Genomic DNA, 144,179 nt, shown 5'->3' with positions numbered 1-144,179 from the left:
CATTTTAACACTGAACCCTCCCTCATCCCTTTTTTATTTTGAGACAAAGTCTCACCAGTTTGCTTAGGGCCTTGCTAAATTTCTCAGGCTGGCTTTGAACTTGATATCCTACTGCCTGAACCTCTCCAGCTGCTGGAATTATAGGCATGCACCACCTCATCCACCTATGAAATAGTTTTGACTAGCATTCCCCTGATGGATAATGAGTCTCTTTCTTTCTTTCTCTCTTTCTTTCTTTTTTCTTTCTTTCTTTCTCTCTTTCTTTCTTTCTGGCATATTTGTTGTCTATTTGTACACTTTTGAGAAGTATATGTTCATATTATTCGCCCATTTTTTTATTTGATTACTTGTTATTTTGTTGTGAAATTTTTTGAGTTCCTTATATATTCTGGATATTAATCCAGGATTAATAAAAACATTAAAAAAAAAACAAATGAAGAAACTTCTGCACCACAAAGGGAACAATTAACAAAGCAAGAAGATGTTTATAGAGTGGGAGAAAATATTTGCCAACTATAGTCTCACAAGAAAATTTCTAATAGATGAAGAGATTGAAGATTATAAAGGGAGGGCTGGGCATGTGGCTCACGGTAGCACGCTTGCTTGGCAATGTGTGCGGCCCGGGTTCTATCCTCAGCACCACATAAAAACAAAGATGTTGTGTCCACCGAAAACTAAAAAATAAATATTAAAAAATTTTCTCTCTCTCTCTCTCTCTCTCAAAAAAAAAAAAAAAAAAAAAGATTAAGGGGATATTTAAAATGACCAAATAGACTTCCTGACCCAGTATTCAATTCAACCCAAGATAACAGGATAAAAAGAGGAATGAGCTTTTTAAAGCTAAGGTAACAATAGTAATATGTAAATCCTGTATAAATTGAAAGTTACATGGGCAGTTATTTTAAAAATCTATCTTACTATTTTGCCTCTCACCAAACTATCACAAAGCTTTGCCACTGTCCTGCCTAATACATTTCGCCCCAATTCCAAGTAAATGCTTTTTCTGAGATTATGCATTTTCATAGCAATAGACTCATTTTCTTTTAGAAAACTGGTAAATGGGAGAAGGGGATAAAAATAACTTTTTATTTTTCTGTTTTGAGGATCAATTTATCAGCCAACAAATATGTATTAAGCATTAAATTAAACCTCTGCTAGATCTAGTAATGTACTTTTTGAATAAAAATTCTAATCTCTAGGTTCACTGAATATTACATAAATGCCAGGAATGAAGAAAGTCTGAATTACTTACTTTAATCCTTACAATTACTCTATAATGTAGTAACTGTTATTCTTCTATTTATAAATGAGAAATCTAGGGTTCAGAGATGTTAGAGATGGTCAGACACTAAGAGATGTGGTTTAAAACCACACAGCAAATGCAAGATTGGAGTTCAAAACTCTAGATGTAGATTTTGTAAGTTTCAATGTCTTAGACTTATGTTTAAGTTTTCATTTAGAAACAGGTGAGACTAGGATGAGTTTTTGTTCTAGTGTTGCCAGGAAGCTGCATAACATAAAGTATCTATACACTCAATAGTATATTTTATATTTCAGGTTTTCTATGAAGTTCTTTATGAACTCTGTTGATAGGGTTCTAAATTATTTAGGAACATCACTAACTAGATACCGAGTTACCTTTGTCCTCCTTTCGACGGTGCAGTTTTAAAGTACAGGTTTAAGTACCCCTTATCTGAAATTCTTGGGACCAGAAATGTTTGGGTTTGGAGCATTTTGGATTTTGAATTTTAACTTCTATTGTTAAGACAAGTTGCTTAAGACAAACGTGACTATGAATGATATTACATTGACAGTTTAGAAATAACTATGTCTCTAGTGTGTATGTATAATAATGTTTGTGTACTTACAATATAGAAGCAAAACCACCAGAGGCTACTATTTTTTCTACTCTTACGAAAAATAAATGATATCACATATGTCAGGAAGATAAGAGAAGCTGAATAACCAAGTGATACAACAACCTGAAGAAATACAAAAAATATCATAATCAAAAAATGAAATATTATCTGAAGAAAAAAATCACATTACAAATATATTAAAAATATGTTGTTAAACATAAACTTTACAAGCATTTTTTGGTCTATGGTAAAATAAAGATGGAATTACCATTATTATAGAAAATATTAATTTTTTAAAAAATTATTAATTACCTTATAAAATTTGATCTATTTAATATGCTACTTACCATAGCAAATATACCTTGACTTGTAATATAAATTTCCATCATGTTTGTTATGTAGATGATTAAATACATTAAAAGGAGAATTAAATTGAAGAGGTTAATATCCACCACTGCCTGCCCACACCAGTAAGCAGAGGGGTAGAGGCCTGAAATCCATAGCTGAGAACTAGCTTTCTTCTGATGAGAGAACACAGGATATATATAGGTTCAAATAAAATCCAAATACAAAAAAAATATACTGAAAGTATTTTTAAGATATATAATCTAACCTAATATTTAAAAAATAACATGTACTATATATATAAAGTTATTATACTATATGTGTTTATAAATATGTGTGTTTACTGTTTGCATACTGTATATATGTGTACATATGTGGGTGTGTGTGTTTACTGTTTGCATACTGTGTGTTTATAGTTTACATATTGTTCAGGAAACTGAGGTCTACAGTTACATAAAGGCGACTTTTTAAAAAAAAATGTACTTTGTTTTATTAGGTAGACTTAATTAATATCACTTTTCTATTCGTTATTCAGATATTTTTTCAAAGCATTAAGCTTTTTCCAAAGACATGTCTTGTGACTTGAAAAAAAATTTATATATATATATATATATATATATATATATATATATATATATATACACACATATATATATTTCCATAGAGTTACTGGTTCAAGATGATGAAAGCAGACTTATCTAAATCTTATTTTCAGGTTTTGTTTGGTTAATGAGAATAATTAAACACAAATACAATATAAAATTGCATTTACAGAATGCAGAGGGAACACAAGTCTTAAATATGGTCTTCAATTTCAACATCAATGATTTCCTCCTGAGTTAGGAAATAATGTAGTCCAAAGATTTTTTTATAATATTGCCCTCTAAAGGTTTATGTCAAGTGTAAAAAATCATTGTACTTATGCCAAAAAGTTGAAGTAAAAAGTGTTTTGCATTTTTAAAAGTAAGTTTTCTGACTTGCTAGAAATAATGATTAACAATGTTGCCCAAAGTAGAGTTAAGTGTTTTTCTCACAGGAAAACATTTTGAACACACAGTATTAAAACACAATTACTTAAATCCCTGAACTTCCCTGATTTCTCTTACTTTGTGATCACTCACACTGCTCATGGCAATGTAAGGAGAAAGGCAGCACACAACAAAAATCATGAATGGAGAACTTTCCGGCAACCCAGTCCAGATGTACACATGGTTCTGGAAGCAAAAACGTAATAGTAAATTTTTTCATGAAACAAACACTAATAATCAAAGAATATGCTTTTTGAAATATTGAGAAGTCAAAATATAGTTCTAGTTCACAGTCATCCAAGAAGGGAAAGTGATTTCTTGTTACTTGATATGGGGCTTCAACTCCAAGAAAAACACAAATCAGAAATGATTTAGGTCTCATTTTGGGGTATACATCGAAAAGAACACAAAGCAGGGATTTTAAGAGGTACATGCACACTCGTTGATAGCACCATTACCTCCAATAGTCAAGAGATGGAACCAACCCAAATGTCTACCAGTGGATATATGGATAAATAAAACATGGTGTATATATACATAGGATAAAACATTAGTCAGCTCTAAAAAGGAAGAAAATCTGTCACATGCTGCAACATGGATGAACATGGAGGACATTATGCTATGTGAAATAAATCAGTCAAGAAGAGACAAATATTAAGGTATTTAAAGTAGTCAAATTCATAGAAATAGAAAGTAGAGTGATGGTTCCTCCCCAGGAGCAGGAAAGGAGATAGGAATAGGAACTGTTTGATGGATAGAGAGTTTTGCTTCCACCAGACACAAAAGTTCTAGAACTTTATTTCACAACAAAGTGAATGTACTTAATACTAGTGATTTGTATGCTTTAAATGATTATTATAGTCAGTTTTATATTATGTGTTTTTACCATGATGAAAAACAATAATTTGTGAATTGTGACTCTTCATTAACAGAAAACTCAGGCCTAGGCAACATGTCTTTCTCAGCAAACCACAGATGGGTATGTGAAGTCCTTAGCAACAGGGAGGATACATTCTCTAGCACAGAGCTGAAAAGGAAAGTTGGTGCCAATGAATGCATCTTTGAAGAGATAAAATTTAAATCACTACCCCCAAATCAGTGTCTGTCTGAGACTGGGCCCTGTGCCCAAGCAGCATACAGGACTATCTCATGGATAAAATTAGAGGGGAGCAACACAAGTCTGTCTCAGAATAATTCTCCAATTCTCAAATTTTAAGATTTTGGAATCTGTGTCTGTAAATTCCAATTTTTCTCCAGGTGGGAAAATGCATTACTGTCATCATAGGAATGAAGGAGTATGCAACTGGGGGATGGGGTGTGATTAAGAGAGTAGCCATGGAATTTAGGTCCATTTTGATCCTGAGCAAACAGGCAAAGACATGAGAAAACTGAGTAACCAAGAGAGGGTAACTGTCCCACCCACTGGTTCCACTTTCAGAAGAGTTCCCTTCAGACACTTCTGTGCTAAACCATCCTGTATTCCCCCTGATCACATTCAACTCATGGATGTAGACATACATCACTCACCTCTCAAGTCTATTCCATTCTCATTCTCCCCATTACCTACAGAAAATCTGCACTTGAATATAACAGCCATGCAATGGAGCCAAAATGGAACTCAACACCTTTGTCATAAAGTGAAATTTCCTTTTAACTGGTCCATTTTTAATGCTGCTGATTTTTCTTTCAAACTTTTGGTGTGAAACATTTGGAATCAGTTTCAAGAGATCCCTTTGGTATCAACCAGAAAACTATAAGATCTTAAATACTTATTATTTTCTAATAATCAGGCATTGGTTATATGGGGGATCATCATCCAAGAAGAATGATGAAATGGGAAGCCACTGTCACTTCTGGGCTTCAGGGGAAAAGGAAGGAGGTGAGATTACTGGAGCCCAGTGTGGAAGGCCCTCTGCTCTTCTATCTCCAACCATTGTTTTCTCTATTGTCTGAAGACAGGCTGTAGCCCAAATCCCAGAAGCTCAACTCATCAGTATTAGACATCTTTGCAACACAGAGGAACTATGGTTACATGAAGGAAGGCATCAGAAAGAATTACATCCCAGGACTGGCAAGTTCTCCTTCATGTTAGTCAATCTACTCACTTAGTCAAGAGACTTTCCATTAGTAAATTATATTAAATTTATAAAATGAAAGCAGCATGACAAAAGCTCCTGATTTCTAATTCAGTATTTTCTGTCTCTGCTTCCTCTTTAATGTACTCCCTGGAATGTCTCTACAACTTCCACAGCATCCCCCAGGAGAATATGAAAAAATATTCAAAAATATTCACCAAGGATTTCTCTGATGATAACTTAGCAATAAAAAATATTTTATTCGATAAAACATGCTTAAAATGTTAGGACACAATAGTAATTTTTAGGGTGAATAATTAAATATAAATATTTAAACCTCAAAGAATAAAAACATAGGTTACTTATCAAATTCTTAATTTGAGGATCACTAAATTCAATATTTACCCATGAAAATGGACTTCTCTCAATCCGAATATGCTGTGAATGATTAAACATCTGAAGTAGCCCATTGCTGATAATATTCATGAGGATAGGAAAGCAGTGCAACCTCTTGGTATTACACACAACTGAAAATCTATAATCCTTAAAATAAACAAAAACAACATCAATAAAGTCAATTCTAAGTCCTTGAAGAACAAAGGTACAGTTTTTATATGTAAGAAGCTGGAGTGTCACATTCCAGCTATGTGTCCATCTTCAAGTTAACGAACTTTCATGAGCATAAGTTTCCTCATCTGTGAGACAGGATACTAAATGGGTCATTACATGATTTAATGAGATTATATATAAAAGGCCCTAGCACAGTGGATAGTGCAGAATCAGAATCCACTTCATACAAATTTTTATTGTTTTTGCTAAATAGCTATGATTTTGTCTCCATTGTCTTGATGAGGAGATCTCAGTGGAGTTTAAAAGTTACTTGGACAAGGAATCACTGGCATTTTATGAGCAAGAAAAGGAATTTTATCATAGCAGGTGATAAACATGGAGTTTATTAATTATTTATGTTCACACTGTCAGCAAAGCATTTCCACCCTCTCTAAGACTAGGTTAATGTACTTCATGTTGATGAAAATGTTCACGCATTCATCAAGAGGTTCAATGTTGTTTAAACATTAACAATAGTTCGAGTAGTAAGTATTTAGGACAAAGGAGCGGCCAAAGCAGTTTCCCAAAGTTGGAAGAGAATGACTATATTTTTCATAATTCATAATTCATAATTTAGCTTAGGTAGTCTAGAGTTCAATGATACAGTTTCAAAAGGTTTTGTTTTTTATTTACCTTGTGGCAATAAATAAAGAGAAAACTGTTAGTAAAGTGAGACTCAGAAGTTTTACTTATGATTAGGTTGGATTTTCATCTGGTTTCTTGATTTCTACGGCTCATACACTTTTACCTAAATTGAAATACATTAACATAGCATATGAGGAATACTTTTCTCTCCAAGAGTCTGTGTGGATATTATAATATTTTTAGTACAGTACAGTATATTATTAGTATAGTATGTTTTACCAACATATCATACAGATAGTTAACTATTAAATGGATTCCCTAAATTCATAATTATAGATAATTTTAAGATGTAATATTTCATTGGGTTTGAATAATATGACTAATTTAGTTTCTTTCAAATGTAAAAATTACTTCAAGAGGAGAAAAATGTTTCAAAAACACCCATTTAAACATCACAGTTTATTCAATATGGACTAAAAATGTTCTTCTGAGTCAAGCTACTATATACTAGCTGGGTTGATTTTCTGAAGTTTTTAAGAGTTAAAACATAGCACTTTCTGTGTATTTGTGTGCAGTCATAAAAGCAAAACTCAAGAGGCAAACGTACCTTTTGTTTACCAGAAACTATGATAGCGCCATTGTATGAGAGGCCTTCAGTGCCATTTCTGTTTTCAAAGTCATCTACTTCCAAAAGTATATTTTGATGCTTTAAAGACTGTATAAAATCTTCAATATTTGATTCTAGTAGGAAATCAATAACAAAAGGCCATATAAAGGTGAGTAAATAGATTACAAATGTTTTCCTAGTGAACCCCGTACATAAAGTTGATACTTACAGCACGCTTTCTCTATAGATATCACAATAATACTGTGCCATGAAAAAGAAATCATTCACTCTAACATCTTCTATTTAACAAATATTATGCTATGATGAATTAGCTTTTTAATTCCCTTTAATGAAAATTGATGTGTGATCATTAAAATAAAGTAGTTCTATTTCATGACTTTTATTTCAAAAAATACATTTGTGGAGATACAGTTATTATAGGAGTACTTTAGATTGTCCAACCTGATGATAATACTTTCCTCTCACCCTTATTCTTTGAAGTAATAAAAAGTAAATATATAAATGTACATGTATAATACAGAAATATTCTTATTTTACTTAACATATTTGCATATATATTGCACTCCTGTATATGGCATGGATATGTACTTTTTTCTAATGAAATGGAAAATAAGAAGGGGGCCACTATTGAACCAAAAATTTTAATGTGCTCCTAAAGAAGGCAGCAAATGGTATTCTTTGAAAGAGAAAAAAGAGCTGAGGAAATGCACAGCCTGGAGCACACAGAAGCAAATAGCTGCTAAGGTAAAATCAGCTTCCAGGATATCAAAGCTCAGAGGAAATGAGTAGAAAGGGACAGTGTGGGCATGGAAGCCACAGTCAGGGTCCTTAACCAGTTTGCCACACCTGGAGCAAGGTGACCAGTCAGGCCCCTCCTCATGTCTCACAGAGCAGGCAATATTGCATCTGTCTCAGGGAAGAGTGCTATTTTTACCTTCTAAGAGACAGTATTTTTTACAGAGTCAGGCAAGACTTAAAGTAATTCCAATCAGGGAAAGATGGAGTGGAAAAAAGGAAAAAGAAGCTTGTTTGCCGTATTTTAGCTTGAAATCAGAGTTCATATTGGGATGCATGGAGGAGGCTCTGGGAATGGACAAATAGGGTCAAACTTCAGGAAAATTCAAAATTCCCCCCATAGGAAGGACATATCCATGGAAAACAAGCTTTCCTTATATCCTGGGACAGCCACACAAGCCTCTCCATCTTCACAGCAGGATCTAACCAAACGGGGACCGGGACCACAGGAAAACATGAACATGCTACCAATAATCACCAGATTTTAAGGAAAGAGGAACACAATGACACAGAAGTACCAAACTTAAGGCTCTAAATACCTAACAACTGAGTACAGATAAGAAAAAAATAAATATCTTTAGCAAGACTGGAGAGGAAAAACATCATGAGACAACACTATGCTCATGGGTGAAAAAAAAAAAACCTGTAGGTCTTAGAAATTAATGTACAATTAGAAAAATTCTATTCTAAGGCAACAAGGAAACTTACTTTTCAAAACCCAAGTGGAAAACAAGAATGAGAAACAGGATTGAAAAAACCTTGTTTTTTTAAAGAGGAAATATCTATAATCCTGGACTGGGCAAGGAACTCATCAAGAGAGAACTCTGACCCTGTATTTATTTTTAACATCTTAAGTAGAAACATATAAACTTCCCCTTCAAGTTAATTAAACACTTAAAAATAAGCAATTACCCAGTCTTTGCCATTATAAAATAAGTGGTCTTCCTGAATCCTATTTAAATTAGTAGTAGAGTGTGGGGTGTAGTAGACAGGCCATCTTTGCATGTCAATCAGCATGTATCATATTTATGGTATAAGTTAGGCTGCTGTAAAGAAATCTGAAAATGAAGTGGTTCCACCAAGATAAAAGTTTATTTCTCTCTAATTCATAGCTTCAGGTTATCATGTAGATAAGTTACTTCTATCAGATTGAATAGTAACCCAGGTGCATTCACACTTCTCCCCATCATTCTGTGATCTCTAAAATCAGAGCAAATATTCACTTTTTTTCATAAACTATTTCCTATAAATGTATATTTTCTTCTCCTATGATTTGTTTCCTCTAACACATATGCTATTTGATAACAAAAATAACTTCTTTCTGGATGTAAATTTTGTTTTCCTTTTCACCTGTGTTATTGATGATCAAGAGGCTGGTACGAGGTTCCTGAGGAAGTTGTCCAGAAGAGAGGAAATATAATTCCGTTTTAAACTCCCAGTTTTCACTTTCATTTATCATAGAATAAGCTATCTTTTCCATAATCAAAGGAAACAGTGCAATTCCAAAAACCAATAGCCTAAACAATAAAGAAAATCACCATATGAATATACAGTAATTTTATTTCCTCAGTAAAACATTCCACAACCACTTGTTGTGTGCCATATCTACAAGGACAATTCCTCCAGGTACAAATATTCTGAGCTATGTCTCATCATGATACCCAGGACTAAAAAATAAATGCTACATGAACATAGGTCATCCAACTATGAAAACTAAATGCACTTGTATTGAAGCAGTAATCAAGAGCTAATCTACAGGTATTCCCACGGTCAGTAAAATCCAATGCGACATTTACCTTTTCTCCAGCAGAAATGCTGGGCATTGTGTTCTAGTTTTAAATTCTCCTCTGGTTTGAACCTTTTTTGAAACTCCTCGTTTAACAAAATCACAACACTCTGATACTCACAGGGTCAAAAGTGTTTTTCTTCCACGTTTCAGCTTTAAAAAACGGAGCCGTGCTATCGCACAGACTTGCATTCTCCAGAGGCCCATGTCGCTCACAGTCTTGTGTACTTCAGGGAGAGAATAGCAAGCTGGATCTATTTCACTTGGGCTTTCGGAGTCTCTTATCTTGTCTGTTTGTTCAAAATCTATAGGCACATGTGCGTGCACGCACACACACACACACACACACACACACACACACAGACATCATTATTATTATTATTAATGCCATCCTAGGGCATCATAGTAATTTTCTTCTTAAAAATTTTTAATATTATTTTACATTTGGTTTTATTGTTATAGCCTTATTCAAAAGAATTATTCAATACATTTATTTACACAAGTTTAAACATAAACTTATTATATATTAAGTTTATGTATCCCCACTCTTCAATATTTTCTTTCTGCAGGTATAATTACCAATGGTTATGCATATTAAAACTTTTAAATAAAAATATTTTGGAACGTTTGTGGGTACAATGCAAACAACATGAGAAACATACAATAATATCCAAATTCTATAACCTTGGTAGGAAAACATAGTAACTACATACTAAAAGAAGAACTCAGGAAAGGGGTGATTTTGCTATGTATAGTTTTTTGAAAATCTAATCCAAAGGTAACAATATTTGAGAACTTTTAAAAAAAGCTTTTTGATAGTAATAGCAATCACTAAAGCCTCAATATTTACTAGAAAATTATCAATAATCTAGGATTTCAGGGGGAAATGCATCAGCTCTGAAACAACCAAACCTTTATATAAACCCTATACCCATGATTTACAAGTGGCATGAAATGGAGAAGGTCATTTAACTGCTCTTAGTTCTATTTTCTCATCTGTAAGATGGTGTCAATGACACTTGGTGTGAAGTAATATTATATGTATATATGAATGTATATTTACACTTTTATTGAGCTATCTGGCATAGGAGGCGCACCCAAAATGAAAGCTCTTATTGTCAATTAAATATTCAGGAGTTGAAACTGAGAATTCTTCCTATTTAGACTTTACTGAAATTAAATTTGAATTAACAAACTGAGAACATTTTTTATCAGAAATATCTTTTTTGACCTCACTCCTCTAATTAAGATCTTTCACAACCTCAAAACATTAAAGCAGTAGTGAGCACATGAGGATGGGGGAAAACTACCTAAAGGAATTTGATGGATTTCAAAAGAGATTTGGTAAAAGCCAAGAAGGGCTCTGTATTGAGTCCTACTGATGATGTGGGTCAACAAGCATCCCATCTCAACAGCAGAGCCAAATTTGGAAAAACTCATATTCCTTAGTATGAATTATGCAAAAGATAGTATAAACATTAAATTGACACATGATAATTTGGAAATTGATTTCTGTGAAATATGCAAACGATCTGACCTTGTCTCATCGCTGGTTTTCGTTCCAGGTTCATGAAGACCTCATTCAGAGTTGACATGGAGATGTCATAACTCATCATACCCTGGCCAGAACACTTATCAATATCACTGAAAAGGTCTAAAGCAACAGACAAGAAAATATACATTCTTGAAAACATCAGTAGCTAAACCTAGTAAATTAGCACTTATCTGAAATATGTATAATATTGTTCATAAAATGTAGGCCTTTAGGTTATTGTCGTCATCAAAAGCAAAATTCTATTGAAAGGCTCGTAATCTCTGAGTCTGTAAATCTCTGAGTCCGTTTGTTCTTCAAACGGCCTCTATGTATCTTCAACCCATAGTTTACAAATATCCTGAAGACTTCTTGAAAACAATATGAGCAATTAGGAAGACCATTATTTCCTCACCTCACACTATAAATTCACATATACCTCTTTCTAAATCCTGGGTCTTCCTTCTGTATGAGTGAAAGACTTGCAGCTGTTCCTTCGAAAGATATCACTGTTTCACCTAAGTCCCAAATTTCTTCCAGTCTCAGCATTTCAAAGACTTCCCAAAGTGATCTTTTCTTTCTCTCTCCTCCATACTTAATTTATTCAATATATTCTGGGTCATTCAAACAACAACCCAAAATTATATAGAATCCATTGAACAAATACACACAATAGCAACAAAACAACATTACTTCCTCCACAGATTTCTCTGCCTTTGTCACTCCTAGCTATACTTAACCCCCTCAAATCCCAATGCTATTCATATACTTCTACAGAAAATTTTCTTTTTTTCCTGTCACGAAAATCTTTGCATTTTCAAACTTAGTGAACAAGTCTATTTTTCTTATTTCCTTTTAACTCAATCATTCCCTTTTCTTTAACCCTGTGGCATTCAAAACAGTTCACCAGTCCCACATCTAGAAACATTTTCCCTCTAGATTATGAACACATTATACTATTTTTCCTCTAGCTTCTTTCAGAACTCTCAATTTACATCCCTACTAGCTTCTCAAACTCTGCTCTCTTCCAAGGTTTCAGTCCTAAACTGCTTTTTCTTTACATACACGCATATCTGGTCCCCAATTCATTATATGCTGAAGACTCCCAAATTTTCAAGTCTCACTTTGTCTTTTATTTCTAATGTCCTTGTGGAAACCATATACTTGACCACTGGGAAGTCAAAAGATATCTGCGGGTTACCATTCCTAAAACAGAACGTTGATTTCCCTGCCCCTTTGGTCAAACTGTTCCAACCATGACTTTCAATAAATGCCACCATTTTCTACCCAGTGATTCAAGCCAAAATTCTAGAAGTCCCGCTTAGTTTTTCACACTTTTCTTCACATTCATGTGTGCAAGACACATCAGTCAGGCTTTATCAACAAATACCTTTCAAAGACATTCCCATCCTTATCATTTAGCCTATACAATATCATCTTTTATTTCTACCTCTGAAGTGGCCCTGAGGCCAATTTCCTAGTCTATACTCTTTGTTCCTCTACATCCAGAGATCTTCTTTATCCAGAGAATGAAAATAAAATTCATATCACATCAACCCCTCATTAATCAATCAACGTCACACAAAAGCCTCTCTGGCTCATGGAGATGGAGAGCCACTGTCCATCTAACCTCACCACCTTACCCACCCCTACTCACCATCATTGTCCTCTAGACATACGCTTACCCTTTACTTGAAGAACAACTGACCATTTCCTTCTTGTGGCCTTTCTGTGACTACTCTACATAAACTCCAATTATACAACAGCCACCACTCTAACTCATGTAGCTTTATTATTTTATCATACAACTATTATACTATTTATTTTTCCCACTTTCACCCACCCAGTTGAATGTAAGCTCCATGAGGGTAGGGATTCATTTAATCTATATTTCTAGTGCCTGAAGTAGTTTCTTTCATATAATGAATTTACAATAAGCATTTGTTTACTATGTATCTCTTTCCTAGGGGTACTTGGATGAAACTGTGAATTTCATGGAGAAGGCTCCCTCATTCTACCTTCTGAATAGGAGGGTAATGGGCCACCATCCTTACTGAAAGGAAATAGATGGACAAGGCTGTACCAAGCACTGTGATTTCCTATGGCCTACCTGTGGCTTTTAGGGGACCTGGAGTCACATATCCTATAATGGATGTAGACATGGCATTAGAGTACCAGAGGCCTGGCGTGTGTATAACAAGGTTGCTGTGTGCTGGGACATCAACAACAGAAACTCTAGCTACATGGCATATTCCAGTAGTGGTACCAGCAAATGCCTCCGTATACTTTTTCTCTGCCCCCAAATGAAGTTAGGCCAGGTACATCTTAGGGGGGCTTAGTCCAAGAACACTACAACATAGTTTAGAATATCATCTTCCATGCTACTTCGAGGTTAGAGAGACCTGCCATATTTGGAAGTGGAGCTAAAATCTGAGTTCCTAAGCATTTGCCAAATGAACTAAATCATTGAAAATGGCTTATTTAAATGAGACCTATGGTTAAATATTTGATAAATTAAATGTTTAAACCAAAAGGAAGATGCCTATTAAATCACAAGAGACTAAAATATATTCCTTCTTTTATAAGATGGAGAAGATTATATCACCCAAGGATAGCTGTCAGTACTTAATGAGTTGATACATATGAACTTGTTAGGACAGTGCCTAACATATAGTACCCATTGTAGTAAGTTAGGATTATTTGTCAGTCAGAACCTAGGTTGGTATTTCCACCCAGCAGGTGGTAACCCATGGTGAACATTTTCTTTTTTTCTCTTTGCTACTGGGGATTGAACCCAGGGGCACTCTACCACTGAGTCTCATTACAGACTTTCTAATTTTATTTTGAGACAAGATCTCAATAAATTGTCATAGGCTGGCCTTGAACTAGCCATCCTCCTGTCTCAGGTTCCTGTCTCTGGCTGGGATTACAGGCATGTGCCACCATGTCTGGCTTGTTGAACACTTCTGTAAAATAAATAAGCTATGTTTTTTTTTTCTTGCAAAATAAATACGTGTTCAAATCATCCAAAGGAGCTTATTAAAATTAAAACACAAAAAGAAACCTGTAGCAGAGACCTTGATACCTCACCTTCACCCGTTCGGCACTCTCCTAGTCTCAATGAATCAGCTTATTAAACACACTTACCTGTCTTGAGATTCTTTTCTAGCCTTAGAATTATGCTAAGGTCATGTTCAAAGCAAGCCAGAGGGCCAGACAGTTAATGTACCTGGATCTAACCCTTAACCAATGATAGATAGAGAGCAGTACGTAATTACCCTAACTTCCTTACCCTTATGGTGACATGACTTAAATCTTTTCTCCCTACCCCTACCTCTATGATATTGCACTTGAATTGCCTACAATAGCTAAATTTCTTGATAATGCAAAATTCCCTGGCTTCCTTCCTTCCCTCTCTCATGTCTCCACTTTTTGCTTGTCCTTTCAGGGAAATACTACCAAAAAATTTATTAAACTCAAATTCTTATCTCAAATTATTATTCTCAAATAATCGAGCCCAAGCAAAATTCAAGTCCATAAATAATGAAAATTGTTATAATAATGTGAACATTTGATCCCAAAGTTCATTCCATTGTAATGATATTTAAGTTACCTGGAAATTTACTTGTGCTTTCCAAAGGCAAAGTATATACAAGTTTTTCTTTATTTTCTAGTTTTAACTTAGCATCAGGGATATGATGATTAATGAAAGATGTGATTTGTCCTGAATCATTTATCTCATTCTTATACAAACTAACATTCAAAAGAAAAGAAAAAGCATTAGTATTTTCTATACTTTTAACACAGATGAGGTTTTTTAAATTCAATATTTAGAGCATTACTTTACTTGGCCTTATGAAATAAACAAAATGAGGAAAAAACAATAATCCATCGGTTTGAAAATATATAATCTATATATAAAAGGTATATAACCTCAGAATAATTATAAACAAACACATACATAACTTATAGTTATTAAAACTATATACCAAGTATAAAGATAAACAGAGGGAGATAAAAACATTAGACAGAAGTGTATCCTTTGGGGAACTTTATGAAGTTCATGAAGACAAACAACAATAAGTGTTGACGAGGATGTGGGGAAAAAGCAAACTCATACATTGCTGGTGGGACTGTAAATTGGTACAACCAATCTAGAAAGTAGTATGAAGATTTCTTAAGAAATTTAGAATGGAATCACCATGTGATGCAGATATCCCACCCTCCACCTATATTCAAAGGACATAAAAACAGCAAACTAGAGGGACACAGCCACATCAATGTTTATAGCACCACAATTCACAATAGCTAAACTGTGGTACCAACATAGATGCCCTTCAGTAGATGGATGGATTAAAAAAATGTGGCAGATAACACAATGGAATATTACTCAGCAATAAAAGAGAATACAATCATGGCATTTGCAGGTCAATGGATGGAGTAAGAAAAGATAATGCTAAGTGAAGTAAGCCCATCCCCAAAAAACAAATGTCGAATGTTTTCTCTGATATAAGGTGACTGACTCATAGTGAGGTAGAGAAGGGGAGCATGGGAGGAACAGAAAAATTCTAGATAGGGCAGAGGGATGGGAGGGGAAAGGAGGGGACAGGGATTTAGCAATGATGATGGAAAGTGATGAACATCATTATCAAAATTACATATATGAAGACATGAATTGGTGTGAATGTACTTTGTATACAACCAGAGATATGAAAAATTGTGCTCTATATGTGTAATAAGAATTGTAATGCATCCCACTGTCATGTATTTAAAAAATAAAAGCAATTAAGAAAAAGAAATTATTGGCTCATAGAGAAACTTGGCCCACATCTATGTTTTGTTTGGCCATAGGTTTAGTTTTTACAATTCTTTTAACCTAGACATAGAGTTTCTAGTTAGACACTGGTCTCACCACTCTTTCACACCATATTTATTCCCTGTTGAAAATGGCTTTCAAAAATATTTGCCATTGAACCCTATGAAGGGATGAAAATGTATGATCGGAATGTATAAATCCGCTTAGAAAAATGGAGAGTGGGAGGAAGGTAGAGATTTAGGCTGCACAGAACAGCTACCTATGGTACATGAAGCAGTCCTGATGAGACAAGGCAGCTTTGGCTTGTAATGTTGACATTGTGCCCAGAACTAATATTAGAAAAGACACAAGGAGGCCGGAAAGTAGGAACATCATTAGAAAACACTTACCAATCCGGTATAACTGTAATGAAGCATGACAGCAGTTCACACTTGTAAGCTGTCCAACTTTGTTATAAACCAGTACTGAAAACATACATATTCAGGCTTTTCCCAAAGTCTTTACCTTAAGTGATATCCAAGACCCCATTTTCTCTTTAAAAAGACAGAAGATCCTGCACACTTCAGTTCCCCATTGGACATGATCACTTTTCTATCTGAGTAAAAAATGCAAGTGAGAAGGGATATGAGGAGTCATTTCTTTTCTCTCTATAAAATATAGATGAGAAATTTAGCTCAGAATTCCAAAGGAGAAGTGTTGTATGGGACATAAAGAATGAGTTAGACATCATTACCCTAAGTACATGTATGAAGACAGGAGTGGTGTGAAAATACTTTGTGTACTTGAAAAATTGTGCTCTATATGTGTAATATGAAATAAATTGCATTCTACCATCACATATGACAAATTAAAATAAATAAATAATTTAATAAAAAATAAAGTAAGAGAATGATTATAAAAATAAAGGTATGCACTGAGTATTTTAATATTGAAACACACATTCACATTAATGCATTTGAATTCATTAACATCAATCTATTTCAGCACTTGCCAATATTTTCTAGGGTAAAATGCCACAAATTACATGGGTATATCCTTTACTCTGGATGCTAAAAGACAAGTGGCTATTTTTTAACCAAATATATATGAAAGAAGATTTGGATGTTTGAATGAACTATTAGGTAATTTGAAAAAAAATTAAAACCCTCAGACTTTGGAAAGTGGGTACGTGGCACTAATGAGAACAGGGTTTTTACCCTGAGAACAAACATTTCTCTTAAATTTCCCCAACTTTTCATTGTGATACTGCAATAAAACCAACAATTACCAGCTAGAATGTCAGCTTCCTCCATGGACTGGGTACTGAAGAGGATCACACGATTCGCTCTACGTTCCTTCAGGAAAGTCCACACTTGGTGTCTTGAAAAGGGATCTAATCCAGCAGTTGGTTCATCTAAAAGCAAAACCTACACAGAACAAAAAGATACAAAATCATCTTTCTATTCCACATTAACTATTTCCACATGATAGCATGGAACATTATAAATACCAATAAATAGTCAATCATTTGTCACCCATGTATTTATTCATTATACTTAGCAGATTCTCTTTCGATAAAGTACAAGGAGCGCTCTACCACATGTAGTGATAAAAGAGCTGACTCTTTATGACATTCTATCTGCTTTCTCCACTGTACATAATCTTACTCACTTGAGGATCTCCTAAAATGGCAGTCCCAAAGGTCAGCATTCTTTTCTGTCCGTCACTTAAATGTATAGCAAGATTATCCTGAATATTTTGCATGTCCAATTCCAATAAGATTTGTTGTACCTATACAAGTAAATACATAAAACTTAGAATATAAAATAATTTATACTGTGAAATAATATCTCCCCATCAAAGTGGTAGATATTTTTTAGAGGACCTCTTTGCCTAAATTTTATTCACAACAGGACTGAGAAATCACTGATAAGAATTCTGTGGTCATGATTTAACTTGGTCAATGATCAGCAGCTTAATTAATCCAAGCATGCCTGTCTACCTCTTGTTCCACTTCCTGTGGTCGAATCCCTTTTATCTTAGCAAACAGGCTGAGGTTTTCCTTCACAGTGAGCATGTCGATTTGAACATTATTTTGAGGACAAACACCAGTTATTTTTCTGATTTCCTCCAAGTCTTGCATTTCAGAGAGGTTTTTATTATAGATGGTAACTGATCCTAAGAAAAGAAGTTAAAAATAATTTTATGTTGGCAAGATAATATATTTTATTAATTTGTAGAGATGTTATTCAAGAAAATATTGTCATATTCACAAATATCTAAAATAATGACTTATGAATAATTACTAATCATTTATAAGATAAATATATGCTTATAGTTGTACATATTTCCCATGAAATGTCACACAATGAAATAGAAAAGATACTCATGAAATTTGGGGAAATAAGAAATATAGTCAAAATCATATAGTTTTGGGAAGCAACTTTTGTTTGATTGTTTGTTTCAGTACTGGGGATTAAACCCAGGGTGTTCTACCACTGAGCTATATCCCTGGCCCTTTTTAATTTTCTTTTGACTTAGGGGATCACTAAGTTTCTCAGCCTGGCTTGGAACTTGGATCCTCCTGCCTCACCCTCCAGAGTCACTGGGATTACACGTGTGTATCACCATGCCTAGCAGGGAAACAACTGTAGATTAACATTATTGGTCTCAAGCTTTTACATTTTAAATGACAGAATCAAACATAAGAACTTGTTCTCTTATCAGACATGCTGTTTTGAGAGATATCTTTGTGCTCACCTTCTGTTGGAACAGACAACCCATTAAGGATGTTTAGGAGTGAAGATTTGCCAGCTCCACTGTGACCCAAAATTGCTGTGATCTGACCTTCATATATGTCAAAGAGCATGCCTGTTTTAGCATAAGGTAGTAACATTACAAATAGCAGAGTATTAGACAGGGTGGATCATAAACATAGAACAAGACAATCAAGTTTAATGGTATATTACTCAAGCATTCCAATACCTTAAAGCACACAAAATTCAATATTTACACTGGAGAATTATGCTAACTTAAATAATATGTTACTGATACAATAACAACAGTGAAATATATATCATGATTAAAATGATCCTACTGGTACAGTATACCAATGACTAGGATAACAGCAGCTAATGAAAAGGGTGTCCAAAATGGACCATTATAAGCATAAAGGTTAATAAAGTGATCTCTCAAATTTATCAGAAAGTTGAATTATTTAATAAATAATATTGAGAAAACTACACAAACACTGTACAAATTTTATGTATGGTGTTGTAAATAAAAAGTACCCAGCGTTTTCAAGAGTAAGCATAAAATAACATTGACGCTCTCCTGAAACTGACCCACATCACTGCAAAAATGAAACGCAAGCCTCAGTTTCCTCATCTGCAAAGTGGGGGAAACATCAAAATACTTTTCATAAAGTTAAGTGGAAAACATCCATGTAAATCACTTAGTATAATTCCCAGTACATACTGAATTCTCAAAGACCCTTAAGAGTTTTTTGCTATTCTTCCTATGATTCTTGTTATTATTAATTGTGTATGACTGTGAGAGTATAAATTCCTCCAATCATAAAGGGAAATGATTTGAAATATGAGTCAAGAATCTTGAAAATATGGTTTCTTTGAATAGTTCTGCCTCTAGAAACTTATCTTCAGGTTATAATTAATGATCTTCATAACACCTGAACAAAGATAATCATACTAGTGTTTTCTATGATAGTGAAACTGAATTTTATACACTGGTGTGTTGATAAGTTAATCATGGTATCCATAAAACAGAATGTTATTTAGTCACTGAAAAACAGGATGTAGATAAGGAACTCAGAGTGTATTCTCAAAGGTGCTCCAGAGTTGCCACAGGGACTCTTTCATGCAGAGCACAAAGCATAGAGAATGCAGCTTCCCACCTACTCCCGGAAGAGCAACTCCACATGGCTCCAATTTGTACATATATTTTCATGTCCTGATCTCCATTTGTTTTCAATTTGTTAAGGTACTGCTAAAAATGGAAGAAATTCTTATGGAAGTTGAAGATGTTTAAACATAATATGAAGTGATGGTTATTTCATGAGTTCAAATATGTTGTGGTGTGTTCGGAAATTTAAAGTATACATATAAATTACTCTAATATGCTGTTAGCCAAAATTAAACAAGTCACAGATATAAATGGTATTTGATGAGAAAAGTCTAGCAGGCCTAGAGGGAAGAATAAACTTGCTCCCAAAATACATTAATTTCTCCAAGTATAGAACTAATGTCAAAGAAATAAATAAGATTGAGTTATAGGATACTGTATTTGTTAGAGAAGAAACACAGTGTAAATACAATGAAGATAGTCCTTCATTGTTCTTCTCTACCTTAAAAGTTTTTTTAAAAATATTTGTTTTTCAGTTTTCGGTGGACACACCATCTTTATTTTATTTTTATGTGGTGCTGAGGATCGAACCCAGTGCCCCGCGCATGCCAGGCGAGTGTGTTACTGCTTGAGCCACATCCCCAGGCCCCCATAATTTTTTTTTCTTTTTTTTATTGTTTGCTCAAAACATTACAATGATCTTGACATATCATATTTCATACATTTGATTCAAGTGGGTTATGAATTCTTATTTTTTATCTTTTGTAAATATAATTTCTATTCCACTTAAGGATTATTTTTAATAAAAGAAAATTGTTCTCTAGAAAAATACTTGCTAAATTTAATACTTACACAAACCATATTTTTAAGAATATCTAATATCAAAATATATTTGTTCAAGGTTATAAACGATGTTTGTCTCAGCATATTGACTTGCAAATTTAATTCACTATCAATGTTTTTACCCATCCTATTTTAGTTAATTACTGCACCAGAGCATAGAAACTATGTAAATTCCCTGACTAGGAAAAAATTTTTATCAGATTTTAGTCTAGAAGTTATACAAATTTAAAATATTATCTATAGTACAATAATCTAAGAACAAAGTAAAATGACAGTTTTCATTTTACATTCCATTTTTGTTAGTTAATAGACCCATGAAGTATCTAGAGTTTTATAGCACTATTTCAGTAATGATTAATGTCTTAATGGTAGAATTGAATTCGATTATTTATGCTTTTTTCTTTTTTCTTTTCTTTTTTGTTGATATTTTTAAATCTTGCACATTAAATTTTACATATTTTTTGTAATAACAGTGAAAAAATGAAATGTTTTTCTTTACCTTTCAAAGCTTTCACTTTTCCAGATTTTGGTTTATATTCCTTTTTAACATTTCTAATCCTGAAATAACAAAAGGGATGCTTACTTAGCCAAGACAGAAGTAAAAATAGCATAGATCATGAATAAACCTGCTGTAGAGATAGATGCCACTGGCCTCTTGTGTGAAATAAAAGATGGCAATGCCAGGCTAGTCAGAAAGACAGGACTTTGCAATGAATTATTTCCTCTGACACAGAAAATAAAAGAATCTTTCTAGAAAGTCAAAATTAAACAACTAATAATTTGTTTAGAAAAGTAGGAAACTCTGTAATTATAATTTCTTCCTCTGGTTTTATCCTCCATCTCCCATCCCTTCCTTTCTTATCCAATAGTCAGAGCCTCTGTCATTTACACCTTCTAGAGTGTTCTAATAGCTTGCCTTTGAACTCTAACTCTGATTTAGATATGATGCAGTTTCTCTCCTCCCATTATCTTACACTATTATCAAAATAAAAATGTAAACTTGCCATTTCTGCTTCATTTCCTTCTCTTTATTCTTCACTTTCACTCAGATCTCAACCACACATTCCAGGGACCTCTTTTTAATAAAATCATGAGTAACCACCTATTTACCAAATGCAATAAATGTTTTCTCTTCCTGGATCACTGGATGATGAGTCCCCATCAATGACTTCCTCTTTGTTCAGTGCCTACATTCCAACATTATCTTGTGCTTCACAGGTTCCTCCATGTATACTGTGGATCATCTTACCTATACTCTCTGAGTGTGGTATCTCATCCATTCTTACGGTTTCAACACTAACCCAATCTTGACTCTATCCTCTCTCCCCCCCCACCTCTATGTCTGTCTGATTCTGGCTGCGTCTCTCTCTCTCTCTCTCTCTCTCTCTCTCTCTCTCTCTCTCTCTCTCTCTCTCACACACACACACACACACACACACACACACACACACAACTAAATCAGAATTATTCAACTTGAATACATTGTAATACCAAGACAACTGATGCCTGCGAACTAACTCAAAGATTCACATTAGATCCATATTAATTGATTTGGGGTGAAGATTGAGGACTGGGATACTATGAAAGTCTCCCAAGTGATTCTAATGTGAAGCTATGTTTGAGAAAAAACTGCTCTAAACTTGCAGATCCAGAACAGATCTCATTTCCTTTCCCACCTAAACCCATTCCACTACCATTCTGGATCATACTTAGCAATATGGACATTCAGCTGTTTTCTTCATAATTATTGCTCAGACTCATCCATCACCCATGTAACCAATTATATTTCTTGTAAAATTTAACTCTAGCTATCATGTTGAGATGTTCTCCCTAGACCCCTACTAATCAATCTTGTTTAGTCCTTTATCAGTTCTCCTATTGTATATTTCCTCTAATTTTTTCTCCTCTTCTTAAGTTATCCCTCTTAGAATTCATGCTTTAAAGAGAAAATAGGTTGTTGTTTTTAAAAATCATCTTAATTATTCTTCAACATTCCTCAGGATTTCCTCATGAGCCTCAGAGGGAATATCAAGACCCTTCCATATGACATAAAGCGGCCTCTTATGGTCTCTCCTGTGACATCTTTTGGCATCCTTTGCCTCATGTTTTATGTGTGAGAATCACTATACTACCTGTTACATGCAGCACCATCCTTAGAGCTCTGGTTTTTGTCTGCTAGATGTGCACATGTATAACTCCCACATGTGTGCGCACACACACACACACACACACACACACACACCTTTACATATACAAAACACCTTAGAACAAAATCATCATTTTACCTTGCTTATTCTTAAAAGGTTGTTCATGGCAGCCTTGTTTATAAAAGCAAAAATCAAAAATAATCAAAGTATCCTTCTTTTAAAGAGGGAGAAGTAATCCAAGAGACTCATGTCTTAAAATATTACACAAAAGTTAAAATCAGTATGTTAACTATAGTTATCACTATAACTATGGAACAGATTGACAATACCAAATTCATCATCATTGCCACTTATAAAAAGGTATGAAGAGAATGTTACAGTGAAATCAAAGGAAGCTTTAAATGAAAATGATATATCCAATTAAAAAATACTGGACAAGAAACTTAACCTTTCAATAGTTCACTTTTCTAATTTTAAAATAGAGAAAATAGAAGTACCTGCCTTACAAGTTTAATTCTTAGTAAGAATTAAGTACAAGTCTGGTAGATAGTAAGTACTATATAAATATCTGCAAAGTAAACAAATTGTTGATATTTAAAGCTCTGATTCCTTGACTTTGCAACTTTGTAGGAAAAAAAAATCTACAGGGCTTTTTAAAATCCACAAATACTTGGATTCAGTGGTTGTAATTCAAGTAATTCTAATTCAAGAAGGAAAGTCCAAGAACACAGATATTTTAAGTGCTCCTTATATGGTCCAGGTACCTACCAATTCTCTTAACAATATTATGAAGTGGATATTACTCTTGTTTCACAGAAGACACTGAGACTTGAGAAACTTACTTGTTTTTCCAAGGTACACATCAAATAAGAAACAATTGTGATGCAAGGCTCTAAGAATTTCTGATTCCAAATTTCTTACTTCTTCCATCTTATAAGCCAGACAAAACTATGAAAGGAAGGGTTCAGAGAATGAAAATAGCAAGTATAAAAAGAGGTAGGGCACAAGAGACAGAAGCAGAAAAGCAGACAAGGTGGAGCATGACTAGGTAACATTGTATGGAGAGGGTCGAAGGAAATCCTCCTTTCAGGTAGCAGTTAGAAGAAACTGGTGGTGGCTGGCCTAGGAATAGTGCAAAGTGATGTTGACCAGTTCCTTTCCCTTCAATATTTGGCCTCAGGCTCACCTCATTGCTATTGGTTAACCATTCCTTAGCCCGGTACTCATGAATTATGGTTACCTGATGGCTTCTTTTCCTTGGAATTCAGAAGCTATGGGTTCAAAATAACCATCAGAAGGATGCTCGGGATCCAGGTCTTTCTCAATGACCATATTATCAGTCCTTCGGTGTCGGAAACAAGATGATGAACTCAGGAAAAATAATGGAGAATAGCGGTGCTCATTTCCATCTAATTAATCAATAGGCAATATAATATCAGATCACTAATATGAATACAAGGTTTCCCCTGAACAAGCTAGAATATCATAAATTTTTAAACATCATAGAAAAATTCTTTTCTTTCCACTTACTATTATTCAGAAGAAAAGTTGTTAATAAAGTAAACAATGAAAATTCAAAAGAAATAACATTGCAAAAGTTAAAACATATAATGGAACTTTTAACAAAATATAAATCAAAGGTTTAAATAAAATGTGATCCTAAAAGTATTTAGAAGAATGAATGGAATGAAATATTGGGAAAATATAAAATCTCAATATGGCACATAAAAGTAATTAGAAACACCTTTATGAACTTAAACAATTTGACCATAGCAATACAGTGGAACCTAATACTGAAATCCAAGTATTTGCATATAGGTACATGAATGAAATAAACATGAAGAAATCATATTAGTTCAGGATAAATATGGTCGTGTTTTCAATTTTTTTCTAGATTAAAAAATGAAGTAGTATTTGTTATTAAGGGCCGTCAGTATAAAACAGAAGTAACCAAAGTAGAGGAATACATACTAGTAAATACACAGAATATACAAGACAATATTAACTGTAGTCAAAGCAAAAAGAATATACAAGAATAAGCTTATGTATTGGGAAAGCATTCTGAGTCTAGTGAGTGTGCAGGTATTCTTGGCTTACTGAAATTTTTTGGTTGTTTGCAAGATAAAGACAATATGACTATCTGTAAATATTTCTGTAAATTTGAATAGTACATGATAATGTTGAAAATATTGCTAAACAAATATTTATTAATAAGCATTTCCAAAGCCAAATCACTTTTAAGAAATTTCTGCTTGTTCTGACACAAATCCTAAGTATCCACTCTTTGAAAATACTTTTCAAGGATACTTGAAAAATTAACATTATTTCATTACTACATAATTATAATGTTATATAATTAGCATTATCATGTAATTATAACATTATATGGAAGTCAGAAGAATAATTGTTTTTATGTAAAATTTCTTTGGATAACTAAAACTCTGAAGTAAAAATAAAGAGTACATTAGCTCTGAGATGAGAAATTTTTTCATTTCTAAAAATAGATTTGCATAACTTTAAGAAAAACTATTTGATGTGATCATTAACTGGAGATGTCAGAGAAAAAAACCACCATTACTTACAGGGTAAGATTTTGTCAAAGTACAGTGCCAGCATCAAGTAGATAAGACCATCAAAAGCCAACACAGAAAATGTTGCTAGCATTGTATATGATTCTCCTGAGGGGTCAGGGAAAACTACTCCATTCAAGTTATAATCCAGGTGGAGAATCTAAGATTTCAACAAAAATCATAATATATCTTTAAGTTAGTGAATATATAAGTTGTATAAAGAATTGTTAGAACTAATACTTTCAGAATTATTAGAATTACTATTATTATTATCATTAGAACTAGAATTAACTAGCTTTTTAAATAACTATTAATTAGTCAAATATATAAATAAGCAAATAAAACAATTAGAAAAAATATCCATTTTATAATGACTAAAAGAATATTATAAGGAAACTCTGGTTTCTAAAAGACAATGTTCTAAGTATAAAAATTTAAATTAGGACTTGTGCTTGTTTTTATAAAATCACTATGGTTTAGCAAAATGTCTTCAATGTAACAAATGAAACAGATCTTAAAAAGAACGTGAGAAACTCCTGAAGCACCTAATTTGTACAACGATAAGAGAACTTTTTCAAAGTTACTTTTAAAATAGAAAACTACTTAAAGGCTCTTGGTTGAAGATAGTGCTAATTATAATCAGTCATGAAATATCAAGTTCTTTTGAAAGTTCAATAATTAATTAGCAATGCTTTTACCTGAGTCATTCCAGCTCTTAAGGCAAAAGGGCTACAAATACTCAAAATCCACTGTACAGATGGAGGAAGTTGTTTATAGAAGGCAGTGAATCCCACAAACCCCCAAAAGAGGGTGAGGAGAAACACAAACAAATTTGTGAGGACAGCTTTCTGCAACAGCACGCTCATCAGGAATGATAGAGCTAGCTGAAAGAGAGAACATACTTATTTAGCTACAGCAGACATTTAGTTCACTGAGAACCACTGGTATAAGGATCTCTATATCAAGAAAAATATTTAACAGTGAGAATGAACATAGTAAGGCATAGTGATTCTGTTCTGCTCACAGTTGTTGCTGTTCTTCTTCTTCTTCTTCTATTTTTTTTTTTTTAAGGGCATCCTTATTGACCTTACTCAGTGGACTTTTGTTGCTGAGGAAGTGGGCGGAAGCTGAAAGATCTGAGGATATGGTACAAATATAAACTCGGAAAAATTAAAATGAATTAATATTCTAAGGAAGGGTTTCTATCTACACACCTACTGCAAAAATCATTCTGGCAGGTAGAAGAATTAGAGGCTCTTGTTCAGAGAAGAAAGAGGGAGTAGCATGGAATGAATTTAGGAGAGTGATAACTAGGAATAGCTACAATGGCACACACACTGGACATAAAAGAAGGGACTGTACTAACCTACAGGGACACTAATATTCACTATTTGTAGCTAAGAACTCAAGTGTAGACAGTGTAAATAAACATATGAACTTACCAAAGATAAGCCATATAAGAATAAGAGTGTAAATATGACCATAAAGCCAGTCATGAGTATAACTTGGGTGGATGTTATGATAATTGTAATGAATATGGAAATGATGAAGATGAAGGCGGTATACATTAAACCCCAGGACAACCTAAGCAAAGACAAAAAGTTACTTAAATTATTTTAACTTCCTTAATAAATGTTTTGGATATCTAAAGTCATCTAAAGAATAACAATGATTCCCCTTATACCTGTAACCTAGGTTAATAGCTATAATATCAATATGACAGAAACTCACTGCACATCCATTTCCTGATTATGATTCTCCCATGAAAGTAACCAGTTTTCTAAATGTACTGTTCATAATTCTCACATAGTTTGATTGCCTTATCACAGAAAGATAATGGATATTGAATACTGGCACAGGCCCAACCAATGGGAAAGGATGCCACAACCAATTAAGAGACTGTATAGAGCACCATGGCTTTGCTGATGCCTATCAGTTAGGCATCAGCTCTATAGGCATGCACAGTATAAATAATATGAACGTAATATAAGTAGTACTGTATTTATTCTTCTGTGACTTGCCTTCATCATTTGACATTAACAATATTACACACTGCTATATAATAGCTTATAGCTTGAATATATCCTAGTTTTCTCCTGCCCATGGACATTTAGATTTCTTCCATTTGTTTTCTACAACAACATTGCTAAGAATTTGTCTTTTCTGGGAAAATGCATAAGAACATCTCTAAGATGAAGTTGTTGAATTAAAAAAAATAAGCATTTGGTATCTTCAGCTTTATTAGATATTATCAAATTGTCCTAATTGTAGATTTGGAAGGAAACTTAACAGATGCTGGTCAAATAACTCAAGTCTAACATCAGGGATATATGACAATTATTAAGGGTCTCCACAGGTAGCACGTCCACTCTCTTTAATAGTTGAAATCCATAACTTCACTAATCCCATGTGTTCTTCCTATTCATACTCATGATTTCTTTACTGCAACTGACATGAATTATGGTATACCTTTACATTTGCATGCTGCTTTGGGTATGCCCGTGTTCTCATTTTTATGAGCATATATTAGACACGGTATCAGATTTTAGATCTAGAAAGACTACAGTGTGCCTTATCCCAAGGGCCTTATTTTATAAATAATAAAGCTGCAATCCTTTTATTAGTTAGTGGCCTTATTCAGGGCCACAAAGTAAAACCAGTATCAAGGCGCATATGTAGCACTCTCTCTCTCCAGAGTTTGTCCCTCTACTTAAAACTGCATAATTACGAATATAACAACTGAAGAATATAAAAAAATATTAAAACCAGGACCTTGATTCAATATGTCTCAGTAGAACATGTATATACTAGATTTATGATTCACTTGACTTTTTAAATTTCACATCATTACAATGATTCAGCCTGTGCGAGAAGCATCAGCAATTTTGAAAAGCATAACATATTCTTCAGAATCCACTTCCTGAGTACAGAAGGGAACTACTTTAAGTAGGAATTGAAAAACCACAATGTAGGAGAATTACAAGTGAAAGAGATTATAATATTACCTAAAAATAGAACCAGTTATAGGAGTGAAGAAAGGAATCTTGGGAGAGATATAAAACTACAAAAACCCTCATGCTGAAAATAAAGCAATTTAGAGATCATATTAAAGAATAAATAGTGATTACTTTTCACATTTATGACATGAGTAAAAGAGTGTTATACAATTTGTTTCAAATAGACATATTTGGAACTTAGTAGAAATATTTCAGAATCTTTTTCTGTCTTTGTTTTAAGGATATATATATATATATATATATATATATATATATATATAGAGAGAGAGAGAGAGAGAGAGAGAGAGAGAGAGAGATTTATTTTGCTAAATTTTAGGTGGATGCATACCAAGAAATCATCCCGAGAATGAATTCACACCTACATGTGTAATACTTTTCTTACTTTAATATTGGATTGACTGGCACCTACCTGATCTCAGGTGACTACTGTCATTCTGTTCCATAAGACATGCCCTGGACTTAAAGTAGGTATTAACCCCTTTTATATGAGTTACCTCTCTCTTCCACCTAACAGATTTTATGATTGGCTATTTCTATTTCTAAATGTTTCACTACAAAAAAAGTATTTTCTCTGTCTTAAGACATGATTTCCTCTTTTTCTATTTCACAATTCATTCATATTAGAATTAAAAATAACTGTTAGTAAATATATTTTATAGATAATAAAAATCTCTTACACCTTCATTTAATTTCAGGGAATTATGGCCTTTAAAGGATTGTTCAAATAATGATTTTCATCCATTCCAAGTAGTTCCATATGTATAAAGAATATTTCCTTGATATGAGGACCATATAGAGATTCAAAAAATATGTTTATATTTTCTTTGGGGTAAAGTTAATACATTATTTTTCCTTTTCTCCTTTTTCTAGGCAGTATGAATTTTGTCACTGAAGTCTTGCAAAATTGTGTTTTGACTTTTTGGGAATGTAGAGCTTGCATGATTTTCACTTCTATCTACTAATCTCTTCTATTAATGTTTTTTTTTTTTTGAGAGAGAATTATTTACTTTTTTTTTTTTTTTTTACCTTTTGGTGGACACAACATCCTTATTTTATTTTTATGTGGTGCTGAGGATCGAAGCCAGTGGCCCACGCATCCCAGGTGAGCGTGCTACCGCTTGAGCCACATCCCCAGCCCCTCTATTAATGTTTTACCTATCTTTGTTTCTATGTAATTATTTGTTTCACTATGATATAAATACATAAGTATATACATTCAGATATGTATATGCATATATGTGTTTATATTCGAACATATATTTCAAAATTTAAATTATGTGTGGAATGGGGCAAGATATAAATACTACTATATGAAGCAAATGCTCTTATGAGGCCCCTCCTACATGTCAGTGTAGGTGTTGTATTTCCTGGGCACATTCCATATGCTACTTCATTTAACAACATATGATATTTCCTTGCTCCAAAAAATATATGCTTGGGGCCCAGTCTCTGAACATAATTTAGCCTTTATAGGACCACACTTTCATCTTCAACATGAGGAAGCAGGGAGAAATCAGCTGATAGTTGTGGGTAGATCAATTAGGAGAGGCGTCTTCAGGACACTTTGGGAAAGTCACACGCTCAATATGTACCTGTAGTTGGGCAACCCTTTTTCATTTTAACTCTCCTTATTTACAAACTAGAAGGGAGTTCTTCTATCACAGAGTTACCTTAAGATATTCATGGCATAGAAAAAATTGCTCAGCAAATTGTAATCATTATTTTCCATGACAAAATTTAACAAAGACTAAATCAACAAGTCAGAGCAAAAGATAATGTAGTTACTGTATCAAGATTAAACAATGGTATTTTGAAGCAATAACATTTTTTTTTTTGCTTCAGAGTTTCCATTTATTAACTGGAACTACTTGAATTTATCACTCACCAGAAAGCTGAATCATGTAGACCCATCATTTTCATCAGTTCCTTACTCCTTTTCCTCTCTTTTGTAACATTGTGTGATACAAAATATATAAATGGGGAAAAATAAAGCAAACAGTATAAAATGAACATCTCACTTTGAAAAATGTTTTTAGAAATAAAGGGTAATGTCTTCATATTTATGGCAGTGACTGACATCAACTCATCTATCACAGAGTGATTTGTTGTGACCTAAAGAAGGATTTAAACAAATATGAATCATTATTTAAGGAACAAAATTGGTGAAATCAGCATCAGTGTTGCAGTTTGTACTTATAACAATTTCAATATTCTACTGTTACTATATAAGATTTTTACATTAGGGGAAAATGAGTGACTAGTAAAATGGACCTCTCTGTAAATTCCTGCAGTTTACTGTGATTTTAGAACTACTAAAAAACTAAAAGTTTGAAAATACTCTGGAAGCTCAGACAGGAGAAGCTTGAATTAAAGCCAGTGTCTGCAACATAGGGAGACACTGTCTCAAAAGAAAAAAAAAATGGAAAGGTCTAGGGATGTTGCTCAGTGGTTAAGCACCCTTAGGTACCAATCCCTAGTACCAAAAAACAAGTCTGAAAATAGGCAGTGTTCTCTTGTCTGAACATCTGCTTCATTATATAAACATATGAAACCTGAGTATACATCACTGCTTTGGTTTGAATGGGACCTTTCTATAAATTCACATTGCAACTTCATCACTGTGGTGATATAAGGGGTAGGACTTTGGGGTAAGTGATTAGATAACTATCCTCATGAAAGTGGTACTACCCTCATGGATGAATTAGTGCCTTATCAAGGGCTGTGGGGAACCAACTAAGGCCCTTTCTGCCCTTCTGCTCTTTCACCATGTGAGGACAATTAGATGGTGACATCTGTGAGGAACATAGACTCTCAGTTTTCTAGCACCTAGATGTAGCATTTTACAGGTTCCAGAACTGTGAAAAACAAATTTCTGTTCTTTTAAAATCACTCAGTCTCAGGTAGTTGATAAATCACAGCATAAATGGACTAAAAGCATCAACTTTCACAACAATCATGATACCCTTGGGATTAGTTTACATTGAACATTAGACCTTCTCAGGTGGGTACTTACTTCTATAATAGCAGCATTAATGATAGTCTGCAAAGTCACAAATCCTCTTTCCCAGTATTTGGACAATACACATGAATATTCACCATATATTTCCCAACAATGATCTGTAAGCTCAAAGAAAAGAATAACCATCAGTATGGGACAAAGACAGTTGGACACTAAGAAGCAAGAATCTAAGAGAAGACAATACAGGGGAGACTTTGCCAGTCAGAATATTTAACTACACAGAAGAAAGAAGCACATGAAAGTTTAAAAAGGTAACTTTATTCATGAAGACCACAGATTCATAGAAGATATTAGAAAACAAAAAGTAAATAAAAGTAAACACTGTGTTCCATGCTATTTCTCAAAATATTAAAAACACCCGAGCCCTACAACTTTCTTTGCACTCAAATGTTCTCCTTTTAGATAGACGTATGGCTCACTCCTTTATCCTGAACTCCTCTCTCAAGTAACTTCATCAAACAGGTCTTTCCTGATAGCTATATATAAGATATATAAAATAGCTCTTGAGTAATTTATCTTATAACCTGGCTTTGTCATACTTTGTGGTGGGTATGATTTTTCTCCCATCCCCTGTCCCAATTAGCATGAGTAGGAAAGAACTGATTCTACTAGTCCCATTGCTTCTGCTTCCTAGAGGGTCTTCTAATTTTTTGCCCTCTCTCCCTTTCAGCTGCCTCCAGCATCAGCTCAGCCACCTGTCAGCTCACTGTCAGGATTCATTACATTCTCCCTGAGTCCTTTACAATCTATTCTCTGGCTGCATCAGGAATGCTGTCTTAGTCTTGGAAACCTAATCACAACCTTCCTTGCCTCGACTGAAGCACCTCAAGGGCTATCCAATGCTTGAGGTCTATGAGATGTCAGAAGATCCAACCTGAGTCACTCCAGCTTCCTCTGCCCATCATACTCGTCTTCAGTATCTTCGAGATCTAATAAGAGATCCCCTTTCTCCCTTCAGGTCTTTCCCATTTGCCTTTCCTCTTTCTGTTCCCTGAAAGCAATGCCTTCTGGTCTTGGTTTAAACATCCTTTCCCTAATTCCACAGTTCACCAGGAATACCAGTCTAAGTCCCCACAAGAACCTTTCCTTGCACTTGTCCTTAATTCTTCAACATCTGACTTTCCTGATAAATTGGACTTTCACCTGTCATTGGACCCAGCAGCAGACCTGTCAGTCTTGATCACACCTGCGTCCTTCCAGTCATACACATGCATGCTCAATAGATATATGTTGAATTATTCTACAAGGTTTTTTTTTTAGAATCAGCTTCTAGTGAGAGGCTAGTTTATCTAGTTTTTCTTGGAATAAGTTCAACAATAAATGTTATTCTATTTTCTCCTGTGCCATTGAAAAAATCTATATTGCCCATCCCCACCTGTTCCTATGTTGAAAACATGAAGACAGACATAATTAAATTTTATATGAAAAGTCACCTGTTAAATCGTCTCTCAAAAATGGAACATCATATCCTCGAAAAATTTTTAACTTGTAAGAGAAAGTGTCACTAAAGATGATTCCCATCGCATGTGGGAAATACTCAAAAAGTACTTCATCCATGTCTTTTTTATCTGGTACCCCAATGATTCTTGTTCCTGCAAATTATAAGGTAAAAATAGACATAAAAAATTGTAATTGAGTTTCCTCAACACAAAATATTCAACTGTCTTCACATGTTTTTATTAGTCTCAACACTAATATTATTTTCCATTTAAATCAAACTTGAAATAAAAGTCAAGTGAACATTTTTATTTTAATTCTTTAGATTCCAGAATCAGGAGACATACATGAGAATGAAGTGTTTTCTTTTTTTAAATGACAGGCATCAGGGAAAGTTTTATGTATACAAAAAAAAAATTATGGTGGGATTAGTCAACATTATACAATGAAGTTATGAAAACTTAGAGGCAATTGTAGTCACTCTACAGCTGAGTATTCCAGATTCCAGATTCACTAAAGAAAAGAAATTGTACGACCTTTGTCCTATGCAGAAACCAAGATAACAAACAACTCTATTTATAACAACCAGAAGCTTCACTTGTTAGAAATTAAGTATTAAAGATACTTCTCAGAATATGATATACAATCAATCAACAAATATATTAAAAAAATGTTCATCATCGCTAGCAATTAGAGAAATGCAAATCAAAACCATTCTAAGATTTCATCTCACTCCAGTCAAAATGGCAGCTATTATGAAGACAAACAACAATAAGTGTTGGCGAGGATGTGGGGAAAAAGGTACACTCATACACTGCTAGTGGAACTGCAAATTGGTGCAGCCAATACGAAAATCAGTATGGAGATTTCTTGGAAAATTGAGAAAGGAACCACAATTTGAACCAGCTATCCCTCTCCTCAGTCTATACCCAAAGGACTTAAAAGCAGTATACTACAGGGACACAGCCACATCAATGTTTATAGCAGCACAATTCAAAATAGCTAAACTGTGGAGCCAGTTTATTTATTTATATACATACATATATATATATATATACATATATATATTATTTATATACATATATATACACACACACACACACATACACACACACAATAGAATATTACTCAGCAATAAAAGAGAATGAAATCCATTTGCAGGTAAATGGATGTAGTTAGAGAAGATAATGCAAAGTGAAGTTAGCCAATCCTGAAAAACCAAATACCGAATGTTTTCTTTGACATAAGGAGGCTGATTCATAGTGGTATAGGCAGAGGGAGCATAGGAGGAATAGATGAACTCTAGATAGAGCAGAGGGGTTGGAGGGGAAGGGAGGGGGCATGGAGTTAGAAATGATGGTGGAATGTGATGATCATTATCCAAAGTACATGAATTGGTGTGAATGTACTTTGTATACAACCAGAAATATGAAAAATTGTGCTGTATATTCGTAATAAGGATTGTAATGCATTCTGCTGTCATATATAAATAAAAATAAAAAATTTTAAATTTTAAAAAAGAGTAAATAGATTCAAACCTGCTTGCTCATAAATAAAATATACAGTTTGTTCATCTTGGTTATAAAAAGACATAATTTAAAATGAAGACCTCTAAAGATGTTTATGAGTTGAACTATATTCAGAAAAGAACAACCTTCTGATTATACTATGTGTAGAAAAAAGCAATCTTCAAATCATAGTTATGAGATTACTGTTATATAACTAATATCTAATCTTTTACTGAGTTTTTTGTTTATGAGCAATACATATTAATCATTGTATTTCCATGTTAAAACCATAAATATTTACCAATGGTTATATTTCTCCCATTTATTACTCTGGAAATATGAAATTATAAATCTGATGTTTCATTACTTTCCAGTAGGAATGTGGGCCTCCCTAAATCTAACTCTCATCAAAGCTAATTGTTCTGACTGCCCCCCCACCAAAACAACCTAACAAAATTGTATGCTATCTTGATGCTGAAATTGTTAGCAGAATATATCATTGCAACCTCAAATTAACATGTATGCATCTTTTCAAAAATTATGTACTGATATCAGTAATGCTTTCTTGTAATTAATACACCTACCTTTCATTAAGGGAGCAAATGCTGTTGTATTCATTATCTTCTGGGTTATATTAGAGATTGGCATATACACAATTATTATAGAAGAGATATTAAATTTGTCTATCCTTCCCAGATCTTGAGGAGGTATCTCAGGTAACTGTTCATTTTCTCTGACTCCTGAAAGCAGACCCAAATACAGTCCTAGCAGTATTGGGAGGCCCCATTCCTATAAAATATTTGACAAAAAGAAGAAGGAGGAGGAGGAGGAGGAAAGAGATGAGCTTAGATCATTTTCCTTTAAAGTCAATCAATATCAAAGAACTGTTGATGACAAATTTCAGTTTTCCCATATAGCTGGCCTCTCTCCATTCTCCACTCTTCAAAGCAAGGAAAACCCAATAAAAGATAAATATTAAGTTAATATCCACATATATCCTTCTCAGATGCTAGAACTAAACTTTTGCACTAATTCATGAACTACTTCAGAAGCCATTTGAAACTAACAGGACACCTAATTGAGTGCTAATCTCTGAACTCCTAGGCAGCCAATTCAAGATTCCATGGGGTATTCCAGAGAGGGTTCCATGGGGCAAATAGCAATGTTTTCTCAGTTATGATATCCTTATATCAAAAACTAAAGGAAATAAGAAGGAACTGAGTGTTAAAGTCTCTCTAGTGAATCCACAATGTCAAAAACCTCTTCGTCCTTTAATATCATGCTAGACTAGGTTCCCTGCCTCCTAAAATTAAGTGAGACCAAACGTTTGAGTTCTGACCAGTAGGATGTGGATAGAAGTGATAACATGCTACTTCCAAGCCTGGCTTGGGAACCCTCACATAACCTTCCATACTCTATATCAAGTCTTCCTTTTTCTCATCTACTGACTGGATGCAGAGGATTCCATGAAGGTCTATAAGCCCTGGCAAGATGACCAGTCTCTAGTAGAAGAAGCCTGGGTCTCTGAATGACTGTGTAGAGAAATTGCACCATCTACTCAACCTACTTCTCCACTACAACCTTCAGATTACAACAAGAGAGAAACATATCTTTTCTTTGTTAAGCCACTGAGATCTGGGCTAGTTACCTGCAGTTAGCCTGCTGCCTGATGCAAACCCACAGTGGTGTGACTTGAAAATTCTCAGAAATAATCTTTAGGTAGAAAATTAACAGTCTTAAATATGAGAGTATAAAATTAACATTTCTCAATTTATGCTAGGCCAATTTTATTTCAATTTCTTGGTTCTAAGTGGATAACACGGTAGCTTTAACTATTCATACAATTTACCATTTAATTAAAAGTACACTGAATTTCTCTTTAAAAATATGAGTAGTACTGTTACTCTTTACAAATATAGGTTATTTTTCAAGGACTGTTATGCATTTCTCAATTAAACAAATACAACTAGAGACAACCTCAAAAACCAATATATCTGGTCTGTTATCTAAAGCGTAACATTTGAAATCATTAAGCAACAAAATAAAACTGGAGAAGGAGACAAACTGTCTTACATACCAATGCACTCTCTCTTTTCATCCTCCATTTCTTAAGAAAATTCTTACACAGAAGAGCTTGAGTTTGCTGATATACATTTATCTGTCTTATTCTCATTTTGCCTCTTCATTAAATAAACAAAGAGAAATAAATCAGAAAAAATAAGCATACTAAGAAAAATCATGATTATATTTTTGAATAAAATATTTACTACTTCTAAAAATTATTTAAAAAAGATTTAAAATTGTATTGCAATAATTCATGACTAAAGATTCACCTCACATATATGCACTTTATCTGGGGGAGTGAGAGATGGTGGAGAGGTAGAATGATTTGTTTTCACATTTTTCAGCAACAGAATTCTATACTTTCTAGAAAAACTATCATTTGAGTTTAGAACCTATAACTTCACTTTTTTGACCTTTCATAGCAGAATTAAATAATGTGAATAATTAAATTATATCTCTTCCTATTAATAGTCATTTCTTGCTCCTTGCACTTTAATGAAAATCTCAAAGCTAATCAAATTAATGTCAAAATTCAGATTACTTCAGTTCATGTGAATAATAAGTAACATTCATTATTTATGACCCCAGTGAAATATTTTCTTGTAGTATTTACCTTCAGATTGCAGTGGACAACTTTTAACAAAAAAAAATTAGGCTGTGGGATCACTATCAGGACTCAAAGTGCATAAAATTGGATTCTGAGACACAGGAAGAATAAAACAATTTCCTTTAAATTTCTCAGGTTAGTCGCTGAATAATTCAGGAAACAAACTGTGAAACAAGTTTTAAAAAGAAGAAGAAGGAAAGAATGAATTATATGGGAAAGGAATTTTACCAGAGTGTTCTCAAACAAACAGAAGTCATTTTTGTTTTTCAGTTTTTTATAATCTCCAAATTTAATTATTCTTTCAGATTTGCATATCAAAATATTTATGCAATTCTCTGTTAGTGAAAACAGAAGTAAATTTTGCTATTTTCCTATATTTTACTGTTATATTTACAGGATAAAAGTTGTTTGGGAAAAAAATAGAAAAAATTTAGTCATTAAGTCTTCAACATGAAAACATCTAAATATTATGATTTTAACAGTGTCCACCCATATATTTGGCATACTACAGGAAAAAAAAAAAGCTTTACTTACTGTCAGGAAAATTAGAAAAACTCCTCTGGAAATGGCAAATCACAGTTCTCTTTTACCTAGTGTAACAATGAAAACTTTAAAATGTATTGCTGCTGCTACATTTATTACCTAAGTAGGTGGCTACTCCTAGCAGTTCTTACTCAGATTGGCTTCTACAGAGGGGTGTAGTCAAGCCAAGCAGCACATGATGAACTTGTTTTGTTCTCTCTCCTTTTAACCCCTAAACCAATTATTCTGCAGGGAAATGACTATTCGGTGATTGGTTCAGAATAAAACATGTTTGTTCATCTAGTTTGTTCATCTAGTCTTTCAATTCCAGGGATAGGGGAGAAATGGTAAATAAGGAAAATTGTACTAGTCCATCAGACATCATGAGACCAAGATGAAGGAAAGAGTAAGAAAAGAGTAAAAAAAATATATACTAACCAAAGTTACACTTGTATGAGAAATCTTTCTTTCTTTTCTTTTCTTTTTTTCTCCATTACTGATGGTTAAACATAACTGTCAATTATAAACTTGACCAATTCAGACTAAGTGGGCAAAACATGCTGGAGCTGAAATTTTTTTAAATTTGTTTACTTTCCTTTATTTATTTTTCTACTAAAGCTATACAAAAAAACAAAAAATGACTTCTGCCTTAGAGGAACTAAGATGCACAAATGAAGAATTAGGAACAAATTTCTGTTTTCCATTTTTTTAACAGCAATTGAAGAAATGGTAAGACTTGTGAACAAACTAATAGTAAATGTGCTACCAAGGACTAAAAATATTATAAGATTCAGGAGAATTTCTGAGCATGAATACTAGAAAAAAACGAAAATGTATTAAATTCTCATTTCAAAGTCTATCTCTCCAAAAAGAATTGTAAACTTTTCTTGACCTGCCACAATAAATGGCAAAATAGGAAACCAAAGTTCATGTATTGGGAAATCTCAAATATTTGACATGGCTCTCAATCCACAGATGTTAATAATCAGAAAACTGAGAGATGTTCTGGAAAAAAAGGGGATAATTTTTAAAAATTTACAACAGTTAAAACCATAATATTCTGCATATATTCTTCTCCTTAAAAATTAGTTCTAATTTAAAAAATAGTCAACAGTGAAAAAATATGTTTTTTACATTGAAAACTGGCAAAAAAAAAAAAAAAAACAAAGGAGATAGAGGTGTGTTAAAGGTCTCCTGGGTTGTGAAGAAGGTCACACATGTAAAATTTTATTTTATTTATTTATTTATTTTAATCTGAGTTATTTTATTTTTATTTTTTATCTTTTTTATTGGTTGTTCAAAATATTACAAAGCTCTTGACATATCATATTTCATACATTAGATTCAAGTGGGTTATAAACTCCAATTTTTACCCCAAATACAGATTGCAGAATCACATCGGTTACACATCCACATTTTTACATAATACCCTATTAGTAACTGTTTTATTCTGCTACCTTTCCTATCCTCTACTATCCCCCTCCCCTCCCCTCCCATCTTCTCCCTCTACCCCATCTACTGTAATTCATTTCTCTCCTTGTTTATTTTCCAATTCCCCTCACAACCTCTTATATGTAATTTTGTATAACAATGAGGGTCTCCCTCCATTTCCATGCAATTTCCCTTTTCTCTCCTTTTCCCTCCCACCTCATGTCTCCGTTTAATGTTAATCTTTTCTTCCTGCTCTTCCTCCCTGCTCTGTTCTTAGTTGCTCTCATTATATCAAAGAAGACATTGGTATTTGTTTTTTAGGGATTGGCTAGCTTCACTAAGCATAATCTGCTCTAGTGCCATCCATTTCCCTGCAAATTCCATGATTTTGTCATTTTATAGTGCTGCGTAATACTCCATGGTGTATAAATGCCACATTTTTTTTTTATCCATTCATCTATTGAAGGGCATCTAGGTTGGTTCCACAGTCTAGCAATTGTGAATTGTGCTGCTATGAACATCATTGTTGCAGTATCCCTGTAGTACGCTCTTTTAAGGTCTTCAGGGAATAGTCCGAGAAGGGCAATAGCTGGGTCAAATGGTGGTTCCATTCCCAGATTTCCCAGGAATCTCCATACTGCTTTCCAAATTGGCCGCACCAATTTGCAGTCCCACCAGCAATGTACAAGAGTACCCTTTTCCCCACATCCTCGCCAGCACTTGTTGTTGTTTGACTTCATAATGGCTGCCAATCTTACTGGAGTGAGATGGTATCTTAGGGTGGTTTTGATTTGCATTTCTTTGACTGCTAGAGATGGTGAGCATTTTTTCATGTACTTGTTAATTGATTGTATGTTCTCCTCTGAGAAGTGTCTGTTCAGGTCCTTGGCCCATTTGTTGATTGGGATATTTGTTATCTTATTGTTTAATTTTTTGAGTTCTTTGTATACTCTGGATATTAGGGCTCTATCTGAAGTGTGAGGAGTAAAAATGTGTTCCCATGATGTAGGCTCCCTATTTACCTCTCTTATTGTTTCTCTTGCTGAGAAAAAACTTTTTAGTTTAAATAAGTCCCATTTGTTGATTCTTGTTATTAACTCTTGTGCTATGGGTGTCCTATTAAGGAATTTGGAGCCCGACCCCACAATATGTAGAACGGAGCCAACTTTTTCTTCTATCAGACTCAGAGTCTCTGATTTAATATCAAGCTCCTTGATCCATTTTGAGTTAACTTTTGTGCATGGCGAGAGGAGGGGATTCAGTTTCATTTTGTTGCATATGGATTTCCAGTTTTCCCAACACCATTTGTTGAAGATGCTATCCTTCCTCCATTGCATGCTTTTAGCCCCTTTATCAAATATAAGATAGTTGTAACTTTGTGGATTAGTCTCTGTGTCCTCTATTCTGTACCATTGGTCCACCTGCCTGTTTTGGTACCAGTACCATGCTGTTTTTGTTACTATTGCTCTGTAATATAGTTTGAAATCTGGTATCGCTATACTGCCTGATTCACACTTCCTGCTTAGAATTGCTTTTGCTATTCTGGGTCTTTTATTTTTCCATATGAATTTCATGATTGCTTTATCTATTTCTATAAGAAATGCCATTGGGATTTTAATTGGCATTGCATTAAACCTATAGAGAACTTTTGGTAACATTGCCCTTTTGATGATGTTAGTTCTGCCTATCCATGAACAGGGTATATTTTTCCATCTTCTAAGATCTTCTTCTACTTCTCTTTTTAGGGTTCTGTAGTTTTCATTGTATAAATCTTTCACCTCTTTTGTTAGGTTGATTCCCAAGTATTTTATTTTTTTTGAGGATATTGTGAATGGAGTGTTTTTCCTCATTTCCTTTTCAGAAGTTTTGTCGCTGATATACAGAAATGCCTTTGATTTATGCATGTTGATTTTATATCCTGCCACTTTGCTGAATTCATTTATTAGTTCTAGTAGTTTTTTTGTAGACCCTTTTGGGTCTTCTAGGTATAGAATCATGTCGACTGCAAATAGCGATAATTTAAGTTCTTCTTTCCTATTTTTATGTCTTTAATTTCTTTTGTCTGTCTAATTGCTCTGGCCAGTGTTTCGAGAACTATATTGAATAGCAGTGGTGATAGAGGGCATCCCTGTCTTGTTCCAGATTTTAGAGGGAATGCCTTCAATTTTTCTCCATTCAGAATGATGCTAGCCTGAGGCTTAGCATAGATAGCTTTTACAATGTCGAGGTAAGTTCCCGTTATCCCTAGTTTTTCTAATGTTTTAAACATAAAGGGATGCTGTACTTTGTCGAATGCTTTTTCTGCGTCTATCGAGATGATCATATGGTTCTTATCTTTAAGTCTATTGATGTGGTGAATAACATTAATTGATTTCCGTATATTGAACCATCCTTGCATCCCAGGAATGAATCCTACTTGATCATGGTGCACAATTTTTTTGATGTGCCTTTGTATCTGATTCGCCAGAATTTTATTGAGGATTTTTGCATCTAGGTTCATCAGAGATATTGGTCTGTAGTTTTCTTTCTTTGAGGTGTCTTTGTCTGGTTTCGGAATCAGGGTGATGTTGGCCTCATAGAAGGAATTTGGAAGAGCTCCCTCTTTTTCTGTTTCCTGAAATAACTTGAAAAGTATTGGTATTAATTCTTCCTTAAAGGTTTTGTAAAACTCCACTGTATACCCATCCGGTCCTGGGCTTTTCTTAGTTGGTAGTCTTTTGATTGCTTCTTCTATTTCATCCATTGATATTGGTTGGTTCAAATTGTGTGTATCCTCCTGACTTAGTCTGGGCAAATCATAAGACTTAAGAAATTTATCGATGTCTTCACTATCTTCTATTTTATTGGAATATAGGTTTTCAAAATAATTTCTAATTGTCTTCTGTATTTCTGTAGTATCTGTTGTGATACTGCCTTTTTCATCCCGTATGTTAGTAATTTGAGTTCTCTCTCTTCTTCTCTTCGTTAGCATGGCTAAGGGTCTGTCAATCTTATTTATTTTTTCGAAGAACCAACTTTTAGTTTTGTCAATTTTTTCAATAGTTTCTTTTGTTTCCATCTTGTTGATTTCTGCTCTGATTTTAATTATTTCTTGCCTTCTGCTACATTTGCTGATGTTTTGCTCTTCCTTTTCTAGGGCTTTGAGATGAAGTGTGAGCTCATTTATTTGTTGGTTTTTTCTTTTTTTGAGGAATGACCTCCAGGCGATAAATTTCCCTCTGAAAACTGCTTTCATTGTGTCCCATAGATTCCGATATGTTGTGTCTGTATTTTCATTTATCTCTAAGAATTTTTTGATTTCCTCCTTTATGTCTTCTGTAACCCATTGATCATTCAGTAACATATTGTTCTTTTTCCATGTGATATAGGATTTTTCCTTCCTTCTTTTATCATTGATTTCCAGGTTCATTCCATTATGATCAGATAAAATGCATGGTATTATTTCCACCCCTTTATATTTACTGAGGGTTGCCCTATGGCATAATATATGGTCTATTTCTGAGAAGGATCCATGTGCTGCTGAGAAGAACTTGTATCCACGTGATGATGGTTGATATATTCTATATATGTCAGTTAAGTCTAGGTTATTGATTGTGATATTGAGTTCTATAGTTTCTTTATTCAACTTTTGTTTGGAGGATTTGTCCAATGGTGAGAGAGGTATGTTGAAGTCACCCATCATTATTGTGTTGTGGTCTATTTGATTCTTGAACTTGAGGAGAGTTTTTTTTATGAACGTCACAGCACCATTATTTGGTGTATAAATATTGATAATTGTTATGTCTTGTTGGTGAATGGTTCCTTATAACAGTATATAATGTCCTTCCTTATCCCTTTTGATTAACTTAGTCTTGAAGTCGATTTTATTCAATATGAGGATGGCCACCCCTGCTTGCTTACGAGGACCATGTGCGTGGTATATTTTTTCCCAACCTTTCACCTTCAGCCTGTGTATGTCTTTTCCAGTCAGATGTGTCTCCTGGAGGCAGCATATTGTTGGATTTGTTTTTTTAATCCATGTTACCAGCCTATGTCACTTTATTGGAGAGTTTAAGCCATTAAAGTTTAGAGTTACTATTGATATATGGTTTGTACTTCCAGACATTTGATTATTTATCTTTTTTTTAAATTTAGTTTGTTTCTCCATGATTAGCTTTCCCCCTGCCCTCTGTCTTTACCGAGGCACTCCCCACTGATGGTTTTGGTTATTGTTTTTTATTTCTTCCTTGTGTAGTGTTTTGCTCAAGATACTTTGCAATGCTGGTTTTCTGGCTGCAAATTCTTTTAGCTTTTGTTTATCATGAAAGATTTTTATTTTGTTGTCTTACCTGAAGCTTATTTTTGCTGGATACAGAATTCTTGGTTGGCATCCATTGTCTTTCAGTGTTTGAAATACATTGTTCCAGGATCTTCTCGCTTTCAGCATCTGTGATGAAAAATCCGTTGTTAACCTTATTGGTTTAATGTAATCTGCCTCCTTTCTCTTGTAGCTTTTAATATTTTCTCTTTGTTCTATATATTGGATATCTTCATAACAATGTGTCTTGGCGTTGGTCTACTGTGATTTTGTGTGCTCGGTGTCATGTATGCATCTACAATTTGTATATCCGTTTCCTTTTTTATTTCTGGAAAGTTTTCTGTAATTATTTCATTCAGCGGGTTACTCATTCCCTTGGTTTGAATCTCTAAACCTTCCTCTATCCTGATGACTCGTAAGTTTGTTTTTTTTTGTTATCCCACATCTCTTGGATGCTTTTCTTGTGATTTTTTACCAGCCTTTCTGAGTTGGCTAGACTCTTTTCAAGATGATATATTTTGTCTTCATAATCTGACATTCTGGCTTCTACTTGCTCCACTCTGTTAGTGATACTCTCATTTGAGTTTTTAATTTGGTTTATAGTTTCCTCCATTTCTAGAATTATTGTTTGATTTTTTTATAATCTCTATCTCCTGATAAAGATGCTTAACTTCTTCTTTTATCTGTTTATGTAATTCATTTTCAATGTGTTCTTTCACTGTTTGAATTTGTTGTCTCGTATCCTCTTTAAGGTTCCATTCCATCTGTCTAAGGTATTCCTTGAGTTCTTTATATGACCATTTTTCTGATGACCCTAGGTCCTCCTGAATATTTAGGCTGTCCTGCATTGTTTGTACTCCTTTTCTTCCTTGCTTTTTCATGCTGCTCATGTTACTTCTTGTTCTGTTTGACTGCTGAGTTACTGTTTACTCTTATGAATTTGTTTGATGCTGTCACCGCTGGTTTCAATGAAGTTGTCTCCTCCAGTGCGTTTTGGTGACGTCAGTTCTCTGCCATGATGGTATCCTGTGCAAATGGTGACAGTTCATTCCCTTTGCTGGGTGACCAATGCAACGGGTGGGTCCTGACTGTCTCTCCCATGCCCCATTTCAATCCTGTGGCCACTGCCTATGAAGGCTAGGTTGGTTTTTACCTCTGTAAGTTCAGAAGGGCCGACCAGTTGTTTCAATGGGGTCGTTAGTGCTGAGTCATAGCAGTTTGGCTGCAAGAAGCAGGCGAACAGGAGCTTGAATGCAGCCGATCCAGGCTCGGTGTGTGTTCTGAGAGGCCCAGACTATTCGCCCCAGATCCACATCAGCTCAGCATTGCCTAGTGATCCTGAGCAAACAGCCTTTAGACAGTTTACGACTCCCTATGCCCGTGCAGCTGAAGAGGTCAGAGACTTGATCTCTCCGCGCCCGTCGCCATGTTGGATCTCTCAATCTTTCACGCTGCCTACTCCACGGCTGCTATGGCCAGCGCAGTGAGATCTCCGGAGACTTTGGTCCTCCCCTCACTACTCCGCCCTCACCACTGCACAAACCCAGCCTGTAACTAATTTGGCCCCTCCTCTTTACACCGCCCACCGGGCCTGAAGGTCAGTACTAGTGGTTCTTGCGACTATCCCTGCCCCTGAATCCACTCTGCCCCCACACATGTAAAATTTTAAATAAAATAGAACAATAATTTAGTTTAAGTCAATTGGAACACAGCTTAGTTTTCTAGTTTTTTATTGTTAGAGTTATTCTAAACATTTTGTACTCTAATTTAGGAATCATTTTTACTCTGCCTTCCTTACAATCATATTGGTAATATCATTACATCTACAATATCAATTATTTCTTTGATTAAATATATTTTCTTACTGTTTTTGTAGATGCTCTTTCTTAACCTTTTTATTCTGGTTTATTTTCATTTGGGGAAGATTAATGTCTTCATTTAAATGTGAAGATTGCCCCACAAATGTTGACCTATTACGATGAGGAAGCTCCAGCTTCTAACTAGAAGGACAGAAAATAGTGAAATGATGACTAGGATAAATCCCCAAACAAAAGTTCATATACATAGCCAAACTTCAAAAAAGGAAGAAGGAAAGAAAGTAATGAATATTAAGAAAGAAAGAGAAGAATGCATATACCCAGATGCTAAAAATGAAAAGGGAAATTAAAATTCCCTTGAACCATGAGCAGTTTTTGGACACTTGAGCAGGCCAAGAATATATTAGACCAAGACCCATGGCTCAGTGTCTTAATGTCCCTCTGACCTAGAGTGGATGCTTGACAGGTTGGGAAGCTATAATCCATGTCTCTGCTTGAATCCAGTAGCTTTGCAAGACTGTTCAGTGTTAAAAATATACCAGAAAACTTTAGCTACTATCCCAGGGAAAGTAAAGATGTATTTGTTGCCCAGTCTCTGTGGTATATGGAATACGAAACCCCTGAGCATGCATCCAAGTAAAGAATGCAGGAAAAGGATCTATCTGCTTGGTAACAGGAAGGGTACCACAGCAGTTAGCATGTGCTGAAGCCATACTGGGGTCCTAATTCTGACTCCTCCATGCCCTTGCTGAATGTCTGTATGCAATCTGTTTCTTTCCCTCTCAGTTCTTTCACCCATAAAAATTGGAAAACAGTGTTTATATACACAAGGCCTTTGTGGGGATCAAATTCATTAATGTACATACAGTACGTAGAACTGTTTATAGAAAATTGTAAAAGCTCAAAAAATGTGATTTATATTTTTTTCTGGTTGTATACAAAGTATATTCACACCAATTCGTGTCTTCATACATGTACTTTGGATAATAATGATCAATACATTCCAACATCATTTTTAACCCCATACCCCCTCCCTTCCCCTCCAACCCCACTGCCCTATCTAGAGTTCATCTATTCCTCGTATGCTCCCTCTCCCTATCCCACTATGAATCAGTCTCTTTAAATCAAAGAAAACATTCAGCATTTGGTTTTTCGGGATTGGCTAACTTCACTTTGCATTACCTTCTCTAACTACATCCATTTACCTGAAAATGCCATGATTTCATTCTCTTTTATTGCTGAGTAATATTTCATTCTGCATATATGCCACATTTTTTAATCCATTCATCTATTGAAGAGCATCTAAGTTGGTTCCAAAGTATATCTATTGTGAATTGTGCTGCTATAAACATTGATGTTGTTGTGTCCCTGTAGTATGCTGTTTTTAAGTCCTTTATGTATAGACTGAGGAAAGGGATAGATGGGTCAAATGGTGGTTCCATTCCCAATTTTCCAAGAAATCTCCATACTGATTTCCGTATTAGCTGCACCAGTTTGCAGTCCCACCAGTAATGTATGAGTCTACCTTTTTCCCCACATCCTCACCAACACTTATTGTTGTTTGTCTTCATAATAGCTGCCATTCTGACTGGAGTGCGATGAAAAAAATTACAATTATCTTATATTAGACAAAGCGGCCAAAAACATGCATTGGAGAAAAGATAGCCTCTTCAACAAATGGTGCTGGGAAAACTGGAAATCCATATGCAACAAAATGAAACTAAACCCCTATTTCTCACCAGGCACAAAACCCAACTCAAAATGGATGAAAGACTTAGAAATAAAACCAGAGACCCTGCATCTAATAGAAGAAAAAGTAGACCCTAATCTCCACCATGTGGGATTAGGCCCCAACGTCCTTAATGAGACTCCTTTGGTGCAAGAATTAAAATCAAGAATCAATAAATAAATGGAATCAAACTAAAAAGTTTCTTCTTGGCAAAAGGAACAATCTGTATTTACCTGGTATTTATTTTACTGAGGTGAATAGAGAGCCTACATCTTGGGAGCAAATCTTGACCCTCACACATCAGATAGGTATATAAAGAGGTATATAAAGAACTCAAAAAACTAAGCACCAAAAAAATAAATAACCCAATCAATAAATGGGTCAAGGACCTGAATAAACACTTCTCAGAAGATGATATACAATCAATCAACAAATATATGAGATATATCAAGAACTATGTAATGTTTTGAACAACCTACAATAAAAATTAATTTAAAAAATAAAAAAACAAATATATGAAAAAATATTCATCATTGCTAGCAATTAGAGCAACACAAATCAAAGCCACTCTGTGATTTATAATTTTTGATATTTCTTCTCATACTACTACAAACTAACACCATTACTAGTATTCCAGAGCCCCACCTGGAAGATAAACAATTGTATAGGACTATGTCAAAAATCCAGGACACAAGATACCAAAAATTTATAAAGAATTCTTCCTACAAGTGAATCTCATAATTCACTAATATCTCTCTCTGTGTGTCTCTCTGTCTCTCTCTCTCTCTCTCTCTCTCTCTCTCTCTCTCTCTCTCTCTCTCTCACACACACACACACACACACACACACACCAGTGGACCAAACAAATGCAAATATTAGTAAAGAACTAAAGATAATAGAAACTATGAAAGCCTATAAAATATATATCAAGTATTTAAAAAAATGAAATTTAGCTAACACAGGAGACAATGAAAAGTAAAACTAATAGGAAAATCACTTATTAGAACATGAATACACACACACACACACACACACACACACACACACATATACATATATGACAGTCTTGCTTAGTTGCTCAGGACCTTGCTGAGTTGCTGAAGCTGGCTTTGAACTTGTGATACTCCTGCCTCAGCCAACCAAGCTAACAGGATTATAGGCTTTCGCCACCATGCCCGGCTAGAATACATAAATATTGAAAAAGAGTAATAATAGTTAATATTAAAATCAATGGACATATTTTACAACAAATTAGACTGAGTGGAAGAGAAAACATCTAGTCCTTTATAAACTATATAATAGATTATTGTGAGCTGTAGTCCCAAACTGTGCTGTTGAACACTAGAACTTATCTTTCTGTTTTGACATTCATGATTCATCATTCTTCTGTCACCCCTCACTCTCACCCTTCCCAGTTTCTAGTAACCACTACTCAACAATCAGATAAACTTTTTGTTTGTTTGTTTAACTTCCACTAAAAAAATGACAGGGAACATGTGGTATTTATTTTACTGTGTCTGGCTTATTTAACTCAACATTATGACCTTCGATTCCATCCATTTTGCTGCAAATGACAGAACTTCTTTCTTTCTTTCTTAATTTAGTACTATTGACCCAAGCACACTTAACCACTGAGCCACATCTTCAGGCCTTCCTTATTTGTTTTTATTTTGAAACAGAGTCTTGATAAGGTGCTAGGGCCTCACTAAGTTGCTGAGGCTGGCTTTAAACTTGTGATCCTCCTGCTTCAGCCTCACAAACTGCTGAGATAACAGGCAAGCACCACCCCACTGGATCATTCTTCTTTATGGTTATATAAAACTCTATTTTAATAAATAGTTCATTATTGCTAAATAATATCATAAAAATCATGCATATATGCTACATTTTCTTTATCCATTATCTGTTGAAGAGCACCTAGGCTTATCCCACATTTTGTTGTTTAGAATAGCTCTGCAGTAAATTTGGGATTGCAGGTATCTTTTGGGATGCTGATTTCATTTCCTTTAGGTATTTATCCACAAGTGAAACAGGTGATTTAAACGGTAAAACTATTTGTACCTTTTTGAGAAAACTCTAGACTGTTCTCCATAATAGCTATATTATTTATATCCCCACAGATGGTATATAAAGTTGCCTTTTCTCCATATCCTGAGCCAGCATTATTTTTTTGTCTTTTAGACAACAGTCATTCTTCTTGGAGTGAGATGATATTTCACAGCTTTGATGTACATTTCCATGATGTCTAATGATAGTGAGAATTTTTTATATATTCGTTGGACTTTTTAATTTTTTCATTATAGAAATGTCTATTCTGAAAACATAACCATTTTTAAATGGGTTGCTTCATTTTTGTTAAGTTTTCTGAGTTCCCTATATATTCTGGATATTAACTCTTTGTCAGATGAATATTTTACAAATATTTTCTCCCATTCTGCAGATGCAGATTATCTCTGCTTTGTTGATTGTTTCCTTTGCTATACAGAAATTTCATTAAGGCATAAAGGGATCTTACAACAAATCTAAATTGTTCTACAGACAGAATATTTTATTACTAACATAAAAGACTAGAGAAAAATGAATGTAGAAGAGGTCAGGAGTGTGTGTGGAGGCAGATACTATTTGGGTGGAAGTAGGAAGGCAGAAATAAAGCAGCAGAAAATATGATCTAAAAGTATCAGTTAACTCCTGTAATCCCAGTGACTCTGGAGGCTGAGGCAGAAGTACTGCAGGTTCAAAGCCAGCCTCAGCAACTTAGTGAGGCTCTAAGCAACTCAGTGAGACCCTGTTTCTGAATAAAATACAAATTTTATTTTATTCAGCTAGGGATGTGGCTCAGTGGTTGAGTGTCCCTGAGTTCAATCCCTGTTACCCCACCCCCTAAAAAAAGTCTCAGTTAAAATATAGGAAAAAGAGATTACCAGGGGCTGAGGGAATGCACAGTCATCAGTGTACCAGAAGGATACCACTTGGATCGTCATACCTGTTTTTTAGCCTCACCACTTGGGAAGGGGTATTACTCTTCTGGTTTATTCTTTGACCTGATATGAATGAGCCAATATTACTGGCTGATGCACATCAGTTATCCTCTCTCTTCCTTCATTGGTTCCATTTAAGTAGACATTTTTTTCCTCCAAATCTAGGCCTAGCCAAGCCCAAAACAGATCTGCTGAACTCTGGCCGTGTCACTGACAAATTAGAATAAACAATAATTGTTTGACACAACTGGGATTTGGAGTGATTTTTTTAATGCAGCACTTTTCTGGTAATAACTCCCTAATATAAGCATTATTTTTTTGCCTCCCACCAGGGAAACATAAGCTCAATCTTTACTTCTTTCTATTGACATTATTTTAAAATCTATTACAGGAAATTTGAGTACATGAAAGAAAAACACATGAATACATCCAGTTTCTTTTATGATTTAGTGAGTTTCTCTATTGATTAATGCATGATGTGGTATTAGAAACTTAACTTACCAGAATGCTGACTTTCAACTATCAATCACTGTCATCAGTCTCTTAAAATTTTCTCTTTCCCTATAACATTTAATGATACAAAGTTTACAAAATAAGATAAATAAGCTACACAAATTTAAAAAATTATTTCTTTTAAATTCCTCCCTTAGAAATGAAATGCTGGTATTCTCATATTTATTATAATAAGTGATATCAGTTTCACCACCATGGAACAATTTTTGCAAACTAAATTGGAATGTTAACAAATATATTATGTTAACTATAGTGAAAAATGCATAGAGAACCATAAACTCTTAGTTTCCTTTCATTTCAGTATTTATATATTGCATCATTTTCAAATATGGTGGACTATTAAGATCTTTAAAAATATTTTGATGACTTGTGGGATTAACTGACATTAATTATAAAAGTCACCTGAGAAACTATTGAATGTCTATCTTGGGAAATGCACTGTTAGCTGATGGCAAAACAGCAGTCAGCCAGCCTGAAAAACTCCTCGCTCTCATGGACCTTTACACTTTGTGGATTAGCAGGACAAGGAAGGAGAGACATTAAACAACTCATTGCATAGTCAATAATTTAATCATTATTGAGCAACTGAGTTAAAGTAAGAGCAGAGAAGAATCAGGGAAGGGGTTCCGTGAAAAAGTAACATCTATCCTGAGAACTGAAGGCTCTGATTTTTCCTAATTTAAAAATTGCATGGGGAGAGTTGAAGATGAGGAAGAAAATTCTGGGCAAAGGGAACAGCACATAGAAAGAAAAGAAGGAATGCAGTACATTAGAGAAGAGAAAAGAGCTCCTTGCACAGAAGCTAATAAATAGAGCACAGGTGGGACTGGAGAATTAAACCCCTTCCATAGTTCTGGCAAGAGATGATTATGGCGTGGGTTCATTTCGGTGGCAGAGCTAAAGAGAAGTATACAGATTTGAGCTTACAGTTAAGAGGCTGGATGATAGTTTAGATGTGAGGATTGAGCATAAAATATTCATTGTTTGCCCTTTCCAGGAAAAATTTTCTAGTCTACTGGTTGAAATAGAGTTATTAGAATTATTAGCATATAAATTATAACTAAAATTATGAAAATGAATAAGAATTTCTGGGGAAGGTTATAAGATTGAAAGAGACAGCCAAGATAGAAACTTGCAGAACTACAGATGAATGAAGTGGGAAGGTATAGTTGGATAGGCTGGCAACAAGACTGAGAAGGAATGATTGGAAAAGTTTAGGGAAACCAAGAGAATCCTATGTTATTTAACTGAAAGATCAAGTAAGACAGAAATAAAAAAAAATGACTAACTAATTGACACAAAAATTACTACATAACTGAGTTTTACAATTTAAATCACTCATCAGAACTACAATTTAAAACACAGAATAATCTAGAAAATCGGATTAGTATAATAATTTGAATAAGGTTGATCAAGCATATAGCACTGGCTATATATCTTACTTCTTAGTTACCAATACAAAGGAAAGGTAAAACCAAATTTTGACTTACCAAAAGAAAATAAAAAATGCTTAGAAGGATCTTTGATTCACTGGTCTTTTTGTCCAAGCGTTCCTCTAGAAATATTTGCTTCCTTTAAATATGTTTTTACTCAGTTTGGTTCTGAAGAAGTCATGGTACATCTGTAGAAAGTCTACCTCCACATTCTTCACCTGATAATTGTACAGTGTGGGTTTTTCCCATGTCCTTCTTCTTGTCCAATTACTCTTCAGGGAGTGGAATGGGTGATTGGCTAAAAGTGTCATGCAGTACTTTTATTTTTGTTGTTCTTTCCTTCTGACATAAACAACAACAACAAAGGCAACAAAATGACAAATTTAAAAAGAAAAACCCACAGTTCTGAATAGCTACACATCAGCTTTCAATAATCAAAAATTTGAAAGCCCAGCCAAACAAAGAGTAGATTAAAAAGAAACTTGAATTAACAGAGGGAGGAGAAAATGAGGTTCATTCATCTCAGAGGTCAGAATAATTCATAGGAGAAAGTTTCAGCTACTTGCTCTTCAGTTAAATGGTTTCTTGTACTAACTCTCATTAATTCTAATTTATTTGGATTTTTTAAACAAGAAATTCATATATAAATAATGATAGCTTTATTATTACTGTTTCCAAATTTTTAAAACTCTACCAAAGTGGGATTCCTGGTGCAAGCTTGATTTGTTTTAGTCTCATCCTTGGACTGTTCTTTAATTTAGCATCCAGTTCTTCTCAAGGTGCTATGTTATCTTTTGTAGTTTGTATTTTTTCACATCGTCCCCCTTTCCTCCAAATGGTTTTTTGTTTGTTTCATTTTATTTTGGCTTTTGTTTATCTTTCTTTCTTACTCTTTTTAAGAGACATTGTCTCCCTGTGTTGCCCAGGTTGGCCCCAAACTCCTGGGCTCAAATGATTCTCCTGCCTCAGCCTCCCAAGAAGCTGGGACTACAGGCACATGCTGCAACATCCAGCTTGTCATTACTTTAAGAAGCACACAGCTAAGCTATGCTCAGATTCCTGATTCACAGAAATTGGGAAACGATTACTGTATTTTAAGATGCAAAAGTTTTGGGGTAATTGGTTTGCTCTAAGCTCACTTTCCCAGCACTCCCTCACATCCCATTTCAGAATTAAAAGCTTCTAATTAAGGGCTCTTCTCAAATGTCTTTTCTAAACTGAATGTTCATTTTCAGAAGACCTTCTGGAAAAGACTTCTAAAAAGTTTTCCAAAGTCTATTCATGAAGAATCTTTCCAATCCTTAGGCCACACCCAGCTTCCATTCAGAGGGCTCAACCTTCTCTGCAATGCCTTCCCAGGCCAGGCAATTCTGATGGCTGCTTACGTTTGAAAAATCACTGCTCTCAGTAATGCTGATTCTCATTTTCCCATTAACTTCCCAACTATTCACATGACAAGACAAATAACAAATAGCCACCTCCAAGCACTTTAGGCAACATACACTCTCACATGTACATGGAGGCACATGCATCCAAGAGAGCTACCTATCATACATGTTGTGTTTAACGAGGGTATTTAATATTTAACAAGTACCAAGGGACAGAATTCAAATGCCATTAAAAACTAAGTGGTACTCTCTGTGAGATGAAATGGTCAAAAATATAGGATGTGTAATACATAAAATAATATTGCCTGAGATCATATCCTAGTTCTATCACTCAGAAACTCAGTGTTCCCAGGTAAGTCATTTAACCTTAATGGTCTCTGATTATCCAGCTATACATTAAAAGGCTGAAAAAAAGAAAAATTCTTAACTTTTAGGGTGGTTATAAAGATTAAATGCAATATTCAATACCAGTGGTTCTCAAATTTGAGCATGCACAAGAATCACCAAGAGGAGTTGTTAAAATGCAGAGGGCTGAACCACATCCTTGGAGTTTCTGATGTGGTAGATCTGGGGAGAGCTGAGAATTTGCAGTGTCGACAAATGCTCAGTTCATTTTGTTGCTGCTGGTTAGTGAACTGCTAGAGTACAAAAGGTACATGGAGTAATGGAATAATGCCTTGCACAGAATAACTCTCAATGAATGAAGTTAGTGATTATTCCTAAAGCTTAGTTCTTGCACACTGATTCTCTTCTAACAGTAGGAGGAGCTGTTTTAGTTTTTAAATATTCCAATAAAATGGCACTCTTGTTTTGATTCACCTTGACATTCCTGGGGGGAATTAGCAATGAAATTCTTAATGATTTATGCAGAAAAAACTGAATTATCTCAAGTATGTCAGTTCCACTATTTTTATTATTTGAAGCAAAAGAAATGAGGAAAAAAATCAGGCTGGAGAATGTGGATATATACCTTAATTAATAAAGATGATACCCAGCATCACCTTTTGGTGCCAGATTGGAGTGAAAGGGTCCTTTCACCATCTTTGCCTATCCCTGCCCAGTTATTTCAGTTGTCAATAAAATTTGTTTTAGGGAGAAGAGCTGATAACAGATAACAGGATTCCATGACTACCTATCATTCAAAGCACTGAGAAGTTTCAGATTCCAATTCTCCTTAAAGTTACCAAAGAAGACTGATGATATAGAAACCCACCTCAGCTCTTGTCCATTGACAATAGCTGGGGCTGTCTTCTGCCTCACCCAACATTTCTTGTTCTTCAAATGTTGAATGTGGATGTGTAACCGATGTGATTCTGCAATCTGTATTTGGGGTAAAAATGGGAGTTCATAACCCACTTGAATCTAATGTATGAAATATGATATGTCAAGAGCTTTGTAATGTTTTGAACAACCAATAAAAAAAAGGAAAAAAAATGTTGAGAATGTTTTTCAACTGTCACTTCTTATTTCCCAAGTAAACTAGCACTTGGGTGACCTTTTAGCTCAGGGGAGCTTAATCTCTAACTTCTCTGACTACCTCCCTGGCTCTGCCATTGCTCAGACAGCCTTACCAGCCCTCTTACCCTTACTGGGTCAAGACTAGGAAGGGGCCCTTTTGACACAGCCCTCTGCTGTCATCTAGTGGTCAAAGAGTTTCGCTCCCTTGTCTGCCCCATCTCTCCAAGGGCATAGAAGGCACCTGCAGCTTAGCTGCTTCACCTGACAGGATTAGAAACTCTGTCTCCAGGCTACTGAGACATTAAGGAGTGGGCGTGAGTAGACTTTTAAGTGTAAGTTAGAAATAAAATATTTTCAAATAAATAACTTTGTCATTATCACATTTCCAATGTGGGATTCATTCTCACCTTGCACAGAGCTCTGAATTTAAATTGTAAACTTTATTGTAAATTCTTTTGACTTATAATTAGACAAGAAGACCAAAATAGTTTCAGTGGCTTTCTACACAAATCAGTTCACAACTTTTCTCACAGTAATCTGCCAGGAAGTTTTGTATCCTCAGCTGCATGGGAATGTCCGTGAATGCTAACATTCTTGGTTTGCATCTTCCAATAAAAATATGTATTATTTTAATGGCTGTAACATAAATAATACAAGTGGAATTCTTAAAATTTTCTTTATTTGAACTTCAAAGTGTAAGGAAGTTGTACACACATAGATCTGCCACACAGTCTTTATGAACCTCTCATGTTCATCTTGGGCACCTTCTTATAATATTCAGAATGTAGACTTTTAAATAGTGATTGCTCCCACCAAAAGTAAATACTCCCAAATTGGGAACCTCATTAAGAAACTACTTTAAAACAGTAGGCAGAAACAAGACAGGCACAGAAAGACAAGTATCACCTTTTCTCACTCATTTGTTGACCACCAAATATGTTGATCTCATAGATGCTAAAGTGAAATGATGCTTACCACAGGCTGGGAAGAGTAGAGGGAAGGGATAGGTGGGGATGGGTTGATCAACGAGGTCTAACTAAGTTCAGTTAAACAGGAACAAGAAGTTCTGGTGTGCTATTGCATATTAGGGTGACTATAGATAACAATAATGCATTTTACACTTAAAAAAGCTTGAAAGGGATTTTTATAATATTTATTAGCACAAAGTAACTGTACAAATTAACTTTCTTTTGCAGCATTTTTATACATGCCTATACTATACTTCGATGGTATTCACCCTCCTTATTGCCTTTATTCCTCCTTCCCCTCTGTTTGGTTTCATTCCCCTTCCCTAATAGTCTTCCTTCTATTTTTCATAATACGTTCCCAATTTGGGAGAATTCAATTTTGGTGGGAGCAATCACTACTTACAAATCTACATTATGAATATTAGAAGTAGGTGCCCAAGATGAACATGAGCTGTCCATAAAATTTTCTAGATTCCCCATTTGAGTGAAATATGTGATGTTTGAGTATGACTTATCTCCCATAACATGTTGATCTCCAGTTCCATCCACTTTCCTGCAAATGACATTCTTCTTTAGGAACTAATTCCACTATTAATGGACATTTAGGCTGAACTTGGCTTCTATAAATAGTGCTACAATAAGCATGGGTATTAATTTTGATAACCTTAGGTTATAGCTGGACCATACGACAGTTCTATTTTTCCTTTTTGTTGTTGTTGTTGTTGTTGTATTTGCAGTACTGGGGATTGAACCCAGGGGTTCTCTACCACTGCCTACTTTCCCAGATCTTTTTATTTTGTATTTTGAGTCAGGGTCTCACTAAATTATAGATGCTGGTCTAGAAGTTAGTGATCATCCTGCTGCAAACTCCTGAGCAGCTGGGATTAACAGTGTGCTCCACCACGTCCAACTACTTTTTCCACATTGTTTTCCAGAGTGGCTGTACTAGTTTACATTCCCACCAACAATGTATAAGGGTTCCTTTTCCCCTGCATCCTTGTTAGCATTTGTTATTTGTTTGATTTCTGGATAATAGCCATTTGGATTGAAGTGAGATGAATTCTCAATGCAGTTTTGTTATTTCCCTGATGACTACAGGTATTATGCATTTTTAATATAATTATTGCCCATTTGTACTACCTTTTCAGAATTATCTGTTCAGATCATGTCCAATTAATTCATTGATTGAATTATTAGTTCCTTTTTGTGTTCAATTTTTTTAGTTCTTTATATATCCTGGATAGTAATCCTCTGGTACATGAAGAGCTAGCTAGCAAAAATTTTCTCCCATTCGGTAGTTTCTCTCTTCATTCTGTTCAGTGTTTCCTTTGCTGTGCAGAAGCTTTTTACTTTGATGTAATCCCATTTGTCAATACTTGCCTGAGTTCTGTAATCCTGTTCAGGAAATCACTGCTTATACCAATATCTTGAAGTGATTCCCCTATGTTTTCATCTAGTATATTCAGAGTTTCAAGTCTAACTTTAAGGTCCTTGGTCCCTTTTGAAGTTTTCCACACAGGTTAACAGATAGCAATCCAGTTTCAATGTTCTAAATGCAGTTCTCCCAGTACCATTTGCTAAAAAGGTAGTCTTTCCTCCAACATGTTTCTGGCTTCTTTGCCAAGAATCAGACTACTATTGATGTGTGAGGTTATTCCTGGATCTTCTATTCCATTCTATCAATGTATCTTTTTTATGACAATACCACACTGTTTTTGTTACAGTGAGTATTATTTATTTTGAAATCAGGTATTGTGATCCCTCCAGCATTGTTGTTCTTCGTGCTCAGGATTGCTTTGCCTATTTAGGGTCTTTGGTGCATCCATGAGCTTTTTCTTTCCCTCTAATTCTGTGAAGAATTAAATTGGATTTTTTATGGGATTTCATTGAAACTGTTTATCACTTTTGATAGAAGGCCATTTTAACAATATCAGTTCTCCCAATTCATAAACACAGGATTTTTTCCCCATGTCTAGTGCCTTAGGATAAAAAAAGATTTTAAAACTCTTCACCATAAAGAAATGCTAAATATTTGAGAAAATAGGTATGCTTAACTTGATTTAAACATTACACAATATATCCATCTATTGAAATATCACAGAGTACCCTGTTAATAATCTTTGTTTTTATATATCAGCTAAAACTAAATTGAATTTTGAAAGTAATAACTTCTCATAAAAAGAGATCACAAAATATTCAAAAGTAACCCAGATTAACTCAAAACACCACTAAAAATATTCACATATGTACACACAAACCTCCAATCTTTGTAGATATAGTCTATCAAGTTCTAATAGAATATATTCATTTAAAAATCAGAATGGAAGCACACCTGTAATTCTAGTGGCTGGGAAGGCTCAGGCAGGAGGATCATGAGTTCAAAGCCAGCCTTAGCAACTTAGAGAGACCCTATCTCAAAAAATTAAAAGGGATGGGGATGCAGCTTAGTGGTTAAGCACCCTTGGGTTCAATACTCAGAACCCCCCCCAAAAAAATTAGAATTGAAATATGTTTATCAGTTTATACGAACTGTCATGGTTTGGATCTGGAATGTACCAAAAGGTTCATCTGTGGAAGATTTGTTGCTCAATGTAAGAATGTTCGAATGTGGGGCTTCTGGGAAATGTTTGGATTATGAGGGCTCTGACCACATCAATGGACGAATCCACTCATAGATTCACAGCTGAATGGCCCATTGGGAGGTGATGGAAACTGGAAGAGGTGGCAGCCTGTTGAAGGGAGTGGATCCTTGGGGGTATCCCTTTGAGGACAATATTTTATCCCTGGCCCCTTTCTCTCACTCTCTGCTTCCTAGCTGCCATGAGGTGAGCAATCTGCCATATACTCCACACCATGATGTTCTTCCTCATCGCCAGCCGACAGTGATGGGACCAAGCAACTATGCATGAAATCCTTAGAAACTGTGAGCCAAAAGAAATCTTTCCTCCTTTACCCTAGTTTTTCTCAGTTTTTCATCATGCAATAAAAAGCTACTATGAGTGAAGCAAAACCAAGAACTCACCTCCATTTGAGCACAGAGTATAAAACATTATTGTGCATGGGGAGGGGGAGTGTTAAAGACACATTTACCCTGACACTTTTGGGTAAATTAATCTATTTTCAACAAAACTATATGCATTAAATCAGTGACATCAAATGGGGATGATGCTGGGTATGTAGCTCAGTGGTAGAGCACTTGCCTAGCATGTGCAAGACCCCAGGAATTCATCTCCAATATCACACACACACACACACACACACACACACACACACATCAAATGGGGGTGATTTTTGTCCCTATTGCCTACACAAGATATCTGACAGTTTAGAGACCTTTTGGTTTTCATTTGGGGAAGGGTGCTACTCACATCCAGTGGGAAGAGACCAGGGATGCAATAAATATTCTACAATGAACAAGAGGCCACAATACAGTATCCAGGCCAAAATAAATAATTTTGCTGAAAATAAGATTTTCAAAGAAGAAATCCAGGATACTTTGTAAAGGAGACATGTTAAAATATTATTTTCAAGCAGAGTATTATTTGTGTTAGATTTCGATATATCTCTTCTATAGCACTATGTCTTACCAAAGCCTTCAATGTAGTAGCCACTTCTTGCTTGTGAAATCCATGATGTCCTCAGCAGAGTGGATGATGGTCATGTTCTGAAATATAGAGTTGATTCAAGTCTCTTTGGAATATATTGACAAGGATAGAAAACCTTAATATGTAACTTTAGGACAAGAAGTAAATGTATACTTTTGTTACATTTTTTTTCTTTTTTTATTGATTTTTTTAAAAAATAAATGACAGTGGAATGCATTTCAATTCTTATTACATGTATACAGCACCATTTTTCATCTCTGGTTGTAAATAAAGTATGTTGACACCAATTTGTGTTTTCATACATGTACTTTGGATGATGATGTCTTTCACATTCCACCATCCTTGCTAATCCCCTGCCCCCTTCCCTTTTTCTCCCACCCTTCTGCCCTATCTAGAATTCATCATTTCCTCCGATGCTCCCCGTTCCTACCCCACTATGAGTCAGCCTCCTCATATCAGAGAAAACATTTGGCATCTGTTGGGGATTGGCTAACATCACTTAGCATTATCTTCTCTAATGCCATACATTTACCTACAAATGCCATGGTCTTATTATCTTTTATTTCTGAGTAAAATTCCATTGTGTATATATGCCATATTTTTTTTTATCCATTCATCCACTGAAGGACATCTAGGTTGGCTCCACAGTTTAGCTGTTGTGAATTGTGCTGCTATCAACATTGATGTGGCTGTGTCCCTGTAGTATGATGTTTTTAGGTCTTTTGGGTATAAACCAAGGAGAGGGATAGCTGGGTCAAATGGTGGTTCCATTCCCAGGAACCTCCATACTGCTTTCCATATTGGCTGCACCAATTTGCAGTCCCACCACATCCTCGCCAACACTTATTGTTTGTCTTCATAATAGCTGCCATTCTGACTAAAGTGAGATGATATCTTAGAGTAGTTTTGAACTGCATTTCTCTAATTGCTAGCGAAGACGAACACTTTTTCATTTGATTGATTGACTGTATATCTTCTTCAGAGAAGTGTCTGTTCAGGTCCTTGGCCCATTTGTTGATTGGGTTGTTGTTGTTGTTTTTTTGATGCTTAGCTTTTTGAGTTCTTTACATATCCTAGAGATTAGTGCTCTATCTGATGTGTGAGGGGTAAAGATTTGCTCCCAAGATGTAGGCTCTCTGTTCACCTCACAGATTGTTTCTTTTGCTGAGAAGAAACTTTTTAGTTTGATTCCATCCCTGTGGGAGGCCATCCTCACACGTGATTTGAGTTACCTCTCTGGCTGGGTGAGAGGCACTTAGACACAGCTGTGTCAGAGCTTTCCCCACTCTTCTCCAGGTCCAAGGGTGTGTCCGTGCAGAGGAGTGTCTGGCCACTGCCCTGAAGACCCAACCGTTGCCCCTGACCTTGGGATGCTGCCCCCCTTAATCTTCATGGGATGGGATTTTCCCCGGAATTTTTTGTTCCCCAATAAAAGTCCACCCCCTGGCGTGTTCTCTCTCTCGGTAGCCTCTTCAGTAAACCTGGCTACATTAGGTAGCTGGAGGCTGGAGCTAGGAGAAGCCGTCTTGGAGCTGGTTTTAAAGGTAATTAGAGTCTTGTCACTTTAATTAAAACTTCCTAGCATTTTGCTCATGGTTCGAACTTTCTTTCATGAAGCTAGCGTGAGTCACTGGCTAGACATCCCATTTATTGATTCTTGTGCTATAGGAGTCTTGTTAAGGAAGACGAAGTCTAATCCCACATGATGAAGATTAGGGCCTATTTTTTCTTCTATTAGACGCAGAGTCTCTGGTTTAATTCCTAAGTCCTTGATCCACTTTGAGTTTTGTGCCTGGTGAGAGATAGGGTTTAATTTCATTTTGTTGCATATAGATTTCCAGTTTTCCTAGCACCATTTGTTGAAGAGACTATCTTTTCTCCAATGCATGTTTTTGGCATCTTTGTCTAATATAATTGTAGTTTTGTGGGTTAGTCTCTCTGTCCTCTATTCTCTACCATTGGTCTACCAGTCTGTTTTGGTACCAATATCATGTTGTTTTTGTTATTATTACTCTGTGATATAGTTTAAGGTCTAGTATAGTAATGCCACCTGCTTCACTCTTCCTGCTAAGGATTGCTTTAGCTATCCTGGCTCACTATCTCCACCCTTCCCACCAAGTTGCCAAGAAAAACATGGCCTGACATTAAAGCAGTCAAAACAGACTTTATTTAGTAACTACTGACATTAGAGAAAAAGGTAAATTTCCCTCATTTGTGTAGAGGTTGATTTAGGTGCTTTAAATGGAAAAAAAAAAAAAAAGGTATATAAGGGGAAATGGAGGCATAGCAGTCAAAGGAGTGAAAAACTACCAAATCACATTGCATATGTGATTAGAACAGTTGTGTGTTGGCTGGCAGTTGTTGAAGTTAGGTTTCTATCCTTCAGAGCCTGGAAGATAGAGGCCTTATAACCTTTTGATGATTACATTTAAAGGGAATGGACAGAGAAGCTTCAGAGTTACATGATATATTTTACTGACAGGAATAGCTTTCTGAGAGGTTTTCTACACCCTACAGTAGCCGTATGCTGTTAGAAGCCACACTGCTTTGGTCAAGTTTCTCTGAGCAGGTGTTTCAATAGAGCTGTTTTATGCCAGAAGTTCTGCACTTCTCCTTGTTCATTACAATAATTATGTCCATATGGTTTCTGATTCTTAATCACTGCTAGCTAAGCTGTTATTCTGGATTTTATTGTCCCTATTGCCATCATGAGCATAATTCTATAACAGCATTACTTTCCATCAGCTCATAGGACAGCCACCACTAGGTTAGAGTGATGCTGGTGTGCTCTGACTAGTTGCTCCTCACTGCTTTGAATTTAGTCATTTACTTTGTTTTCCAGTCTCATGCAGTCCACCCACTCAAGCATGCCAAGTTTTCCAAGTCTTTTCATCCTTTGTTCCCTAACAAAACACAGCTTTTCAACATTTATTTGTGGTACTGTAGAATCATATACGAACATTGCTTTTTCCATGCTTGTAGCAGTGTGTTCACACTATTTCTTGGGGTTCTTGCCAGGGTATTAAAAGATGCTGCAGGCCAAAAGAGTGCTACCCAACAAACTGGTCCAACTTTATGTTCTGCAGCACCTTATCAAACATCCTCAGAATCCAGTCCTGTGAACATTCTCCAAGCTACCCTGGGTAGATGTGCCTAGGTCCCGTAGCTTCTGAGTGGCACATTATTCCTAATGGCCAGAAAGGGATGTAGAAGCAGATTCTGGAGTAGATCTTACATGAGATACTTAAGACTGCCCTAGAGAACTGAAAGCAGAACACTATTTTCTGATAGCACCCTTCTGTAGCTGAAGAAAAATGCTCTTTATTCATGAAGACAATATAGATGATTCTTTACAGCATCCATTATAGCCAGAAACAGACCATTCTATGGACCTGGTACAGGAAGCAGAGGGTTTCAAGCAGTTAATGCAGTTTCCAAACTAGAGCTCTCTTCTGATGGTACACTGAAATAAACATTCTTTAGTAAACAGGTCAGAGAACTTGATGATCCATTTTCTGACTCTATGGTACTATGAACTTCTGGTTGCCTGTATTATTTTCTTACATTACCAACCCTTCAGGGTTGGTTCTCTTCAAAGTTGTCTTTCTATTCCTCACCAGGACTTTCAAGGAAATCAACCAGCTCAGTGTACCTTACAACTTCCTTATGTTCAGTCCTTCAGTAGCTAATGTTTTGATCCACTAGGTCCCAGATCTGTTCTCAAGACTTCCTTACTTGGGCTCAGGACCCCTACCTTTTGGCAGTGTCTGTCAGTTAGTGTTAGCTGTGTCTTGCTATCAGGACCTTTTTGCATTTTAATCCACTGCTTAACACTTGTTGACTCTCAGCTTTTGAGTGGACTCAGAGGTACCATTGCTTCTGAGGTTTCTTTCTTTTGACCACTAGACACCACCACTTGGGTGAACGTCTCAAATTTAACAAGTCTCAAACTGGATTCCTGATCCTTTCCTGACTTCCTCAAACTATATGTCAACGTCTTCTTCATCTACTTGATAATCTACTTGAGAAAATAATTGCTGATAATTCTATTTTTTTTTTTTTGTAGCTCATGGGATAAAAACAAAACAAAAAACCCACAAAACCTTGCAGTCCTTGATCCTTCTCCCACATCCCACTGCCCTAAAATCTCTGCCCTCAGAACATCCAGAATCCAACCACTTTGTACCACCATCCCTGACTCAACTTAGCATCTCTTGCCAAATCAAATGTAGTAGCCTCCCAAGGGATCTCCCTTCTTCCGCCCCTTCAAATCTTGTTTATTTTCAACCCAGCAGTAAAGTTTTCCTGTTCAGATATGGCAAATGACGTCACACATTTATTCAGAGTCCTCCAATGACCTCTGACCTCACTCATAGTTCATAACAGGTCCATAGGGCCTCTCTGCTATCTCTCTCTGACCCTTCTTCTATTAGCTTCCCCCTTCATGAGTTGGCTCATCTCACTAGTCCCATTTGTTCTCAGATATGCACATACTTTGCCTCATGGCCTTTGTACCTGTTGTTCCCTCTGCCTATAATTCTGCTTTCCTGTGTGCTCTCACATGAGACCAGGTTGCTCTCACCTGCAACACCCAACCTGACTCTAAGAGTCTTGATGTGCCTTTTTATTTCACCATCTAACACAACATATATTCTATCTAGGTAGGTAGTTTGTTTCACTTTGCTATAATAAAAACTCAGAGCAAAATTTTTTGTACAACATTTTTGAATAATGTACAGTCCCTGGTGCTTAGAACAGTGCTTGATGTATATCAGGCACAGAATATAACATCTAAGAACACATGAACGACAATGAAAAGAATTTGGTTCTGATGATTAAAGGCTGTTGTGCATGGCCTTCAAGCACTAACTAGTGCCTTAATTTGGGGAAGATAAATTCTAAAGCTAGTGTATTCAGTACCCACAGTCACACATTTTAGGTTGTATTTCTTTTACCAGCTAAATAAAACCTGCATTTTCATGTTTAAAGACCATTTGGGCTTTGCAGGTAGTTTATTCTTACCCTAGCAGGTCAGGATGACTTAGTTTTTATTCTTGAAAACTTTCAAATTTTCAACTGTGCCACATGTATTACCTACTTATTAAAAAATTAAAGCATAAAAAAATAATATCTTTAAAAATTAAGAGTGCTAACACTAGAGTTAGGGTTTCCCACCAATTTGTAAAGCCTGAGTAAGAATAACTTTAATCTTGTTCAATTATAAACTTAAGTATACATATATTTATGTGAGTTTTTAAATGCAGTAAACAGAAAATGACAAAAAAAATCACCTTTAAAATAATTACATAAAAATATAAGTAGTATAATTGGGCCAAAGAAATTACTCATCATTATATAAGCAAAATAAGTAGTACTCAATAACTTTTCTTCCAACTATATGACAAAAATATATTAATACATAACAATTAGATAAGATCATCCAAAACAATAATGGTATCATTCTGTCAGTGAAATGACCGTAATATCGTGGTTAAAGATGTTTCAAGTATATAGTTCAGCAGTAGGGTGTATGCTTAGCATGTACAAGGCCCCGGTTTGAATCCCAGTCACTGAAAGAATAAATTATAAATTGTCACACTGTACATAAACAGGTAAAAATGTTATATGTGCTACTGAAAAGTAAATTTCAAAGAAAGAATTATAAAATAGAAAGGGAAGTAAAATTGCAACCCAGGTGAGGGATTCATTTAGCTAGTATTTAAGAAGATAATGCTGTGGTCAGAACAGAGAAGTCAGAAAGTCCTATTATCATGAGTTTTGAGAAATATAACAATGGAATGAAGTGATTCCCTCTGTTAAGGTAAAATAGTGGGTTACAAAAACCTGAACTGGACTGAATTAAGATATATTGAAATTTCAAAAACCAAAGTCTGAACCTAAAAACAGCACTACCTCAACAGCTGTCAGGTCAGTCCTGGAAAGGGACCCAGGCTCTACATCTGTGTGAGCACTGAATTTACAGACAGGCCTTGATCAGTGCCACATTATTTAAGCTACCTAATTAGCATCCATATTTTGGTTTCCAGTTATTAACAAGGAGAAAACTGTGGTAACTCATAGACTTTTTATTAGCATGTGTACTCTAGGAAGGTACACTGTAGGTATGAAGAAAGAAAATATTATACTGATATTTTATTAATGCAAGAATCCTTTATGCAACTGTGCTAGCAAGTCTTGCAATTAGATAGTTCTATATATGTTGTCTAGTTTTGAGATGCTTACAATTTGAGAGCTTGATATGCTTATTTTAAAAAGCAGTTTATATTGGGATATGCAATTTCCTTAAAAAAAAAAGCAGTTTATTAATTTGCAGGAGTTGTTTAGGTGCCTGGGAAGAAAATCTATTCTTTAAATTTAAGATATGTCAAGAGCTTTGTAATGTTTTGAACAACCAATAAAAAAAATAAAATAAAAGTTTCAGTAAAACTTTAAAATATATATATATAAATAAATAAAAATAAAATATTGCCTAAATGTTTAAAACAATCAAATTTATTTTTAAAATTCTAAGAAAATAGATCAATTTGTACATAGTGTTAAATAATTGGGAATAACTTAGTATGTTAAATGTTATAAAGTGTAAATGAATGATTCCTTTATATCTGTACAAAATAGTTGAGATAAAAATATCAATAAATAAACCTAATTTATGTTTAAAGTCTGAATGTGAGTTAAAACCAGCCCAGGGGCCCATTAACCAATAAAGTGATAAAGAAAATGTGGTATACATTTACATAATAGAGTTTTACTCAAGATTAATGAAAAATGAAATTATGTTATTTGCAGGTAAATGGATGGAATTGGATACCATCATGCTAAGTGACCAAATTATGCTATGTACATATATGAATATACTATAGTGCATTTCACCTTTATGTAAATCTTTAAGCACCAATTAAAAAATACACATAGATATAGAAAGAAGACCAGTAGAGTAAAAAAAGGGGAACATGAGAAGGAAGGGAGGGAAAGAAAAGTACTTAGGACTGAAGTGGAGTAAATTATATTCCATGAATGTAAAAATAAACCTCAGTATTTTGTATAAGTATATAATGCACTAATAAAAAAATTCCAACTTAAAAAAAAACATAATTACCTCAATGTTCCTACTTGAAAACTCCCCTTAATACTTAAAAAATAACTAACAATTTAAGTGCCAGGGTTTTTACTTTAATTTTAATATGATCCTTTCATTCACTTATCAATTCTGAATAACAAAGAATTCATTTCAATACACAAAATGAAGAGTGTGACTTATATTTTCAGCTTCTTAAAGCTTATTAATAATATAAGCATTTCACTTTTCTTAAAGGACAGCATTGAGAATTACATATAATAAATAAAAAAAATAAGTAAACTTTTACCTTATAAGAATAGCTGATATAAAAATAATTCACCTGAGATAAACTCTCATTTTATGTGATGCTACTTCAAAACAGAAAATGAAAAGTTCATGTTAGCAATATTCAAAATATTTTAAGAATAAGCATTTCTAGTTTTCAAAAACTTAATGCCTATTTATATGTTACATGAGAATACAGGATGATATTTTAACAAATCTGAAGCATAATCAGAATAAAATGTTGAGTGACCAACAGAATAAGAATAAAAACAAAAAGCACCCTTAGTGTAAGAATTGTGCTCCTACAAAACATTGTTAGTACTATTAGCAAAGCATTTGGCATATCACTGCTAGTTATATAAGGATCCATTTTCCTACTAGATTACCACAAGATCTCACAGGGTGAAAATTGATAGTCACCCCTCTATTGGAAGAACCATTGCTAGAAACATAGGTGCTAAAAATGTTCATTGAATTAAATTACTCTCAAAATGTTTAATGATGAAAACCAAAATATTAACTTAAGATAATATTCCTTGATTTTAAAAGAAACAAAAACTATTTGAGAAAACCTACAGCCTTTTGCTAAAAATGAGCTGGAAAGAAAATAAATAAAAAGCCTGCAAAGTGAAAGGTAAATGATATTCATAGTGCTTCTCTTTGCTACCAAGTGTTGGGCTCCTTAGGGCTCCAGGCAGAGGTCTGCCTTCTCAGTGACCACTCTGTAAAGCTCAGCCTTTCCTCCACTTTTAGAAGCTGATCATGGATGGAAAATAGGCAGGTTATACTATATTTTCCATCTTCTACTTAACAAATGTATTTATTGACTTACTTGTATTGATGCAAAAAAGTTTTGAAATCAGTTAAAGACATTTAAAAAATACATACATGGATAAAACTATGAATTGTACAGTTGTTACTTGACTCTCCTTTTTTTCCCAGCTCACTTATCCTTTCTTTCCAAATAATTAGTTTAGTTAAATATCTACTGCATCAGAGATTGTTACTATGAACAAAGGAACATTGCTACAAATAATTTAATTTTGACCAAGATATATTCCCTCTGACTACATAAAAACTAAAAAAAAAAAATTTTAAATTAAAATAATAGTAATAAAGTTAATTCTAATGTCTCGGGAGCAGTTTTTCATATACAGTAATAGTAAATGAACACAATAGAGAAGACTATGGTTAGCATAATATCAATTTTCATTTGCCAAGAAAAAAATTTTACTTTGCATTGATTGCAGGGTCACAAGCATAAAGTTAAAGTGACCAACTCTGTGAAAAAGTAGTTAATGTTCTGTTAGTCATGCTCTATTTTAAAATAACACTTTTTTTTTAAGGTAGTCAGGTTATTAAACCAAAACTACCTTTTCCACTGACTGCCTCAGAAAATGATATGTAATTTTGTTTCTTATATTGAATGTAAAAGTTCAACACTACACATAGTTACAAAATCACATCCCATAAGAAAGGCCTCTGAGTACTTACATGAGTATTAAATAATAGAAAGTTTCTCTTTAAATTTATGGCACCATTTAGCAATGACTTGCTTAGAAAATGCAACATGCTATTTTATCTACAAATGTAAAGATTTTCTTTCAAATGTATCTTGATCGTATGCATTGTGTAGTCATTAGCCAGATATAAAAGTGAGATTCTCAGGTAAATAATCCAAAACTATAGTTTGGTAGCAGGAGGCAACCTACTACCAACTAAATCTTACAAGAACAACTTAGCTGTGGGTTATAAAATCTAAGCAGAAGCTTGTAAGATGGCTCAGTTAGATTAGTTAGAGGATCTCTGAGATAGCTGGTCAAATAGATATTTGTAGGATTATGTACAGCAACTGCCAAAGCAATAGAAGAAAGTATCAATCATGTACCTTATACTAAAAAAGGAACACTATTTTAAATCAGTTGCTAGAGCCTAAAATTACAGACGTCTTATTACATAAAAGAGCTAAAAGTTCACCAACTCTTACCTACATTAAAGAATTAATAATACTTCATTATAGGATTTGGCTATTTAAAGTAAATCAGTACCAAATCTTTCTGTTGTTTTCTTTAAGTCTCTGTAATGCATTAATCACACTCCAAATATATTTGTTTTGCAAAGCTCATATTTTCACACATGTAGTTGGAATCTAATGCCAACTACTAGTATTTAAACTATTTTATATCTATAATATCTATAGTCCATATGTTATATAAGTATGGGTTATATAAGTATTTCTAAGATCATATTACCCTTACTTCAACTGTGTCATAGAGTAAATTTCTGGTTCTTACTGAAAGAATTATGTACACTCAACTTCTAATCCTTAATTTAACCCCTAAAGGAGTTTATTTATATTCCACCATGTTTCAAACTGATTTTGAGTTACTACATACATCTATACATTGTTCTACTTAAAACTCTGTAAAGAGAGAGAGGTTCAAAACATAGTTTACCAATAGAAATGGTTATCCAACAAATAAGAATACCCAAGAATAAAATTAGGGACGAGGGATGTATCAATGATAGCATTTGCCTAGTATATGTGAGGCCCTAGGTTCAATCCCTAGCACTACAAAATAACAACAAATGTGCTTTTTGCAAGAAAGACAATAAAAAATTATATCTTCCATTAGATGTTGGGAAGAAGGTATGGGTTAATTCTTTCACCTCTAGGGGTGTCTGTCATTCTAGCCATAGAGTTTAAAAAAAACAAAAAGCAGATTATTATAATTAGACTCTAGCCATAGTCATCCTTTAATTATAAATAAAACATCTTTGAAAGAGCAAATAATAATAATAATAATAATAATAATTTAAATACCAACTTTTTTCTATTACCTGTGTCTAAAATTGCCAGTTGAAATAAAGTCTCCTTTCCTTTTTTATGATTGATGACTGCCACCTAGTGGATAGACACCACTTCCCTCCATTTCTACAGTGAGGCTTTCTAGGGTTTACCCAAGCTTTTATGGATACCAACCTCCACTGAAAGCTTCTTTTAGAAACTGAAAAGGAGAAGCAAGAAGCTTTCACATTGCCTTATATATATATATTAGTTTTATATTCATTTTTTTAAATTTAGAATGGGACATTACATAGCTATGTAATTAGATGGTATGACCTTTAAAAATAAACACAGCTAGTCAAAATAGTTATTCTATCACTATTTCTTTAGAATCTCTTCTTGCAAGTGAGAAATATAACATACAAACTACAGTTCAAAATTCTTCAGATACAAACATGCAAGTTGACTTAATTACATATTAATTTTATTTAAAATAAAGCAAAACAACAACCACAGCATTTCAATTAAGGAGCGCAGGAAAATCCCAATGCCTTCACATTTCTCTAGTTGCCATTCAAATAATAAAGTTTTATTGGCAGAGTTAGATGAAGTGAAGAACAAATAAGTTCAGCAAACAGACTGAGCAATACAGATTCAAAATACTACTCTGTCTTCCTGTGTTCTTTCCCACCAAAGTGTGCTGTTTAAAGTTCCACAGCTATTATCTTCTTCCTCTTGTTCTTTGGTGAGTTCTACAAAAACCTGAATGAAACGAAATAAATGAATGAAGTACCACACAGCTCCAAGACCTTTTAACAAAATGAGAAATGATATAAGGCCACATCTAATTATATTAATCAGTATCGAAAGAGACTTATTGATATTAATACTATTTAAACAAAATAAGTTATCTCCATTAATTACATGCAAAGATGAATGCTTGTTCAAAGGATTAATAAACTGTTGATTAATATGTTAAGTAGCACTGTCATAAAAATAATTATAAATATTTAAATAATTTAAGATATTTTAATATGAAACACCTTTCTTTACCAAACAGAAAAAAATTGAGCTATTCAAAATAAGCAAATGGAAATTAGCTTGATTTAACCATTCCATGTTATATACATGTATCAAAATATCACACTGTTCCCCAAAAAGGTATACAAATATGATGTGCAAATTAAAATTTTGAAAAAATTGAAAACAATAAGCAAATAATTATAAAGTTCCTTATAACTATACAAAGTTTAAGATTATTCTACAATGATTTTATAATATCACAGTATCTCTTTCTTCAATCTAAACCTCAATAATTGCTATTAGATACTTTGTACTTTAAATTTTTTTTTTAAATTAACTTTAAAGTACCTGTTCCAATGTTGCTTGAGAAAAGCTATATTCCTCAATGGCAAAAGTCTGTTTAGCTATTAAAATATAAAAATAGGATTTTAATTATCAGTATTTTAAAAGGATAAAATGGCAATCACTAGTAAGATAGCTAACAATCTATTTTAAAAACTCATGTAAACAACTCATTTAAAATTGAAGATGCCAAAATCTGTTTCTTTCCTTTCAGTCTTCCTTTCTCTTCAGATGCCAATTCCTCTACAACCTTAAGAACTTAATGTTTATTTCTTGTCTTATTTCACCTTTTCTAATCTCCTCCTTCCCTCCTGTATCCCCTTCCTTCGTCTTTATTCCTTTCTTGTAATATCTGCTATCTCCCTTTCCCCAACTCCACTGTAACCTGTTCTTTGCTTCTGGGACTAGATTCTGAATATTAAGAATTTTTTTTTTTTGTACCAAGGATTAAGCTCAGGGGCATTTAAAAACTGAGCCATGTCCCCAGTCCTTTTTAAAAATATTTTATTTTGAGACAGGGTCTCACTGAGTTGTTTAGGGCCTCACTAAGTTGCTGAGCATGGCTTTGAATTCGAAATCCTCCTGCTTCAGCCACCCAAGCTGTTGGGATTATAGGCATGTGCCACCACGCCTGGCTCCAGAAGATATTCTATATTTATTTCAGATGCTTTTGCAATCTAATACAATGCCATGTCTGCTATCATATTGGATTCTTTAATTCTTCCTAAGTAGTTCAGGTTACTTTTTTAACCTCTCTTAACTGCCACCAGCACATATTTTTGTACTTTCACTTATTTTTTAAATGCACAAATTCAATACCAAGTACCTCCAAAGGAAAAAAAAAGTTTAAAAATATACTTTTGTTTGTTTGTTTGTTTTGTTTTCTAAGAATCCAGATTCTTTCAATAACCTTCTTTAAAACTTAGAAGAATGCCCACCCTCTTGCACCATGAATTCTCCTGTCATTTGCTGCTACCACTAGAGTAGGAAGTAAGGATTCAAGAAATACAATGCTGCTGGATGCTGGACAAAACCACTGAGAGATAAGCTAGCTGATCATTTATACAGATGTGATATACTAAACTATGCTGTTTGGTGTCCACTGACAATTCTAAAATTTTACATTGTGATAGTTGTTCTACAAAATCCCTAAAGCATTTATATTTATCTATATCTTACATTACATGAATAAAAGATTATGTTCTTATTTGCCATAGTTTCAACAATAAGTTGCCTCCAGTTCTGAACATTTTAAATAAAATTCTTTCATAATTTGAGAACTACCTTACAAAATTTTAGAATACTACTTACCTTCTTCCAGCTTAGAAAAAGATTGTGAAAGAGACTGAACATCTTCCTTGGGAATTTTATAAGCCAGAATAGAAGAAAAACTGAAAACAAAGATAAAACGCAGAAAAATTTAAAAATTACTACAACTATGCTCTAATGCTCAAGTTTAAACATTTTTTATATTCAGAATTAAACTCTAATAAGTTTATTTGAAATTTATTTGGATAAAAATTTTTTGAAATGATAAAAGAACTCCATCCATAGTAAAATAATTATTATTACTACCAAGTAAGAACTTTAAAAATTTTAAGTACTATTAAATATTGAAAGACATTACACTGAACAGACATAAAATTCCATCAGATTTTATTAGCCCAGTATTGGTGATAATACAGAAGTATTAATGTGAGATACAGATATAATCAATGACTAAAGATTTTTTTGCTAATCCTTAATATAATCTTTTATGATTATTGCACTATAATAAAATATAACTAAGTTAAAAATATTTTACCTTTCCTGGCGGCTTGCATTTGGAAAAATATACTGAATTTCTCTGTGAAGGCGGTCTATTTCTAGATTTTCTATCCAGTCCTTTAATTTAATTTCCAAAAAGTAGCCTTTTCCAAATTTACTCTTTAAATGTTGTACTGTTCCAATACATCTAAAGTAATTTTTAAAAGAAAGAACAGGGGAAAAAATGGCTTGACAATTTCAAAGAATGATTGCTCACTTAAATCTTTATACTTTTTTTTTTTTTTGAATAAAATTACGCTGGAGTACTTTTACATTTACAGGAAATGAAAATGGCAAAGATGCAAATGGCTTTCCAGTTCTCCCAGCACCATTTGTTGAAGATGCTATCCTTTCTCCACTGCATGCTTTTATCACCTTTGTCTAATATAAGGTAGTTGTAATTTTGTGGATTGATTTCTGTGTCCTCTATTCTGTACCATTGGTCTACCCACCTATTTTGGTACCAGTACTATGCTGTTTTTGTTACTATTGCTCTGTAGTATAGTTTAAAATCTGGTATTGCTATACCACCTGATTCACTCTTCCTGCTTAGGATTGCTTTTGCTATTCTGGGTCTCCTATTTTTCCAATGAATTTCATGATTGCCTTTTCTATTTCTTCGAGAAATACCATTTGGGATTTTGATTGGCATTGCATTAAACCTGTAGAGTACTTTTGGTAATATCACCATTTTAATGATGTTGGTTCGGCCTATCCATGAACAAGGTATATCTTTCCATCTTCTAAGGTCTTCTTCTATTTCTCTCTTTAGGGTTCTGTAGTTTTCATTGTATAGGTCCTTCACCTCTTTTGTTAGGTTGATTGCCAAGTACTTCATTTTTTTGAGGATATTGTGAATAGGGTGGTTGTCTTCATTTCCATTTCAGTGGATTTGTCACTGATATATAGGAATGCCTTTGATTTATGCGTGTTGATTTTATATCCTGCCACTTTGATGAATTCATTTACTAGCTCTATAAGTTTCTGTGTAGAACCTTTTGGGTCTGCTAGGTATAGGATTATGTCATACGCAAACAGTGCTAATTTAAGTTCCTCTTTTCCTATCTTTATGCCTTTAATTTCTTTCGTCTAATTGCTCCGACCAGTATTTCAAGAACTATGTTGAATAGAAGTGGTGAGAGAGGGCATCCCTGTCTTGTTCCAGATTTTAGAGGGAATGCCTTCAATTTTTCACCGTTTAAAATGATGTTTGCCTGAAGCTTAGCATAGATAGCTTTTACAATGTTGAGATAAGTTACTGTTATCCCTAATTTTTCTAGTTTTTTGAACATAAAGGGATGCTGTACTTTGTCAAATGCTTTTTCTGCACAAAAGTTAACTCAAAATGGATTAAGGAGCTAGGAATCAAACAAGAAACTCTGTGTCTAATTGAAGAAAAAGTTGGCTCTAATCTCCACCTCATGGGGGCGGGCCCCAAATTCCTTAATAGGACACCTGTAGCTCAAGAGTTAAAATCAAGAATCAACAAATGGGACTTACTCAAACTAAAGAGTTTTTTCTCAGCAAGAGAAACAATAAGAGAGGTAAATAGGAAGCCTATATCCTGGGAACAAATTTTTACCCCTCACACCTCAGATAGAGCCCTAATCTCCAGAGTATACAAAGAACTCAAAAAATTGAACAATAAGAAAACAAACAACCCAATCAACAAATGGGCCAAGGATTTGAACAGACACTTCTCAGAGGAGGATATACAATCAATCAGCAAATACATGAAAAAATGCTCACTATTGCTAGCAATCAGAGAAATGCAAATTAAAACCACCCTAAGGTACCATCTCATCCCAGTAAGAAAGGCAGCAATTATGAAGTCAAACAACAACCAGTGCTGGTGAGGATGTAGGGAAAAGGGTACACTGGTGCATTGCTGGTTGTTACTGCAAACTGGTGCGAACAATTTGGAAATCAGTATGGAGATTCCTCAGAAAGTTGGGAATGGAACCACCATTCGACCCAGCTATTCCCCTTCTTGGACTATTCCCAAAAGACCTAAAAAGAGCATACTACAGGGATTCAGCGTCATCAATGTTCATAGCAGCACAATTCACAATAGCTAGATTGTGGAACCAACCTAGATGCCCTTCAACAGATGAATGGATTAAAAAAATGTGGCATATTTACACAATATTACTCAGCAATAAAAAACAACAAAATCATGGCATTTGCAGGGAAATGGATGGCATTAGAGCAGATTATGCTAAGTGAAGTTAGCCAATCCCTAAACAAATGCCGAATGTCTTCTTTGATATAAGGGGGGTGACTCAAAACAGAGCAGGGAGGAAGAGCATGAGAAGAAGGTTACTATCTAACAGGGACAAGAGGTGGGAGGGAATGGGAGAGAGAGGGGGAATTACACGGAAAAGGGAAGGACACCCACATTGTTATACAAAAATACATATAAGAGGATGTGAGGCAAAGGGGAGGAAAAAAATAAATATAAAAATAAGAGAGAGTGAGAGAAATGAGTTATGGTAGTTGGGGTAGAGGGAGGGGAGGGGAGGAAAGAGGAGGGAAGGGGAGGAGAAGGGAGGGAAGGGGAGGGGAGGGGAGGGGGAATAGGAAGGGGATAGGAAGGGCAGCAGAATACAGCAGACACTTGTTTGGCAGTATGTATAAACGTGGCTGTATAATCAACGTGATTCTGCAATCTGTACACGGGGGAATAATAAGAATTCATACCCCATTTGAAACAAATGTATGATATATGATGTGTCAAGATCAATGTAATGTTTTGAGCAACCAATAAATTTCTGATGCTTAAAAAAAATAAATAAAAATAAAAATAAAAAAAGAAAATGGCAAAGATGATAAATACAGCATCCCCTTATCCTTTATCCAGTTTCAGCTCCCCTGATATTTTCATGTTATTTCCCATGGTACATTTGTCAAAATCAAGAAATCATATTATTACACTAGCATAAAAACTGAACTCCAGATTTCATTTGGATTTTTACCAGTTTTCCACTCCTGTCTGTTTTATTTATGGGATTCTGTTCCACAATGCACTAAACTGTCATGTCTCCTTAATCTCTAATGGTCAGTGGCAATTTCTTATTCTTACCTTCTTTTTCATGATTTAGATGGTTTTGACAAGTACTAGTTAGATGTTTTTTGTTAGCATGTCCTTCAGTTTGAATTGCCTGATAATTTTCTCATGATTAGATTAGAATGTGGCATTTGGGACATAATAGCACACTATTGAAGTGCCCTTCACATCACATCACATCACATCAGGGGGTATGTGATATCTACACAATATTGCTTTAGTTAAGGTATATGTCAAGTTTCTTAACTGTAAAGTTACTATTTTTCCCTTTCCACATTTTATTTTTTAGAAGAGACTAGCTAAATCCAGCCTAAACTTGGGTATGAGATAGGGGAATATTAAGCTCCCCTTTTGCAAGGGGTTAATATCTACATATATTGTTTGGAATCATTCCAAAAGTAAAATTTTCTTCTCTACCCACAGTTACTTATTTAATTATTTATTTAAGCATTGACTCATTTATTTTATACTGTGTTATAATACAATATAATGCCTAACAATTTGTTAAAATAACAAATATCGTAACCTGAAAATAACATTTGAAGCTACTGAATAATTAAGCCAATTCCAAATGCAAGTAGCTAGTCATATCTGAAGGAAGATAACATTTCCAACTAATTCTATAGAAAACTGATTCAAAATTTCAAACAAAGAAACATTTTTTTAACATTTAAACTAATGTATCTGACTATATGTTTTTGAAAGAATGACTTTCAAAACCCACCACCCAACTCTCCTTTCCCGAAAGGCCTACTGTGTAAACATGTACCTTAACTGCCCAGACACCATAATAGCCACTCGGTCACAGACAGCTTCTGCCTCCTCCATGTAATGAGTGGTCAGAATTGCAGCCCGCTTTTTGTTTTTAAATGCAGTTCGAATTGCTCGCCTGTTAAATAAAATACAAAGAGGAATATCTTTTAATGAAAATAATGGGTATTTTAATTTAACTATTTGGTTACTTTGGTTAATTAAAACTTACTGAATATCAATTGCTATCGCTATTATTTTCTGCCCAACTATGATGTATTTGAATTTATTTTCTCTTCATTTTGAAAGCTAATCAGATGAAGAGAAATTTCATGATTTCAAATGTTCATGTGGGATAAAAGTTTAAAAAACAATTAATTATAAAGATTGATGGGGCTGGGGATGTGGCTCAAGCGGTAGCGCGCTCGCCTGGCAAGCGTGCAGCCCGGGTTCGATCCTCAGCTCCACATACAAAGATGTTGTGTCCGCCGAAAACTAAAAAAAAAATAAATATTAAAAAACTCTCTCTCTCTCTCTCTCTCTCCTCTCTCTCTCTCTTTAAAAATAAATAAATAAAATAAAGATATTGTGTCCATCTGCAACTAAAAAATAAAATAAATTTAAAAAAAAAATTAAAAAAAAAGATTGATGCTTTTTCATGTTTTAAGAAAAGTAACCATAAAATCCAACTTATATTTTATCAATATGGAAATCAAGGTTCAGAGAATTATTCAACTAATTAGTACTTTAAATGACCAGGCAGAGTTACAACATAAGTTTAAGACAATCGATTATCGGAGTGATAATGTTACATGATTAGGAAAAACCTTTCTACAAACTATTCAAATAGCAGAATAGTTTATTTTAATAATTACTCATATGCTTATTTCCATTCTGGAACATATATATTATATATAGTACATATGTCATATATAACATATATAAAATACATATGCTATATATACTCTATTTATATATAATATAGTATACTTCACAAAAAATTAGATAAAATTTTAAAAGAATAAGGTGATCTCTGGAAATCTAAATATTTAGCTATTTTATTATTTACATAGGATTTTAAATCAAGATATACACATAACTACTATTATAACTAAAAGTTACAGTAAAATAAACTGCTTTTTTTCTTCCAGCATCAGGCAGTACAGTGTGTCTCAAGAGTTGTTTGAGTGGTACTCACCACATATGCTGTTTGGCTTTAGGATCCATACCTGTGGATGGTTCATCTAGCAGAGTAATCAGAGGATTCCCCAGCATACTTAGAGCAAAACATAACTAGATGAAAGGAAAAAAAGAGGAGATAGACTGTTAAGGCTTTACTGTGAGGAATTTTATCAAGACAGCCATGAGCATTAAACTATCAATAGATATATCTATTGCTTCATCCAAGTACCTTTCGCTTGATTCCCGCAGGTAGTTTCTTTATAGTTTTTTGAAGATGTTCTTTTAAATCAAGGGCATTTGTTATTCTGAAAAGTGAACAACATCAAATGAGTGTACCAAGATATGAATAAATAAATGTAAATTGTCTGTGATCAGACATTGCTTTCTCTAAAACAGTTAACTCAGTTGGAGCTTAGTATAATTATGTAAGAACAAAAATCTTCAACTTATATCATTTTAAACAAATTAATATCTTGATAAAATGATTCACTTTAAATGAAAATGTTTCATGACATTCAGAGGTACATTCATTCTATTAGGAAAAGAGCCTTTTATTTTCATAGCTAACACAATTTTGTAAAGAAAACATGAACAAGTATTTATCATTTTCTGTGAAAACAATGATTCACAGAAATGCTTGTTAAGGAATTTTTAAAATGTAAAATATAAATCTCCCCAAGTAACAAAAGAAACCTAAGGACATTTTACCGATTTATTATTTCTTTCATGTCACTTGCACTCATTCCTTTCACAGCTCCATAAATTTCAAAATGTTCTTGTAATGTAATATCTGGCCACAGTGGGTTTATCTGAGGACAGTAACCCAAATACTTAACGGAGTCATCATCTTCAGTTGTGTCTGAAGTATAATCTCCTAGAAATACCTACAGAAATACAAACCAATCATTAGGAAGTATTTTTCAGTCAGTATCTATTGTGAGGGAAGTAAGTTGATTATTTCAAATCCCTTCCTATGACCAAAATAATATAAGGTTAGAATTTTATTGCTTTTTTTAATCTTAATTTTGTTTATTTATTTTTATGTTGTGTTGAGGATCAAATCCAATTTTATTGCTTTTTGATGATGGAAGGACATACATACCTAACCAAGATGAAGGTTAGTGACGAGGACAGAAAGGTGATTACAGTGAATAGCCAGGTAGGAAAGTAAGGCACAATTTTAACTAGAATAACCAGGGGGCTGCATCAGAAGGTAATATTTGAGCTAAAGTGAATTCAGCTGTTCGAATTTGTGGGAGATAAGGTATAGCCAACACAGGAACAGCTCTGGTAAAAACCCAAAGAAAAGAGTATACCTGGGGACTAGGGTTGTGGCTCAGTGGTAAAGTGCTTGCCTAGCACTCATGAGGCATTGGGTTCAATCCTCAGCATCACATAAAAATAAATAAAATAAAGGTATATTTTAAAAGAGTGTACCTGGTTTTTTCCAGGAAAGCAATGAATTACTTACTGGAGCTGGTGTGAAGTCAGCAAGTGGGGAAGAAACAGGAAATAGGAGCAGGAGAGTATTGTGAAGTTTCTACCAAGTGGTGAGTGACTTGCTAACAATCAAAGACTAATCAATGGCAGAGCCAAGACTAGCTCCCTATCTCCTGAAATTAATAAAACTATCTTCCATTAAGTAGATAAATCACTCATGCATGTAAAAATCATAAAAGTAGAAATACTATATATGCATATCTGCATCTATGTATGAAAATGTTCACCAATTTCATCAAAATCCCAATTTGTCATTAATTATCTTAATTAAAAATAAAAATCCTACTTGACAAATTCCACACCATTGATACATACCTGGCCTGAAGTTGGTTCAATATCACCAACCAGAATATTAATAATTGTACTTTTTCCTGCACCATTTGGACCCAACAATCCCAAGATCTCTCCTACAGGAATTGAAAGAAAAATAATCATCATATTCAAATGAAATGAAATGGAAATTACTCTTCTGGAAAAGATATTTATACAAAAGTAATTTAATACCAACCTTTTTTCACAGAAAAAGAAACATATTTAGCTGCCACTTTCTTTACTTTTCTTGAATGAAGAAAATCTTTCTTGTCATCATATTCTTTATATAAATTGCTGACCATAATGGCTGGTTTCTATATAACAAAAACAGGATTCAAAAAACGAGTTATAAAACAGATATGTGTCATTTCATTTCATGACAGGCTGCACTATCCCTTATGCCTATATTATAAGAATAAATTGCTAATAAGTATGCATTATGAGTAGTATTCAAGTAAACTTCCACTCATGACTGAAATCATGGCTTATTCAAAAGTTAGTTGACAAAAATACTTTTTCCATGAAAAACTTTTTTCAGACTGATACATATTCAAAGAAAATTATTTTTCAGATTAAATTTTATGCATTGGTAACTTACATTTCACATTAAATATGACTTAGGCATAAAGTCTAAATTACCTCCTCACAACACTGGCAACTCATCAGCTCTTTGACCTTTAGTCTCTCAGCCTTGACATCTTCATCTTCATCTTCATTGATTGGTGGTTCTGGAAACTTCCTAGTTTTGAACTTTATTGAAAGGGTCCTAAGAATATAAATATAGTAAATTTTCAAATAATTAAGATACTAAGAAATTTTGGCAGTACATTGAGAAAAGATTTTTTTTAAAGAACACTAACATGAAATCTCAGATTATTTCTGAAAGCTGGAATTACAAGTATACTTAAAAAAATTTTTTTAAATATTTTAAAAAATAAATTTAAAAAATAAAAGCATATTTTTCATCAATGGCTGGCATTTAAATAATATTATCTACATCAATTCATTTATCTTTTCAACATTATTATTTATGACTAGTATCTGTCAGGTATTCTCCACAAGGAGATAAAAAAACATGAACCATTCCCTCAAAGAACTTAGAACTTAGGTATAAAGTGAAATCATCCAGAAAGAGGAGATAAAGGCTGAAGTCAGAACCCACAGAAACATCACTCTTGTGGGTAGACAGAGGAAGTACTTACAAAGGAAATTCTGAACAGGAAGAGAAGAGGCAAAAAGATGATACCAACGTGGAAAACAGAAAAATATGAGGCAGGGGGAGTCAACAATATTAAATAAGACAAATAAGTTAGGCTGACCAGACAAGACAATAATAAAACCATTAGTTGCCTTACTGGAAATTAAAAAAATATAAATCAGTGAAGAGGTAAGGGAGAAAATCAGATTGTAAGAAGTTAAGGAGTGAATGGGAGGTCAATACCTGAAGATGAAAGATTTCTGGCTATGAGAGAAAAAATTCAGAAGTAACCCTCCAAACATTATGCTAAGTGTAAAACTGTATACTCAATACTAATTTATTATCTAAATCCTAACAATTTAATAAAGGTGCTTTCTGGTAAGTCAGAATTTTCCAACATTAAAATAGAGTGCCCACTATGGTGAAAAGTAAATAAATATGAAAGTTAATACATTTAATGTACTTAAGAAAATCATTGGTCTTTTTTGGCTTAAGTTTTTCAAAATTCATTTCATTATTTCTTTTCTTAAAAATGTTTTAAAATGTACTATATAAATATTTAAAATACTTGGCATGCAGTAAGCACAATGGGAAGAACATATGCATCAATTCTAAATGTATATATTAATGTTAATTTTGCAAAAATAAGTATAGAAAATTAAAAAAAAGAAAAATACGCTGAGTGAAAGAAGCCAGACCAAAATAGACTAAATATTATATAATTCCTGTTATATAAAAAGTTTGCAACAGGCACACCTCACAGAGACAGAAAGTAGCTTAGTGATTACCTAGGGCTAGAGGCATGAGAGGACGGACAGGAAAGCATTTGTTAATCCCTCAATGGGCCTAAAGATTGTTTTGGGAGTACTAATACTGGAACTGTTTCAAAATTATGTAAATGGTGATGGCTGCATAATTCCATAAACTTAGTAGAAATGTTAAAAACTTAAATACAAAAATTAACTGACCTGAAAAAGGGATCCTTTCTTATTGATCTCCCTCCATGCTTTTTTTCATAGTACTGTAAGAGGAAAATCCATAGTACACACTGCAGATAAGGCTAAAAGAAGAACATGAACAGCTCAGGATTGAATCTGATGAAGTCATTCTTTCTTTTTTCCTTTGCCAACAGAACCAAGACCACATGCATCAGGTTCCTTAACAACACCAACCCCAGAAAAAAGAAAAAAAAAAGCCCAGGCTCAGTGACACATGCCTGTAATCCCAGTGGCTTGAGTGTCTTGGCAGGAGGGTCACAAGGTACTAAGCAATTCAGTGAGACTGTGTCTCTAAATATAAAAGTAGGACTGGGGATGTGGCTCAGTGGTCGAGTACCCCTGAGTTTTATCTCCAGAACGCCCCACATTTGGCTTCCTGTGCACCTTGTTTATGCAACAGGATAAAAACTAAACATAGTTAATTTACAGAGATGGAAATTACATAATACTGAGAAAATGGATTTCTAAAATTCGGGTTTTATGCTGGGCACAGTAGCATATGCCTATAACCCAATATGCCCATAAACCAGCAGCTCTGGAGGTTAAGACAGGAGGAACGCCAAGTTTAGGGCCAGCCTCAGCAACTTAGCAACTTAGTGAGACCCTGTATCAAAATAGAAACCAAAAAGGGCTGGGGATGTAGCTCAGTGGTAAAGTGCCCCTGGGTTAAAATCTCTAGTACACAACAAAACAAAAAAAAAAACAGTTAAAACCAGACAACCACACCATTGTTAGGGTAACAAGCTGACACACAGAAACACTTTTGTTATTTCTTACCATTATAACAGCCACTAAAAGCCTGTCCCATGGATTGTCAGTATTTTCATTTTTTTGTAAATTCTTCCAAGAAACCTAAGACAAAAAAATTTTTAAATGTATATTCTGCACATGTAATATTTGAATTAAAATTAAAAAAACATTTTGTTCATCAAATCTTTATTCTCTACAAATAAGTTAGCTTTTCATATTCATAGGCTATGCTCTATACTTAAACTCTTCCTTGACCCCAAATATTTCTGAGAGTAGATATAAATTAAACATATTAAACTTAAAAGAGGGTAGTAGTGTATAGAATCAACAGCAATTCTAAGTCAATAATTCATAATATTTTTTCTAATAAATGGAAAATTCTTTCAATTATTTAGACTTAATAAAACTAATGTGTTTTTGGAAATTAACACTTCATTTTCTCTCATCCCTTTCTAGTATAATATGCTATTTAATCCTTGAAAAACTCTTAAAAACAAATACTGATTGAAACCACATCTTACTTCAAATTATGTACATTATTTTGAGCATCAAAGAACATGTAATGGGCACAGTCTTTCTCCTCTGACAATTTATATTTAGACATGCTTAAAGATTTCATACTTCATTTCAAATTGCTGCATTAATAACTTAATCAAATAGTAGCAGTAAATTTGATGTATCCTGCTATTTTCAGTACAAAAGCTAAGATTCCAAAGATTAGGCAATATATATTTATAGAATTAAAATATTAAAATATTTTAATTAAAATTTTATTAAAATATCTAACAGACTTACTTACCTTTATGAAAGATATCAGGCAACCTAGAAGCGGATAGATTGGAACAGCTATGCAAAAGGTATAATGAAAAATAGCTGTAACTGTGTATCCCATAAAGAAAGTTATTTCAGTGATTGCAATACAAGCCAATGCTGTCTGAAGGAAAAAAAAATGAGAAAATAAGTGACAAGGTATTTAAATCTTTCATATAACTTACTTATAGATGGGTGCCTTAGTACATTAACTATGTTTTCAAACCTCTAATAAATCATGGAGCCACGGGTGACACTTAGCCAGAAAGCATCAATATGCTGATACCAGTTGTTTGCAGCTGGTATGTTTGCCATACTAGTTGTTAAGTGCTTTTAATATCATCCTTTCATGGAATGGATTATATGGAAGATAAATACACAGGCAAAAAGATGCATCCAGTTCTCTATCTAAATTCTGACGTGATTTTTTTTAGTATGATCATGAAAGAATTTATGACTTTTAAATAAGCTGTTACAAAAAATATAAATGTGACTTACCACTGAATAGATAAATGACCAAAATTCTTTGGTATTTATAATTTTCTTATAAGTGAAAGAAGCAACATAGGTAAACAGAATAACTGATGGAACATAACCAATGAGGCAAAACACCTGCAAATCAGAAATGTTTATGTTTATGTAAAACTATGAATAGCCAGTACTACATACAATGTAAAATACCACAATCATGTAAAATATTAATAATTATTCTTTAAATTTTATTCAACAAATCATTCCCAAACTGAAAGTGTATGATTTAAATGAAGAGTTATTATTCATAATTTCTACTAAATCAATAAAAACATGCTTTTAATTTATTGCTAACACTATCCTGAACAATCACTTAAACAGAACACAACTTGTAGTTTTTTATACCAAGTAAAGTGTTGTGTCTTATTTTATTAGAGGGACTAAATATAGCTGTTTACAACTTTATTTCACTCAATCAACTATTAGCTACTATTTAATATTGCATTTAATAAATTAACATGTTTTAAGAAAAGCATTATTTTATTTGGCAGACTTATATATAAGGCCACAATGGTCTCTGGTTAAAAAAAAAAAAAAAATCTTTACTTTTCACCTCAGTGTTTCCTCTTTTTTCTAATAAAAACCATTTAATGAAAAGGTCTATTATCAAGTCATTTACATATGAACATGAATGGGAATTAAGAGTTTTTCTTTGTATTTTAAGCCATGTTATAAATTATGGAAAAAAAGAGCTTTCTCCTTGTGAAATTATGATCTGGCATAAGAAAAAACAAGAAAGACACTTTACAGAAGGAATACATTTAAATATTCCAGATTACACAAAGTATGTGGTCTGTGTAAAAATCCACCTTGATCTTAAAAAATTATTTTAAAATGGTGATAAGTTATTGTTTTTAAAAATCACTTGTAGTAATACAAACTGAATTAATTAAATGTATCATATACAATAATTAAACACTGGTTCCGTTTTCTTTTTTAACAAACTAATTTCCACATTACTCAATGCGGTCATGTATATAATTAATTTTTTTAAATAACATTTTATCTATAGGTAGCATGAGAACAACTGATGTTAACTTACCACAGCAAGGAACTTTACAGCATAAAAATATAATTCATAATGAAATGCGAATAAACTTCCTAGCATCAAAAAAAGAATAACAAAAAATAAGGGAATATCAACAATAGCTTGTCCAATCCAATAGGCAGATGGCAAAAGCCCTGAAAGTTTAAGTTGAGTATAAGCTTTGATCTAAAAAGGAGAAAAAAAGAAAGTTTTATTGTAATTTCATTTTACAAACAAAAACTAGTAAATTATTATAGAACTCCTAAATTTATATCAAGAGAAAAACTCCATATTCCAGGCCTACAGGTAAGTACTCCTGACATTAAATACTGAGTCCATTTAGCCCTTAATGTGGCTCACTATTTGTGAAATGTAATAACTTCAATGAGATTTTTAAGAATCAGAATAAACCAAAGCAAAAGAGGTTATGTCGTGGGAGTTATGGCTGTGCAAACAATGAGGAGCCAAAGTACTTACTTCTGAAAATTTGTGGAAATGAATGGAAATCTGTGTAAACAGAAAAAGGAGTCTCATTTTTTAAAACTGATCTTTAATAAAAACACTAACAAACTGCCAAATACCCTCTGGATTTGAACAGAGCTTCAGATTAAATGTTTAACTTAGTACACAGAAAATTTGAGACTCTTACATTAAGATGGTGTAGTATATAACTGTAAGGTGCTATTATAATACATGTAAATAGCATTTTCATGCATGAGAATAGTTTTCCTCTCATGCTCTCATTACTTAAATTTTTTTAGATTTTTTACAAATTCAAATACCTAATAATCTTATTCATTTCTATCATCTATAAAAATTTCTATTCTTAATAATTAATATATTATATGAACAGGCCAACGAGTAAGACAAAGGATCCAAGAAATATAAAAATCAGTTAAAGAGGAAAAGGAGATATAACAGCTCAGTGGTAGAGTGCTTGCTTAGCATTTTTGATGCCATGGGTTCAATCCTCAGAACAAAGAAGAAGAAAAGGGGGAAAATGGACAAATGCTATGTTCAATAAATTAGAAGCAAATTAAAGTATAGGAGTAAATTAAAATATAAATACAAAAAGAGTCAAATACAGTCATTTTGTACGATTCTAACTTTAGTCATTCATTATTTTTGGTTGGAATATAAAAAGGTATATCCACTTTTGAAAATAATTGGTAATTTCTAGTGAAATTAAACATCAGAATACAATCTTTGGGGCATTTATCCTAGAGAAATGAAAATATGTTCATTCGAAAACCTGCATGTAAATGTTCACAGCAACTTTATTGATAGGAGTGAAAACTGTTATCATTTCAGATGTGGAATACTAAACAATTATGAAGGCATGGACTATTGATGCACACACATTTTGGTGAACTTCAAAAAGCAATGGGGAGTTATGCTGAATGAAATAAGCCATTTGAAAAAGAAAACATACTGTGATTCCATTTATACATTCTTGAAATATCAAAATTATAAACATGGGGAACAGACAAATGATTTGACAGAAGCCACAGGGGGAATGCAGGGAAGTGGTATGTGACTAGAAAAGAGCAATAGAAGTAATCTCTGTATTTTGACTTGAACAATGTCAATACTTGTAAAATTTTACTATGGTTTTTTTAGGATGCTACCACTGAGATAAAATGAATAAAGAGTATACAGGATCTCAGTGTATCATTTCTTACAAGTGAAAATAAATCTATAATTACTAAAAAATTAAAAGTTTAATATTAAGTTGAGTTGGGTACATTGGTTCATGCCTATAATTCCAGCTATTCAGGAGGCTGAGGCAGGAGGATCCTAAATTCCAGGCCAGCCTGGGCAATTTAGTAAGACTCTGTCTCAAAATAAAATAAAAAGGCATGGGGATATGGTTCAGTGGTAGAGCACTTGCCCAGCATGTGCAAGGTCCTACCTTCAATCTCCAGAACAAAATTTAAGAACAAAAAAACCCCACAAAGTCAAAGGTCAAATGTTCTCTTTCATAAGTGAAACTATAAAGAAAAAAAGAAATAATAAAAGGGGAATCTCATAAAACAGAAGGAAGAACATTTCAGTAGAAGTAGGGAACCAAGGGGGGGGGGCAAGAGGGAAGAACTGGGGAATAAATCTGACCAAATTATGCCATGTGCATGTATTAATATATTACAATGCATTCCAATCTGATATCTAACCAAATGTACCAATTAAATAAATAAGAGATGGAAGACCAATAGGGATGAGGAAGGAAATCAAAGGCAGAGAGAAAAGGAGAAAAGACGGAAGGAAAAGAGATGGTACTGGATTTAAAATGGAGAAAACTATGTTATATGCATTTAAAAATATGTCAAAATGAACCCCACACAATAGTGGTATTATTATAACTACAATGCACTAAAAATAAAATGTTTTTTTTTAAAGAGAGAGTGAGAGAGGGAGGGAGAGAGAGAGAGAAGTTTTTAATATTTATTTTTTAGTTATTGGTGGACACAACATCTTTGTTTGTATGTGGTGCTGAGGATCGAACCCGGGCCGCACGCATGCCAGGCGAGCGCGCTACCGCTTGAGCCACATCCCCAGCCCCAAAATAAAATGTTTTAAGAAATGCAACTGTCTGGTAAATTTTAGAAGGGTTGTACATTTTATCTTTGTTAACTTTTCTATATTTTCTAGGGAGGGGGAGCATGGGAGGAATAGAGGAATTCTAGATAGGGCAGAGGGGTGGGAGGGAAAGGGAGGAGGCAAAGGATTAGCAAGGATGGTGGAATGTGATATCTATCACATCATTATCCAAAGTACATATATGAAGACACGAGTTGATGTCAACATACTTTATATACAATGAGAAATATGAAAAATCATATTGCATATGTGTAATAAGAATTGTAATGCATTCTGCTGTCATTTATTTTTTTAAAAATCAATAAAAAATTTAAAAAAATAATAAAGATATATATCATAATATAAAACTTGAATATTGGGACTGGGGTTGTGGCTCAGTGGTAGAGCACTTGCCTGGCATGTGTAAGGCCCTGGGTTTGATCCTCAGCACTGCATATTAATTAATTAATTCAAAGATCCATTTACAACTAAAAAATATTTTTAAAAACTTGAATATTATTTTTTAAATTGCCTAAAGAATCATGTTATATTTATACTAAACAAATTTACTTTCAATAAAATTTCTATTAAAATTTATTAGACTATATTTTTATTAAATTTTTAAAGATGAGTCTAAACTCATTAGTCATCATAGTCTGTAAACTAATAAACTTGTTTCAAAATTAAGATCATCTATCGAGAGAATAAAAATTTTTATCAGAGAATTAAGATACAATTTCAACACAGAGGAGCTGAGAAATTCAAACAGCCAAAAAAACTACAAAAGATAGGTAGTTGCCTGGTGGACAAAAGAAAAAGGTGAAGAAGAAAGTGAAGAATTCCAAAGAACTTGTGTATACTTAGCAGTTTTTCCGGGCCCCAGTTATGACAATCAATTTCACCATTTTTTTTTTCATTTAACAAGAATGAAATGCCTGTGTATTCAACACACTCTACTAAAGGTAAAGAGAGGAAGGGTGGTGTTCCAGTTAGGATCGTGAAGATCACAGTCACTTTTCACATTCACAATGTAAATGAGCTGAATCAACCTGAGCAACTTACATGAACACTCCCCTTTGATTTACCGATTTGTAAAGTAGAAAAATAAAACTTAGCTCAAAACATTATAAAGATTAGAGGACGCAATTTTGAAAGCACAAAGCAAGTACTTAAGTAACAACTATTATCACAATTATTATAATAATAAATTTATTTATTCTTTACTTCTGAAATAATTCTATATAAGATTTGCAACCATACAAATAGGTTAGTTTTGGACAATTCTTATTGGAATACCATACCTGTAATTTTTTAAAAACTGAGTCGTACCTTATGATTCTCTGAATTTTCCATAGCAAAATAAGGTGGCATCGCAGTAACAATGATTCCAAGCAAAGCAGCTTGGAAATACAGCTCAATTTTAAAAACTATGTCAGTAATTTCCTGAAAGACATCCACAGAATAAGAAATGGAACTCAGTATCACTTTATACCACCTTAGTACATTCTAAAAGAGTATCACAGAATATCAAAACCTCTGAGGGAACACATTTGGATATCTATCCCAGGCTTAGTCTCTATGAGAGATTGGGTAGTAGGTTTATTAACAGTTGTTAGACTAGTACTAACCCTGATACTAATTCATTAAATAGCTATATGACACTGCAAAAATCATTGTACACTATTTTTTTTAACCTACAGCACAGAATAATCCAGCATACAAATTAACTTTCACCATGTAATAAAATAATAAGTCTGAAAATAAATTGGCATGTCCACCAGTGGTCCTATGCAATGATAAGAAATATATAAGGATGATCGATGATCTTTGGTACTCTTCATTGGTTGGTTGGAATATATGCTAACTGGGATCTTAGGTGCTCCTTTTCCCTTTGGAAAAACTTATCTAAACTCAGCTTTCTATAGAACTAGGAACTTCTCCAAAGCAAGGGAGATTTTAACTTCTACTGATCCCAATGTCCAAGTAGAGTTAACTAACTTTTCCAGACAGTTCAGTAAATAAAGTGCAGATCACACAGGACCAAAGGTGCTATGTTAGCCTCCATCCCCAACAAGGTCACTTTCCTATCCACGTTGTTTAAGAACATACTCTCATGAGGCAGAGAAGGCACCTTGCACTAGTGCAGGACCCACACTGTGTCTGGCAGATACTGAGGCCCTGGCACCTACTCCCTTGGATGATGTGGAAACATCAAGGCTTATTGATCCAAGCCTTCTGAATTTTACCATGTAGCAGTAAAGCTATTTTTTAAATTCATGCCATGTGACACTGCAGAATTTGCCTCAAACTCATATATGTGACAGTGAAAGGGCTGGACAGAATCTACAAACATGTGAACTAAGTAGTTCTACAAGAAGTGGAAATTAATGATTCTATAGTTGGATTCAATCACACAAAACCTGATTAAAGAAGAATTTAGAACATAAGTAAGACATCTATGAAGAGTAACCTTTAAAAAATCCCATGTCTTTCTCTCTGGTTTCAAAAATGGCTATGAGACCATGTTTGATGAAAAAAGTGCAAGATCTTTGGAATAGTTCTAGATATATATATATATATATATATATATATATATATATATATATATATATGCAGTAATATCATAAAAACATGTATGATTATTTCAAAATTTTGAATTGTGATTACTTCTATGGAGGAGAGAAGGAAATGAGACTGGGGAGAGATAACATGGAATCTTAATTGTGTATTCAAAGTTGAATTAATTAAAAACAAGCATGATAAGGTATTAACATTTGAAACATTTTGGGTGCAGATATATATGGCTATTCTTTTTTTGTAGGTTTGAAATATTTCACAAATAAAAAAAAAACCCACAGGTGAGATTCATTAAGTTTGGTGAATTCTATATCATGTATGTGCTGGTGACTTACAAATATTTACTTTCGATTCAGAAATCTCTCTAGATTCAGATATTCAAAATGCTTACTAAAACTTTCTCAGGAAAATGCCACAAGAACAACCAATTTAGTAGGTTAAAACTGAAATGTTTTTCCATCTCAACAAAACATTTAAAAATCACTCTTCATCCTGTATTCTCCAAATCAGTGAATACTAGTACCAAGTACCACATTACTGAAAACTGTAAAATCCAAGACTCTCCTTCTCCTCACTTCACAAATGCAACAATAAGCAACAGTGTAAGAAAGTTAGGCCACTTGTTTTTAACATACATCTAGCACTAGAATCTAGAATCTGATGTCTTTACCTTTCTTCTTCTAAACCCCAAACTCTCCATAGAATCCCTTTTCACTGCAGTGTCAGTGATCATCTAAAAATGAAAATTTGATATTTGTCTACATGTCTAAATATAACAAGAAGAGTAGGCACTGGCATATGCCTATAATCTCTGCAACTGAGGAGGCTGAGGCAGGAAGACCCTAAGTTCAAGGGAAGCATCAGCAATTTAGCAAGACCCTCAGCAACTTAGTGAGCTCTTGCCTCAAAATAAAAAATAAGAAGGGCTGGGGATGTGGCTCAATGGTAAAGCACCCCTGGGTTCAATACCTGGTACAAAAAAAAAAAAAAAGAAGAAGAGTACCAAATTAATCTTCAGTATGATTTCCAATTTAAGATATCGAAAGGTTATAGCAAATTAAAAGAAGTTTGGGGTATGAATTACCTAGCCATGATCATCTACATAAGTGAATGTGTTATTTCAAGTAAAAAAACTCCGACTTCACAAAGAAACCGGAATTGTCATATTTAAAAATGTGTCTTCATCCACAATCCATGTTTTCCTTCCCTTTTGTCACAATGTAAGAGGTGCTTTGCCTCTGTCTACTCTCGCCATCTTAGATCTAATTTTTCTCTATCCCAAATTCTATTCTCATCAGGATACAAATGAACACAAAAGAAATGGAGGAGAAGAGAAGGAAGAAAGAAACAAAGGGAAAGAGTTCCCTGATCCTTCACCAACTGCTTGCTGCTCCACACCCCTGCTCTGCCTCTCTCAACCCTTCACAGGTAAACTCGAAAGCTGTCTCCCCTTGATCATCCTACTTCACATCTTAATCCTCTATAATTTGGATAACATTCCAACCTTTCACTGCTTTAACCAAGGCCATCAATGATTTCCTTGTTGATAAAGTCACAGATACTTGTTCTTGCCTTGTACCTACCTCATCTGCTATCAATCTTGATGAATAGCCCTGGCACTACCAGCACCCATTTCCAAGTAAAAAGTATGGCTGTCATCCTCATTTGTGATAGCTAAATAACCATCAATTCCTGACTTATTTTTCTTTTTGGTAGCACTGGGGATTGCACCCAGGGGCTCACAAATATTAGGCAAGCACTCCATCACCAAGCTACATGCCCTGTCCTTATTCATTTGTTTTGAGACTGAGTTTTGCTAAGCTGCCCAGGCTGACCTTGAACTTGGTGATCATTCCTCCTCAGCCTCATAAGTAGATGAAATTACAAACATGCCTGGGTTAAGTCCTAACATTTTCACTTTCTGATCTATTCACATCTCACATAACCAGTATTAGTACCTTAATTCAAAGTACCATAATATCTCACTCAAATTGCTTCCAAAGCCCACTAAATGGTGGGCTCTCACTAGTCTTGACCTTCTACAACATTCCCCGTAATATAGCTCAGGCAGTTTTTTAAAGCATTACTCTCTTAAATAATTAATCTTCTTTGTTTAAAGACCTTTTAGTAGCTTCTACAACCTATGTCAGATTGGAGTATAAATTTCTTAAGACAACACTCAAGGCCCTTCTTATCCTGGGACCTGCTAAGTCCTTGTTTCATGCCTTATCATTCTTTGTCCCTAAACTGATGTCCCTTAGGACACACAATATATTTCTTGTGTACTTTTGCTTTCACACTTCTGGGTTTTTGAACTTCCTATTACCTCTGTCTAGAATACTATTCCCACTTTAGTTTTCAGGTACCAGTTGCTCTTCAAATCTTCCCTGATTGCTTCACCACCTAATCCCTATCCTATAATCACAATGGTTTGTGCTTAATATTCTTCCCATAAATGATACCAAAAACTCTGTCATTAACTGTGATATTGTAAAATGTTTGTTCTCTTCCCCCAGTTCCTGAGGCAGAGCTTCTAAAACCCTTATAGACAGGAGCACTATGAGAATATTCTGTTTTAATATTTAATTTTCATCCCAGTTCCTGACATAAAGCTCTTAAATCCTTTGGAATTTTCTGTGTGATAAGAGAATCTTTTATTCTAATAAGGCAGCCTTGGTGAGTTCCTGATAAACCTCAGGATTGAAGCTGATTGCCAGGGCATGGACCATGTGATTACAGGGTTGGAATTTTCAGCCCTACTCCTTATATTTAGGCAGGCAAGAGAGGTTGAAAGTTGACTTGATCACTAGTGGCCAGTGATTTGACTGACAAGGCCTAAGTAATGAAGCTGCCATAGAAATTCAAAAGTAAAGCATCCAATGGCTTGCAAGTTGATGAATATATCCATGTGCCAAGAGGGTGGTATACCCCAACTCTATGGGAACTGTGTATCTCTTGACACAATATCTTAATATCTAAATTCCAAATAAATAATATTTTTAGGTAACCTTAATTTTTCTTCTATAATTAATGTAAAATATAATTATGCTTTATAAAAATATCAGTACCAGCAGGGCACAGTGACGCACACCTGTAATCCCAGCACTCGGGAGACTGAGACAGAAGGATCTTGAGTTCAAAGCCAGCCTCAGCAAAAAGCAAGGTGCTAAGCAACTCAGTGAGACCCTGTCTCTAAATAAAATACAAAATAGGGCTGGGGATGTGGCTGAGTTCAATCCCTGGTACTACTCCCCCTACCCCCCCCAAAAAAAAACACAAAACAAACAAATATCTACACACACACACACACACATACACATACACATATCCATGTATATCAGTAGCAAAATAATTTCCTTAATCCTCAAGCAAACTAATCCTGGGACTCTCAAATCTTGATTTAAACCTTCCCCTACTTGAGTTTTAAAACTAGGAGATAGCACAGGATAAATTTCTACAAATTTTTGTCTACTATAATTGTTTGGTTTTTAATTTATATTTTATACACACAAACAATACACTTAAGAAATTTTATCTATATATGTGTTGCTTACTTGAAAGAATGGGGTACTCCAGATCTGGATGGTTTCAGTCACATTTAAATGATAAAGATAGTAGTTACTAATGATATTCATCAATACAGGTAGAGAATAAACCATAGTACTGTTGAAAACAGCTGTAAAAACATAGTCCTATAATTTAAACAAAAAGTTATTGCATACTTTATATAAGTGGATAAATTATTGCTATGTGTCAAGCTTTTCTCACAAAGTAACCTAATTCTAATTAACTATATAGAATGGATGCTTTAATAAATCATAGAAATAATACTCCATGATAGATGCAGATAATACAGCTGTGAATACAGCTAGGAATGGGCAGATATTTTGATATTTTAAATAAAAATAAAATTCCTTATTCCTTTTCATGTTGATCAGTCGTCACAGCATAAAATATATCATAAACAAACAGCCAGTTATTTCTAAAAGTACATTCTAATTTCCAACTAATGAAGTCAATTTAACAAATAACTAATTTTAGAACTAATTTAATTTAATCCTTTATAACTTTTAAATGGGTAACGTTCACATGCATTAATCTTACCTTTTCTGAATACACCACATTTAAAGCTGCACTATGAGGAGCAGCAGAAACATAGTCACTGTCATTAAACATCGTCACCATTATGTTCCGGTAGGCAAAAAAGTTAGTAAGATCACTGATATCTGAGTCTGGTATTAGAAAACAAATAATAAGGAATCAGTTTAAAGAAGAAACAGCCACAGACTTTTAATAACATTGGAAACATCCCTGTCTTTTTAGAGAACTTTTTATCTCTATCAGCTAAGACATGATTAAGAACAGTAACTCTGGAGCCAGTTACTTGGATTCAAAACCCAATTGTACCACTTGCACTATTCTTAAAACAATTTACCGAATGCTCTGGACCTCAATTTCCTCTTTTGTAAAGTAAGGATAAAAAGCATATCAAACCCTCACATCCTGTGGTCACAGGAATTAAAGGACTGAAAATAAGCATAGAGCTTAGAACAGAACCTGGCACTTAGTAACTGCAAATTTAACCTATAGCTGCTGCTACAATTATTAAAAATAACAATGAAAAGCTACCTGGAATGCTCATATGAAATATGGTTAAACAGTAAAAATGACAATCTATTTGACAATTATAGGCAACAAGATAACCTGCTAAGGTTAGAAAGGTATAAGATAGGGTATGGTAGCATTGTTCCCTTGGGAAATTTTGTGTGTTCTGGGCAGCCAGACAAGTTTTACAAATGCCAATTGACTTAACAATGTTAAAATATTCAAATCCATAATCAGCTCTCTATCTACATTCTCTAGATGGCCTGGAACCAAGGGAAATATTTTAATCCTGTTTAGGGTTTAAATCTATGTTGACATGTCTGATGAATACAGGTAGCACCTGCTCTATCATCACAAAAACCAGGATCCAAGGAAGGACAAATGTGACTCTGAGAGAAATTCATATCATTCAAAGCAAAATACAATCTGTAAATGAATAGTGTAATAAGGTGGATCAGATTCGGCACCAAACCACAAAGTCATACTGAATGGTGTTTTGGGGTATAAAGTGACACTACCTTTACTCCTAACCTAGTGCCTTAATGCAACTCTTCTCTAAAGCTTGTCAGCAGGACTACATGTGTTGCAAAGAGAGCTATGCTGTAACTGAAGTAGCTTCAGTAGTTCCACCTGTGCTTTGCAAGGAAATAAGAAATCATCCAATGACACAGACAATGCCCAGTGATTCCTAAAGGAAAAAGGTTTTTATTTTGGATCATCAATAGGACCTAGGAAAATACTGGATACATAGGCAAGAAACTCTCAAAATACTAAATGATGATGATGATACAATAATAATGGAAGAATCAAAGAAACAAACCTTGAAAAAACTAGAATTTCTAAACATCAGTGAAAATGAACTCAAAAAGAAAGCTAGTAACTGCAATTTACAATTCCCCAAACTTCAAAAAAATCATAATAACGGGGCTTCATGCAGTAGTAGATTTTAGCTACAGAAAATTTATACTAAAATTGAAAACAAGAATTCTAAATGAAAGAAAAAAATTGCAAAACATAACATTTTCTATTTAAGAATAACTGTCTATCCTAAATACATCTTCCCAAGAAAGAATGAAACTTATGTAGTATACTTAGCACCAGATTATATTAGTACATGATTTAAAAATAATTTATAGTCTTTTGAAGACCCTTAGGACTATGTACACAGGAGATGTTGTAGGAACAACTGATCATACATGAATGAAATTTTGTATTAGGTTGTCATATTTTGAAGATCAGAATCCTATGTCAGTTTCGTTCTTATTTAAGCAACAAGTGCTGGCGAGGATGCGGGGAAAAAGTATACTCATACACTGCTGGTGGGACTGCAAATTGGTGCAGCCAATTGGGAAAGCAATATGGAGATTCCTTAGAAAGCTGGGAATAGAACCACCATTTGACAAGCTATTCCTCTTCTCGGACTATACCCAAAAGACCTAAAAAACAGCATACTACAGGGACACAGCCACATCAATGTTTATAGCAGCACAATTCACAATAGCTAGACTATGGAGCCAACCTAGATGCCCTTCAATGGATGAACGGATAAAAAAAAATGTGGCATATATACACAATGGATATTACTCAGCACTAAAAAATAATAAGATCATGGCATTTGCAGGGAAATGGATGGCATTAGAGCAGATTATGCTAAGTGAAGTTAGCCAATCCCAAAAAAACAAATGCCAAATGTCTTCACTGATATAAGCGGGGGGGTGACTCAAAATGGGGAAGAGAGGAAGAGCATGGGAAGAAGATTACCTTTACATAGGGAAGAGAAGTGGGAAGGAAAGGAAGAGAGAAAGAGAATTGCATGGATGGTGAAAGGAGACCTTCACTGTTATACAAAATACATGTATGAAGATGTGAGGAAAAAAAAAAAAGAATAGTGTTACCCTAGATTAGGTAGAGAGAAGTGAAGGGAGGGGAGGGGAGGGGTTGGGGAGATAGGAAGGATAGTAGAAAGAAACAGACATTATTATTACTGTGTTTATATATGTGACTGCATGACCAATGTGATTCTGCAACCTGTATACTCAGAAAAATGAGAAATTATATCCCATCTGATTCAAATGTATGATATGTCAAGGTCATTGTACTGTCATGTGTAACTAATTAAAAATTTAAAAAAAACTTTCATTTTCAACAATTATGAAAGAATACCAACAGCAAATTCAAAAAACTCAACTACAAGTTTTAATATTCTCAACTACACATATTTATATTTATGTTTATTTGTCTTAGTTTTAACTAATTCTTCAAATAGTCCTCAAAGGATTGCTTAACATTCATAAGCAGCATAATACTGTAACTCTTTCTAAAGAAAATTTCACCACTTCTCACCTTTATTTAGTTCACCATGAACTCTGAGCTAAAACATGATACTGAGAACAATGTTGCTACTCTTAAAAAAAAAAAAAAAAAAAGGGAATTTAATGATCATAAGCGGTATAGACTATTTTTAAAACTTTCAGTTTAAAATTTCATTTTAAGTATAATTGTAGTACATCACTCAGCATCTATAAAGTACTTTTATTTCTTGTGGATTCTGTGTAGATTGTGCCTGTACAGTAATTATATTTCTAAAATCCAAATCTCAATAGATCCACCCCTCAATTCCCGTTCCCTGGCCAACACACATTCACAGACCTTCACACACTCTCACCAGTGGAATTCTGAAGAAGCAGACTTGTTTTATATTTATGAGGTTTATCTCCAGGTTTTAGGAAATATAAGTCTGGAACAAGTTTGATGGGAACCACAGCATTTTTGAAAGAGTGATGTACAAAAAACATAAAAAGCTGAACTGCAAAAAAAATTAAAAGCAGAAGTAACCTGAAAGAGGAAAAAAACAGAAAACAGCTTAAGGTATATTAATATGTAAATCTTTTAAAAACTTCTTTAACATTTGTATTGATTTAAACCCCAGATGGTTAAAAATGAATCATTGAAAAAAATAAATAAAAGAAAACAAGAACAAAGAAAGAAATCTTTAAAAAAAAATTCTACTACCAAAAATTACCTTATGATAATGTTGTAGAGAAAGCTAATATTGAATGAAAAAATTACAAGTTATAAAAGTAGAAGCAAAGAGAGGACCAGAGTCACCTTTAAATTATTATAGGGTATGTAAACCTGTAGTTTTTTTCCCCCCCACAATATCTTCTGTTTTTATTTATTTATTTATATTTTATGTGGTGCTGAGAGTTGAACCCAGTGCCTCATGCATGCTAGTAGGCAAGCACTCTACCTCTGAGCCACAATCCGAACCCTAAACCTATAATTTTAATTGTCAAAGAATCTGACATTGCCACAAACATTTATGTTTCTATACTCCTGAAGGAACTACTTCCTGCCCTCTCTCTATCCTATCCATTTATTTTTCATATACTGGCAAAAATATTTAGGTATAAGGAAAAAAAAGTACAATGAAACTTTGATATCTTTTAATTTCCATTCTAATCACAATTTAATCACATTAACTGCTATTGTGTCTCTCAGGTGGCAAAGCAAGATACAATCTACTATAACACCCTCCTACCTGGAAGATAGCTCCTTCTCTGCAAAGTATCTCTGTCTTAGCTAAGTGTCACTAGTGGCTGGAGAACTTAGATCATCACACTTAAATAAATTTATAATTTATAATTTTTAGATACCTCATAATTGTTTTTTAAAAATCATTCTTAAGTTGTCACAAAGCATTCTGCTTTTAAATCCAGCCCTATAAGAAGTTAATATTTTAGATAAGAAAATAATTCATGAGAAAAAAATTCATGATCAAATACTATTTAGAATCTCCAGACTAAACAAAATTAAAGGAAACTTTTTTTTTAACCAAAGAACATCTCATATGTTCTTATATGCTGATGAACAACTTAATTGAGCAAATACAAGGTACAATATTTCCTAAATGTACTTGAGCATAGAACCCTGTTTTGAAATGAATGTTTGTGTCCCCTCAAATTTATATGCTGAAGCTCTAGCCCCTGAAGACAGGAACTCTGGAAGGTAATTCAGATTAGATGAAGTCATGAGAGGGTGTGTGCCTTATGATGAAATTAGTGTCTTATTGAAAAAAAAAAAAAAGCAAGAATAAGATCATTATGTGTTTGAAATAAGAGAGTTCATGCTAATGTGCTCACTTGCTTATTCTCTCCCCACAACCCCTCCACAAAAAGAAGTCATATGAGCACACAGTGAAATGGTGGCCTTGAAGAGAGTCTTCACCACACTGGCACTCTGTCTGGTCTCAGACATCCAGCCTCTAGAACTGTGAGGAAAAATAAATTTCTGCTTTTTAAGCCACCCAGTCTATGGTTTTTAATTATAACAATCTGAGCTAAGACTCTTATTGTTTTCCCAGGAGTATTTCATGAAAGTGGTGTTCAACTTAATAAATGGAAATGTGCTGATTTAAATAAATATTTTCTTTCAATAACAGTAACAGGAATAAATCAGATACTTGATTGACATTTGCTTAGTATAGAATAAATTCAGTCAAAAAGGCAAATAAGGTCAGCATATTTCAAACACATAATAATCTTATTCTTGATGATTAAGTTTTATTCCTACTACCATTTTGGATCTAACATGATAGAAGTACAGTGTATGAAAAAAGTTGATATTATTACAAATAAGTCAATTTTTAGTACCCTTGAAAGAGGGTGCTGGGAGAGGTTAAAACTAAGCTGAGAAGATCTCATTTTGATCCCAGATCCACCAGTTACATAGCCTTTTTTACATTTCAGTTTCTTTATCTGATATATAACTATAAATCTTTTTACTTTTCCTAATGGGCTCAGTGGTGTACACCTGTAGTCCCAGCACTCATGAGGCTGATGTAAGAGGATTACTTGGGCCTAAGAATTTAAGATTCATCTTACACACAAAAAAACATTTCCTGCTATTTACAAAATAAGCATAAAAATTTACTAATGAATGAAACAAAAATGAAAAACATTTTTGTAAGCTAAAACTGAAGATACAATGACAATAATTCAAAGATTATATAATTACATAGGGTTACTTGTTACTTCCTCATTTTATAGAGGTGACAATAAGTGTTAGTGCTAAAAAAAAAAAAAAAAAAGTAAACCTCTAGGTGTTTTTCAAGAAATTACTATAAAGAACATTTTTCTTCTCTGAAATTGTAAAATTATTTTAATCTTTCAAAACTATGTCTTACTTACAAATGTCAACACATAAAAACTTAATATTGTAAATCCAATTTGTATCCTTAAAAAGACAACTTCTCAGGCAGAAGAATGGTAATCATACTTACACTGATCTCAGTGATTTACTCTCACGCTTCAAGGTAAGAAAATGAAACTTTGCTATTGTAGACACTTGTTGTTTCCAAAGGCTCATGGTGCTCACTAGGGAAGCCTTGGTTTCAGATAGAATAAGCAAGCTTTGTTCCATTTCATCAAAAGATTTTGAGTCCATTTCTTCCTCTGGTGGTTGCTGTGTAAAAACACTATAATCTATTTGCCAAACAAAAAGAAAATTTTGGTATATTCCTTTAATAAAATGTAAACTCTTTTGAAGCATATCAATTTAAAGAAGCACACATCTGGCAGTAAAATGGAATGCTCTTATATTTCGGCTCTATCTATTAAAGTTAAACATATGTGAATATCTTATTACCCAGGAAGACTCCTTTAGGTATAAACTCAACAGAGGTATATGTAGAGGAGTCACCAAAACACATGCAGAAGATTTTTACTAATGCCCTATCAAGAATATCCTAAAACTAGAAAGTAGCCAATGTCTATCAACAAGTGAAGGAACAGTTGTAAATCATGCCTAGCACAAAATGGTGTAAAACAACAAAAGCAAGCAAACAACAGTAAACCATGTGACATGGCTGACTCTTGCAGAAGTGATACTGAGTAGAAGAACCAGTTCAGAGTTGATTTCAACTTTTGAACTTCTCTGATTTCCATAGTTCAAAACTAGACTGTATGCATGCTCATTCTTAAGATCATAGATATTTGAACTATTATGTGAACTTTTCCTTTCCTGACTACAACTTAACATCAAGCCCCCATCAAACCCTTGACTTCTCTCTTTTCTCTTTAACAGTCCTCTTCTGGCTTGGCTTTACTTTGCTATTAGTTTCATACACAGTTGATAGCCAAAATCTGCCCTTGAAATTCATTTTCAGTCTTTGGAGAGTTATAAATACAGTACTTCAATATCATTTCCTGAAAATCTGTGTAATTACAGCTGATAATAATCTGATATAACAGACATAATAAACTCAATAATGTGAATGAAGTATGCCATTTGGGTTTACTTTTAATATGTACTTGCAATTACATTTAAACATTCTAAATATATTTGGAATAAAAATTTCTTTATGTATTTTATGTTGGAATCCTACCAATTAAATATAATTGTATACTAATTTAATGGCAAGAATAAAATGCCACATAACTGATGATTGTTTATTTTAAATTCAAAAACACGTTCAGGAGTTCAAATGTAGAAAGCCACTGATAACTAATGCAAATATTAAATAGTGTATACAAGTTAGAAACTACTTTGGGCAAATATATACATTTTTAAATTTAAACAATAATACAAAAAAAATGACATTAAATTACATCATACTAATTTTTTATAGTTGTTCAGCATACTAGCATTTATAATATTAATCAAAAAATTTCAGAGGATTTGTTTCATTTTTAGTTATTTCATTCCATTAAGGCCATCAGACTTCAGTAAAAAAGTTTTATCTGAACTCTTCCACAGTTTGTGAAGATAAATAAAAAGAATGCCAACTTTATCATTTCAAATGTTCAAAAGAAGGAAAAACTACAAAATCCATATAATAACATTGCAGATCACTCTTCTTGGATGCAAACATAAAAACATTTGTAATAAAATACTAGCAAATCATATACAAAAACATTAAAAATACAGTGCACAATGATCAAGTGGGGTTCATTCCAGGGATGCAAGGTTGGTTCAACACATGGAAATCAATAAATGTAATTCACCACATCAACAGACTTAAAGACAAGAATCACATGATTATCTCAATAGATGCAGAGAAAGCATTTAACAAAATATAGCATACATTCATGTTCAAAACACTAGAAAAACTAGGGATAGTAGAAACATACCTTAACATTGTAAAAGCTATATACATTAAACCAAGGCCAAGATCATTCTAAATGGAGAAAACCTGAAAGCATTCCCTCTAAAACTGAAATAAAATAGGGATGCCCTCTTTCACCACTTCTATTCAACAGTCCTTTAAACTCTTGTCAGAGAAATTAGGCAAAATTAAAGGGATACAAACAGAAAAAAAAAAAGAAAAAGAAAAAAAGAGCTCAAAAACCATCCCTATTTATTGACAACATGATTGCATATTTTGAAGACCCCCCCCCCCCCCGGAAAAAATGCACTAGATAGCTTCTAGAATTCATAAACAAATTCAGCAAAGTAGCAATATATAACATAAACACCTATAAATCAATTATATTCCTATATACCAATGATGAATCAGCTGAAAGACAAATTAACAAAATTATCCCACTCACAATAACCTCAAAATAAAATAAAATAAAATACATGGGAATCAATCTAACAAAAGAGGTAAAAGACCTCTATAATGAAAACTACAGAATACTAAAAGAAGAAATTGAAGACCTTAGAAGATGGAAAGTTCTCACTTGTTCTTGTAGAGGTAGAATGAATATTGTCCAAATGGCCATACTACCAAAAGCATTATACAGATTAATGCAATTCCCATTAAAATTCCAATGATGTTCTTCATAGAAATAGAAAAAGCAGTCTTGAAATTAATTTCGAAAAATAAGAGGCCCAGAATAGCCAAAGCAATCCTTAGTGAGAAGAGCAAGGCAGGAGGCATCACAATACCAGATCTTAAATTATACTAGAGAGCTATACGAACATAAATAGCATCCTACTGACATCAAAACAGACATGAAGACCAATGAAACAGAAGACACAGAGACAAACCCACATAGATTTAGTTATCTCATCCTAGACAAACACAACATAAGCATACATTGGAGGAAAGATAGCCTATTAAACATATAGTGCTGGGAAAATTGGAAATCCATATGTAGCAGAATGAAATTGAATCCTATCTCTTACCCTGCATAAAACTCAATTTAAAATGGATCAAGGGCCTAAGCATTAGACCAGAGACCCGGCACCTACTAGAAGAAAATGTAGGCCCAACTCTCCATCATGTCAGCTTAGGAACCAACTTACTCCACAAAACTCCTAAGTGCAAAAAAGTAAAATCAAGAGTTAATAAATGGGATGGCATCAAACTAAGAAGCTTCTTCACAGCAAGGAAATGATCGAGAAAGAACATGAACAGAGAGCCTACAGAATGGAAGAAGATCTTTTCTACCTGCACCTCAGATAGAAGATTAATCTTCAGTACATAAAAAAACTCAAAAAAAATTTAGCATCAAAAAAATCCAATCAATAAATGGGAAAAGGAACTAAACAGACACCTCAGAGAAGAAGAAATACTAATGATCAACAAATATATGAAAAAATGTTCAACTACCCTAGCAATTAGAGAACTGCAAATTAAAACTACATTGAGATTTCATCTCACTCTAGTCATAATGCTCATTAAAAAAGAATTCAAGTAACAATAAATGTTGGCGAGAATGTGGGGGGGGGGGAAGGTTGAGTTATACATTGCTGGTGGGATTACAAACTGGTGCAATTACTCTGGAAAGCAGGATAGAGATTCCTTGGAATGGAACCACCATTTGACCCAGTGTTCCCATTCCTTAGTATATACCCAAAGGACTTTTAAAAAAGGCATACTGCAGTGACACAGTCACATCAGTGTTTAAAGAAGCTCAATTCACACTAACTAAACTATGGAACCAACCTAGGTGCACTTCAACAGAGGAATGAATAAAGAAAATGTGATACATTTATACAATGAAATATTACTACACCATAAAAATGAATGACTTTATGACTTTTCCTGGTAAATGTATACATCTGGAGAATATAATGCTAACTGAAATAAGTCAATTCCCAAAAAACAAAGGCTGAATGTTCTCTCTGATATAAGAATGATAATACACAATAAGGCAGTGAGGAACAAAAGTTCACTAGACAAAAGGGAATGAAGGAAAGGGAGAAGAATGGGAATAGGAAAGACAGTGGAACGAATCTGACATAACTTTCCTATGTTTGTGTATGAATACACCACCAGTAAAATGCCACATTGCACACGACCACAAGAATGGGGTCCTAATTAGAATAGACTTATCCTAATAAGTCTTATTAGAATATACACTCTACTGTCATGTATAGCTAAAAAGAAAAAAACTCTTGCTAGTTTCACATTATACTAAGAAAACAATATTCTTTTCCAGATGTTCAAAGGCAAAATATAATTTGATTAACTGCATAAGTGTGACTTCACTGTGTGTCACCCTCCATGGCTCCAGCCAAGGTGGTTCTTTTATCTCTCAAAGACATTCAACTCATTACTCAGTTAATATCTCTGCAGTAGTATTTCTTTATCTGCAAAGTTGGGTCCAAAAATTTTTGCATACCTGATTTGTCATGATATCCAGGCCTCAACTCAAATATCTTCTCAACTAAGTCTTCCTAATGCAATCTAAGTTCACTACTTCCCTTATAACTACTATTACCACCAGTAAATACTTCAATTACTTACCTTTTTTCTGTCCTTCCTTCCCTAAAATAGTATAAACTTCACATGCTTATATAATTATTTGCTTTATTAACAATCTACCTGGCTCATTATCTGAAATGTTTTTTTAGTTCTGCTTTTACCTGCTTGGTCAATTTCTGCTTCAACTTCCAGCTTTAAGAATACATCTTCCAAAGTTGTCATGGATACACCATAAGAAATAACACCCAAATTTGAATGAATGTCGAGAGCAGAAAACAAACCTAAAAGAAAACCAATGATATAATGGAATATACTTAAGTATACTATCATGAGTTATTCTAAAATATCATTTAAACATAGAACATGACTAAGTTTACTCAGCTACCACAGCAGTTCTCAAACTTTTGGGTGTCAGGACACTTAAATTGCTAAAGACCTCAAAGAAATCTTGTTTATGGGCTACAGGCATTAGATACTTATCATAAGTTAAAACAAAGAATTATTTTATACTACTTAAAATTGAGAATGTTAACTATATTAAAATTGAAACAATATATATAAAAACAAATAATTTAAATATTCATTATAATAAAATAAGAAAAAATTATATGCTAATATAATTTTATTTTAAAAACTATTTTGGGTTGGGGATGTGGCTCAAGCGGTAGGTAACATGCTCGCCTGACATGCGTGGGGTACTGGGTTCAATCCTCAGCACCACATAAAAATAAAATAAAGCTGTTGTGTCCACTGAAAACTGAAAATAAATATTAAAAATTTCTCTCTCTCTAAAAAAAAAACAAACTATTTTTTCAGGAAAAAAGATCAGTGAAAAGAGGACATTGTCTTCTCCCTTAAATGTATGTCATAGCAGAAGCAGATGGGTTCTTATGTTTTTACATTCAATCTTCTGTGATAGCACATGTCATGATGTCTCTGCAAAACACTATACAGGAGAATCTGAGGGTCAAAAAGGAAAATATCACCTTAGTATTATTAGAAAAAAGGGTTGACTGCATAAAGTGCCTCAAGAGGTCTTCTAGTCCATCCCCTTGGAGTTCCCAGAAGAGACTTTTGAAATAGTGTGATAATTTATTAAGGAAAATCGAGAGGCAACAAAGTGAAAGATATGAGTCCTGGAACCAGTCAGTCTTGGGTTTATAATTAAGCTCCACCACTTTCCATCTGGGTTACTCTGGGAAAGTTCAATAAATCTCTCTGTGCTTCAGTTTCCTTGTTTGTGAAATGGAAACAACAGCAGTATTAATCTCATGAACTTCTTAAAATATCAAGATGACTAAACAGATTGTAAAAAGCACAGATTGATATCTGACACAGACAAGCTCTATATAAATGTTATTAAAGAATAGGAAATAGGTTTAAAAGGACAGGTTGTTATGCAAAACACACTAAACTGGCACATTTTCATCAATAAAGTTAATTAGTGATTTATTTTGGTTTTGAAAGAAATCAAAGTATTATAGAAAATGTTTTTTCTAATTATGAAATGAATACTATGGGAATTTTGTATAACATACCTATATCAGTAAGATACTTTTGGCCATAAAAATGTCTCTTAAACAGAATAAGAAGACTGAGTCTAAGTTCTTTATTATAAAGTTGAAAAATAATGCCTAAATTAAAATAATTATAATGTTAATACTTCATTAAAATAATTACCATATCATTCATTATGAAATTAGAAAATGATCTGAGAACATATACAAAGAAATCCACATACACACCATGCACATACATGCACATATGCCTTACTTCCACCCAGGAAGTCAATAAGCAAACTTTGAGCAAATCATTTTTTTCTTGACAATAGAGTAAACATAATTATTTTTATATTTTTCTTACATTAAGTATTTTAAGTGAACATTAGTTATGGTTTCCCATATACAGTTTGTAAAACACATACATATGAGCAAGCACACATAAATTAACATGTAGTATTTCATGATTTCAAAAACAATATAACTTTGGCTACCTGGGAACATGGAAATATTATACAAAGAATTAAATAAAAACAGGAAATCAGGAAAAAAACTATTCCTAATACAAAATCTCTGTTCAACAAGCAAGAAACTGAGAGAAATACCTGAAAATTTGTCCATGTCTTTGAAAGGCAAGCTGTACACAAGCTGTTGGTCATTCTGTTGTAGTAAAGTAGCCCCAGGGATATGCTGTCTAACCAATGAAGTAAGAGACTCCGTGGCACAATATTTGTCTATGTACATGCTAGAAAACCAATAGTCACAGTTTTTATGGTTGTTCAATAAACAGCCAAAAATAAAATCTGAAGACTTTAAATTTAGCCTTATAAAAGATGGTCAAGGCATACTATGGCAATCCCTAAAAATAATAACAGTAGATGAAGAGAAAATATAAATAGTAATGTCAATAAAGAATGAATGGTACCTGAGGCGGTAGCCAATCCCCCATTTACTTTTAAGGAAAATTGAAGAACCAACACATTTCAGCATTCCCTGTGATATGACAGCTTTCCTATCTGCAAATAGAGATTTATATTTCAATTACTAAGTTAATAACAGGATTAATAGTTGGCATTTATATATTATAGATTATTATGAGAGACACCCAAGTATTACCTCAATAATCATAACCACCACCTATGAAGAGGGTACTAGATTATTATCACCTATTTTCAGATGAAAATAGAGGCAGTAAGAAAATACATTGCTTACACATTTCACATAACTATTCCATAACAAAGCCAGTAGCTGCACCCAAGCAGTCAGACTCCAGGGTACACTTTGGAGTAGTCCAAATAGATCAGACTCTTTCTCAAAGGCTTGCTAATATAGGAATTTTCATGGGTTTCCTTTATAATCAAATGCACAAAAAAAGCAACAGCAGTACCAAAAACAAACTATTAGTTTGTTAGACATTTTAAAGAAAAAGATACTGTTGAAGAGATGAATAACATCTAACTTATTTGTTGATGCAAGCTGAAAGAGGTTGCTTTATCATTTCAAACTCCTGAATCTTATCATAGATATTAAAAATGATATGGTAAGCCAGGCATGTTTGCCTGTATGTTTACTATAATAAATCACATGAGAGGCAGAAGGATCACAAGTTCAAGGCCAGCCTTAGCAATTTTACAAGATCCTATCTCAAATTAAAAAATAAAAAGGCGATGGGGATGTGGCTCATTCATAAAACAATCCTAGGTTCAATTCCCAGTACCCCTCCAAAACAAACAAACAACAACAACAAAAAAAAAAAATTCAAGACAATTTTTCACATGAGTGGCTACCACTCAATGCATACTGTGTGACTCCTTGGGAAGGGACTATGCCTGGTTTCCTCCAGACTTGGCCCCATGTAATTTATTCTTTGCTGATTTCACTTTTTATCTTTTTGCTATAGTAAATTATAGCCCTGAATATGACTATATGCTGAGTCTTGTGAGTTATCCTAGAAAATCACTGAACTGAGTGGTCTGAGGAACATCCAACACAGAAATATATAGTTCTAAAAGTTTTAAAAACTTTTTTGAATAGAATGTACATGACCACATTATAGCTTCTCTATTTATTCCTCAGGATTTAGGGTTTTTATGTCTCTCTTTTGATCCATGACCTTATCTTTTAAAAATAAAGCAAAAACTCACCAGCAAGAATGTCAGCTTCATCCATGAAGTGAGTACTAAACACTGTCACCCGATTGGCTTTTCTGTATTTTAAAAGATTCCAAACAATATGACGGGAACAAGGGTCCATTCCAGCTGTTGGTTCATCCAGCAATAGTATCTAAATGACAAGAGATGTGGAAGAGCAAGAAACTAAAATATTTAAAATTTATGTAGACAATCAAACAGTTCTCATTTTCAAGTTGTTTTCAATCAGAAATAGATTAGTTTTTCACTCATCTTTGGGTTTGTGAAATCTTAAAAAATTATGATAAATACTTTCCTTGACACAAAAGACTAGTGTCTATAATATTTAAAACATTACTGTAACAATCAGGTAAGCCAAACAAACAAAAATTAAGTTATACTGCTATTATCCTTAATAATTAAATTTGTAGACATAACAATTACTTTTTAGAAAAGTATGACAAAAAATAGCACAAAACAAACACATGCAAAATCAAAGTAGCAGTATAGTGACAAACTAACCTACTCCCTTGATTTTTTCCTATTTTATTATGAACACTTAGAAATGTATAATAAAAGCAATAATAAATAACACAACAAAATTTTAATAGCTATAATTCAAGTTTAACAAATACTATTTTGGCCATATTCAGTTTTTTGGTTTTTGGTTTTTGGTTTTTTTTTTTTTTAGATATTGAGTCTCATTATACTGCGGAGGTTAGTGAACTTATGGGCTAAGTGATTGTCCTGTCTTAGTTTCTTAAGTAACTAGGACCAAAGGCATGAGCCACTATACCCAGACAGTTCTTTTTTAAAAAAATAAAACACTGCAGACATTAATGGAGTCTGTTCTATTCTCCAGTATAATGATACTTAATATCATTCTCATAAACCCATGACAATGCACAGTATTTTGGGTGTGTTTAAACTTTACATAAGATATATCTTTCCACAACCTGCTTTTTATATAACATAATTTAAAGCAATCTCATTTGTGAAACTAATATTTATTTACCTTTGGATTCCCAAGAACAGCAATTCCTAAAGACAATTTTCTTTTTTGGCCACCACTTAGTTTTTTAGCTTGGTTATCTTTGATAGGCTGCATGTCTAAATCTAGTAAAACCTTTTGCACCTGTGAAAATACAATATAAATAATGTTATTTTTAAAATCACATCATTTAAATAATTATTAACATTAGTCTGTATTTTAAGTTTTGAAGTACTATTTTTTAAATTATTAAATATTTGAGTAATATGTTTTTAAATAATTCTAACATCGACATTTAAAATATTTATTGTGGAATTTTGTTTACAATTTTGAAAACAACAAGTAAGATGATTCTTGAAGAAATGATCTGGTTTTACTTTTGCACACTCCTGGGTAATGGGAAAGAAAAAAGAAGAGATCAGTGCAAAGGTGCTGGGTATGTGGGGGTTGGAGATATGAATGTGGAGAAGAAAAGGGAAGAGAGGCACAGAGATGAGGGGAAAAGAGAAACAAGTGTCCTCAAAATGAAACAGGACTATTTTACACGTATTAAAACATTTACTCCAAATTATGTCTAATTCTTTCTAATAACTTTGTCTACTAGCTTAGAATATTTTTTTTCAGAACAGGTTTTATATTTAGATTCGCAAACATAAGTTTATTGTATCGGTTATTATAAAAGGTTATTAATTTACAGAAAACATAATGAATATTTATACATGAATAATATAACATACTTCTTGTATTATATTGTTGGCTGGTATTCCTTTGATTGAAGCCAAGATAGATAAATTTTCTTCAACTGTCAAAACATCAAAGTGTATATCTAACTGTGGACAAATGCCAATCATTTTTCTTGCTTCAAACATTTCATCTATTTCTGAGACTCTGTGTCCATATATAGATGCAAACCCTAAAAGCAAAATATATATTTAAATTTATCTTAAAAACAAGAAGTATTAAAAATGCATATGCTTTGATATATCCTAATAACTTAGGTATGTGGTCTCAATAGATAAGAAGGAGTATAAATTTGCAAGATACACCACACCCTCATTTCCATATTACTGTAATATGCTTCCACTTATATTTGCCTTCACTTGCAGGTCATATTACATAGTCGAAAGTATAAGGAACTACAAGCTGAACACAAAATACACATATCTACTGGTGCACTAGTTATATTCCAGTAATAATTTTCCTTCATTTTCAGATATTATGTATTCCAGATATAATGCAATAGTGAAAAGATCAAAGAACTAAAAGTTTTATACTACTGTGTGGTCTTGAACAAATTATTTAATGTCTCTGAATCCCAGTTTTTTTTCCCCTCTATAAACTGAATACTAACATATCCCACTTAAGAACTGCTAAATTAATGTGATGATGTGTGGAGAACTGTAACAAAAATCATGTATCCTTAAATGAATGTAAGATATTATGACTAACATTGAAAAGCTGTACAATTAAGAATAAAAATAAAACCAAACTAACTTTAAAAGTTATACTACATTTAAAAGATTTATAGATTAAACATACTTTGGCCATTCTGTAAAGTAATATGTGCATTTCACTGCCAAGCTATTTGGTTACTGTGGAAAAATGGTGCTTCCATATTGAATTCCCACTGCTACATGCCAATCTCACATTCACAGATCAAAACTATATACCTTTTAAGTACTGCTCTTAAATTTTTTATTTTAGAAGATGACATTGATATTTATCATTTTTTCCTTATGAACTGTTACTATATATTTAGAAATTTGTATTTATTTTCTCAACCTGAATCAGTCTATAGATCTGACTCAAATTTCAGTTAGTTATGAATTTATCCTCCCTTAAAAATAAAGAATATACATGTATATACCATATAAATGTGATAAAAATAGGTACAAAATTAGATCCTTTTGACTTTATTAAACATGGACTCATTTATAATTTCTATTGAAAAACAAATGTATGTTATAAAGAAAAAGAGAAAACACCTATACAAAAGTGGGTCCTAAATCACTTAAAGGGTAAATAATTACAGTATATTGTGATATCTTGATTAAATATAATGAAGTAAGAAACTTTTTTAAAATTAGAAAACTCTCACCATCAGAAGGGGGGCATAATCCACAGAGAATATTCATCAAGGTACTCTTTCCTGTTCCACTGTGGCCAAGAAGTGCAGTAATCTGACCTTCATAGATGTCAAAGGACAAATCTAGGTTAGGAAGAAAGAAGACTCAAATGTGATTTTTATTTCTGTTCAACTATACAAGGTAATTCATAATACTTGAACAATCTTATAATAAGGCAATAAAGACATATTTAAAATTACCAGCATATTTTACAGTAAGTTAAACTGCTTTTTGTTATAATTAAGGGTATAAACAGTAAGAAAAGTAAATAAAAACAAACATTATTTTGTTATATACAGTGATACTTAGGGTGAACACAAATATTGAGAGTTTTTTTGTATACTGACTTTTAAAAATTTCCAAGGGAATGAAACAAAAATTTATCCGTAGAGGTATTTATATACATGTTAAATACATTGGCAGAAAAAAAAACACTAGAAATTAACCAAAAGTACAGAAGTGACTAATTAAAACTTAAAAGGTTCAATTTAATGAACAGGTATCGCTGTGAGGAGGTATAGATGGCTGTAGGAAAAGAAGGATGGGGATCTAAAACGATGAAGCAGAAATGCATCTGTCAGCGAATAAGGCTGAAACACAGAACAAAGAGAAAAAGAGCTCATATCCAAATCAGTAACCCAACTTAAAAAGGAAGGGAAACAGCAGACAAAATACATTGTATCTGAAAGCACAGTGTAGGAACTGAGGATGTGGTAAGAAACTCACCACAAGACCATGAATATGATTTCCCTCAGCGGAGCAGAAAGAGACAATGATAAGCTACACACACACACGCACACACACACACACACACACACACACACACATACACATACACACACACATATACGTTGCGTATACACATTAACTCAAATTGAAACAGCTTAATAAAATATCCTGTTGAGGTATTATAATTACTTCATAGAAAATTAAAGTCAGGTTAATATTATGTTTATATATAAATAAACCTAGATGAGTTCTATTATCCAGATAAATACAAGGTCCATTATCTGACCATCTTCTTGTGTAAGAAAAAGAAAAAAAGTAGTAAGTCAATGAGGTATTGTGATACAGTTACAAATCCTCAGAAATCATAGTGCATATTAAATTAGGAAGAAAACTATACATGAGCTGAGCATAGAGGCATAACCACTATGTTTACAGGGTTCAGTACCTCTGTTTTGGAAGATTCCCTTCTCTCCCTCAGTTAGATAGTGAGTGTTTTAAACAGTTATTCCTCCAGCACCACAATAACCCACACACTAGTTTAGAATTTGTCACTCTGAATACTGAAGACAGTAGGCTCCTATGTCCTTTACCTGAGTAACTCTAACTTTGTAACTCAGAATGAATACTGAGTTCCCTTTAGAGACATTATGGTGCGCATCCCAGCCAATGGTTGAGTTTTCCCCAGACATTCTTGGGTTTCAAAATACACTAACACTTGGAACTCACTTACTTCCCTTCATGGAGTTCTGATATGAGAGAGAGATCAGTGAGGCCCAAATGGTTTATAGGACAAACACTATAATCTTCTCTTTAGTTAATACATATAAAACTGTAATACTTTGATTATAAGGAATGAAATTCATTTTTTAGGACAGATAATAGTTTTATTTTTAACAAACTTACTAAGATGTCAATTTATATGCTATGGAGTATTAAAGTATTATTATTAGGGCTCAATGCCTAGGCAAAAAGGCCGGAGTTAGAGCCACATACCTATTGGCACAAAAACTTTTGAGTAGATACATCACACAATTCACTTCAATCTAGGATCAGAGAAAAATAGTTAGGAATCATCTGCCATGTCTCACTATATATGAAGGACTGGAATCAGGCTCTACTACAGAGCAAAGCCTTTACTTATTCCCAGACAAAGATGTAATAAGGGTCCCCATCTTTGGATTCTCCCCTATACTCAGTAATATGAAAATTCAGTATCACGTATTAGTACAATTTATATTGTTAATCCAAATTGCTTGAAGGATAAAGCTGTCTACCTGAATCATTGCTCCTAGGAATGGCAAAGTAGACAGTTTAAACCAATTATCTTTCTAAGAAAAGGAAAGCTAACCAAAGTATTAAAAAAACATCTGTTTGAAGGCCTTAGAGAGCTAGAGCATAAAAGACTGAGGGGTAAAGATATGAGGAAAGAGCAAGGCTAAAATAACTGCCAATTCTAGTAGGTAACAGGCTGACCAGCGTTTTGAAGACACAGAACTGAGGCAACAAAGAATGGAACTCTGGAATGCCAAGCATGAGAGAGACTTCAGAAAACCTCTGAGGCTTCTGATTGGGACCTCAAAGGACTAAACTTAGGAAAAAGGGTAAATGAGAAGCACTCCAGTCATCACAGAGACAAACACCAGGCTTCAAGTTATTTTAGCCCTGACTGGAGAAGATGAAATGAGGTTTCTGGTATCTACAGAGCTGCAGGCCAGAAGCAAAGATAAACACTCTCCAAAGGAGGATCACATCACACAAATATTAAATTATCTGGGTACCTACAATTATCCAAATGCCATGTTTAGCATTCAGTCAAAAATAACTAGAATTCAAGATGAGGCAAAAATCCAATAAAATAGGCAAGCAATAGAAATAGACCTACTGGAGGTGCAGATATTGGTGTAATATTACAAAGATTTTAAAATAACTATACTATCATGTTTACAAGAGAATGTCAGAAAAGACTAGAAACTACAGCGCACGCACGCACGCACGCACGCACACACACACACATACACACACACAGAAAGATAAGAACCAGAAAATTTTTGAAAAAAAATAATAAAATTTTTGAAAGACAATTTATCGTGAGAGCAGACCCAATTAAAGAAAAATTTAGTGAATGACAAAAATCAGAAAATATATCTAAAGCACAAAGAAAAGAGTAAGCAAATTAGATTGGAGAATAAAAGAAGTGGAATAAATAAGAAGCTGTTACATGTACTGATAATCCTAAAGTTAGAGATAAAATAGAACAGAATATTGGAAAAGAAATGGCTAAGAATTTTCTAAAACAAGCTATCAAGTCTTGACTCAAGAGACACTATAAAACCAAAGACGACTAAATATAAAAAAACAAACGATAAACAACAACAATGAAAAACTGAAAGCCATGTTTGGACTGGGAAAAATGTACATACCAACAACAGAGTAATAATAAAACTGATAGCTCTCTTCATAATCAAAACAATACAAACCAGAAGATGTCAAAATTGTATTAAACATGCTGAATGAAAGTAACTGTCAAGCTTAAAATTATATATTCACAGATATATCCTTTAAAATTGAAAGTGAATAGAAGATGATTTCAAACAAAAATTTAGACATTGTATCACTGGCACATCCATATTAAAGGGAATATTAAAAATGTCTTCATGCAGAAGAAAAATTAGAAGATCAGCTGCAAAAAATAATGAAGATAAATGATATGGTAAATGTAAGTAAATCTAAATGAACTGTCTTGTAAAACAATAGTATTGTTTTTGTTTTAAATATATTTAAGTATAAAAATATATGAAAACAATATTAAATAAGTTGGAACAAAGATAAAAATATATAGTTGTGGCCTAATTTGGAGAAAAGTAAAGCATTAATTTATAAGTCAAAGATATCTAACATGTTACATAATCATTTTAAAAAAAGATGTATAACTAAGTGAGAAGTAAAATAATAAAAAATTTTCCAGTGCTTCTGGTGCAGCTAACCTGTGAAAGGATGAGAGATTATGGGAAACAAAGGCATATAAACCCACCTACAGCCACTAAGGCTAATATGAAACCACTATCCGGGCCACAAAGAACTTGTCAGCCAAACCAGAGACTCCTTAAGGTATAGCAAAATAGTGGCTGCCTAAACCTTTAAACTTTGCGGTAGTTAAAATGCATAAACAGGTAACTGATTGCATGTTAAGAAACTAGAAGTAGCACAAAAAATTATTAAAACTACGCTGAGATTCCATCTCCCTCCAGTCAGAATAGCAATTAAGAAGAATACAAGTAATAACAAATGTTGATGAAGATGTGGAGGAAAAGGCACACTTACACATTGCTGGTGGGACTGCAAATTGGTGTAACCACTCTGGAAAGCATTATGGAGATTCCTCAGAAAACTTGGAATGGAATCACCATTTGAACATTTACACCCAAAGGACTTAAAATCAGCATACTACAGTGACATAGCCACATTAATGTTTATAGCGGCTCAATTCACAATAGCTAAGCTATGGAACCAATATAGGTGCCCTTCAACAGATGAATGGATGGATGAAAAAAATGTGATATATATATATATATATATATATATATATATATATATATATATATATATATATATTTATATTTATATATATACTTACATATACTTATATATGGCGCATATATATATATACATATATATATACTTAGTAGTATTCCATATATATATATATATATATATATATGACAGACTTAATGACATTTGCTGGTAAATGGATAGATTTGGAAACTATCATGCTAAGTGAAATAAGCCAATTCCCAAAATACCAAAATGTGGAGAGCAGTGATAGAGAATGGGAGAGCAGTGTCTGACATTGGGGTCTTTGATGACTTCATGGTTGTGGCATGTCTGGGAAAGTTTCTGTGCAAAGGTGCAGGATGCCTAGCTGCTCTGGTAATGCCCCCATGAGGAGGCTCTGTGCTAGAGTCCTATAAGCCTCGACCTTGATCTCAGGCACACAGCTCCAGGGAATAAAGAAACTTTCTTGCTAGAGGAACACAATATTTCACCAGCTCCGCTGCTCCTGAACCTGCCCTCGTAAAAGCAACATTAAACAATGGACTTCATTGAGACCTCCACAAAGCTCCTAACATTGCTCATTACAACTGTAGGATGTAATTGTGGAATAAACTGCATAATGGTGTTAACTGTAACTTTCCTGAATACAAAGAAAAATGCTTACATAGTCTTTAATCTGATAATGAGACATATATAAATAAAGATTGCTGGCATAATTCTTTAGACCTGCTTCTCCATCCGAGAGCAGAGCTCCACCTGACCCCTGTTATCTTCAAAATCTGAGACTGTAGTCTTTATTTTTCTTATCACTCTTCACCCTCACAGGAACCTGCTATATTGGCCTGCTATATTGGCTACTGGTGTGGCATCGAAAGTCAAATGTTCTCTTTGTTATGCAGTGCCAACACATGACAAGGGCAGGAGGGGAAGAACAGAAGTTCAGTGGATTAGACAAAGGGGAATGAAGGGAAGGGGGGATGGGAATAGGAAAGACAACGGAATGAATCTAATATAATTTTCCTATGTGCATACATGAACACACCACCAGTGAAATTCACATCATGTACAATCATAAGAATGATATCCTAATCAGAATAAGTTATACTCCATATATATATAATATGTCAAAATACATTCTACTGTCATGTATACCTAAAAGAACAAATAAATAAAAAGGAGAAAAAAATTAAACATAAAGAAAGCCACAATAAAAAATAATCAAGAATATAAATCAATAAAATGAAAAGCAAATTATGATTCAGCAAACCAACAAAACCAAAAACTGACTCCTAGAAAAGATTAATAAAATTATTATAAGCACACTGCAAGAAAATTAAAAATGACAAAAAAATTAATAAGCACACTGCAAAAAAATGTACAATGACAAAATATACAATGAAAAAGGGATTATGATTACAGATTCCACAGGAATTAGAAAGTTTTTTTTAAAGATTATTAAAAACAACCTCTAACAACCAACTTTGTCAATTTAAATAAAATCATGGAATTCCTTGAAAACAAATTCATTAAAACAGACACAGTAGTGGAAATTCATAAGCTGCTTTTAAAATTTACATGGAAATGTAAAGAACGCAAGATACAATATTTAAAGTTATCAAGACCAAACTTAAGGCTACAGCAGTTAAAACAATGTGGAAAAAGGGATAGATAAATATAAGTCAGTGGAAGAAAATAGAGTTCAGAAGCTAAAATACAAATGTGTTATTATCTGACTTAATTTTGTAAAACAGCATTAAGATATCGTTGATATACAATAAACTGCATATGTAAAAAATGGCAAATTTTGCCAAGCTATCACCATTACCAAGATATTGAATATATCAATCTCCCACAAAAGTCTGAGACCTTCTTTAACATGTCTTCTCCTCTGCCTCTTTCCACCCACTTCTACTCATCTCCAGCAACCACTGATTTGCTTTTCTTTCACTGTAGATTGTTTTTCTATAACTTTGTAAAGTGGAATTATACAGCATGTGCTCTGTATGTCTGGCTTCTTTCACTTAATGTGCATATTTTGAGGTTCATCAATGTTGTAGCCTGTATTAACAGTCCATTCCTTTTTATTGCTTAACAATACTTCATTATATGAATATACTACATTTGGTTTATTCAGTCATCTGCTGACAAACATTTGGGTTATACCTAATTTTTGGTTATTACAAATCAATTTGCAATGAACATTCATGTGTAAGCATTTCTATGGACATATGCTTTCATTTCTTTTGGCTAACTATCTAGAGTGGAATGACTATGTTTAACTTTTCACCAAACTGACAAACTATTTTTCAAACTAGTTTTACAACTTTATATTCTATCTAGCAGTGTTTGAGAGTTTCAGTTCTTCCATATCTTTAGCCATACATGATATTATCAGTCTTTTTAACTTTAATCATTTTAATAGTTATGTAGGGCTGGGGATGTGGCTCAAGTGGTAGCGTGCTCACCTGGCATGTGCGGAGCGCTGGGTTTGATCCTCAGCACCACATAAAAATAAAATAAAGATGTTGTGTCCACTGAAAACTAAAAAATTAATATTAAAAAAATTCTCTCTCTCTCTTTAAAAAAAATAGTTATGTGATAATCTCATTGTGATTTAATATGCATAGTTCTAAAGAGTAATGATACTGGACATCATTTCCATATGCTTATTTATTATTCTTTTTCTTCACTGGCAAAAACTCTGTTCAAATATTCTCTCAATCTATTAACTAGGTTGCCTGCTTTCTTCTTTTTGAGTCTTGAGTCTTGAGTCTTTGAAAATCTGGATAAAACCTCTTCATTAGAAATATGATTGACAGATTATTTATTCCAGGTCTGTGGTTTGTTTATTCATTCCTTAATAGTATCTTCAAAGAAAAGATTTTTAATTTCCATTGACCAAATACTAGAAAAGCTACTTACTTCTCAGAGCCTCCACATTTTCACTTTTCTTTCTGTATGTCTTCTGAATACCACTTATTCTGAAAAACATATTTTACATTAAAAATATTTAAAAATTTATAAGTATCTCTGTTTACATATATAATATTCCTATTACTGCTGTCTTATTTTAAAATGTACTTTATGAAATGTGAATTAGGCTGGACATAGTGGTGCATGTCTGTAATTCCAATGAATTGGGAGGCTGAGGCAGGAGGATTAGAAGTTGGAGGTCAGCATCAGCAACTTAGTGACACCCAGTCTAAAAATAAAAAGATAAATAAACAAAAGGGCTGGGGATGTGGCTCAGTAGTTAGGGATCCCAGGTACCAAAAAGAAAAGAAAATTAAACTGGATATATATCTCTATCAATACAATGTATTTAGATATCTCCATATTTAGATAATAATTATTTAAATTTTGCAATACTTTTTGGCCTGCAGGAATACTTTATGTTCATGTAGCCAGAAGAAGAATTGGCATTTTTGTGCCAAAATTTGAAAAGGAAATACAAAGGCAGTCATATTTACTAGGAATAATAGTAACATACCTTTCTACTAAAACAATGAGCCAAAAAAAGCTGGCAACTATAAAATTATTTTAAAGAAGCTACGAAAGTACAGCACTTGTCTCTATTTTTAAAAATGATTAAGTCAACATCTAAAATTAAGTGAAACATCTGATTCAAGCAATTTATGCATTGGTTTTCATCTCTGGTTAAATATGTGTCACTTTAATTAAGTAGGATAAACCAGATGCCATTTCATGCAAGCACTCGTATCAAACTGTCTATAAATGTGATTGTCTTACTCCATTCAAAACATTCATACATAATTGTTTCAAGAATTAATGTTTTTTTAAAATATTTTTTAGTTGTCAATGGATCTTTATTTTATTTATTGATATGTGGTGCTGAGAATCGAACCCAGTGCCTCACACATGCAGGGCAAATGCTCTACCATTGAGCCACAACGCCAGCCCCTCAAGAATTAATGTTTTTAAAATCAGTTTAAATTTCACCTTTGAGAAGGCTGACCACTGACCTACCATCTTAAGTATTTTAACACTGTTTTTATACATGTTTCTTAAAATTAAAGAAGTATACTTTACTTCACTTTTTTTTTTTCAATTTGTAACTTGTTTTCTTTCTCCTTATTTAAAAAAAATTTAAATTTGACTGACATGACAAGTCCAATAATGAATTTCTTTGGTTATTAAATAAAAATAATATCCTATCTTTGATCATATCATAGAACACTGAAGGTCTATGAAACAGGTAACAATTTAATGTTACATTAGACAATGTAACATAAATCAAATTATAGAATTTCTACTGTTTTAGAGTACATAATGGGAAAAGTTTTTAAACACTGAGTTTTATTGCTTTTAAAACTTTCCAATAACAGGGTGCGATAGTAAACACCAGTAATCCCAGCAGCTCAGGAAGCTGAAGTAAGAAGATCATAAGTTCAAAGCCAACCTCAGCAACTTAGTGAGGTCCTAAGCAACTCAGCAAGACCCTGACTCTAAATAAAATATTAAAAAGGGCTGGGGATATGGCTCAGTGGTTAAGCATCCCTGGGTTCAATCCCTGGTAACATAAACCTTTCCACTGAAATATAAAAATTCAAATCTAGCAACAACTTCATTCTACAAGGCTATAAAGCAAATAAAAACTAAAAAGAAAAGCAGCTCTTATTAACACTATGCTTTAAAATCATGAAACGTCTACCAAATCCAAGATACCACATATAAAAACATACTTAGGATTTCAGTCTGGCAGCTTCCATTGGCAATTTACACCTAAACTGCCAAAGAGTGAATCATACCTTATGGCTTCTTTGCCTATAAATTCTGAAGAAACAGACTCAACAATTTCACTAAAACTAATATTCCCATTAACGTTGCCCTCTGACAACTCCTTATAATTTCTTTTGCTCTTTGACCAATATGATGGTTTTAGAAAATACAAAGATGATCTCCGTAAGCCAAATTCCCCTGAAAAACAAAAATTAAAAAAAATTATAAGTTATTTCTGAAAAGATTTCAAAATTGTAAAAACAGGAAATGAATTATTAACTCATCTAATTTAATTTTAAAAGCCACATGGGGCTAGCAGTCACCATATAAGACAGGTTGACCCTCTGTCAGCAAAAAAGGAAAAAAAAAACCCACTAAATATCTTGAAAGTAAAATCCAATAATAAACTCATACCTGGAATGACTTGATCAAGATACACAGCCAGAAGGACATAGAATGTACTATTAAGTGCTAGCATGATAAGAGTAATAATTAGAGGATATGGGCCTTCAGTCAAATTAGAAAATAAAGCACCTTCATGAAAATCTTCTAAATGCATGACCTAAAAACAGAAATACCAACTTTATTATTAAAACATGATAAAAACAAGTAAAAGCTAACACTACTCAGCACCACTCATTATATCCAAAGTAACAATAATCAAACTTGGCCTTTTTACAGACTAAATTAGTAATAAGAATTTATAAGGAAAATGAGATTTCACCAAAATATAAATTCGTCACAACAATGCTATCAATTATGTTTTTAATGCTGTGCTTTGTAAACTTGGATCTATCAGCTCCTGAGACAACAAATTCTCAAGTAATGTCTACCAAATGAAAGAAAAGTGAAGGGTGATGTAACCAGAGCAAACAAAAGAGTTATTTCTCCCAAAAGTCAAATAAATTAAGCATCGGAAGATAAAATTAAGGAATCTAATAAAAAGAGAAAAGGTATTTTGATTAACCAATACAATTATTAAAGTATTCTAGCAGATATATGAGACAGAGTAGAAAGAGAAATGTATTGGAGGATGAGGTCGCATTTATGCAGGGGCGCTGCCACAAATAAAACATAAATCTACAATTCCACGTTCCTAAGGAAAGGGGGAACTCAGTTCAGTGGACTTTCAAAATGTGTAACAATAGCTCTCTTCTTAGTCTCACAAACCTGAACTTTCTATCCCAAGACGAGTAATGCATTATATTAAAAAATATATATTTTTGTACAATAACCAAATTTATCTTCTATTATATAAAGCCATTTCTTTTAGACTTTTTTCACTTAGAATCTGACTACACCTATAAGGATAAATAAAAATCAAATTTATAAATTAGGTATTATTTAAATGAATGACAATTACATGAAGCCTAGGTCAATAAAATCAATTAGGCCTTTTTATTTCACTACTACATTCATGTCAAATTTGTTCTGCTTAATGCACAATTTTCTGCTAAGCATTCTACCATTTATATATAGTAGCAATAGAGCAATCTAAATTACTTGGAACTTAAACCAATGAATTCTGAGTAATTATACTGAAATAGATTCTTGGAATATAAACAAAACAAAAAGCGAAGAACTTACAGAACACTTAATTGAAAACTTAAAACTGAAGAAAATATACATAAAACTAGATATAAAATGTACTCAAGTATTCAAATATTATTTCTCATGTTGAAATTTTAAAGTAATTTTATTTTGCAAATCAAATGTAATGTTCATAGTAGTATAAAACATTGGTTGGAACTGGAGAGAAAAGAAGGTATTTGTGAATGCAAGATTATTACCTACCTGTGCAATACCAATCAAAAAAGTACACTGACAGAAAGGACTTAAAAGCCACACTAATGATTTTGGAAAGCTTTCCATGAGGACTATCAAAAGACCAATAAATCCGAAAGCCACAGTGACAAAAAATTCAACTATTCCCACATGTTTTGATTTTTTAAAAAGGGGTGTCAGCATCAAAGCAAAAAATATCTATAAAATATAAATATTAAGGTTAGTTAATGCACTGTTCATATACATTGATATGAAAACAAAATTAAATTTGCTTATGAAAGGAGCATTCACACTATCATTGGAAAATATAATTCTAATTTATTAAAGCTATGATATTTAATTTTCATACAGTGATACATATTTTAAAATTTTAACTTGACAAATATTAAAGACTGTATATTATCTGTATTATAGGCAAATGTGAACATATCTACACTATAGAAATCAAAGAAACATGTAAAATATGTAAACAATAAATCAACAAGCTCCTAAATATAAGACCAATTTTTTAAACAATGTGTCGATATAAAACTAGAGACATACTTATGAAAGTACAGGAGAATTTGTAACTTGTCATTTTAAAAAGTAGAGGTGATAGTCAAAATACTTAACAACTGGTACAGATCAGTTTATAACCTGATGAAAGTAGAAGCTGGAACCACTTAAAACAAAAGCTTGTCATTATATCCAGCATTCACCCTATATACCAAATGAATATCAATACTGCTAAAGAGCTATATTTATAAAAACATCTTTTTTTGTTTTCTTCTATTGGTACTAGGGATGAATCCAAAGAAATTCTACAACTATGCTATATCCTCAACTGTTTTTATTTTTTAATTTGAGACAGAGACTCACTAAGTTGCAGAGGCTGCCCTCAAATTTAACAATCCTCCTGCCTCACCCTCCTGAGTCACTGGGATTACAGGTGTGTACTACCACACCTAACTACAAAACCATCCTTGAATAATCACAGCACAAACTACCTTGAAACACAGTTTCATGAAGACAAAGGAATAAAAAGTACAGTACTGGACAATCTTGATCACACATGGTTATATAAAGATTAGAACAGATAAAATCAGAGGAACTATATGTGAACTGTAACATATAAAAACAAGTTAAATTTAAACCTGAGACAATTCTGTATCTTTCCTAAAAACATGGAAGTACAATAATGCTACATAATTTATTATTAAGTAATTTATCAGTAACTTAGTGATAACATATGTTGCTATGAGAAATTGACTATAAGTTAACCAAAGAAAAGCCTTTACTATATTACCAAACATTTTGAACAATTATTTTTATTTGAAGTGAAAACACTTACAGATGATAATCCATACAGGAAAAAAAGGAGAAATATCACAATGCTGCTACTTTGAGGGAATAATGAAGAGGCTGTTGCAATGACCGCCATGAGAAGAGACATAAGAAAAATCAAACTCGTATACAGAAGAACCCAGGAAAGCCTAAAATGAGAATACAAATACATTTATAGCAAATGCAGAGGCTTTAATGCTTAAAACAATCATCTGAAACAAAACTTCACATTTAGCCATTTTATTCTTAGTCAATTTATTTCCATGTATGTTCATATACTGAAAATTAAAATACATAACTAAGAATACTGTATTAGTTAAATTAGATGTAAAAAATGTACTCTAATATAGAGGTAAAATGCTGAGTATCATTTAAAAAACCTAAAAGCTTTAAAAATTAATAGCAACTGCTACATCAATGTTCATAGCAGCACAATTCACAATAGCTAGACTGTGGAACCAACTTAGATGCCCTTCAATAGATGAATGGATAAAAAAAAATGTGGCATTTATACACAATGGAGTATTACTCTGCACTAAAAAATGACAAAATCATGGAATTTGCAGGGAAATGGATGGCACTAGAGCAGATTATGCTAAGTGAAACTAGCCAATCCCTAAAAAACAAATGCCAAATGTCATCTTTGATATAAGGAGAGCAACTAAGAACAGAATAGGGAGAAAGAGCATGAGAAGAAGACCACCATTAAACAGGGTCGAGAGGGGGAAGGGAAAGAGAGAGAGAAGGGAAATTGCATGGTAAAGGAAGGAGACCCTCATTGTTATACAAAATTACATATAAGAGGAAGTGAGGGGAAAGGGGAAAAAAAACAAGAGAGAGAAATGAATTACAGTAGATGGGGTAGAGAGAGAAGATGGGAGGAGAGGGGAGGGGACGGGGGATAGTAGAGGATAGGAAGGGCAGCAGAATAGAACAGACACTAGTATGGCAGTATGTAAAAAAGTAGATGTGAAACCGTTGTGAATCTGCAATATGTATACGGGGTAAAAATGGGAGTTCATAATCTGCTTGAATCAAATGTATGAAATATGATATGTCAAGAGCTTTGTAATGTTTTAAACTAATAATAAAAAATAAAGAGGAAAAAAATAAATAAAAATTAAAATTAAAATCAATAGCAATTCACATTTAAATCTAATACTCTCAAAAGTTCAATAGGGCACATTGTCTGATTTTCTTAAGTTTACTGAGTCTATATAATGATTATCTTTATGGAATGTGCTATAATTAAACCTCCAGTGGATTTTGTTACTGTAAATAATAAAAGTTCCTTACCAATCAATGATGTAATTATTATACTTATAAAATGTATGATCAACAAGAACAACCCAGTCACTATTTTTACTCAAGATTTTCTTTAAATCAGAGCTCATTTTATCTTTATTTTTCCCAGTTAGCAGATTATGATTTAACATAGGATATAAAATTCATTGAATTGTGGTTAAAAGACAGTTAAATTAATAAAACTGGATCCATTGATTCAGAGGCAAAACTGAGGTACCTGAGAGACTGATTTGCCTGAATTCATCCAACTGTTTCCCACAAAATACTTTAATAACCCAACACATCTTAAAAATTAATCGTTTCTAAAGTAACAAGATAGCAAAGAAAATGTCATACACAATAATTCCATTATAAAAAGTGTTGTCATTATTTCTTAGATTAGGCCTCGTGGAATAAAATTTTGTAAAATAGATGATAGCAACTTACACAGTATTAACCTTTCCCCAAAATGAGCTTAAAACAAATTTTATTACATAAGTGGGAAGAGTAAGGAAAACATACCTAGATATATTTATAAATATGCATGTGTCTATAAAACTACCATTACATAAAAATACTGATAAATTAAAGTTCATTTGTAGAAACTTCTTTTTCATTTGTTTCTTTATAAATTATATGTATATTGCCCATCTTAATTCACTCAAATAACTAAAATTTTTCCCAAGGGAATTAAAGTCCATCTATTACATATGAATCCTTTAATCATTTAAATTTTAAATCATTTAAACATGTATATCCTATGATACTAAGAGAGGCCCATGACAGGCAATTAATTTCTAACTTTCCAAGATCACATATCTTCTGTGCAATGAAATACAGAGTGAAAAACATGGAACATTCCTCATGAACTAAAATGAAATGTAAAATAAAATTAAAATGTGTTGTTAACATAAGCTTTCCACAATTCCTCTTCCCCTATGTGAAAATAAACAAATTAGTTGCTGAAGCTTATTGACTATTCTGAAATTCTAGGACAAATGCAATCATTTTAAGAAAACAAGATCAGTATCTCATCAAATCGAGTAAATAAAATAATTCTGAAGATCTGTATGATACTTAATACAACTGTTAAGTATACTAAATAATAAACTTTTAATAACATACCAAAAGGCAGTGTCATGAAGTCCCATTATCTTTAAAAATTCCTTTAACTTTTTTTCTTTTTCGGCTACAATATGAATTGCCAAAAAGTATCCAAAAGGTGAAAATGCTATAACTAGATATATTAAAATTATTCCTCGAGAAAAGGTAACTATTTCTACAATAGCAGTTTCTCCCATGATTACAGCTTTAGTTGACTCCAGCTCCTTCCAAAGAGAAACATTGGTCTTCAACTACAATTAGAAAATGTAAATGCATTAATTTAGTTCTGACAGTTGTTTATAATAAATAATGTAACAATTGTAAGTCCAAATTCAGTCAATAACCTCATACAAATAAAATCCTCAAAAAGCTATACAGACTTGAATAAAACAACTGACCACAATATCAAGATACAAAGTAGAATACTATTTTCAATTCATTCTGGAAGTATATGATAAATTTTAAAGTTTGAAATTGGTACATTTTAATTAAGTAATTTATCAAAGAAAATAAAATTATGCAATTATTATCTTAAGCAATCATATGCATCTTAACAAAAATAAAAAACTTCAAAACTGAGGATCTTTAGAAAAAGTATTAGTACCATCACTCCTCATACTAATGTTTAAAAGGATTCTTTTTCACAGAATGCCTTTCCATCGCTTTAAACTATATGTATGAAGTACATATGGATGGGATAATAAAAACTACTTATGACACATGATACTTCTAACACTTAAGCAAATGCTACACTGAGATTTGTCCTGCCAATTCATCTCAGGTGGTCTAGATTGTAGATGGCTAAAGTCTTTGGCCAGGACACAAGTAAGTGGTACAACACCATTAATGTGAAATACCCCATAGTTCACTACCTTTACTGTAAACATCTATATTGAATTGGTATAATATTCCCTAATGCATTTATACCATGTTACAAGAGTTTATAAAGCAATTTTACTTACATCATCTCATTTGGTTCTTACAACCCAGTCAAGTATTGTGTTAACATTTTACTACACAGCAGTCTAACAACAGAATTACTGTATAACTTTTGATTCCAATTCTATCACTATTCATGCATACTCTGAACAGACACTGTAGTAAAGATTGCTGACACGCATTTTTGAAGTTATAATACTTTATAGTATAGATTTCAAATAGAAAAAGCAAATAGAAAAACAAAACAGACCCATAATGAATATAGAGGAATGAGATATTAATTCTAACAATGAATTATTTGGGGCTTGTTTTAACTACTAGGCATTGAACTTAGGGCTTTAGACAGGCTAGGCAAATACTCAACCACTGAGTTACATTCCCAGCCCTAACAATTCGATTTCTAACTAAAAGAATTGCATCATACTGCTATCTAACACAGACACAAAATTTAAGATTTTTTTTTAAATAAATTTCATGTCCAGTTCTTCTGCTAAAATGTAAAATGCTAAATCAGGTCCAAGCCTGTCTTTAGAATAATTCAAACATTTATACACAATCCTAGCAGCAGCAAAATATAGTATTAATGCTCATATTTAGGAGTCAAAAAGCCATAGGTTGGCCCCGTGCAGTGGCACATGCCTACAATCTCAGCTACTTGGGGGACTAAGGTAAAAGGATTGCATATTCAAAATCAGCTTCATCAACTTAGGCCCTCAGCAACTTAGGAAGACCCTGTCACAAAATAAAAAATAAAATACAAAGGTCTAGGGAACGAAACTCAGTAGTCAAGTGTTCCTGGGATCAATACCTTTTACCAAAAATAATCCCATAATTTGAATTTCTACTTTGCTGCTGAGTTTTGACAAGTTACTTAATATCCCTATATTTCAGTTTCACATTAAAATCAAGATAACAGCACCAATCTCACAGATTTGTTAAATGCTAAATGGGATAATATTAGAACATAATTCAAAAGCAGTGTTAAATATGACAAATGTTGTTAAATAAAAAATAAAATCTGCAATTATGACTAAAATAATAAAGATAGTCACTTTCTTTAAACTAAGTTATTTGTATTCCAGCGAGAGTCTAAAAGCATTTCATAAATATTATCTATGGTCAATAATGATATAACATGAATATATAGTATACTGAATCCTATGTTTAAAAATATCACATTAAAGTAGCTTCAAAAAGTATTAAATCAGAAAATATTACTTCCACTATATCTTTTTTCTTAAAGAAGTTATTTGCAAGTTATATATTATATATATTTGGCAGTAATATGACCAAATTCAATTGTAAAGATTTATGAAGGTATTAATAAAATATGATTTAGTTTTCTGCTATTATCATATTCACCTGTATAATAGCGGCATCTATGGATGCCTGTAAAACAGTGAACCCAGAGGACCAATACTGAGCAGCCTCACACGATTTTGAACAGCCAGCTATAAGGAGAAAAATGTAAGACGTAAGATTGTGTTCAACATATGTAAGTGCCTTCTTCTAAAGGTGACATATGGAGAGTTAACAAAGAAACATAATCAATCTCTACAGAACTAAAAACAATATGCTACTACTGCCCTTCAAAAGCAAATAATCTAGGACTGTTTGAAATGTTGAAATAAAACAGTTACATGTGTTAGGATACTGAATGGTAAGTGAATAAAAATGTAAGGAGAGACATTAAATGTAAACATAAAAAAAGTAAATATAGTTAAAATAGGTCAACTTTTTTATTTTAAGATAGTCATTCATAATGACTTTGTTTCAGCGCACCTCCAGATAACAGTGAAGCCCAGATTAAGACAATAGAAACAAGAATTTTCTATAAAGTCACAAATTCAGTACTTAGCACACTGACTTTATTAATGGGAAATCTTAAGGATTTGTACCATAACATGAGTAAAAACAATGACATAGGGAAACAAATACAGATTTACAAAGACTTATAAGTTAAGATATAATTTTGTTTTATGCTACTATAATTGATAAATGTATATATATACACACATATATATGTGTGTATACACACACACACACACACACTTTATGCTACACTTGAGTGTTCCTATATGAACAAATAAGCACAGCAGAAAATACCAATGTTGGAGCCCATCAAATTGTGCATATATATACTGCAAGCACCAAGGCCATACATTTCTTGTATTTCAATGATTATTTAGGGCTATTTACCTCTTGAATCCATATAAATAGAAGATACTGGAATCACATCAGGAAAAAAGCGAAGTTCGTAGGACATGAAGTCTTTGAAAACCACACCTACAAAGTTGCTGGGCTTAGAAAGACTGGATGCTAGCATTTCTTTTTCGTTTGCATATTCTTCTGTAATTATGACTACAAATATTAACAATACAGTTAATTCATGAATTAAAATGGTTTACTATGTTATAGTATATCAATTTTATAATTATATTTGATGAATGGAATATTTTATAAGCACATTTGATTTATTCTCTAACCTCTTAGAAAATGAAGATAATACTAATATATCAAAGAGTAAAAGAATAATTGAATTTTATTGGCATTAAGTTGTCATATTATTACATAAACTATCAGTATACTGTGAAAGTTATGAGTACAATAAAGCATAGTAAAAAACAATATGTAGAAAATTTTATCAAGAGATTATTTCTCTAGGAATTGTACTAAACTGTAATACTGAAGAGTTTTGTTGTCATTTCCACTTTTTAAAGTCCACAGACCAGGAGGAGACTTACTCAGACTTTGAAATTTAAAACTTCCAAAAGCAGTAAAATTGTAAAAATGCAGGTCATTTATCTACCTGAAAGTAAAACCAATACATAATTCCTTGATAAATGAAAGGATATTTTTAACTTAAATAATTCTTCTCATGAAGACAGTACTCTAATCCTTCTCAGAAGTTAGGTATGTATTTTAGTAACTATGATACAACTGTTCTTTGAATAAAAATTGCCACTTAAACCCAGTATTTCTTATTCCTTTCTTAGAAGAAATAAATTTTAAATATCTTCTTGCAGTTTTGTTTACACGTAACTTCAATTCAGAAGTTCCAAAATATGTAGTAAAATGGAAAGAACACAGAATCAGTACATAAATTCATCATTCACTAGCTGTGTGAACACATATAAGTGTTTAAATAACTCTCCAAACTTTACTGTTCTCATCCACCATACCCAGTTAATCACACAGGGTTGCTGTGAAGACCAAGTGAAGTAACAAACATGAAGGTGCTTTGTAAATTATTAAGTATTACTTAAATGTTAATTAACATGATTTTCTAGACTTGTAAATAGATATGAAACTCCAGAATTGACTTGAATGAAGAGGAAGTTAGTTCAATATCCTATGAGTTGTGTTACCACACATGTGTATATAACTCATTTTCAGATAGTTCTGTTGTTAAAAGATAGAACTTTATATATATGTATGTATGTATTTGTGAATAATGGTATCCCAGTGAATACATAATATACCAACAAGATATGTTTGATAAAAATATTCAATAACAATAATCTGCAAAAAAAAATGAAGTTATTTGGCTCCTTACTAACTCATGTCATCTACTCAGTGACATACTCAATATGTGATAATATATACTAGAAGTTGAATACAACTATCTTATATGAAATTTTAAAAACGCTAGACTGTTATTTTCTATAGTTCAGCATTTAATTGTTTAATCATTACAGTGTAAAACATTTAGTATAAACATTTCCCTCACTTTCTCCAGTTCTTGCTCTAGGTTCCCTCAAAGCTACTTAAAAACTCACTAGAACCTAGCACAGTGGCCCATGCCTTTAATCACAGTGACTTAGGAACCTGAGGCAAGAGGATCTCATGTTTAGAATCCAGCCTCAGCAACTCAGCAATGCCCTAAGCAACTTAGTGAGACTCTGTCTCAAAATAAAAAATAAAAAGGGTGGGGATGTGGCTTGGTGTTAAGTGCCCCAGGTTTCAATCCCAGAAAAAAAAACACCCCCCAAACAAAACAACAAAAAGCTCACTACAATGTCACTGCTTACACTATTTCCTAGTCCACTTCTTTGTGAGATATAAAACAGATCTAAGTACTTAGCCACAGTCATAGTTTTCAAAATGAAGTGCTTATTCAGTTTATACCACATACCTCCATAAACAGGCATGGCAATCTGAAAATATTACTGCTTTATATATTTCGAGCTTCTCAATTATGAGTCAGAATCAAAGTAAAATATTACTTCTAATCTTTTATGTTATACAAATATTCTTAAATTATTTTACAAATCTCTAAGAATTCAATTTAAAATATGAAAATACATAAAATACATATCACCAATAATGTTTCACAAGAAACATAAGGCAGTAGAACTATTTTTGTAACAATATACTTGTTGGTGAATACATCTCTAAGAGTTTAAAGAATGCTAGTAAAGCAAGCCAATAAATATTGAATCCACTTTATGTCATAGAATACATATATAAGATCACAATACCATCAGGAAGGTGGTCAGTAGACACTCTCTGCATGATGTTGCTTGTAATATTAGTCACTGGAGTATATCCAAGAATTAGATTAGAAAGGATAGATTTATCCATAGGATTAAGTTCTATATCAGGCACTTCTTCATATCTCTTATTTGGATGCATCATGCTTATTAATATTAACCAAAACAAAAAAAATAATGGAAAAAGTATTTCCTATAATAAAAGAAACAAAGCATTATAAAATATAACACTGGCAAGTAAAAAACTTCAAGATTTGTATGCACATAATATAAACAAGAAAAAACATGAAGAATTTGGTAATCCCTTCTTCTGTACAAAAAGTAAAAGCAGTTCTATACCAAAAGAATTACTGTATTGAGCATCTCAACAAATCCAGTAGACATAGTAGGTGATTTTTCCTTTACATTCAGTTTTGCTGAAATATTTCAAAACTCAAGTCACATAATAAATTAAGTGATATAAATGCAATATTTAACTATCTTAGGTCACTGATATAAAATATAATAAATTATTTACTCATAATTTTAAGTACTTACCAAACATCCCTAAAAGAATCACCACAAAAATGTCTTTGATTTTGAATTATAAATCATACTTTAAATAAAGCCTAAATTTATACTACTAAAATTATACTCAAATTTTATGGTCAGCTTTAACAGGCATAAACTATTATTTCACCTTTCTGTTTAATTGTTCTTCTAGTTTCAGAAGAAGACATTTCCACCCTTTCAAATTATTACTTAATGGTTAGCTAGAGTTCTTTCTTTCTTTTAGCAAAAGTAATGCATGCTGCAGTACAAAGTTGTGACATAATTTTAGTATTTTGGGGCAATTCAATCTAGAGTGTATAAAATGGAAGGGTGTGGAGAATAATATTGTGGAATAATGTTCTGCAAAGTTAACTGTAAAAAAGTAGTTTGTGAATGTTGAGAAATGCACTTAAGTTCAAAATTAAGGACTGATGTTAGAAATTAAATTTAATAATAATGTTTCATATTTAGGAGCACTAGGTAATTCAGTTTTTCTTTTATGACTTTTACTTTGCAAGCAAATACAGACAGCAAAAAGAAATTATAATAAAAATGTATCCAGCAAAATTATCTCTTAAAAATGGCAAATATCAAAACGAAATAAACTACAACAAGGCATAAAAAAGAGTATTTTAACTTACCTGAACACTACTTTTTTTAGTCCTGCATTTAATTAGATAATTCTTCAATAGAAGTGTTCTGGTCTGTCTCCAAACTCCCACCTCCCTAATTGCAGTGGCCATGTTTTCTGGTCAAGCCTATTAACAGAGAAAACAAATAAGCAAGCAAATCTTGGAACCACACAGTAAAGCATAAGTCTTTTTTTATTTTTATTTTTATTTTTTTTATATTGCTGGGGATTGAACCCAGGGCCTTGTGCATGTGAGGCAAGCACTCTACCAACTGAGCTATATCCTCAGCACACAAGTCATTTTTAATGGCAAAAACAGGTGATTTCAGTCCCAAGTAAAATGAAGTTAAGCATATTTTAAGCTGTCCCTCCTACCTGGAAAGAATACATGAAGCAGCAATTTGAGGATGGTCAAAAGTAAACAGTAAGTAGCACCGGGAATAACCAGAAATTGAAATACCACCAAACAAACCAGCAGGGAGCTTACCACTTTTTCTCCTTGTAATCCTCCAAAATGAACACTGAAGTGAGCACCATGCCACAGAGCAAGTTCCAGAAGGAGAAATGGGAAAATTTAGTCTTAATGATAAAAGAAAAAGCAGAAATACCAAGTTTTTTATTGTTCTTTTCTGCCTTTGCCTATGTCCCATCCCCAAGTAATACCATGGTAGCAGTGCCAGAATGCACTAATGAAAGCTAATGAGCCAAAACTCTGAGGCAGTGGAACCTTCGTCTCCATGTGCAGCTATGGCTCCCAGAGAGCTGGGGCAATTTCCATTCTCTTCTTCTCTACCTCTTGTCACTAAGCCCTAGATGTTGTTATAGTTGCAGAAGTGTGTGGCACAATAAGACTTTCTGTGTGGAGAATGCAAAAAGAAGCTATGAGAAAAAAAAGTAGCAGAGAGGTCAAATAAAAGAAAAGCTGAAGAAAGCACCCAAAAAAGTTGTTTTTTACCTCCTACATTAACTACCAAGCTGGGCATACATGGTTCTCATCCTATGTGCATTAACAAAGACTAACTGAACTGACAAAGACCGGTCACTGGGAGGCACACACAGGAAGATCCAAACCACACTGTAAACGTTTTATAAACTAAACTGAAATAACCATCACAGTTCAAAGACTGTGAGTGGAGACTTACTACCTGAACCTAACTGGGTTGACAGCTACTAAAATAAAAGATCAACATTCCCCATAGTGAGATGGTCAAGGATCTCCACCCCTTGGGAGATGAAGGAAAAAAAAAAAAAAGGGGGGGACTCCTTAAAATTAAGGAAATCAAATCTCTCAGGGCCAACCTAGTCTCAGTCTTACAGGGTTAACAGACACATCAGAAAACTAGGAATTAAAAATATAGGCCATCTTCAAGGCCATTGAATTAAGATAAAACCGGGAGTCTGGGGTTGGGAAGTCAGGAGGTCAGCTCAGTCTACTGAGACTATGTGGTCAGCAGAAATACCAAGAAGCCAGAGCTGACAAGGTCACTAAAATCAAAAGCACTGGAACAAGACAATGGTCTATCTGCCCTGTTCTGAAAATAATATTATGGACTTTCCCAGGTGCACCTCCAGGTGGTAAGAGGCAAATGCAAGCATAAAATAAAGTAACCAGTTACTTTTGCTTTATTAGCATAGTAAAAAGTGCACCCCAGACTGGGGTTGTGGCTCAGTGGTAAGCACTTGCCTAGTGCATGTGAGGCACCTGGGTTCAATTCTCAGCATCACATAAATAAACAAACAAACAAACAAAAATCACACCCAAGGTAAAGACTTCAGATGGTAGATACGTGTCACATGAAGAAGCATGATGAAGAAGAGCACAAGTGCAATCACCTCTATATGTGATGACACAGAGACCAGGACCCTGTCTACTACATAGATGCCATAAAAGCTGTATACATTTGTTCACTGAATTAGCCTGGGATTTATCCTGTGTCATCTCCTTTGTGCTGAGCATAAGAATAGAATCTCAAAAGAAGAAATACAAATAGCCAAAAAATACATGAAAAAATGTTCAACATCTCTAGCAATCAGGGAGATGCAAATCAAATCTACAGTGAGATTTCATCTTACCATAGTCAGAATGGTAATCATCAAGAATAAAAATAATGGCAATTACAGGTGAAAATGTGGGTAAAAGGGTCATATATTGTTGGTTGGACTAAAAATTGGTACAATCACTTTGGAAAGCAGTATAGAGATTGCTCAAAAGACTAGAAATAGAACTACCATATGACCCAGCTAGCCCACTTTTTGGTATTTATCCTAAAGAACTAAAATCAGCATACCAACCAGCAGTACAATCCACAAAAGCCAAGTTATGGAACCAGCCTAGGTAACTGTCATTAGACAAATAGATAAAGAAATTATTTTATACACACACACACACACACACACACACACACAGTGAATTATACTCAGTCAAAAAGAAGAATGAAATTGTCATTTTCTTATAAACAGATGGAACTGAAGAAAGCCAGGATCAAAAAGTCAAGGGTCAAAGTTTTCTCTCATATATGGAAGCTAGGAAAAAAAGGGGGAGACCCAAAACTAGAAGGGAGGTCAAGAGGTAGAAAGATAGGAAGGGAGGAAAAGGGGAAGAAATGGGGAATCATGTTGACCAAATTATATTATATATATGTATAAATGTATCACAATGTGGGGGAATTTTATATATAACTAAATGCACCAATTTAAAAAATGAATAAACAGACAACCAATAGAGCAAAGGAAAGGGACCAAGGGAAAGGAGGAGAGGAGGCAATGAGGACGTACAAGACTGAAATAGAGCACAGTATGAATTCAGATTGAACCCCACTTTTATGTATAATTCACTAATAAAACTCTAATACACTAATAAAAACAGAAAAAAATGAATAAAGAGCCTTGTTCCTATCCTAGGTGCGCCTTTTTCTGATTTTTCTGATGGACAACATAAGAACACACCCTGCCAAATGCAACAGGATTAAACAAAGCCCACAGTTCAAACAAATCAAAATTTCTTGGCAAATGATGTATGTATATATGAACAACTATAAGAAAAATAACAGATGCCAATGTCAAAATGATGCAGATTTGGAAATTATCTAGTAAAAACTTTACGTAACTAACAAGTGCTTTGGTAAGAAATGGTAAACACTCTTGAAAAAAACTGAAGAGAAAATCTCAAGAAAGAAATGGAAGCAAACCAAAAGCAAAACCAAATGGAAATTTTAGAACAGAAAAACACAGTAAAAAATAAATAATACTCATGAAGTGGGTTCAAAAACAGAATGGAGGTTAAAAAAAATTAGTGAACTTAAAAACTGATCAATAAAAAACTCCCATTTTGAAGTTGGATGCCATGACACACATCGCAGCTACCCAGGAGGGTGAGGAAGGACAAGCTGAAGGCCAGCCTGGGTAACCCTGTCTCAAAATAAAATTAAATTAAATTAAAAGAAGAGCTGGAGATATAGTTAAGTGGTATACCACTTGCCTAGCAAGCAAGTTCAATTCCCAGTTCTAGAAAGAGAGAAAGAAAGACAGAGATAGAAGGAAGGAAGGGTATAGGGAGACAGGAAAAGCAAAGGAGGGGAGGGGTCTGAGAGAAGGGAAGACCCAATCTGAACATCAAAGAGAAAATAAGATTTTTTTAATATTTATTTTTTAGCTTTTAGGTGGACACAGTATCTTTATTTTACATTTATGTGGTGATGAGGATCAAACCCAGTGTCTTGTGCATGCTAGGCAAGCACTCTACCACTGAGCCAAAACCCCAGCCCCAGAAAATAAGATTTTTAAAAAATTAACATAGTTCTTTGAATAAAGAACTATGAAACAATAACAAGAAAACCTAAATTTCATATAAGCATAGTTACAAGAGAAGAAAATGGTAATGCTAAAAACAGAAATAAAGAATTAATCTGAAAATGTCCCAAATTTGGCAAGAGATATCAAACTGCAGGTTTCAAGGTGCTTGGTGAATCCCAAAAAGGTCAACTGAAGAAAATCCACGCATATACACATTATAATCAAACTGCTAAAAATTAAAGACAATGAAAATTCTTGAGAGCAGTCAGAGAATGATGTAGCCTACCTATAAGAGAATAATGATCTGAATGAGAGTAGATTTCCTATAAGAAATTACAGAAAACTGAAATACTCATACACTCATACAGCTTGGCAGTTCCTTGAAAAGTTGTATGAGCCTCAAGTTCAGTCCTAGGTATATATTCCAAAGAACTCAAAATAGGAATTCAAAGGAATATATGTTCACACATGTTCATAGCAGCATCACACATAGTAGCAAAAAGGTAGAAATGGTCCAAATAGATAAATGGATAAATTGTGACATATAAGCTGGGCATGGTAGCACATGTATATAATCCCAGCAGCTTGGGAGGCTGAGGCAGGAGAATGACAATTTGGAGGCTAACCTCAGCAACTTAGTAAGGCCTTAAGCAACTTAGAGAGACCCTACCTCAAAATGAAAAATAGAAAGGACTAGGGATGTGGTTCAGTGTTAGAGCCCCTGGGTTCAATCCCCAGTACCAAAAATTAAAAATTTGTGACAAATATACATAATTAAATATTATTCAGTCACCAAGGAATGAAGTACTGATATATGCAATCATATAGATGAACCTCCAAAATATTATGTTAAGTCAAAAGGTCAGACAGAAATATCAAATATTATACAATTTCCATTTATGTGAAATTTCTAGAATAGAAAAATCCATAGAATAGAAAAATCCATGGTGGTTGCCAGAAACTAGGGAAGAAGAGAATGGGAAAAAACTGCTTAATTGGTGAGGGGTTTTACTTTGGTGCAGTATAAATAAATTTCACCTCAAAAAATTATTTTTAAAAAACAAAACTTTAGGGGCTGGGGTTGTGGCTCAGCAGTAGAGCGCTCATCTAGTATGTGTAAGGCCCTGGGTTTGATCCTCAGCACCACATAAAAATATATAAAATAAAAGTATTGTGTCCAACTACAACTAAAAAATAAATATTTTTTTTTAAAAACTTTATGATCTAAATCACTATCCTATCCAAAGTCCTATCCATCTTCTAGTGTATGTTTACCCTGTCGGAATGCCTTTGGAACTCTTTCTGCCCATGGAACTCTTTTGGAGATATCTCAATTCTTCAAAGTGGTTTCATCATAGGTTGACTCAAAAGAGAAGTAGCCAGAATCTTAACTACAATCTCCATGGTCCCTATTCTAATTTGCCCACTCTAGTAACCCAGCATCTCTGCATACCAAGAGGTGTTGAAAGGGCACCTTGGGGGAAATATAAAAAAAGTCCTGTAAAACCTTCTTCCACAGCAATTAGTACTGCCTTGTTTTATATTAACCTACCTAATGGATGCCGATGATATGATTCCTCTCCAAAACAAGGACAATCTGTTCCAATCTTGTTGGCTGTCTCTACCTAGACAAAAAAGCAAGCAACTTTTTAGAGAGAGTTTTTCTTCTCTAAAAAAGTAAATATATGCAATTAAAGTTGGCTTATTTATATGCCCAGAAGACTAGAAAGATATTTTTAAAGTGAACAATGGAATTATAGAAAACTTTTGCTTTATTTATGCTTTTTTCTATTTTTTTCAATATGTACCCTGTAATAAAAATGTGATTGAAGAATTCAACATATTATAAAATACTAAATAAGGAAATTAAAAACAACAAAACAAAGGCAGTTAAGAGTGGACTGATAACCATCTCTAGGCCAAAAAAAGAGAGAAAGAAAAGAAGGAAGAAAAACCACAAACATGATTTGCTACAATACAAACACAAAAACACTAACCAATGCAGCATGAACATTCTAGAGTTGACTGCCAAAACATATTGATTTAGTAGATACTACTGAATTATTAATTCAAATTGAATGCTAAATGCTTAAATTTTCATGTTTAGGTAATAGATCCCTCATAGAATAGCTGATGGAGTCATAATATTTTTACTTCCTTGAGAACTGTTCTCTGAACTTGAGGTTGAGTTGCCAATGGCCTTGTCTGAAGCTCATGAATCTGAAGCAGGTTCACAAGAGCCTTTTAAAACAGAACTAAATTTGACTCCCCACACACCGGACCCACTCACTACTACCTCCTCTACTTCTACCACTACTGTTGATCTACAATGGTCAGAGTTTCCCCAGCAGTATGGAAAATGAAGAGAACACTGAGGTAAACATACATTGTGTCATTAAAACTTTTTCCTGATGGGCAACACTATGCTCAAAACTTAATTTTTATTCCTTGAGATATATGAAATGTCCCATTTTCTCCCCAGTACATTTGCATTTTCACTAAGCCTCTACAATCAAATTATACTTCTTGCAACCAAAAGCATTTTAACCAATATAAAAGGCACCAAAATCAATAAACACAGAAACTAATGGTAATGTCTGAAGTGGTACAGTATAGAGGTTAAGAATGTGACTTCTGGCCAGGCCAAGTGGTGATCCAGGAGGCTAAGGCAGGAAGATTGCAAATATGAGGCCAGCCTCAGCAATTTAGTGAGACCCTTTCTCAAAATGAGAAAATCTGAAAAATGGGCTGAGGGTGTAGCTGAGAGATAGAGCACCCTGGATTCCATTCCAATACTGAAAAGAAAAAGAAAGAAAAGAGAGAGAGAGAGAGAGAGAGAGAGAGAGAGACAGACAGAGAGAGGAGAAAAAGAAAAAGAGAATAACTTCTAGAGCCAAAATGACTAAATATGAATCCTGCCTTTGCCACTTCTAGCTGTGAGACCCTGGACAAGTTATTTAACTTTTTTGTGCCTCAGTTTTGTCATCTGTAAAGTAGAGTAATAACAATGCCCACTTCTCTGGGTTGTTAAAATGACTAAAAGAACTAACACATATAAAACCCAAAATGGTACCTGGAAGATGGCAAGTAATTATACATATTGATCACTACTATACCTAAAAACAGAATAACTAATATCTACAAAGGAATAATAGAGAGTATCATATTCATGAAAAAAACAGCAATGCAATTAAGGAAAAATTAAAGAATGGAAAATGAAATAACAAAAGAAAGCTCAAAATTCATAGTCTTGATTTTTAAAAATCTATAAAATAGTCCCATCATTAGTTCTGGCCCATTCAAAGCAATGCTTTTTCTTAAAAATCTTCCCTCTTAAAAAAAAAAAAATCAGTCACTTGTCTAATGTTACCATATCTCTATAAAATATTTCTAATTAATAAAACAAATCACAACACAGCACTGAGAAGGCACTAAAAAATTGTAGAATAAACAATCTCATTGTTACATGGCAGGTAAGATAGCCTTTAAATTTTAATTCATTTTTACATGTACAGACCCAATTTAAAAACTGTGAGGAATGAATTAAGATTACAGCCTATAAAATAAAGAAACTGAGTCATCCTGATGTTCAGATTCATCCTGGTAAGAGATGTGATCAATCACCTTCTTAGCATCCTTGATAGATTTTCAGAAAGGCTCTTAGCTCAAAATATGTTCTCTACCTTCAAAAGATGACTGTTTGAGGTCACTTCTGGTCCACCCAAGCAGAGCTAATTACCATTCCTTTGTTCTACCTCTACACAGAATACATATAATTGCAGTTACTATACTGTATCTCCTGTATTCACTTACATGTCTTAATCTTGAACTTATCCATGAGCTCCCTAATGAAAAAGACTGTCTTGTTTGTATTTGCTTCTCTACCACCAATAGTAATATTATAGCCAATATTTTCTCACTGCAAATTACTTTATCAAGACTTCCTCAGAGTCCTTACAGCTCAAGGGCCTGCAAATTAAGATGTAGGAGGAGGCAGGGGCTAAACCCAGAGCATAAGCTGGTTTGTACAACCCATGAGTTAACAGTGTTTCTACATTTTTAAATAGTTGGGAAAAATTCAAAGAAATCTGTATTTACCTTGTGATAGGTAAACATTATATGAAATTCAAATTTCAGTTTCTATAAATATAACCTTATTGGAATACAATCATGATCATTAATTTATATACTGTGGTTGCTTCTGTTACAAGAGCAGAGGTAAAGATAGCCTTTAAATTTTAATTCATTTTTACATGTACAGACCCAATTTAAAAACTGTGAGGAATGAATTAAGATTACAGCCTATAAAATAAAGAAACTGAGTCATCCTGATGTTCAGATTCATCCTGGTAAGAGATGTGATCAATCACCTTCTCAGCATCCTTGATAGATTTTCAGAAAGTTTTATTCTATCTTTGCAGGATAGATAACATTTAGAAAAAAAAAAAAAAAAAACTGAAGCAGAATTTCCAGGCAGAGAAAATGCCGTGGAAAAGCTAGATTCCCCAAAGGGATTGACTTATGTAAAGAAGAGAGATACCTGCAATATGGCAGAGGCATAAGGCAAAATGAAATGGGGCAAATGGAACTGGTATACGCCCTTGATGACACTGTGAAGACAGACACTGGAAATGGATTGTAATTGGGTATGCAAAATGAGACGCCCTTATTTTGTGCACCCACAGCCAGCACCCTCTATTTCCTTTGTTGCACTTTTACACTTAAGGGTAATTGTTTTAATTTCCTGGAAATCATATTACACTCATCTATTCACAAGCCCAATCTTCAAACCTCCTAAACTTCTATTGGTTGCATCATTCCCAGATTATAACTTTGATTTCTACTACATTGAGAAAACAGAAGCAATCAAAAGAAATTTCCCAAATCTCTCACTATTCTTTCTATCCACTTAACCTACATCTGTGCCTGAAGGAATATTGTATATTTTAACAATGTGCCATCTCAGCCTAAATTGAAGACTGTTTTCATTAGAACTCTGAACCACAAAAGCTTAAATGCAATCTGGTATTAGCTACTTTTGAATTAAGATTTATTTATTGGAAGGAGAGGTTAAGAAGCTATCTGGCACATGACTTTAGAGAAATTCCTACCCAGTTGCATTACTGGCTTCTCAATTTATAAAATAAGTCCTTTAACTTAACAGGCCTGCTACATTACTGGCTTCTCAGTTTACAAAATAAGTCCTTGAACTTAACAGGAGATACATTATAAATGCTTTCTTCTCTAATGTTTGAAAATTTATGAAGGTAGTGTGAAAATAAAACAAAAACTAATTGTTGATAAAATTTATCGTGAATTTTATAAGTGTTCCTTGTTGAAGGAATTAACTTTCAATAGCATTCATATGACAAGTCATTTCATAACTTTTCTTATATATAATAAATTCCTAAAAGCTTGTGCTTAAAACTATCTCACCCACTCATAAAGATTATGATTTAGTAGAATATTATGAAACTCTTTTATATAATCACTCTCTCAAACTCAAGGATGGAGATTATAAATTGTATTTATCTTGGTATTCTTGACACAAAGAATAGTACATGGAATATAAACGACACTCACAAGTTTGTAACTTATTAATTAATAAGTTTGGTCTTATCTTGAATGCAAAATTTCCCTGTATTAAACCCCCTTTGAAGTTTTACTCCTTCAACAGCACAGGCACTTACACAGCAAACATTCAAGGATCAATGCCTCTTTAAGTCTGATTTTAACGCAAATACGCCCAAAGTCCTAGCTGCACTAATAATGTTCTCTCCTATGGAATCTTCCCTAACAATATATAATATCGATCTCTGGACAGACATAAAATACAGTAAATAAAGCACCAGAATTAAGAGTCAGGCATCCCTAAACTGATGGGAGCTGAGGCTCTACCTTTTTTACTAGCTGGGAACTCCCACGTCTGCAAATCTGGCCCTATACACCTCCAACCTCACAGAAGACCCAAGGAGGTGTACCTGAGCCTGGCTGGGAGCTGGCGTCCGACAAATACTCTTCTCCCCTTAGAAATTCCTCAACTACAAGTTCACGCGGATACGTCGGATTTTTGCAGACTTGTTTTTCAAAACGCGAGTTCCAGCCTCGAGCCCAGGGGAAGCCGTGCCCGCGCCGCCGAGCGGCTTGGCAGCCCGACGCCCGCAGCCCGCCCGGCTCTGCGGCCGCCGAGACGTGTCCGCGCCAGGCGCTGCTCTTTGTGTCTCGGGGGTCAGGGTGCTCACCTCACCCGGTGCAGGAGAGAGAACTCAGCATTTTCTCACCCCAATTCCCTTCAACACACTTGACTCCCGCCCCCCAAGGAAAGCGAGTGCTGGCCATCCAGCTCCTGCGAGGAGACTGACTTCTTCATTTTTCCTTCTCCCTAAAGACGGACTGATGATGGAGATGGCCCACATCCCGCCAACTGCGGCGTCGCGGTGATCCCGGGACCCGACCCGGTCCCCAGTGTCCCCGGGAGCGCCCAGGACGCCCACACGCCCGCATCCCCGGGGCTCCGCGGCACCCACTACGCAGGCAAGCAGCGCTCGCTCGGACGTGCGGGGGGTCTGCGGCGTCCCTCCGCTCGCCGCTCCTGCCCGCTCCGGGCCGCTGCACCCACTCCTCAGACCCCGAGTCCAGCCCTCACGCCACTGACCCTCCGCCGCCGCGCCCCCCTGCTCCACCTCCGGCCTCTCTCACCGACAGGCCTACAGCGCCCGGGCCTTCGGCCGGCTCCTCACCTCAGGGCCGCAGCCCCAGCCGCAGAGCCGACAGGCCCCGACACGCTCAGTCTGTGGAGACGGCGCGAGTGACGGAGCTCGTAAATGTGTGTGAGCGCGCCCCCGCCGCTCGGTCCCGCGCGCCCGCGTGGGTCCCTAGTGGTGTCCAAGCCACGCCCCGCCTTCTGCAGAGCGCACCTGAGGGCGGGCTTCGGAGAGGACGAGGCGGGGCCGACGCGCGCGCTCCCGGCGCACGCCGGGCACCTGGGGGCGGAGCCCCGAGGGGCGGGACAAGCGGAGCGCGCCGCCGCTGACAGTGCACGCGCCTGTCCGCAGGTACTGGATCCCCGCGAGCCCTGCCACCTGATTAGCCCTCAGGCTCTCGGCGCCTTGGCGGACCTCTAGCAGCCAGATATTGGCGAAAACTACGCGCTCCCAGTCGGGGCTCGGGTTTGAGTAGCAGCCCTGCGACCTCCTAGCGGGTGACCTTGAACCCCCGCCCTCACATCCTCCTCCCTGGCCACTTCTAGTTTAGCGATCCTTTCTTATCGGTGACCTCTTCTCCCGCGACGGTGCTTTTGAGTCCCTAAGAAGTCCCTACTGCCTCCCGCCCGCGCCCTCATTTCCATAATTCCTGCCTGCGCATCAGGAGCTACGTAGCACATCCAAACACTGAGGTTGCTTTTAGTACCTGAAGTGCCCTCATCAATGTCTGGGAATGCTGCGGATTTTGGTTTTCCCAAAGGGCCCGAATATGGCATCTGTCGGAGACTGCATACCACGCTTATTTTTGCTAAAAAAAAAAAAAAAAAAATGCAGTTTGGTGATTGGAGTTTCGTTACCCAAAGTGGCCTAAATGGTGGTCAAAAGTTGTTTTTTTTTCGGAGGGAAAGGAAAGTTTAGAACACCAGCATTTCTTGTCCATAATTCCTTGTAGTTATTTTTAAAGAGCTCAAATGCTGTGAATCTGTGTACATTGTACGTGTCATCTTGTTTTTTCTACTTCTTAAGTGTAAACCGTGACTCTTCAACATTCATTCTGCTTTCTAAGTTTAAAAAAAAAATCGAGGAGTCAAGATTATTTTACTAATCTTGCCCAATATGTACTAAAAGAAAATTCAGAGAGGCTCAACAAGACACATGATGATATACTTTGTCAAAATGTGATCTATTTTGTCTCTCTGAAACATCTAAGACATTTTTGTTACAAATTCAAAAGAATGCATTGGCAATGGTGGAAGATATTTGGGCAAGTAAATAAACGTAAGCCAAAGATAAAATAAGTTGGGCTGGGGTTGTGGCTCAATGGTAGCGTGCTTGCCTTGCGTGTGTGGAGCACTGGATGCGATCCTTGAGCCGGATAAAAAATAAGAATAAAATAAAATAAAGGTATTGTATCCATCAACAACAACAACAAAATAAAAAAATTTAAAAAAAAGTGAAAAAATGTTACTGAACTCTCCCGATTCTCCAATGGTACTTTTCACTACTAGGCTTAACTTGGCCTGAATTCTGAAATCTACCCATCATTTCTACCACTATTCCAGGCATGTGTTACCTGAGTTTCTTATTCTATCAGATACTCAGGAATGACTTGTGATGGCAACTTTAGTCTGATTTTCATTGCTGTTACTAATATTATTATTGCTACTATTGTTTATGTTGCAGCAAAAAGAATTTCAAGTATTTGGTCCTTTGTGTTT

The 144,179-nt window shown here is 33.8% G+C and overlaps 2 protein-coding genes across 6 annotated transcripts in view; both read right to left on the bottom strand.

Annotated features, from left to right (window-relative positions):
* The window catches only part of LOC143410424 (ATP-binding cassette sub-family A member 6-like), a 51,336-nt gene extending 14,168 nt beyond the window's left edge, over positions 1–37,168 (bottom strand). The window contains exons 1-25 of the mRNA XM_076871282.1: positions 37,116–37,168; positions 36,516–36,618; positions 35,023–35,227; positions 32,927–33,085; positions 31,488–31,591; positions 30,360–30,586; positions 26,900–27,041; positions 26,156–26,341; positions 25,470–25,617; positions 24,128–24,296; positions 21,240–21,298; positions 18,797–18,907; positions 18,039–18,214; positions 17,708–17,827; positions 17,325–17,463; positions 16,562–16,652; positions 14,855–14,994; positions 11,248–11,364; positions 9,832–10,015; positions 9,275–9,441; positions 7,109–7,242; positions 5,713–5,850; positions 3,311–3,418; positions 2,207–2,380; positions 1,869–1,982 (exon numbers count right to left, since the gene is read on the bottom strand). Coding sequence (XP_076727397.1) covers positions 1,869–1,982; positions 2,207–2,380; positions 3,311–3,418; positions 5,713–5,850; positions 7,109–7,242; positions 9,275–9,441; positions 9,832–10,015; positions 11,248–11,364; positions 14,855–14,994; positions 16,562–16,652; positions 17,325–17,463; positions 17,708–17,827; positions 18,039–18,214; positions 18,797–18,907; positions 21,240–21,298; positions 24,128–24,296; positions 25,470–25,617; positions 26,156–26,341; positions 26,900–27,041; positions 30,360–30,586; positions 31,488–31,591; positions 32,927–33,085; positions 35,023–35,227; positions 36,516–36,611 — 3,408 coding nt within the window. The 5' untranslated portion in view covers positions 36,612–36,618; positions 37,116–37,168. The remainder of the gene's footprint in view (positions 1–1,868; positions 1,983–2,206; positions 2,381–3,310; positions 3,419–5,712; positions 5,851–7,108; positions 7,243–9,274; positions 9,442–9,831; positions 10,016–11,247; positions 11,365–14,854; positions 14,995–16,561; positions 16,653–17,324; positions 17,464–17,707; positions 17,828–18,038; positions 18,215–18,796; positions 18,908–21,239; positions 21,299–24,127; positions 24,297–25,469; positions 25,618–26,155; positions 26,342–26,899; positions 27,042–30,359; positions 30,587–31,487; positions 31,592–32,926; positions 33,086–35,022; positions 35,228–36,515; positions 36,619–37,115) is intronic.
* Positions 37,169–69,861: 32,693 nt separating this feature from the next.
* On the bottom strand, positions 69,862–142,577 carry Abca5 (ATP binding cassette subfamily A member 5). Of its 5 annotated transcripts, none has more exons than XM_076869265.2 (41): positions 142,498–142,577; positions 137,310–137,382; positions 132,453–132,486; positions 131,976–132,092; positions 130,792–130,996; positions 128,510–128,671; positions 127,673–127,761; positions 125,393–125,622; positions 122,991–123,132; positions 121,670–121,858; positions 120,290–120,437; positions 119,905–120,073; positions 118,058–118,116; positions 110,827–110,937; positions 109,466–109,641; positions 108,753–108,872; positions 107,753–107,891; positions 106,534–106,624; positions 106,214–106,353; positions 104,271–104,390; positions 99,736–99,937; positions 97,120–97,289; positions 93,954–94,081; positions 93,404–93,541; positions 88,602–88,715; positions 84,711–84,881; positions 83,636–83,749; positions 83,127–83,261; positions 82,355–82,429; positions 81,548–81,639; positions 80,021–80,147; positions 79,578–79,695; positions 79,385–79,476; positions 78,278–78,453; positions 77,799–77,874; positions 77,586–77,680; positions 76,407–76,526; positions 72,569–72,718; positions 72,076–72,155; positions 70,771–70,826; positions 69,862–70,161 (listed from the first exon to the last, which is right to left on the bottom strand). In XM_076869265.2, the coding sequence occupies exons 4-41, from the start codon at positions 132,075–132,077 to the stop codon at positions 70,054–70,056; spliced, it is 4,929 nt and encodes a 1,642-aa protein (XP_076725380.1). In that variant the 5' UTR covers positions 132,078–132,092; positions 132,453–132,486; positions 137,310–137,382; positions 142,498–142,577; the 3' UTR covers positions 69,862–70,053. The 5 variants fall into 5 exon arrangements, 4 of the variants coding, with proteins under 4 accessions (XP_076725380.1, XP_076725382.1, XP_076725381.1 ...); XM_076869267.2 differs by having other exon boundaries at positions 110,827–110,913; XM_076869266.2 differs by lacking the exon at positions 132,453–132,486.
* Positions 142,578–144,179: the final 1,602 nt, after the last annotated feature.

This window comes from Callospermophilus lateralis, chromosome 11 (assembly GCF_048772815.1).
Source record: "Callospermophilus lateralis isolate mCalLat2 chromosome 11, mCalLat2.hap1, whole genome shotgun sequence".
Classification (NCBI taxonomy): Eukaryota; Metazoa; Chordata; class Mammalia; order Rodentia; family Sciuridae; genus Callospermophilus; species Callospermophilus lateralis.
This window is presented reverse-complemented; position numbering and strand designations above follow the sequence as displayed.

Bases quoted from the DNA above. Each gene is read 5' to 3' on its own strand.
- Abca5 (XM_076869265.2), bottom strand. From the start codon at position 132,077: ATGGCCACTGCAATTAGGGAGGTGGGAGTTTGGAGACAGACCAGAACA. The intron at 128,672-130,791 runs GTATTGTGATCT...TAATATTTGTAG, and splicing joins TACTGACCACCTTCCTGATG to TCATAATTACAGAAGAATAT. The intron at 106,354-106,533 runs GTACCATTCATT...TTGGTTTTCTAG, and splicing joins GGGATTGGCTACCGCCTCAG to CATGTACATAGACAAATATT.